A 144,179-nucleotide genomic window follows, 5' to 3' on the forward strand; every position below is an offset into this window, starting at 1 on the left:
ATAGACAGCTACACAACAAGTTTATGGCTTCCATAGAAAGGTTAGGTTGGTGGCCGGCAACGGTAAAGAAAGGGTAGAATATTATTTACGTAGTTACGATATAAATCCTGAAATCCTCATCATTGCATCATATTTGTTACCAGACATGTCAGTGGTTGATGAGCGTCTCGAAACAAGGTGGAGTTTACGAACCAATTGTAAAGTTTCTTAGCACACGTTTTCTAGCCGGCCGAAGTGGCCGTGCGCCTCTAGGCGCTGTAGTCTGGAACCGGACCGCTACGGTCGCAGGTTCGAATCCTGCCTCGGGCATGGATGTGTGTGATGTACTTAGGATAGTTAGGTTTAAGTAGTTCTAAGTTCTAGGGGACTGATGACCTCAGCAGTTGAGTCCCATAGTGCTCAGAGCCATTTGAACCAGGTTTTCTAATATTTTTCGTAGACAGGTTTTTGAGTGAAATCCTAAGTCCAGCTTGGACGGCCGTTCCTCCACAGACACTCAGACTCTCATCGAAAGCAGCATTCAGGCCGTGACGTAGGTGGAGGGTGACTACACCCCAAATTGAATGCATCCTATACCATTTCTCCCACCAAGGAAATATGCTGAACAGTCCCTGGAATCGAACCCGAGTACTTAGCATGGCAGACATCTGTGCTGATCACGCAGCTTCTGAGGCAGACTTAAAAGTCTTGTGCCACTATGAATTTAGATCACCGTTTGTTCAGCCCCGCTAGCCGCTGTGACAGCGCGGTTCTAGGCCCTTCACTCCGGAACCGCGTTTCTGCTACGGTCGCAGGTTCGAATCCTGCCTCGGCCTGACTGTGTGTGATGTCCTTACGTTAGTTATGTTTAAGTAGTTCTAAGTCCATGGGACTGATGACCTCAGATGTTAAGTCCAAGAGTGCTTCTAGCCATTTTTTGTGCAGCCGCGTGCTTTCCGTGCGTTGTTATTCCTGTGCTCACCAAAATATAAGTTATGCATCGTTTTCTAATATCCTCAGTTATGTATCACAAATAAACAGCGCACTATTGTTTCACTCATTCCTTAGTTTCTAAGTTAATTACCGATTATCAACACAGGTGGTGCTATACAAACGTATTTGCAAAAGTGAAAACAATCTCATTTTTTTTTAATGTATACCATGTTTGTGGCTTATTACGTATGTGGCATTTAGTCTGAGACTACAGCAATGGAAGGTACGTTGATTTACTTATAACGCCTATAAAGATGTCGCTGCAATTTAGTACATATCAGATGCATCATCTAATCAAAGCACGATGCACAGTCTAACGTTTCGTAAGAGTGGCAGACCAGGAACTAGATTTATCCGTCTCTCTAAGGAGCGAATCTCCAAATAAATATGATTTTTTCTTCACTCACTATTTCCCTATGAACTTCGTGGTTTACAATCACATATATATTATAAAAGCCACCGTAAGTATCAGGGTGAAGTATATTTCTCACCTTCGCCTTTTGACTTGCGATGCGGGCCGCGGAAAATGTCTCAGCATCCCTCTTCAAATGGTTCAGATGGCTCTGAGAACTATGGGACTTAACATCTGAGGGCATCAGTCCCCTAGACTTAGAACTGCTTAAACCTAATTAACCTAAGGACGTCACACACATCCATGCCCGAGCCACGATTCGAACCTGCGACCTTAGCAGCAGCGCGGTTCCGGGCTGAAGGGCCTACAGCCGCTCGACCACAGCGGCCGGCCTCAACATCCCTCTGTTTTCATCCTAATCTCTCATCTTATGCTTAACACATTTCCGTGAGATTTGCGGTGGAAGTAGTAGACTTGCTTGTCTCAAAGATTCTCATCTTCTTCCTTATAATTTAATTTGTTATAAAATACACTCTGAGGCGAAGGAAACGACGCACCACGAAAGGATTATCCGAACTGGACGGATATCGGTAGACGTGATCTACACGTACAGACAAGCATATGATTACGAATTAAAAAAAAAAATAAAATTGGATGATTTATTCAAGAGAACAAGCTGAAAAAATTGAGCAAGTCAATAACGCGTTGCTCCACCTCTGACCTATATGCAAGTAGTTATTCGGCTTGGCATTGATTGACGTCCTCCTGAAGGACGTCGTGCAAAATTCTGTCCAATTGGCACGTTAAATCGTCAAAATCGCGATATCGTTGAGGGGTCCTACCAATAATGCCTCAAACGTTCTCTGTTGTGGAGGAGTCCGCCTACCTTGCCGGGCAACGTAGGGTTTGGCAAGCAAGAAGACAAGCTGTAGAAACTCTCACCGTGTGCGAGCGGGCTAAAATGTAAGACCAGGATGGGTTGCCATGAAGGCAACAAAGGAATGCCTAGAATATCTTCGACGTACGGCCGTATTGTAGGGGTGCCGCAGATGACAACCGTAGGGGTGCTGCTAGGGAATGAAATACCTTACCAGACCATTTCTCCTGGTTACCAGGCTGCAAGTCGGGCAACAATGAGGCCAGCAACCCAGCAATGTCCGAGGCATCTCCTTTCTCATCTTTGGCTTGGAATCTCTTTGCCTGGAGTATAATTGTGTTCAGTCATGAGTTCCGCTTCCAAATGTACCTCGATGACTAGCGAACACGTGTCTGGAGATGCCCCAGACAGCGGTAACTACCAGTCTGACTGTCGCTTACCGTTACGGCAGCACAATCGGATTTGACGTCTCGGGCGCAAATTATTTTCACAGCAGGAACGATTTGGTTTTTATCCGTGCCACACATACAGCACAGCACTACCTGGACAATGTTCTACGCCCAGTTTTGTTGCCCTTCGTGAGAGGCCATTCTGGGTTTATATTTCAGCAACAGAATGCCCGTCCGCAAACGGTAAAAGTTTCTACCGCTTGTCTTCGTGCCTGCCAAAACCTATCTTGGTCAGCAAGGTGGGCGGACCCCTTCCCAACTCAGAAAGTTTGGAGCATTTTCTCCCGGGCCCTCCAACCATATCGGGGTTATGGCTATCTAACGTGCCAATCGGACATAATTTGGCACGACATCCCTCAGGAGGAGAACTCAATCAGTGCAAGCCGGATAACTGCTTGCATAAGAGCCACAGGTGCATCGACCGTATTACTGACTTTCTCAATTTGCGAATAATTTTCTCCTGAATAAATAATCCAGTGTTTCTGAAATTGTAATCACTAGTTTGTCTCCACATGTACGTCACATCTACCTGTTTCCGTCCTATTTGGAATATTCTTTTGTGGTGCGTCGTTTCTTTTCTTTCTCTGTCTTAGATTGTACGTTGTCTGCTGTCTCTCTGGCCCAAAATAATTCTTTAAGTAAAGAAAACGTGTCCCCTTTCCTTCAAAAACTTTGAATGTAACACTGACGTAGTGCTTTAAGCAACGCTTTCTCAGTATAGAACCATTCTTGTGATATCTTCCTTTAGTGTGGTCTAGTGAGGGTTTCAGATATTTTATAAGGGATAAATAATAGCTTACACATAATTCTCGTACGTGGTCTTCGTTTCGGCAGTTTTACATTACACATCCCAATAAATCTACATTGTGCTTATCCCCTCCCTATACTTTCCCGCGCATCTGACCTCATTTCCATCTGTACTCGTACGGGAACGAACGTAGTTAATATCCTCTCCACACTAACCAAGCGTAATCACTGGACAGAAGTATGTTACGAAATTTCTCAGTTGCTTCAGATTAGTCATTGCAATCGTCTGCCAACGTTCGTTCACTGCTGAAAGGCAATTCAGGTGTCATGTAAATAATGGTTACACAATCGCCCCACGAGACACGTCTTTTAAATCTGATCATTCTCTTAAGACTGAGATTAGATCTTCTCATAAGAAGTTCCACAAAAATGTGTCTACACACGCGAAAGTTCACGTTTTTATCATACGTAGCACTTTGAGAGTGGATGGCAGACCACGTCGAACTATACTTGTCCTGTGAGCGATGGCCTTATTTGTACTCATATTTGCTGCCTGCACGTACGTGTACTCAGTCTTAAGCATGCAAAGCATCACGAACCAACAAACGATCGCCTGAACTGCAGCTGAGAGGCATACCTCACTGTCTGCACAAACACACTGAGAATCTTTGAATCACCTGAATTCCAGACCATGTTTTCAAAGCAGACATATGGACTAAGCTACGGTCCAGGCAATCACTAACTCCTTAGATCGACGTGTAGTGCTGGCATTTGTTCCACCGCAAATGGTAGTTTCCTTAGCGGACCTTTCTGAATGACAGGTAAAAACTTCATTTCATCACGAGAAGTATCGTTCTGTTGAATGATTTTGCTTTATTTACAGCAATAATCATTTTAGAACCGTCTACGTGAAAAAAAGCAGCATGTGAACGAAGCACAGTGAGTGTAAAACTATATAGAAATAACGTGTCTACTTCACCAATCTTGTGTTCTCTTAGAAGAAAGAACAATGTGATATCGAGACAATCATTTAATAATGATATGATACTTTTTGTTCTTATGTTTTCAGTATGTTCAGGAATCTTTACCATAAGTCTATAAAAGCACCCATTATTCATCACATTAAGGCCTTACGTAGACGTCGGCAACAGCTTTAGCACCGATGCTAAGAGTTGTTCCAGATGTGTCTGCTTAAAATATGGAATCGGCTGGAACCGACTGCGGTACTTCGTCCTGCTACTCTCGGGTTTTTCATGGATGCTCCAAACCACTCTGAGTGCTCGATGGAACGGTTCTTTCAGTGGTGCCACAGCCAGGTCCCTCCTCTTCCATGTGCAGTCGGTGTCTCTGATGATATCAATATTGGTGATGGGTATTAACGAGTGGTAACTAAGTATCGGTTTGAAGAGCATGTAATACGGGAAAATAAGTTGGATGAGTTATTAGCAACACGACCGAATCGAAATCCAGATTTGGTTTAGAATTAACACAAATCCGTATTCTTTTGCTTACTAGGTAAGTGAAAGAAAAACAGTGACTGGATATGTGAATGTGTTTGGAAATGGGTTTGGAGTTCTGTCGGCAACTAGATCGTTAGTGACAAACTACAAGGTCGAATTTGGCAAGTGTGGTTCAAAATTGGTCTGAGCACAATGGGGCTTAACATCTGAGGTCATCAATTCCCTAGAGCTTAGAACTACTTAAACCTAACCAACCTAAGGACATCAAACACATCCATGCCCCAGGCAGGATTCGAACCAGCGACCGTAGCGGTCGCGCGGTTCCAGACTGAAGCTCCTACAACCACTCGGCCACAACGGCCGTCCCACAAGGGTGGAACAGGGGGTGTAGCTTAATTGATTAGATAACTCACAGAAAACCTAAATGAGGATGGCCGAAATATGTTTTCGGTACTACTCATTCCCAAAACAAAGCCAGCATCTGACGAAATATGCAGGAGCTTTAGGCTTTTAAGTGACTGAGGAGCCAAAAAAAAAAAAAAAAAAAAAAAAAAAAAAAAAAAAAAAAAAAAAAAAAACACTTATTATTTTTAATTCACAGTGTCAATAATCTTTCAATTTGTGTATGGTCTCTTGTTACCCGTGGTATTTAACAGCAATACCAACGATGTTTCGTTAATCTGTTAAAGCACACGAATGGAAATGAACAACACACCATGAAGTGTAGCAGAAAATTATTTACTGTTAGGAAGTTTCCGTGGCTGCTCAGAAATTTCATGCTCAAGGAGTGGAGACCGTTGGACTGTTTCTTACAGTGGTAAGCGGTAGCTAAAAATGCTTGCACAGGGCAAATTTTTCATCATCAATATTTGACAAGCCTATGCAGTGTGTCATCATCAGCATTTGACAAGCGTACATACTGTGTGATCAGTTGTTGTTTATCAGTGTTCTCGTTTACATACCAATACTCTCCGCAGCGCCTCATCAAGTATGGTGTTCTGTCCGACGAATGTTGATGTGCTTTTTTTGCGGCTGTTTTTTATGGAGATTATTTTATGTTCAGGTAAGTTGTTTCACCCTTTCCTTTGTCTTATTTCCAGAATCTATCAATGTACATAAAATATAATACTCTACAACAGTCACTGGCACTATACCTACAAGCGTCTGACCAGTGGCACGTGACTTTCCCTCCAGTGAATGGAAAAAAAAAGTTAAGTAAGCGAACTAAGGAGTATTCCGAGAAGGTTATGATGTACTTTGTTTCCCGCAAGCTAGTCTTCCACAAAACTTTCTTTGTTTTCCTTTGGCCGTCTGCAACGATTTTCCATGCCCAATGTTTATCGGCAAATCGTGAGTCCATTTAGAGAAACAACGAATGGGAACCTGCAGAATTAAAGGTACCTCGTAGCAAAAGTATTTACTTAGGTGCTGATATCAGGTTTCCAGTCCACACACAAGTATACAAGACGGAAAGTTAACATATCCTTTCAGTTTTAGAGAAGACGACATTTTCCGCCTAGACTGTTATTAAATGTACTTATCCACTATGATCGCGGTTTCTGCCTGTTGTGCCATCCTCAAAAGAAAGCTCACTATTAAGTGTGTCAGTCCACATCGTTCCTTTTAATGTAACACTGTCTTCGTGTTAATCACATATATTTGTAAAGGCTGAACCAGAAATCCACTGACAAACTTTCAGAGGTGACAGTATGGAGCGAAACAAGGAAAATATGTCCAGTGAACACTGGCACTAACGTGCGTACGTTAAGAGCTGTTAACACTTGTTCATCTTCGCTACGGTGAAAAACATCTCCTCTACTGAACAAGAGCTTATAGCTGGTGAGGCATGCATTTTAGAGCCCATGATTACGGAACGTATTTTTTCCTGCTTTGTTCCATGTTACCTCGTCCCAAAATAAGAAAAGCAAAGATCTTACAGTAGAAGAGATGTATTTCACAGTGTCGAAGATGAAAAAGTGCTCATAGCTGGAAACTGGATCCCAAGTTTACTAGAGTTTTTTCCTTACATTTTTCCGTACTACCATCTCTTAATGTTTGTCGGTGGAGTTCTGGTTCACCCTGTACAAAAGAAAGTAGCATTTGATGTTATAAGTATTATCTTTCTTTTACGTCTTGTCTTACATTCTTCACAAAAAATGGCCCGTTACCACTGGTTTTCTGGCTCTCTTCGATCTCTATCCCTTCCTGTTGCTATTTTCTCTATTTCGTCTTTGCTCAATGTCGTAAGCATCAATGTGCTCCTACAACAAAAAGTATATTATATGGAATGTACCGAAATTCTTGATAGCAATATTGCCTGCTGCAAATTCAGCATGATTCTTTAGATTTCAGAATGAGAGCAATTTTATATACTCGTTTTGTTATGGAACATGTGTCACTTTGGTGACACGTTCACATGACTGTCTGGTCCACGGTGATCACTGAAGCGTGCGCAAAATTAGAAAGTTAGGGATGTGTACAAGGGCGTCAGAGTGGTAGCAAGCACACGAATTACTTTCAGTTTTACCTTTATTATAGTCCTGGTGATACTGGGGCTGGTGAGAAAAAGTGAACAAGTTTATGACAGAGGAATGAAGTAGATAACAGCTGTAAGTGATTAGCTCCGATTAGAAAAGTGTCAAAACAAATGTCATTATCTTTTTATTTATTGTACAGATAATTCATACAAGATGTAGCCTCTTTAAGTTATTAAATACCTTTTTAAGAGGTTTTTCCATGCATCTCTGTCCGCTGCTGTCTTCTGCCAGTTGAAGCCCGCAACTTTCCTGAGTCCCTTATCCCAGCGATCAGGTCGTCTCCCTGGTGGTCTTCGTTTTAATCTGGGACTCCACTCTAAAACTGATTTTGTCCTTCTTCCATCCTTCGTTCGTGCAATATGTCCTGCACACTGCCACTGTAGAGTCTTAAACCGTTCTATAATATCTTTTACTCCTGTTATTGCTCGAATGTCTTCACTTTTCTGTCGACCTTTCTTAGTGAGACCTAACATTGACCTTTCCATAGCTCTCTGAGCAGCTATAAGTTTTCTTTTGAAAAATTCATTTTAATTCCGTTTTACACCCCTTTGGCCACAACTCAAGAAGTATTTCTTTCTGAACGTATCTTTATTCGCCTTCTGTGTCAATTAAACGCCCCAGATAAACGTATTCTGTAACAGTATTTATTATCTTATAAATGAATAACTCAAGATGTTCGTTTCTCCAGCTTTATCTTTAGGATTGGCAGAGGGATGGTTAATGAATGATTTTGGTTCCACGTAGCATCGATTTGGAGCCGCTTTAACCACAGTCTCAGAAAAGTGATTTCGCTAAATGGTTGAGGTAGCGCAGTTTTTAGTATAGTGGATTCATACTCGGAGAAACTGAAGCTCAAATCGCTTTTGAACCGTGATTTTTGTTTTAAACATTATACTTAAATGAATCAAGGAAAAACGGGAATGGTTGCTTCAAATTTAGTATCCCATCATTGTCCAGCAGTACAAGCACTTTCATCGTCTAATATCCTCGACGTCGGCGGGGCGTTAACCACATGGATCCTTTGATTTGTTTCCGTTTAAAGCTTTACGTATTTGGCTCTGCGTTACTGAACGAAAGTTTTCATATTATCTGTAGTTGGTGGGTCTCCGCTGTGGTCGAAGGCATAAGCTAATGACACGTAAGATGCTGGAGTGATATTTAAATTGCTGCAAACTCGGTAAGGCGTTTACGCTATCATTCGACAATCCACATTGTTTCTGTCTTATATACGCCCGTCGTATCACGTTATCGCACAGGCGTTGTCTTAGACTTCTTGAATTGGGCAACAGCGATAACTGAGAATACCAGGTAATAAATTCGTAGAGCGGCAATTAATATATCCCGAAACGGCGAGATGCCGCATACCATGAGATATTCTTCTTTTATAGTGTATGATGATTTGGATGTCAGTTTTGATGACCCCAATACACAGGAAACTATTATTTTTGCCAGCAGTAATAATAATTCCAAGAGTCGCCATTGGTGGTCTGTAACGAACAGTTCACTTTGCAGCGACGTGAGCGTCACGCATCATGCTGCCAGTACCTGTCTCCAACAGCCACTAAACTATAGAGGCGGCTGCATACGAGAGCAGCTCGTGGGCTAGCTCTAAGCCATTGTCTGCCGTGTCCTTTGTCCCAGGGGTGCTAGCCAAGCTAGTTCTGCAGGAGACCTTCCGTGTGCCCTGGAAAGTAGCAGAAGACGCCTTGCGTGCTCTCAGGAATGCGTCGCTAACTCGTGAAGCGGCGGGGTCTCTCGTTTGGACACCTGTTCGTGCATGGGAGAATTTCAAAAGCGCCATTACTGTCTGTCCATTCTGACTAGTTACTGAAACAATAATAAATATGATGATATCTATGCGTGTGATAGTATATATATAAATGGTTGAACTGACTGTGAGGCGGCAAAGCATCTTCATCATCATCATCATCATCACCACCATTTAAGACTGATTATGCCTTTCAGCGTTCAGTCTGGAGCATAGTCCCCCTTATAAAATTCCTCCATGATACCCTATTCAGTGCTAACATTGGTGCCTCTTCAGATGTTAAGCCTATTACTTCAAAATCATTGTTAAACGAATCCAGGTACCTTCTCCTTGGTCTACCCCGACTCCTCCTACCCTCTACTGCTGAACCCATGAGTCTCTTGGGTAACCTTGTTTCTCCCATGCGTGTAACATGACTCCACCATCTAAGCCTGTTCGCCCTGACTGCTACATCTATAGAGTTCATTCCCATTTCCTCATTGTGGACACCCTCCTGTCATTGTTCCCATCTACTAGTAACTGCAATCATCCTAGCTGCTTTCATATCCGTAACCTCAACCTTGTTGATAAGGTAACCTGAATCCACCCAGCTTTCGCTCCCATACACAAAGTTGGTCGAAAGATTGAACGGTGCACAGATAACTTAGCCTTGCTACTGACTTCCTTCTTGCAGAAGAGAGTAGATCGTAGCTGAGCGCTCACTGCATTAGCTTTGCTACACCTCGGTTCCAGTTCTTTCACTATGTTGCCATCCTGTGAGAATATGCATCTTAAGTACTTGAAACGTCCACCTGTTCTAATTTTGTTCCTCCTATTCGGCACTCAATCCGTTTATATCTCTTTCCCACTGACATTACTTTCGTTTTGGAGATGCTAATCTTCATACCATAGTCCTTACATTTTTTATCTAGCTCTGAAATATTACTTTGCAAACTTTCAATCGACTCTGCCATCAAAACTAAGTCATCCGCATATGCAAGACTGCTTTTTTGTGTTCACATATCTTAATCTCACCCAGCCAGTCTATTGTTTTCAACAAATGATCCATAAATAATATGAACAACAGTGGAGACAGGTTGCAGCCTTCTCTTACCCCTGAAACTACTCTGTACCATGAACACAATTTACCGTCAACTCTAACTGCTGCCTGACTATCTATGCAAAGACCTTTAATTGCTTGCAAAAGTTTGCCTCCTATTCCATAATCTCGTAGAACAGACAATAACTTCCTCCTAGGAACCCGGTAATATGCCTTTTCTAGATCTATAAAGCACTCGTAACACTTCTCCATTATTTGCCGTAAGCTACAGTTCTGGTCCTGACAACCTCTAAGAGGCCTAAACCCACACTGATTTTCATCCAATTTGTCCTCAACTAATACTCACACTTTCCTTTCAACAATACCTGAGAAGATTTTTTTTTTTTTAAAGGGTAATGTGAGAAAGACACTCTGTAAGGATGTTTAAGCCATCCCACAAGGAACACTTAGATAAGTCACTGGAGTATGGTCACGAAAGATAGGGATCTGCATTCGAGACTCAGTACACCACACTGTTTTAGCCTGGACAAAGTTTCATATTTAGTTCTCACCTGGCAGAAGCACGTGATCTGTTACAACTGATTAATCCATTTTACCTTACCTCACGTATGCAAAGCTCTCTATTTTAATACACCATACACAGACTAGACCACAAAAGTTGAGCATAATCAAGAAATGAGAGCACAATTCTTCAAAAGGGCATCGGAGTGGCTACAGAATAAGGCAAAGCTTAATCACAAGATATTTGGCGTATAACGGCGCATGAAACAGGTAATGAGAAAAGTTCTGTAGCTAAAGATGCCGATCGTAAAAAATAAGAGAAAGTGATCACGGGGTAACACCTTTGTCAGCAGCTAGACTTTAACAAGAATATGGCTACTCCTAGCTGCTACAAATACTTCGCAGTGACAGGTCTCGGCAGATACAAATATTTGATTCAAAGAAAAGACGTCAGGAAGAGTCACCGATGGTGATTAGTCGGCTGCATTTCGTCTCTCCTTAACACTCCGCCGCGCGGGATTAGCCGAGCGGTCAACGGCGCTGCAGACCTGGACTGTGCGGCTGGTCCCGGCGGAGGCTCGAGTCCTCCCTCGGGCATGGGTGTGTGACCTTAGCAGTTAAGTCCCATAAGATTTCACACACATTTGAACATCTTAGCACTCGAAACATATTCTTCACGATTCAGAATCAAAAGCCTTGTCTAGTCCCCGCATTGTTCGGTATTTCTTATTTCCCATTTTCTATTCTTCTGGTTATGCTTAACATTTAGATACTCTTGTGGTAGTTGGACCAATAGTCAAAACAGGTAATGAAATTTTATACAAAATACAGTTCCTTGAATTAACAAATCAGTTGGTATGTTCTTACTAACGATATTCGTCGGGTCACATCTTACCCTATGTGCAGAATGTTTAAATAAAGTGTCCCGTTTTGTTACGGGAGACAGTACTGGTACAAACGAGGAGAAAAGGCGATTAAAGGTACGTTCAGAAATAAATACTTCTTGAGTTGGGGCCTATTTCGTCCTGCGGTATCCATCTATCGACACTATACGAGATGCTCATTGTGGTAGCACTTATTCATAAATATTTCCCTCAAGGAATTTGAACTCATGTGAAAACGAGTGACTGACTGCTGTCAGATTCGTCCATATGCACTGTACACGCACTGGTGCGTGAACGTTGTTGATGAGTGTGGCATAAAACGTTCCCACAGCAAGAAATGTAACGGATTAAAGACAGGTGGCAGGCAATAGGATGCTACTGGATCTCCTCGGCTAATCCGTCGCTCATTAAATGTTTACGTTGGGCAATGTTGTACGAGGCGCGGAAAATAGAGTTGTGTCATGTCTTTCCAGGTTGTGGATAAACCACACTCGTTTCTTCTCTGAAACATACCTGTTAGAGAACTAAGTAAAAACGTTATAACAGCCTATAAAAAACGAACAATGAAAGTCGATCCAACCAAGAACTCACCGTTCTCCACACAACTACGACGACTCACATGTAAACAAAGCCAAATTTAAAAAAACACAAAATCCCCAAGATCGGCAAATTTTACATAAGCTTGAATTTTAGCGAAAACCTCAATGCGAGATGCTTTTAATAGTTTCCACAACGAAATTCTGTCTTGAAATCTGGCAGAAAAACCCAAAGACATTCTGGTCCTCGTACATCAGTGGCAAAACGCCATCGATACCTTCACTCCGTCATAGCAATGGTGAGGTTACTGATGACTGTACCATTAAAGCAGAGTTACTATACACTGTTTTCCGAAACTCTTTCACCGAAGAATATGAAGTAGATATTCCAGAATTAAGTTCAAGATCAATTGCCAGCAAGTAATTTAAAAGTAGATATCCCTAGTGTAGTGAAGCAGCTTGAGACATTTAAGAAAGGTAAGGCCTCCGGCCCAGATTGTATACCAGTCAGGTTCCTTTCAGAATATGCTGATAAAATAGCTGTATACTTGGCAGTCATATACAACCAGTCACTCTCCGAAAGAGCCGTACCTAAAGATTGGATTGTTGCACAAGTCACATCAGTGCACAAGAAACGAAATAGGGGTGATCCGCTGAGTTACAGGCCTATATCACTAACGTCAATTTGCAACATTTCGGAACATATATGTTCGAACATTATTAAGTACCTCGATGTAAACGATTTATTGGCAAATGGCCAACTCATATTCAGAAAATATCATTCTCGTGAAACATAACGGGCTCTTTATTCTCCCGAAGTTATGAGTGTATCGACATGGGATGTCAAACTGATTCCATGATTTTAAATTTCAAGACCTTCGACAACGTTCCTCACAAGCAATTTCTAATCAAATTGTATGCCTATGGAGTAACACTTCAATTGTGCGACTGGATCCGTGACTTCCCGTCAGAAAGGTTACAGTTCGTTGTAACTGACGGAAAGCCATCGATTAAAACGGAAGCAATATCTGACGTTCTTCAAGGAGGTGTTACAGGTCCTCTGCTATTCCTGATCTAAATAAAATGGTTTATTGATAAAACACTTAGAAAATTAAACAGGTCTACTAAACATACTGCTTGCTGAGCCGTGGGGTATCCACATCAGATAGGACTAACGGAGGACAAGTTCTAAGAAGGGTAGTTCGGTTTGTACTATCGAGAAATAGGACAGTGGCACAGATATGACACGCGAATTGGGATGGCTATCATTAAAACAAAAACGTTTTTATCTGCAGCAATTTCTACCCATGAAATTTCAATCGCCTGATTTCTTCTCAGAGTGTGAAAACGTTTTTTGGCGCCCATGTACATAAGGAGAAATGATCATCATACTAAAATGTGAGAAATCAGAGCTCGCCCGGAGAGATGTAAGAAACAGCTTGAAGGTGGTTCGATGAATACTCTGTCGGGCAATTAATTCTGAACTGCAGAGTGATCTTGTATATGTAGACATAGATGTAGATGTAGAAGTATATCTTTTCGAACAAATGTCTGCAGGACGTTTTTTTCTAATCATGACCAGCAATTAACTAAGTTCTGAATCTGCTGACCGACTGTGTGTGTGAAAAAAAATATGCTATATGTATAGCTGTATACCTGACAGTCATACGCAACCGGTCCCCTGCCTATGGGATTGTGAAACTAGTGACGAGAGCATATCTCTTTGCTGCCTGGAGAAATTCAACCATACTTGATGATTATATGACTTATCATCCAGAAAAAAATTCTGTTGAATTAAGGAAAACGCCCCTAGCACACTTAGGGGCGGACTACAGGTGTGAAGAGGATGACGGTTAAAAATAATCAAAAACTAACGACATCTGTGTGGTTATTGACACTCCTGATGTCATTTAACCCCTATGGACGAGTACAGCTTTTGTACGAGTGTGACACTGTACAAGGTGTCCCCGGAGGAATGTGCAGTCTTTAGGGAAATGACAGAGACGATCATTCGAAGGAAAAAAGTCTCATAAATACGGGCTCTAAAATGCCTGCCTTAATAGCTTTGAGAACTACTTCATCTTCGATAATGTGAAACAAATCTCGTCTACTGCAAGCTCATTGCTTCCCGTATTTTGAGAGGCAGTATTATAGACGAAAACAGGGAAAACAGTCTAGTCGACATGGGCTCTACAGTGGACGTCTTGAAGCTATGGGCACTTGTTCACTTTCGCTAATGTGAAACACATCTCTTCCACTGAATAGCTGTAATCTAGTAGTCATGGAGAGGCAGCAAATGGCAGCGAATGTGGATGGAGCTGTAATCAGCTACCGTAGGCTACAGTAAACACATGCACTTTATTTGAAGAAATAACTTTCAACAATCATTTTAAAAGATTTTACAATACTGACGGCTGAAGGCCTTACTATGAAAGAATTCAAAAAAAATTGTTTTGTCGGCTGACAGCCACAAGCAACTTCAGAATACTCAACGGCTGAAGGCCTGAATTACAAGTGAGGAAGGCAATTAGACGTTAAAACATTGGGGTAAATTTTAAACAATTATGACAACCAAGTGTGACGGAGTGATCCATAGACAGTGCTCCCTGGATCGAACTGAGGAAGGTGACTATGGCTGTGTAAGCGGTGAGACAGGCACCCAAGAGTAATGATCACCTAAGGAGCGCAACTCAAACTAGAGACGGTTTAAACGCCGATCAGCCTTCTTAGCAGATTCACCTAACACCAGCTAACCATTACAACGATGGAATCATTCAGACGAGGGCGAAGAGACAGACAACACTGCGTATCCAGAATCCCGTGTTTAAAACACCGAAAGGCAAGAAGAACCACTGTAACCCAGGTAGACAAGGAAAACAGTTATCCATACCTCAATCAAGGAAGCTGTCAAATTACACGCCGTGCCGGACAGCATCGGCAAGACGAGGAAAAGTACACTGCCGCAAATACGCTAACCTCCAGGGCAGGTAACTGGGGCGTTAGCGGCCACTAAGCAGTAAGATACCGCTGATTGCACTTCAGCAATAATAACACTAAATCCAAACTAACACCAAGTGGTAGAAGGGGGCTAACAGCTTCTGCCAACCTGACAGACTCCATTAGTTGCGGTTGGTCTCACCGACCCTGGGAGCAGCAACACGCAAATAACAGTGAAATCTCAAAAAGTGGAGGTTTCACTACTGGACAAGGTTCACTCAACTTGAAACGTCCTGGGTTCGGTCGTCGGCTACAGCCCCTCGATCCGACAGTGCCTGCACGCCGCCAGCATTCCCGGCCTGCCTCCGCCCGGTGGACCTCCTCGCTGCTCCGTCCGAAGCCGAACTGCCTGACACACACGACGACCCGGAAATACTAGCCGTGGCACCAAAGATAGTACCACAGAACTGGGTATCGATAACCGCTGCTGCTGCCACTTGCGGATAATTAATACTAGCAAACTCAGTGGCGCCATTAACACAAGAAGGAAACGAGACGCCACTACCGCTATTACAAGACGCCAAGTTATGAACGGCGAGAACGCGAGCCACACAAGACTCAACAAGTGTTCACAGCTCTTAAGGTATGCAGCTAAAGCACATGTTTATTGGACATTTTTCTCTTGCTATTGTCCGTACCATCAGCTCTCAAAATATGTAAAGCAAACAGCTTTCAAAAGAATAGACTGGTTTCACAATATCAAACATGGAAAATTGCTCATAGCCATTAGATATGCGTTTTGGAGCACATGTTTACTGAACGTTTTTGCTTCGAATGATCTTCCCGTCATGTCTCTGAATATTTCCCGTTCCTCTTGGGGCACCCAGCATACTACGAGGTGGGTTAGTAAGCAATTAATCGCATTTTTTTGGTGTTTTATCCATCCTCAGCAGCTGTAGTTGTATACAACAAAATAATGAGCCACCGGTTGTATAAAACAAATTTGATTTCTGTACCGGTTTCGGGCATTTAATGCCCTTCTTCAGAAGGGCAAATAATGCGATAGGTATAACCTTCTGAAGGAGGTCACAAACTGCCGGAAACCGGTACAGAAACTAAATTTCTTTTATGCAACTGGTTGCTTATTGTTTCGTTACACATTTTCTTCCTCGGCTAATTTCGGCTGAAAATAATGCGGCATTTTTTGTGGGATGTTATGCAACATTCCCGCTTCAGTTCCAATAGTTAGATGAAGTTCCAATAGGTGGCGGCGCTGTACATAGCCTGCGAAATGGTGTCTGTAACTGAGGCATATTCCAAGCAGAGAGCTGCCATTGAGTGTTTTTTGCGAAAAATCAGATATTCATAGTCGCTTGCAGAATATCTACGGAGACCTGACAGTGAACAAAAGCACGGTGAGTCATTCGACGAGGCGTCTTGTCATCATCGCAACCAACTCGCGCAAACCTATGAGATCTCCTGTGTGCCGGTCGGCCGCACACAGCTTTGACTGCTGCAGTCTTGGAACTTGCGGACACTCTTTTGAGGTGATGGACGGATCAGAATCAAACACTTCGCTGCTCAGCTGGACAAAGCAAGCCCACAAACAAATCTGTGCACTCATAAGGAGCCCGCGAAACTTCACTGGAATGACCTTTCACATCCACCCTACAGGCCAGATCTCGCACCTTCCGACTTTCATCTGTTTGGCTAAATGAAGAATGCCCTCCACGGGAAGCAGTACATGGGTGATGGGAAGGTTATTGATGCAGCAAGAGGTTGGCTCCAACGTCGACCGACCCCCAGTAAGGCGCCGAAGGCCGTCGCATTGAAAGGAGATTATGGGTTCTGTAGCCAAAACAGTGAGCAATAATGCGTTGTATTGGAATTCTGAAAAAAACCAACCTGCTTTCACTACTTACTGAACGCCGTTCATATAACGCGGAATGGTTGTTCAAATGGCTCTAAGCACTATGGAACTTAACATCTGAGGTCATCAGTCCCCTAGAACTTAGAACTACTTAAACCTAACTAACCTAAGGACGCCACACACATCCACGCCAGAGGCAGGATTCGAAACTGTGACCGTAGCAGCAGCGTGATTCCGGACTTGGAATGGTAGCAATTTCAACTTAACTTGGTCACAGAGTTAAGTCATACAGATTTAATTATCACCACCAAAAAATCCAACTGTGACAATGAAATTTAGTTATCCTGGGCTAAGAGAAAGAAGTCAGTGGGTGGCACGCCAAGATAATAAGGCGAGGACGTAAATTACACGGACCAAGGCAAAAACGATTTTGGCTCCATTCTGAGCAGAATGATCTGGGGCATTGCCATGGAACAGAAAGACCACGACACTCAATCATTGCGATCAGGCGACTAAAGGAGCCGTTGGAATTGGACTGACATAAGAATGGTTCAAATGGCTCTGAGCACTAAGGGACTTAACATCTGGGGTCATCAGTCCCCTAGAACTTATAACTACTTAAACCTAACCAACCTAAGGACATCACACACATCCATGCCCGAGGCAGGATTCGAACCTGCGGCCGTAGCAGTAGCGCGGTTCCCGACTCAAGCGCCTAGAACCGATCGGCCACAGCGGCCGGCGGCCTGACATAGTTGTCTGTGTTTGCCAGTCTTTTGGAATGACCTGCCACTTCGTTCTTTGTCAGTCGTCTTGCTTGACAATACTAGAAACGTCAAAGGCAGCAACCACTGTGTCCTATGAGGGTGCACTGCTGCTCCACCCCGCCAGTCCAAGTTGTTTCGAGAGTGATTAATAATGAAATAGAGAAAAGTTGAGACAGGTGCTTTAATGCATCAGGTGTTCTACATAGATTAGATTAGATTCAGTTTCCCTTGCATAGATCCAAAAATCAGATGCTTCTCATGGGTGTGGAACACGGGAGAAAGTACAACGTAAAAAACATAGAACATTTGAGTATAATACTCACTTCCCTGATCATTTGTCAGGAGATTGTCAAGACACCCCTCCATTCGAGTACAACGCACATAAAGTTCATATAACTAAGTGAAACTGTCAGAAAAGTTGTTTTTCCGAGATGTTGTTCAACTCGCGCATCACATTGGCTTCAATATCGGGTATGTCCTCCAGCGTTGCACCTTCGCATAAATTTCTGCACTTCGCCGTTTTGAGTTAGTTTCGTTTAGGTAACATCAAATCTCGACTGTTTCCAGAAAAGAACTGTCTGTGTTTTGCGTTTCAGTCACGCCGCGGCAGGCGTCCAAGCGTTATTATTTTCGTTCGGGAGTCAAAGTGCGCGGGACAAACTTTATACATACTTTCGTCTTCTTCACAGCATTCTGGAGAATGTCTTGAACACTCGATTTAGAGAGCCGCCCTATTGCTTTCTGCGGTGCAATAGCGTTGACATGTTAAGGCCACAAGTCCACTACTTCACGTCGCCTGCTCAGAGCTGAGCATCTGTTGCTTAGAGTGGTTAGTTGCAGCTGCCACCGTAGTTAATGCACTGACTTTGCTTGTACGCCAGGAATAAAATCACTCTTGGTGCATTTTGTACGAACGGTGTACTCTTACACTAACTGAACGTGAGTTACGTTGCAGCGTTGTTCCTCTTCACAGGGAAGAAACAAATTACTTCACTGTCTCGATGGACTGTGCATCTTGTTTTGTCGCCTCTAGCGTGGTGCTAACGTAGTCAGGCGCGTGAGTTTCAGTATCTGTCACGACTGCAGACATATACCTCCAGGCAAATACAAATTAATTACGTATCTTTATTTCTTCGAGTGATAATAAAAACGCTGTAGCTACCCCTATATGGGGAGAAGAATACTGTGCGATAGGGCAACCCTAGCGCTACTACAGCTGAGGGTGATGGTAGGCGATAGGAAAGCGTATATACAGGGTGTTTCAAAAATGACCGGTATATTTGAAACGGCAATAAAAACTAAACGAGCAGCGATAGAAATACACCGTTTGTTGCAATATGCTTGGGACAACAGTACATTTTCAGGCGGACAAACTTTCGAAATTACAGTAGTTACAGTTTTCAACAACAGATGGCGCTGCAAGTGATGTGAAAGATATAGAAGACAACGCAGTCTGTGGGTGCGCCATTCTGTACGTCGTCTTTCTGCTGTAAGCGTGTGCTGTTCACAACGTGCAACTGTGCTGTAGACAACATGGTTTATTCCTTAGAACAGAGGATTTTTCTGGTGTTGGAATTCCACCGCCTAGGTCACAGTGTTGTTGCAACAAGACGAAGTTTTCAACGGAGGTTTAATGTAACCAAAGGACCGAAAAGCGATACAATAAAGGATCTGTTTGAAAAATTTCAACGGACTTGGAACGTAACGGATGAACGTGATGGAAAGGTAGGGCGACCGCGCACGGCAACCACAGAGGGCAACGCGCAGCTAGTGCAGCAGGTGATCCAACAGCGGCCTCGGGTTTCCGTTCGCCGTGTTGCAGCTGCGGTCCAAATGACGCCAACGTCCACGTATCGCCTCATGCGCCAGAGTTTACACCTCTATCCATACAAAATTCAAACGTGACAACCCCTCAGCGCCGCTACCATTGCTGCACGAGAGACATTCGCTAACGATATAGTGCACAGGATTGATGACGGCGATATGCACGTGGGCAGCATTTGATTTACTGACGAAGCTTATTTCTACCTGGACAGCTTCGTCAATAAACAGAACTGGCGCATATGGGGAACCGAAAAGCCCCATGTTGCAGTACCATCGTCCCTGCATCCTCAAAAAGTACTGGTCTGGGCCGCCATTTCTTCCAAAGGAATCATTGGCCCATTTTTCAGATCCGAAACGATTTCTGCATCACGCTATCTCGACATTCTTCGTGAATTTGTGGCGGTACAAACTGCCTTAGACGACACTGCGAACACCTCGTGGTTTATGCAAGATGGTGCCCGGCCACATCGCACGGCCGACGTCTTTAATTTCCTGAATGAATATTTCGATGATCGTGTGATTGCTTTGGGCTATCCGAAACATACAGGAGGCGGCGTGGATTGGCCTCCCTATTCGGCAGACATGAACCCCTGTGACTTCTTTCTGTGGGGACACTTGAAAGACCAGGTGTACCGCCAGAATCCAGAAACAATTGAACAGCTGAAGCAGTACATCTCATCTGCATGTGAAGCCATTCCGCCAGACACGTTGTCAAAGGTTTCGGGTAATTTCATTCAGAGACTACGCCATATTATTGCTACGCATGGTGGATATGTGGAAAATATCGTACTATAGAGTTTCCCAAACCGCAGCGCCATCTGTTGTTGAAAATTGTAACTACTGTAATTTTGAAAGTTTGTCTGCCTGAAAATGTACTGTTGTCCCAAGCATAATGCAACAAACGGTGTATTTCTATCACTGCTCGTTTAGTTTTTATTGCCGTTTCAAATATACCGGTCGTTTTTGAAACACCCTGCATATGCCGACGCCCTCATGTGTGTTTGTTACCAACAATATGCTAATTGCTTACGCGCTCATACAGGATTGCTTAGTTATGCCGATCGCACCGAACGCTCTCAGATATCATAAGGGGGACTTATTCTGGCAGCATTTACGCCTAAATAGAAACCAAAATATGTACTAGGTTTGGTGCAAATTTCTCCATATTTTGGCCAGAGACAGCAGTGTCACATCGAAGTCGGCAACGCGAATCTATACCACAGACATTAGCAAAAGCTCGCTGTGATCCGCAGTGACGTATGGGAGGCGCGCTTGGTGACCACACCTCCCTCTCAGGAAGAGCAGTGCCCTCATGCTGATGTCAATATAGTTTTCAGCATAAAAGAGCTCAACAGAGTTCGAGACCTAATCTGCAGCAGTCAACATCATCGAGTAGGACAGATAAAGTTTCTGATGAAATGTACTTCGTAATGTTGAACATCGTACCTCCAGAGAATAGTGAAATTAATTAGTGCATCAAGTAATCATTTGTCATTCAATGATATTTCTAAATTATCAGGTACCCCTGTGGCAACTGAATGCGTCATAGTTAAGTAAATTTTTTAATCATTTATGCACTAATGTGACTTCATATAATGAGCCTTTTTCGAGAGCAATCAAACAACTCACAATTGTGTCCAGACGAAAAAATTTGCGCCAAAATTAGTACGTATGTGGGTTACTATTTAGGCGTAAATGATCTCAGAATATGACTTCCCTGCTCTCTCTGGGAGCGTTCGGTGAGGTCGGCATAACTAAGAAATCCAGTATCAGCAGGTAAGGAGTTACCACATTGTTGGTGACAAACACACGTGAGAGTGTCGGCTTTTGGCAAGTCTGACCGGTAGCATAAACTTATTCCTTACGGTCATTGATGGCCCCTCCAAAACAGCTGAAACAATTTTCAGATTTCAATAAATTAATTTCACTAGTTTTCATCACAAACTTTTTTTCTTCAGTCACTACAGGGCCCAAAACTTACTAGATAACATCTACACTACTGACCACTAAAATCGCTACACCACGAAGATGACGTGCTACAGACGCGAAATTTAACCGACAGGAAGAAGATGCTGTGATATGCAAATGATTAGCTTTTCAGAGCATTCACACAAGATTGGCGCCGTTGGTGACGCCTACAACGTGCTGACATGAGGAAAGTTTCCAACTGATTTCTCATACACAAACAGCAGTGGACCGGCGTTGCCTGGTGAAACGTTGTTGTGATGCCTCGTGTAAGCAGGAGAAATGCGTACCATCACATTTCCGACTTTGATAAAGGACGGACTGTAGCCTATCGCAATTGCGGTTTATCGTATCGCAACATTCCTGCTCGCGTTGGTCGAGATCCAATGACTGTTAGCAGAATATGGAATCGTGGGTTCAGGAGGGTAATACGAAACGCCGTGCTGGATCCCAACGGTCTCGTATCACTAGCAGTAGAGATGACAGGGATCTTATCCGCATGGCTATAACGGATCGTGCAGCCACGTCTCGATCCCTGGGTCAACAGATGGGGACTTTTACAAGACAACAACCATCTGCGCGAACAGTTCGACGACGTTTGCAGCAATATGGACTATCAGCTCGGAGACCATGGCTGCGGTTACTCTTGATGCTGCATCACGGACAGGAGCGCCTGCGATGGTGTACTCAATGACGATCCTCGGTGCACGAATGGCAAAACGTCATTTTTTCGGATGAATCCAGGTTCTTTTTACAGCATCATGATGGTCGCATCGGTATTTGTCGACATCGCGGTGAACGCACATTGGAAGCGCGTATTCGCCATCGCCATGCTGGCGTATCACCCGGTGTGTTGGTATGGGGTGCCATTGGTTACACGTCTCGGTCACCTCTTGTTCACATTGACGGCACTTTGAACAGTGGACGTTACATTTCAGATGTGTTACGACCCATGGCTCTACCCTTCATTCGATCCCTGCGAAACTCTACATTTCAGCAGGATAATGCACGACCGCATGTTGCAGGTCCTGTACGGGCCTTTCTGGTTACATAAAATGTTCTACTGCTGCCCTTGCCAGCACATTCTCCAGCTCTGTCACGAATTGAAGTCGTCTGGTCAATGGTGGCCGAGCAACTGGCTCGTCACAATACGCCAGTCACTACTCTTGATGAACTGTGGTACCGTGTTGAAGCTGCATGCGCAGCTGTACGTGTACACGCCATGCAAGCTCTGTTTGACTCAATGCCCAGGCGTATCAAGGCCGTTATTACGGCCAGAGGTGGTGGTTCTGTGTACTGATTTCTCAGGATCTATGTACCCAAATTGTGTGAAAATGTAATCACATGTCAGTTCTAGTATATTTGTCCAATGAATACCTGTCTATCATCTGCATTTCTTCTTGGCGTAGCAATTTTAATGGCCAGTAGTGTAGTTTTAAGACGTACATTTAAAAAAAAATGTTTACTGTATGAATTGTCAATGAATCATGTGTCAAGTTAAAGGTACTGTTCTTCCATGTTCGAAGATTTTTGCCGGAAGAAAGACACAGCTACGCTTGGCGTAGGTACCAGGATTTCTGTGTCGTGTTTATCGCGGGCGGCCGAAGGCGCGCCCGCGCGCGCGCCGGCCGCTCGCCCGCGACGTGCTGTTGCCGGTGTTTGCCGACCACAGCGGGCTGGGCAGCCCCACGCCACTCGTAATTAAAAACACGCGCCTCAACACACGCGATGCCGCTCCGATACACCGGCAGTTCGACCGAAAAATGCTCGCGGATAACTGGAAGAAACACAAGTAAACGCGCGGGCTTAGCCCCACACCCTCCTCGCCCAAACCCTTTTTCATTTATTTCTTTCCTTTTTCCTGTCGGTATCTGGAAACGCACAGTTGATTAAAACGGAATGCGAACGTCCGTAGGTCTTTTCTTCCGCAATACGGTTCGCCTGGCGGTTGCCGACACACGGTATTTGTGATTACTGCGCTGCGCTCTGTGTTTCGTCGAGTACTGCGGGCCGTTCCGTCGAGATGCGCCACCGACGGCTATGTTTTTGCGTGAATGTACTTGTTTGAAGAGCAGCTGTTGTCCGCAGCAAAGAACCGCCGCTCAGGAACGGTAAGGAAATTCAGACCAGAGCAACAGCCGCGAATGACATCTCGCTATAAACATGGATTAACGTTGAATGTTCGCCGACGCTGGTTCCATAGATGTAGACGCCTTCCATGCACCTGAGGACTATGTACTCAAGTTCCACGATTCATGTGACGTCATAAAGAAGTAACAAAAGCGAAATATTGAGCTTCGAAGTTAAAACACTGGGAATGAACCACTATATGTGACTCAAATTCAACACGTAATTTCAACTATCAAGGTCTCACAGTTACATTTGTCCTTGAAAACAATGGTAAATTATACCAGCATGAGACTTTTTCACATGATCTGCACGTATGAAGTTCTCCTCGGTGCTCCCTAACGTAATATCCGTTTAGATACTTTTTGTCCTACTGGAACTTTATGACACAATTTGGCCACACCCAAGTGATATGACCCGAAAATAATATTTCCTTAGAATAGAGTGTCTGCACGAGGAATTGGGCGGGACTAACGAGGAGTGAAGTATCTAAGAGACTGACGACATACCATCACACATTCAGAAGACAACACGAGAACCGAGCAAGGTGGCACAGTGGCTAGCACACTGGGCTCCCATTCGGGAGGACGACGGTTCAATCCCGTGTCCGGCCATCCTGATTTAGGTTTTCCGTGATTCCCTAAATCGCTCGAGGAAAATGCCGGGATGGTTCCTTCGAAAGGGCACGGCCGACTTCCTTTCCTAATCCGATGAGACCGGTGACGTCGCTAGATGAATGCAAGAAATACAGCTTAACACCCCTTTCATCCAAGCTGCTGACAAGGTAATATGCAGAAGAATGGAAAATCAAACTGAGGATATGTTAGATGTCGATGTTTGACTTTACGAAAGGTAAAGGCACCATAGAGGCAGTCATGACGTTGTGTTTCTTAATGAAAGCAAAGTCGAGAAAAGTCGAGATCGAAGAACCATTGACGGAAATAAACAAAAGGGTCGAGAGCAGGATTAAAATTCAACGTCAAAGATTCGCTGATGACATCCTTGATGATGTTGAAGAAGATTTACAGACTCTGTTGGACGGAATGGTCTAACGAGTACAGAATGTCGATTAAAGGTAAACCGAAGGAAGACGAAAGTACAGCAAATAGCAGAAATGAGAATAGCGAGAAGCTTAACGTCAAAATTAGTCATCATGCAATAGACAAAGTTAATGAATTCTACTACATTGTAAGCCGGATAATCCATGGCGGACGAATCAAGGAGGACGTAAATAACAGGCTGGTACTGACAAAGAGGGCAATCTTGGCCAAAAGAAGTCAGATAGTATCAAACATAGCCCTTACTTTGAAGAAGAAATGTCTAGGTATTTTGAGCAGAGACTTGTACAGTGTGAATCATGGACTGTAGAAACACCGGAACACAACAGTATCGAAGCGTTTGAGATGTGGTGCTACAGAAGAATGTTGAAGGTCGGGTGGACTGACCAGGTGCGGAATGAGGAGGTTCTCCTCAGAATAGGCTAGGAAATGGACATATGGAAAACACTAAGTAGGGACTTAATGCTACGACATGTATTAGTACCCCAGGGAACAAGTACCAAGGAGCTAGAGGAAGCTGTAAAGGATAAAAAGAGGAAGGCAAAGATTTGAAATATCCAACAAATAACTAAGGACTTAGGGTGCAAGTGATACTCCGGAAAAAAAGGATGACAACTCGACTGTTGAGATTCATCCATTCACAGGAGCGATCATAGCTGCCAATTGATGAAATGGTGAAGTTTGTCCTATCTGGTGAGTTTTTTAATGCAACGAGCAAATTTGCGTGTAAAAGAAGATCGCCATATGACTGTAATGTAGTCCCCCCCCCTCCCCGAGTGGCCGTGCGGTTCTAGGCGCTACAGTCTGATACCGCGAGACCGCTGCGATCGCAGGTTCGAATCCTGCCTCGGGCATGGATGTGTGTGGTGTCCTTAGGTTAGTTACGTTTAAGTAGTTCTACGTTCTAGGGGACTGATGACCTCAGAAGTTAAGTCCCATAGCGCTCAGAGCCATTTCTGAAAATTGTCGCTGTTTATTCTGCTGGACCGAGGCTGGAGTCGACGGACGCGGATTCGGCGCCCAGACCGTCTGACTGAGAACTTCGCCAAAATGCGGAATCTAGGGGTTTTAAAGAGTCAGGTGGGGGCACTGTTTTTCCCACTTAAAGCCACCTAGCCAGTCCACCAGGTCTCTTGCAGGCGGTATTTGGTATCAACATTTTTCAGCTGAAAGCTAAATGTAACTGCTCTGCCAAATAAGGCTTGCAACATTATTGTTAAACGTCATTTAGCCCCGCCCCTCGGGCTCCCCGGAGTAGGGACTGCTAGGTCAACAGTTCTTTGGCTTTTTCGCTCTCTTTCTAACCCTTGTGAGCCTACTGACGTTGCTCTTCTCAGGGCTGGTATCAAGCTGGCTTTATACGTTAAAAAGTGAATGTTGGTTACAAAGTTCTTCCGTGGCAACCTACCACAGCGTCTAGACGATATATGAAGTTAGATGTTAATTCCTTGAAGAGTAACTAGCGCCCTGGGACCGCGTCTGAGAGCGTCTGCATTTTCGCAAGGCTCTCTCCTTACGGTTTACTTCATGTAACGATATCTGTCCCAGTTTCGTATCGTCTCTGCTTCTGCGCCTTGGAGCGCCTGTCCTCCTTTCTCACAGCTTCAAGATAACACTACAGTAGCAAGTAATAATCAATACATTACAGAGTTGATAGAAAGTAGAACCTGATCTACATGTATAATGACGCCATCTCTGAGGACGACAGGCACAAAGTGTTGTCTAGATCATCGCCCGCGGATGGAGAGTGGTACTACGAGTACAATGGCTGCCCAGGAGCGAGAAGCTCACTCCCTTTTTAGACAGCATGGATTGGGGCAGCTTATCTAAACTCTTTCCTATTATACTATTTTGCTATCTTCATAACATACAAACTGTTAATTTTAAATATTTCCGTTTTCTAATTAGTACTAAGTTTCCAAGTATATAAAGCTACAATTTCGTTAAAACTCTAAGAAACAACAGAAGTTTTACTTTAAGTCTATGTACAGATTAATATTGTGAAAACACCACCTGTCTTAGTCACTAAGTGGCGGGTTAAATACGACCGGCGGTATATAAAAGAAGCTAATCTTCTTTACCGAACAGACACGCGAAAATTTTTCAATAATATATTCTCTGTTTACAAGCCGCGCCACTTCGAATACAGCCGTACAGTTTTCTATGGCTGTCTGCGCCGTCTCAATCGGGAGTTAAAATCACTGACTGCCGGGACTGACGCAGTGTTCTGCTTACACGGATGTACCAGCGAGCTGGTCAGCTCCTAGCCACTCTGTTGCGCCACGACACCGAGTAACGTCAGAAAGCTTGAGGGCGAGGTCTACGAGAAAGACAGGCGGCGGCGCGTACGTCACGAAGGTAGTCCTGCGCTCGCTAGCTCAGATCAGCAGACAAACTGCGTTTCTACGCCTGTTAACTCGTAACTAGGCGTGTCCGTACAAACGAAAACTGAATCTTCTACTGGAATCCGCTGTTATGGACTCTTACTGTTATTACTCCTATAATGATGGGAAGTCCATGGGCCTACTTATAATTTGTTACGGCTGTACTGGCGTACAATAAAATAAAATCATGCTAAAATGATTATCAGTTGCATAAGACACCACTTCCAGCATCTAATGAGTACTGTTAAGCAGAAGAGACTAAATGCTATAAACAAGCCGTTATACCATTTATGTCGAATACTGATCTTAAATTAAATTTTGCCGTAGTACTGTTAATCAGTAAGACTTCATAATAGCAGATTCCAGTGGAAGATGCAATTCTCGTTAGTACTTACACGCCCAGCTGAGAGCTAACAGGTTTAGAAGCGCATTTTGTCTGCTGAGCTGAGCTGAGCGAGCGAGTTCAGAACTACCTTCGTGACGTACCCGCCACGGCCTGTGTTTCTAGTGGGCCTCGGCTTGAGGGACCGCCATCACGTCTGAAACTGCCGCTCTACCGTCCCTATAAGCGCCAGGTTTTCGCCTTTGCCTTCGCTCAACGTCCAAGGCCCAACCAATGCCCTACTACGTGTGTATCCCTGGTCTCTGTTAAAATTTGCCGCCCGGTATGGCCGACCGGTTCTAGGCGCTGCAGTCTGGAACCGCGCGACCGGTACTATCGCAGGTTCGAATCCTGCCTCGGGCATGGATGTGTGTGATGTCCTTAGGTTAGTTAGGTTTAAGTAGTTCTAAGTTCTAGGGGACTGATGACCTCAGAAGTTAAGTCCCATAGTGCTCAGAGCCATTTGAACTATTTCTGAAAATTGTCGCTGTTTATTCTAATTTCGGTTGCTTCTTTTGTAACTGAATACCATGCTTTTTCAGCCAAACTCTCGTCATTCCGAATGGTATTTTGTGCTCGTTTTCTAGGCACTGTTCAGCCAAGACCGACTTCTCAAGTTACCTTTGTTTAATATGTCGTGAGTGCCCTGCACAAAGCTCATCAACAGTGCGCATAGTTTGACCTACGTAAATGCTACTACTTTCACAGGGGACACCAGAAACGCGAGGAACTCGGCAACCTTGCCTTTAACAGGGCGTAATACATTCCTTTTACTGGAACGGATTACTGTCTTTGTCCATGTCCCCTCAGCGAGCGCTATCTCTCTAGTCTCTTTAGGTCCGTCTTTGTACAAACTGTTCACGCACTTTCGCTGTTCAGAACAAAAAAAAAAAATAAAATTTAAAAAAGCTTTCAGCTCTATATATTTTGAATGTAATTATTTGATGCGACCTGTTTTGGCGGTTCACTACGCGATCTCGCTGACCAACGTGTAGCACTGCACATGAGGCTGGATTCCTCCTACACGTTAATCAGGGGGTTTAAAGATGGCGCAGTGAACTGCCAAAACTGGTCGCATAAATAAATTACATTCAGAATGTACAGGGCTGAAGGTGTTTTTAATTTTCCTTTTCCTTTAACCTTGCTCGTAGTTGCTTCGACATATGAAATGAATGCGCATTGGCCTCTCCGACTGATTCACGAGGCGTCTTTCGTCAGTGGCATTTCGCATCTTCAATGTCTACATTGCCATAACCATTTTCTCTGAACACGCACTTCGAGTGCTGAAATTCGGGTTCTATAAGGTCGTCTACAGAAATAATTTCACAGTGTAATGAACATCCTTAGCTGCTTACAGGCGTTGACATACGTCAACGGGGACATCTTACAAGACATAATTTTTCCCTGCGTACTAAACTGTTCAGGCAGCTTTTTCTGTTTACAGGATGGTGAAAACTATTTGCTCGTATGTTGAAAATACCGCTACAGTTGTAAGGTTCTTTTAACACAAGATCGGTTTCGGGCTCTTATACGCCCATCTTCAGGTGTTATAACTTGGTGCTGTGACCGTGCACAAGACGCGGTGTGCTGCCAAGCGTTCGAGTACCGGTCAGTGTGTGTAAATTTCCTCTGCACTGAATGACCATGCCAGCTTCCTGCCTTCTGTGTAACTAAAGCTTCGAAGAATGGGAGCTTGCCGTCCCTCTCTAACTCGACAGAAAATTTGATGTTGCGATGGACACCATTCATGTGGTCGACAAAATGCTGCAGTAGATTTCCACCATGAGGGCGTATCAAGAAGGTGTCGTCAACATACCACAGGAAGGAAATGGACGCAACCTCGCAGAATTCAGAATTGGAATAAACAGCAATCATTTTAACAGAAACCAAAGGTACACACTCATTGTGGTGCAGGGATGGACTTTGGACGTCGAGTGAAAGCAGAGGAGGAGGCTTGACGCTTATAGGGACGCGGGGGCGGCAGTTTCAAACGTTGGACCGGCCCCTCGCGCCTTCTTACGTCACTTGGTCCCCTGGCAGGAAGGAGCTGCTAGGAGCTGCCCAACTTGCTTTCCGCGCATGCATCACTCCAGCCCTCTCTGGAAGTTACAGACGCTGCCAACGCATCTGTATAAGCAGTACATCGTACCGGTCTCGGCAGTCTGTGATTTTAACTTCTGATGAAGATGGCAGACACGGCTATCGAAATCTTGAGTGTTTTGATTGAAGTGATGCGCCTAATAAAAGGAGAACATTTTATTGAATCATGTTACAGTCAAAGCCTCCGAGGGCACAGGCTACAATTATATCTGTCTTGGAATGTTTTTCGAGTGTATGGGATTGGATGAAGATGGGAATGTGAAACAAGTGCTGGAAAAAGAAGAAATGAGTGATTTAGAGTTTGATCATCACTGCTGACCGTGCTGTTGAATTAACTGACGCTCGAAGAAACACATCAGTTTTCTAGGTACACGTACCAAATTTCCAATTTGAACAAATACTTTGGAAACTGAACCTACCTGTCACTCCTGGCCTTATTTAGAGTCCTCCAGTCGTTTCAGGGTTGCACTATTTAAGAGATTCCATCAAAATTGCCATGACGAGAGAATGCCGATGTCTTTTTTGAGTTTCGTTCTGTATTAATTCGATTCACACCTTGCTAATATGATAAATAAGTAGGTCATATAACATTCAACCGCTCCTTGATCTGAAATGGACTCGCCTAAGGAGGGATCATATTATTCTGGGCAATGGTACAGTTAACTGTCAGGCTGTTACCCTAAATATCCAGCATTCGATCTCTCAGTTATCATAACACTGGCGTGTCTTCACATTTACCAATGACATGTATACGTAAAAGACAATTTGTATCACAGTTCAGACTGCACTTTATTCTATACTGTTACGGGAAAGCTCCTCAAGTCATGGCCAAGGGAATTCCACTAACAATCTAACTCGATGCCACAAGAATTCAGTATTCAAGTGTAGGAAATAACTTCTATTATCCAACTGAGAATACTGCAGTACTTACCTTCCACCCTCCCCGCATATTGCTAGTTTCTTTAAAATCACTGTTACATAACGTGAAACGCCCTGCTTAAGTCCGGAGGACGGGACAGGTGGTTGTAATTGTGGAAAGGGGCCAAAAGGGGGCTGTCAGTAACACTCAAACACATATAACTTTATTTAGTTGTCCCAACAATACAGCAAAAATTCTTGAACTTAGTTATCGGCTGAATAGGCCGCACTATCTTATGCCTTAAGGGCACGACCACTTAAATTTAAAAACGGATGAAAGCCATTAACTTAAAATTCAGATTCAAAACAGAATATTCAGAAAGCAGAAGGCGTCACTTAAGTAAGTTCTATCATTTGGCTGAAGGCCCAACAAATCTCACACTTGGAAGCCAAACAAGTTTAATTTAAAGACGGCTGAAGGCCCATAGCTTAAGACTCCAGGTAAAATTTATTTTAAAAAAATACAAGGCAGAAGGTCTTATCTTCAATTAGGCTGGAGGCCCCACACAGTCTAATACTTGAAAGACAAGAACTTCAATTTAAAAATGGCGGTTTTCCCGAACTCCATGTTTCACTGCCATACAATGCTGTACTCCAAACGAACATCAACACAAATTTCTTCCTCAGATTAAGGCCTATGTTTGATACTAGCAGACTTTTCTTGGCCAGGAATGCCGTTTTAGCCACTGCTAGTGCTTTTGATGTCCTCCTTGCTCTATATGTCATTGACTATTTTGCGGCCTAGGTAGTGGAATTCCCTAACTTACCTACTTCGTGACCATCAACCTTGATGTTAAGTCTTCCGCTGTTCCCATTTCCGTTACTTCTCATTACTTTCGTCTTTCTTCGATTTTCTTTCAATATGCATCCTGTAGTCACAAGACTGTTCATTCTCTTCAGAAGATCCTTTGTCTTCACTTTCACTCAGAATAGCATTGTCATCAGCGAATCGTATCATTGATATTCTTTCATCTTGAATTTTAAATCCCACTCCTGAACGTTTCTTTTATTTCCATCATTGCTTCTTCGATATACAGAATGAACATTAGGGGTGAAAGACTACATCCCTGTCTTATACCTTTTTTAATTCGGGCAGTTCGTTCTTGGTCGTCCACTCTTCTTATTCCCTCTTGGCTCCTTTACATATTGTATATTGTCCATCTCGCCCTACTGCTTTAGCATATTTTTCTCAGAATTTCAAACGTCTTGCACTGTTTGACATGGTCGAACACTTTTTCCAATTCGAAAAATCCTATGAACGTGTCTTGATTCTTCTTTACTCTTGCTTCCATTACCAACCACAACGTCAGAACTGCTTCTAAGGTGCGTTTACCTTTCCTTAAGCCAACTGATCGTCATCTAACACAGCCTCAATGTTTTTTTTTTTTTCATTCTTCTGTATATTATTCTTGTCGTCAATATGGATGCATGAGATTTTAAACTAATTGTGCAGTAATTATCACACTTGTCAGCTCTTGCAGTCTTCGGAATCGAATGGATGATATTTTTCTGAAAGTCAGACAGTATGTCGCTTGTCTCATACATTCTACACACCAACGTGAACTGTCCTTTTGCTGTCACTTCCCCCAATGATTTTAGAAATTCCCTTGGAATGTCATCTATCCCTTCTGCCTTATTTGATCTTAAGTCCTCCAATGCTCTTTTAAATTCTGATTCTAATATTGGAACCCCCCATCTCTTCTAAATCGACTCTTGTTTCTTCTACTATCACATCAGACGCATTCCCCCCTCCCCTCATAGAGGCCCTGATTGTATTCTCTCCACCTGTCCGCTCTCTCCTCTGCATTTAACACTGGAATTTCCATTACACTTTTAACAATACCACCTTTGCTCTTAATTTCACCGAAGGTTGTTTTGACTTTCCTATATACTGAGTCCGTTCTTCCGACTATCATTTCTGTGTCGACTTCTTCACATTTTCCACGCAGCCATTTGCTCTTAGCTTCCCTGCACTTCCAATTTATTTCATTCCTCAGTGACTTGTATTTCTGTATTCCTGAATATCCCTGAACATTCTTGTACTTCCTTCTTTCGTCGATCAACTGAAGTACTTCTTCTGTTACCCATGGTTTGTGCGCAGTTACTCTCATTGTACCAATGTTTTTCTTTCCAACTTCTGTGACTGCCCTTTTTAGAGATGTCCACTCCCCTGCAACTGTGCTGCCTTTTGTATCCCACTTGGATGGCGGCACGTGGGTCTGCTCCTGTAAACGGAAGGATAGACCGAATGTAGGAAGCGAGTAGGAGCAGGAAAAGGTGAAATGCTTCGGTACTGCGTGTGAATTTAAATCACCGTTACTTTAGGAAGAATATGAATACATACCTTTGCACTGAGGAGCACGTAGGTGCGAAGCCGGATATGTCAAAGCTCGCAAAAGTTACACAGTCAAAATCTGTAGTGGCTCCCCCACTATGAAATAGAAACAATGTTGCTTGGTTGTCTACTCGGAATCAAATGGGCAGAATCTGGAGAGGCGCTCGTAGAGCTGCACAGCTCCAGCTAGAGGGCGCTGTCGTCGGTGTCGGTGTCGTAGTGCCAACCTAAGAACTTTTACCTACGCCGTGGCATCGTAGCTATTGATGCCACACCGCCTACTGAGCTATTCCTTATTGATATATCTACAGCCTTCGAGAATGTCAAGCGTATCTCGTCATTCCTTAATGCATCTGTATCCCACTTGTTTGAGTGTGATTCTTCCTGACTAATCTCTTAAACTTCAGCCTACGCTTCATAACTACTACATTGTGATTTGAGTCCATACCCGCTCCTAGGTACGCCTTACAATCCATTATCTGACTTCGGACTCTCTATCTGACCATGATGTAATCTAACTGAAATCTTCCCGTATCACCCAGCCTTTTCCAAGTATACGTCCTCCTCTGGTCGTTCTTGAACAGAGTAATCACTACTACTAGCTGAAATTTATTACAGAACTCAATTAGCCATTCTCCTTTCCCATTCCTTGTCCCAAGTCCATATTCTCCTGCAACCTTTTGTTCCACTCCTTACCTTACAATTGCATTTCAGTTCCCCATGACTATTAGATTTTCATCTCTCTTTCAATATACTCATATACTTTCTCTATATCTTCAGCCTGCGACGTCGATATGTAGACCTGAACCATCGATGTCGGTGTTTGTTTGATGTGGATTCTGATAACAATATTCCTACCACTGAACTGTTCACAGTAACACACTCTCTGCCCTACCTTCCTATTCGTAACGTATCATACTCTAGTTGTACCATTTCCTGCTGCTGTTGACATTACCCTATACTCATCTCACCATAATTCCTTGTCTTCTACACGTTCAAACGTGTGTGAAATCTTACGGGAGTTAACTGCTAAGGTCATCAGTCCCTAAGCTTACACACTATTTAACCTAAATTATCCTAAGGACAAACACACACACCCATGCCCGAGGAAGGACTCGAACCTCCGCCGGGACCAGCCGCACAGTCCATGACTGCAGCGCCTTAGACCGCTCTTCTTCACGTTTCACTTCACTGATCCTTACTATATCTACATTGAGCCTTTGCATTTCCTTTTCCAGTTTTTCTAGTTTCTCTACCACGTTCAAGCGTCTGACATTCCACGCCCCAACTCGTAGAACGTTATCTTTTCGTTGGCTATTCGATATTTTTTTTCATGGCCACCTCCTTCTCGGCAGCGCCTTCTCGGAGATCCGTATGGGGGACTACTCCGGAATCTTTTTCCAATGGAGTGATCATTATGACACCTTTTCCATTACAGGCCACGCGTCCTGTGGATATACGTAATGTGTCTTTAATGGATTGGTTTCCATTTCCTTCTGCATCCTCATGCCGTTGATCTCTGGTAATTCTTCCGCCTCTACGGGCAGTTTCCCACCCCAAGGACAAGTGGGTGCCCTGAAACTCTGTCCGCTCCTCCACCCTCTTTGACAAGGCCATTGGCAGAATGAGGGTGACGTCTTGTGTCGGACGCCATCGGCCGCCAATGATGATTATTTACCAAAATGTAAGCAGTGGTGAGTTTCGAAGATGGGACCGTGGACGTTTTGATTAATGATCAAATACGCTACCCCTTGATCAAGGGAGCACGTGGGCTGAATACATAAATCAAACAAATCATTTACAACGAAGTCAGAAAACATGAAGTAAAGCCTGATGGCCGTACCGTGAAAGGCGCTGATGTAATCGTATATTTATATTTAGTTTGAAAACTGCACATCCCGAGACCAGAGATACATTCACCACTGCAGAAACGATTTCTTCAGCTTGAGGTATCCCAATTGTTCATATGTGTTCTGATTAATTAATATAACTGAAGCACCGGTGTCCAACTGAAAAGGTACATTTTGGCTGCAAATGTGTAAAGATTTTAACAGTTTCCCGTGGATATGATCCTCACTTCTGACTTTCGGGAGTCTGTTTTTTTTCGGATTTCTGAGTGACACAGTGTTTTGCTGTTCGTTTATCTGAGGAGAGCGAATTTAGCTGAACAAAATTTTGCGTTGAGCGTACAGCTCCCCAGTTCTTTTGCTAGAGCTCATGGTTTCTGTGAGCATTACCAAGAGAAGCAGTTGGAGATGCAGAATGCAAGATGCTGTTGACTTCAATTTTCTCAAGTTTACATTTGTGTGGAACAGAGTTTACTCTGCGAATCTTTTTCAGGCACACTTGCTGTGTGTGACCTGACTTGTGACAGTGTCGACATTCCGCTAGGGGGAAGAAGCATTGTTTACGGTCGTGCATTGCACAACACTTGACACAAAATTTCGGAGCTCGTGAATTTGCAGACAAACAGACTAGCCGCGATGTGTCCGCAACTCGCAACGCTGTTTACGGCTGCTGTCGGCATGAGAGACGCGGGACTGCGCCCGCTAAAAATGATCTGAGCTCAGCTCGAAACAACATGCACGTTATAGCCTGCTTCTGCGACGTTTAGCACTTGTTGAGATTCAGTCACTTTAAGTACATCAATGAGAGCAGGACTGCGATGTTTCAAAATCCGAGTCCGTATTCTACTGTCAGTCAGTTTCTGAATGGTTGCATCGCGAAGTACGAGGGCTATCCACAAAGTACATTACGTTTTGGAATTAAAAATAAATAAAGTATTGGAAATTTTTTTTATTATATACAGATGAAAGCCACACTTAAATACTACTTTTCTACGTAGTTGCCATTTAAATTAAGGCACTTATCGTAGCGATGGACGAGCTTGGAAATTCCTTCGTCGTAAAATTCGGCTGCCTGCTCCTTCAACCATGTGGTTACCTCTTCTTTTGGACAGAAAAGGTGTGATTTTTGTGGATTTCCTGGAAAGAGGGACTACAATAAACTCTCAAAGGTATTGCCAAACTCTGCACAACTTCAGAAGAGCAATACAAAACAAGCGCAGGGGAAAGTTGGGCTCAAAGATCTTGCTGATTCACGACAACTCCCGGGTCCACACGGCAAATGCCACTCGTGAAGTTCTCGAATCTTTCAAGTGGGAGTTGTTTCCTCATCCGCCGTGCAGTCCCGACCTGGCACCGAGCGACTTCCACTTATTCCCAGCAATGAAGAAGTGGTTGGCTATGCAGCGTTTTGATGACGACGCACAGCTTCAAGAAGAGGTAACCACGTGGTTGAAGGCGCAGGCGGCCGAATTTTACGACGAAGGAATTTCCAAGCTCGTCCATCGCTACGATAAACGCCTTAATTTAAATAGCAACTATGTAGAAAAGTAGTATTTAAGTGTGGCTTTCATCTACATATAATAAAAAAAATTTCCAATAGTTTATTTGTTTTTAATTCCAAAACGTAATGTACTTTGCGGATAGCCCTCGTATTTCGTCTTGGAATGAAGCTCCACAAAGTGGAGTTAAATTTGCAGTTTCTCGTTGGGCGCTTGAGGTCAACGACTTATACCTTGTAAATTTGATTGCAATGATCACGCCCACGTAACGAACTGAAACCACCAGCAGCTACATGAATTTGGGTGTAAAAAAATTCAACTAATTTCCGAACAAATTCCTCATTGGGTACGGTGTGGTTATTGCTATTAATAATGTCTGAATTTGTTGGCTCTGAAACTTAATGAGAGTTGTGAGAGGTTGTTCACCTGTAGTTGCCATTTCATACACAAATGAAATAGACTTCAATAAGTAACAAAAAGAGAATCATTAAAGTTCAAAATTGTGACACAGCTGAAAAGGTTTTTTTATTAGTTTTATGATGCTCGATCCTTGTCTACCAAATCCTCAGCTGTCCCGATCTCATAGCCAGACCTAATAGTCAACAACAGTAATAACAAAATAATAATTATTTTTATTAACATTTGAAAAACAGTAGATTGTCTGATAAATGACTTATATTGAAATGGGTCAATACAACCTTTAGTGAGTGCCTACATGTTTATAATTAAATTATCCTGCGTATACATGTTCATTCAGAGGCCCAAACCCTTGGGTTTTGTGCACTCCACAACGCTTTCAAATACAACCTGTACGTCTTTCATATTCTCTCATTCGCTACATGTAAACTATTAGTCCTACAGAAAAAAAATGAATTCAACTTTTTTTAGGAAATTTTTTGAATTGGATTTTTTTCTCTGGATGTCGTAATTTTCGAATTATTCAAGAAAAATGTACAAAACTGACTTTCAAATGCATTTTCCTGGAATAACTCGAAAACTGCGACCTCCAGCCGAAACGTAACCCATACAAAATTTAGCAACCTTAAATTTCCCACAAAAAGATCCTTTTTTTTTTTTTTTTTTTTTTTTTTTTTTTTTTTTTTTTTTTTTTTTTTGTAGGTTAGTAGTTTGCTCAAGCGAGAGAATATGAAAATCTCGCGTGTAATTTTTGAAGGCGTTGTGTGAGTTTTGAAGGCGTTGCAGGTTGCATAAAACCTATTTGCTTTGAGCAGCTGAATCACCCTGTATAGTGAGAATTCTACATTCAGTGGGAAATCTTCTGAGGTTGTTGAGGTAAGTTTGCTTAGTGGTTTATTACGAAGAACCATAATCTCTAGTTAACTGTATTTACGAACATAATGGTACTGGTCACGAAAAGGCAGTACGTGCCAATGTGGAACCGACAGATAACGAGATTTAGTGCCCCTGCATCAAACCTGACTTGTTGATATTATCATATTCTTCCGTTCCTCTCTATCAAATTTTTTACTTCCTCTTGTCAGAAGCATGCTAAATATATACTTGATTACATAACAATCATTGTTATATACACTTATATTGCAAAAGATAAATTAACAGGACAAAGGAACTGACCAAATCTGCATTCAGATAACATTTCTCCAAAACTATGCCACACACTGCGCATTATCACTGACAAGCAATGGGCAGACAGGACATTCGCACGTTTGGATGACTGTTCTTGGCCACAGTCGCTCTTCCTGTCCTCTGATGTAAAGCTCCATGGCCTAAACGATGACTTAGCCGTGCCAACACCAGTTATTATTCGGGTAAGTGACATCCATACATCCCAGTCTTCGTTGTAGCCAGCTGGAAGATGTTGTAATGGCTCTTTATTTACGTGACCATTACGGCAGTCTAACCCTAGAGCTCGATACCAGCAATATCGTACTACTTTTCTGCGAGGTAACAGACATATTTTTGTGACAATATTCACATTTGTTTTTATTAATGTATAGGTACTCCAATGTATCGATATATTACAGTGATATGGTTCTTGTGTATATTCATTTCTGTGGGAGTCATAATCTTCGACTTACTTGTAACCGTTTTGGCGCGAATGCGCAAAGAGCAGTCTTTATTTCGCTTTGCAGAAGTTAAGTTGTTATTTCGTTTTGTATAAGAGCAGTCAAGTCTTGTGTTTGGTTAAAGTAGAAATTAAATATATGAAGATTGATACAAAACTTGGAAGGAGAATCAGCATTGGTCGTTTTTTTTTTTTTTGTTTTATTATCCGCAAAATCGATTTTCGGTCATTTAGTGACCATCCTCAGTTCTAGAAGTTAAAAATTTCACATAACGATCAGATAGTATAAAACAGAAAATTACAACTACACCTGCGCATGAACATAACAGTTGGTAGGAACATACCTGTAATATACAATTAAAATTGGTAGGCACTGGTATCAACAAGCTTAGAGCGATCACATAAACTGAGGCCGCTGTTCACATGCACCTGTTCAGCAGACCTCGGTGTGATAGGGCTTGGAACGCCCTCTATGTGACATGTGTCACGTGAAGACTTAATATTACTGGTTTTGCAAGATATTAACACAAAATAACTCTTGTGCATTTGTGAATCATGAAGTAATTCAAATTTAAAATGTACGTAAAAGACGTAGCAGACGAAGGGGGAAGGACATATCTAAAATACATTGGCGTATTGTTTAAAAAAAAAACCTTACAAAACATAAAACAGATCGATAATAAGTTGTCAGAGTGTAGGACAAGTAAAAGAGAAAAAGACAATAAAAAGAATAATATATGAATAACATGAAATGAGGTATAATACAGGTTTCTAAAAAAACATAATACCCACCATCTGGCGTGATTTACGTAAAATGTTACTTTAAGATTAAGGAGTCAAATTATATCCAATTATATCCACTATTTCGTCGTGGTGCACAGAACACTCCATGGAGTCGCCAATCAATGATACGAAACTGTTTTCTTGATGATGTGACAATTCAGAAGAAGTATATGCGAATTTACAAGAAGTCAATAAAAATGTGGATCGTGAACACCAAGTCAAAAATTACTTCTACCATACCATTATTCTGATCTGGGATTGTTTGATCATTACGAATTTCCTGAAAAACGCATTTGTTAGGTCTTCAAATATTGCTAAAATACAAATCTGGACCTTCTAGCAGTCAAAGTGGAATCACCCTAGAATCAACAAGATGAGCCATAACGACTTCGACGAAATCTATGTGGGAATCCATTCAAGATAAGTGCCACATTAATGAGTTTTTTACAGTGACCTCATTATTTCCATTCTGACGATGCCGTCCACAGTCAATAACTTTGTTGTTGCCCGATAAAGCGAACATATGCTGCGTGAGCAACATTATTAAGCTTATTTCTAATCTACTTTGCAAGTGGTGGTATTGTTAGAATGTTCACATGATTCCATGCAGTCCTGGTGTTTAGATGTAAGCCCTGCTTTACCTGAAGCAACTTCCAAAAGCTTTGATGTACATAACAAACTTTTTCTTGATTTCAGCCTAGATTGAGACTGTTGATGGCCAAAGAGTGGGTGACATCAATGTTCTGAGCTTTCAGTCGTTCTTCAGCCTTCTTCAGCGGGTTTGGTTAGCCTCCGAGGTTCGTCTATTGTGAAGGAATACTAATAAAATCTGTCACACTTCTGGATATCTTTGAGACTTCATATTCACGGATAGTGTTATATACTATAACATCGTATTTCATATCACTAGCCTTTATTCACTTACATGCTGGGATTCGTCACCACATTCGTAATCTGATGTTGTGCTACTCCCGCAAGGAAAGTAATTTGCTTGAATGAAGGAAAAAAAGTGATGAGATTACTCATAAGTAAGAATGCTAAAATTAGTTTTGTAAACCATGCTTCCATACAGATTCCTTAATTGTAATTCGGCAAGTTAGTGAGCGTACGTCATTATCGTTCCAGTTATTTCCATGTCTTCCAATTTTCCTGTACTACGACCTCTATTGTAGCATTCTGTACGTCACTTCCTTGTACGTGTTTCAGGTATTTGGACACATGGTGAAAGTTTTGTACTTATTACGACTGAGTAACTGCTTAAGGACGTTGTTCCACCTTTGTAAATGCGGCATGGGTACTAGCGACCGCTCACAGCTCTTACGCCAGAGGTAGGCAGACGGTCAAACTCTTTGACCATAGAAAAAGCACGCGATGCCTTTTGAGAATTTTGTGCGATGACACGATATTCACCGGCCGCAGTCCAGAGACTTTTTGAAGATGTTTGACAAAATTTCGTGACCTATCATACTGCTGTGCCGTAGAATTACGAAGCGCACGCAAACTTTTCAGCGTGTCCTTTGTTATTCGAATCGAAGTCGGCGCATTTGTGAGAATGAGAGATGCGACCAACCAATCAAAGGGATAAAATAAATTTAATGTAGATCTTTTGATATCACAATTTCTCTATGACGTCTCATTATGAATTATAAATGTAATGATGCACAGAAAGAATGGAAAGATTACTATCCTACTTTAAGCCTTTCTTCCTAGGTGTAAACAAAGCAATCATCAATTTAACCTCGCTGTGATCCTATAATTAGTCACAACTTACTGGTCAGAGAGAGACGTGAGAGCAAGTTAATAGAGTGTGAATTTACGTTTTGCTGCCACATACTGTTAATGAAAAGCTCTCACTGACCCGTGAGTTATTTTCAAAGAATACTCTTAAGAATCTATTTTATTTACGAGTGATTCATCAAGAACATTAACACATTTAATCACATTATGTAAGCATGGAAGTAGTTGCCAGGGAGTAACTGATGAAATCATAACCAAATTCCTTTAAACAAAAGGGAATTTTATTCACTCTAATAGTGCCTAAAAGCATATTTTAAAAGAAACAGATTTCAAATTATAATCAGAAAGCGCCCTCTAAATATCAAAGTTACAATTTATTCAGAGGCAGAAAGAAACAAGTTTTGACTGTATGAGCTTTCGGGCACAGAACCTTGCTGCTCCCTTTTGACACGGCCGTAGTTACGACCGCTCACAACAGCATCTGAAAGACTACACTGGTGTAAATCTGAAACACACCAGATAACTTTAAACTAAGGGTTTTAACAATTTACATAAGCACACAAACTATGCACCCCCCGTAGGAGGGATGGAAATGGTACAAAACACTAACAATTAAAATATTAACCTTGCCACCGAAGGTGCAACTTGATTTTAACTTCTAAGAAAAGTCTTACGGTAAAAGGGTGGCAACTTTATATACTAAAATGATGATTTAAATACAAGCCCAAGAAATGCAATCTTATATAAAATTCTACAAAGTTGGCCAAACAATAGTTAAGATGCTCTACAGTACACAGATACCGCCTCTCAAGATCATAGGCAATAATATAAAAGTTTCCAAAGATCAAAACATATTTCAGGTATTAGACCGTTACACTCCAAGCAATAAATTCGTTAACACACCAAATCCGACAAACATGACAGAGGCAGCTACTAACGTACGGTAGATTGATACGGAAATTACCGAAAACCCGAACCGCAGGTTGTTCTAACCCGCCCCTACTCCACAAGGGAAGTACGGACCACCCAATTTATAAACAACCACCATCCCGCGGGTGGGCAAGCGGAGAAGAATGGTGGGACGACCCCAAAGCAAAACGGCTGGTGGCCTCACCAAGAAAACAAGTAGAATGTAACAAGAGTAAATCAGACAACATATCACCAATCACTTAACTTCTAATAAACTGCTATTTCTCGAGAAGACCTGGCGCAGCACCCCCATATCGCTCTCCCGAACTGTCCGCTGCCAGCCGCTTCAACGGACGCAGGAAGGCGCGCCGATCTCCCGTCTCACGGCGTCGCAGCTCGCACCGGCCAGACTGATGTCGTAGGTTGACTCCTGTTGCTCTCGTGTCGACCGCGAAGTCACTACTCCTCGCTATACACCGCGGCCCACTGGACTCACGTGGCGACCATACATGCGCCGACGCTCAAGACGGACAAGTCATGTTGTGTCTCAGTGTGCGACCGACCAACCGATCGATCCAACCGTCAATGACCATTGCCTGAGAAAACTCGAGCAGACTGGCGGTCTAACGCGCAGACTCAGACGCAGGAACTAAGCCCCCACCGGGTGACCACTCGCTGAGTTCTCTTACTGGCGGAGTGGAAAGACTCTCATTTTGCCGACTTTAAAGGTTGATCCGAATGACAGACATACTAGCACTCCGAACGACAGACAGACACCAACTGCCTAACAAATGCGGACGAGAGACAGGCTAGCAAGCTGGGGACGAGAGACTGACCCAGACTGACTCACTGGCGAGCTCATAGCGCCCCCTTAAATGCACGTGAACAGGCAACCTTTCCCCTTTCCCACTAGAGGGAGACACCAAAGCTGCGATTGCCACAGCGGCGTCACCGCCAGAAACGGAGGGCGACTACTTCACAGTACGCGCTGCGGCACGCTCTTCAAAACAGCAATTTTTACCACGGCTCACTCATGTTTCCAGCTGGGTGATAGTGTTAAAATACCGAGACGTTCCGAAGAATGACATAATCATCATGTGACGAGATACTTCGTGTGTGTGTGTGTGTGTGTGTGTGTGTGTGTGTTTGTGCGCCTTTGTTTCAATCTTGATACAGGTATTGTGCTTTGTGTCCTCTCGCCCTTATAGCAAGTAGGTGATTTCGATAACCACCCAAGGCTGCCTCACCCAGCGCCAGCGCTCACGAGTTATTGACTTAGTATATTCTGACTAATGATAGGTGGGTCGCAGAGCTTATACTTTGTCCCTGAGCTTGTGTGTGTATTGGATGATGGTTTCCAAGATTGTTGTTCGGTTAAGTTCTTCATGTAGGCTGCAGATTCTTGCACTTCTGGGTGTTCCCCGAATGAGTAGAAGATACTGATTTCGCAAAGTCAGGATGGATATGAAATGAGAGCAGATGGCAGTCTCCCAAGTGGAATAACAGTATAAAAGAGCTGGGAGCACTGTTCCTCTGTAAAGGTCGAAGTTTCGTATTGACGTACATTTGTGAGCCGCCCAGTAGGTGATATAGTCAGAAGAGGAGTTGTAAAATCTTGATCCCCTGTCCCGTACATGCAGTTTAAAGAGTATCTCACTGTCGAATGTGACCCTCGGTACTTTAAGTGCTTGCACCGTGGAGCTTCCTGATAGTGAAAAATTAGCCTGTCTATCAATTCCGGACGGCGACGAGTAAACATCACTGCTCTCGCCCCGTATGCGTTGATTGTAATTGTATTGTCTTTCGCCCAGTTGTCTACCATCGTGAGGTGGCGCAGGCGAGCGATGGCCACGTTGACCCTCCAGCTACTGAGGTAATAGCGGAATATAACTGACAAAGATGACGAGAGTAACGGAGACAAAATGGAACCTTGAGGGGTGCTGTCTGTGATGAGTTTGAGGCTAGAGCGCTGTGCATTGATCTTCACTAGTATACGCCTATTTTGGAAGAACCGCCGATAAACAAGAGGCTGCAGTACCGGAACTGCTGCAAGTTCACCAGTTTGAGTAGCAATTTGTCTTGCCAGACTCGATCACAAGCCTTATTTGAGGTCCAAAACTCCCTCCACCATATAATTAGACACCTTAAGGTTATATGCAATAAATTCGGTGACCAGAACGAGTTGCAGGTCTGCCGACAACGAAGGTTAAAAGGTAAACGGGTCCAGTTGAGTAATATTGTTGTCGAGGAGGGATTGCTGAATTCTCTTTAATAGTAGCCTTTCGAGGATCTTGGGGAGATTCAATAGTAAACATACTAGACGGTAGTTTTCCGAGCATATTACGTCGTTCCATGACTTTGGTATTGGGACCACCTTGGAAATCTTCCAGGCATTAGGGAAATATCCTTGCAACATATGGTTGTTATAAATGTGTGCTTAGGCCAGAGTTGACTTCATTGGAAGGTGTGTAAGTTATTGATTGGGAATTCTATCCATGCCTTGAGCTGAGTGATTCCCAAGGTGAGAAACACTTTGTCGTACTTCTGCTGGTGTAGCAAGGTCTGGTTCCAGCTGTTGAGCATTCTCAAGGAGCGCATTTGTTTGACGTTTAGTTCCGGCCACAGCGACATCACCATCATCTAAATCTAATGTGCATTGAGCCTATTTTGATTCTGTGAAAGCTTCTGCCCTGCCCAGACGATCGTAGTGGTGGTCATTCAAGACCGAAATGGCTAGTTTCGATGGTCAAGGATGGTGTAACCATTAGAGAAGATGCCATTCGTTGTGAGACTGATATATGGAGGTATCCATCTTGTCTTCCCAAATTTCCTGCCTGCATTCAACAGCTCGAAATTGAAGTTTGAGTATCAATCTTTATTTCTATGTGGTCCTCTGGGTTGCGGAATCTTTGCCACCATTCGCGGGCTCTATGCTTGAGAGATTTGAGTTCATACTACTGTGGGGAAAAGGTTTCATGCTGGTGCACAGTATGTGGCATTCTGATCGACGCCAGCTGGAATGCTCTCTTGATCTTGCTACTCAGGGTTCATATGGGATCACCTATGGATGCTGCGTTGATGCATCGTCTGCTGGACAAATGTTGTTGCCCAGCGAGGAACTAAACTGATCTCAGTTGGTGATGATGATTATTGGGTGGCAGGAGTGGTCTAGTGCCTCGCTAATGCAGCCTACAAAAGGGTTATGACTGGATGATAAGTCCACAATGATTATCAGCTGTAGATCAATATGGACATTCTAGAACATGGCTATGTTGATGACATCAGGGTTGTGCTTGTGGTTTGCCGGAATGTGCATCAGATCTTGAGGTCCCAGATTCCTCTAAGATTTGCAGCCTCTCAACTTGAGGTTTGTTACATCAGGAATTCCTGGCATTTGGCATTAACGTCCCCACACAGCAGACCTTGCCAAAGGTGTCCGACATGGACGTAAAGTCCTGTTCTTTGAACTGTTGGTTCGGACTTAAGTCTTAAATGAGTGTGATGACATTTACCGCCATCGCTTGAAAGCATATATGTGGTAGGAAGGTGATTGGAATGTGTGTTAATTTTTTGCTGATAAAGATGGCCATACCTCACCACCCTATGACCAGTGGGTCAATCTGTCCAATACCCAATCATGTTCTTAAGTTTGTATGACTGGATAGGGCGCAGACAAGCCTCCTTCAGAAACAGGAAGTTCACTAGTTTCTTGTTTCTGACTCCATTGTCATTGTATATATAATGTGAAAAGTTTTTCCTCTGTGTCAGTCTACAGGCCATGCCTATAGGAGAATATTTTCATGACTCCTTCAAACAGTGTGAGAAGTTTGGATATCATGTCTGGCGCCCTTTTCAATTTTCGCAATTTTTCGTTGAGGATAACGAAAATGTTTCTTTGGCAGACAGCAGCGACAAATTTGGAAATGCTGGAAAATATCTGTGATAGTTCTGTGAAGTAGAAAGTCACTTGTCCGTCAGGCGTTGTGGAGTTTGTTGCAGTGAGGCAATCGTAGCATGTTGTGCAGGAGTTGTCCTCTTCTATAGTGTAGAGTAGTCTTCCTGACTTTCAGTTTTGGTGGTGTTTCGTTGGCGACGGATTGTCGCCAGCGACCCAGTGTAGTTTGGCCTTGGGGCATGTACTTTCTCAAGATCTGTTGAAGAACATCCCTTCGAAGCGGCTGGGTGCTCTCCTTCCCAGTCCACACTCTTCGGTTTTTGTGTTCCTTTCTTTATGCAATTCTTTTATGGGGCGGGTGGTTCATTTTACAAGTTTGCAGTGTGGAAAACACTGGCACCTTTTGCAGTTCGGTGGTCCCTCTTTTGGCAAGTAAGTTTCAATGCGCACCCTCTGTCTAACAAGTAACGGACATCATATATTTAGTTTACTGACCGCTCCTGCAGAAGGGTGACACAGTACACTGGTTTGGATGTTAGTTTGTCAGTGGTTTCGTCCCTCGTTTTCACTTGAAGAATGGAAGCTTGATGAAATACTAGTGTGTGTAGTTCCAGCTCTACCTCTTATGCCAATATCTCAGCTGGCATGTATTTGACTGCCTTCAAGATTTTCACTGTAAATGGCTTTGTGTACAAAAAGGGCATTTTCGCCGCCTGTAACTAATGAAGCCACTACACTGGTCAAAAGTGACTCAAAGTGATACTTTTTAAATCGGTTTAATGGATACAGTGACACGCTTCTTGAATTCTGAATTTAGCTTCAGGCAACGTCCGGTGTACTGCATCGCGATAGATGATATTTTCGCATCTGAAGGGTTTAGAGCTTTTGAAGGGCAGAGATCTGAGAGTTCCCATCGGTGTCACGTGAAGCAGTAACTTCCATTGTTCAGCATAACTCTGTAGTTCGATGGGGACAGGCGTCTGTCATTTCTCTAGGTCTTCCGTCAGCTGTGGATTATTACGTTTACAGCGAGCGCGTTTACAGCACACCAATTGAAGTGGTTGTTTATCGTCGCCGTTTCCGTCAGGATAAGTGTCGATTTCGAGGCTGTGGGACGTGACTGTCAGACGCCAAATGCCGCACACCGTCTTCCCCTGAAGAGGTGTCGGTGTTACGATCAGAAGTTAGTTTACCGTGTCTGGTGACTCTGCCCCTAGTGAGTTTGTCTCTTCGGCGTCGGTGTTTATTGGTATCTGCTGATCACTGGTCATATATTGTCAGCGGTTTTCAGCGTCTGGTGTGATGTTAATGGGATGTGGATCGTGTTCCTTCAGGGCTTCTGCCTCAGCCTAGCGTGCACTGCAGACCGCTCTCGTATGCATCGTGCACTCACCTGTCAAGATGCTACGGATGTCATAACGTTTATACCAGCGGTGTGCCGTCAGCCAGCCGGTTGTGGGAAACTGAGTACTGCCTGCTGTCTGGCCGGTGGGCAGGGTGAAGAGTGATGCTGGAGTGGTCGAGGTAGTGAGTGTGCACCCTGGTGTTCTGAAAGTCAAATGTGTGGTATACCTTGATTTTATGCTCTGCTATTACAGATTTCTGAGTGTCCCAGTCATAGCTGCCTGATGTGCTTCTCCCATCTTTCCTTCTTCCCTGTTGTAGTAGACGGGTGGCAAAGAGGTACAAAAGGATGACTAAAACACTAACCAGAAAGAGAGAGGAATGAATGAAAAATGAAAGGCAATACAGTTATACAGGGTGTTTCAAAAATGACCGGTGTATTTGAAACGGCAATAAAAACTAAACGAGCAGCGATAGACATACACCGTTTGTTGCAATATGCTTGGGACAACAGTACATTTTCAGGCGGACAAACTTTCGAAATTACAGTAGTTACAATTTTCAACAACAGATGGCGCTGCAAGTGATGTGAAGGATATAGAAGACAACGCAGTCTGCGGGTGCGCCATTCTGTACGTCGTCTTCTGCTGTAAGCGTGTGCTGTTCACAACGTGCAAGTGTGCTGTAGACAACATGGTTTATTCCTTACAACAGAGGATTTTTCTGGTGTTGGAATTCCACCGCCTAGAACACAGTGTTGTTGCAACAAGACGAAGTTTTCAACGGAGGTTTAATGTAACCATAGGACCGAAAAGCGATACAATAAAGGATCTGTTTGAAAAATTTCAACGGACTGGGAACGTGATGGATGAACGTGCTGGAAAGGTAGGGCGACCGCGTATGGCAACCACAGAGGGCAACGCGCAGCTAGTGCAGCAGGTGATCCGACAGCAGCCTCGGGTTTCCTTTCGCCGTGTTGCAGCTACGGTCCACATGACGCCAACGTCCACATATCGTCTCATGCGCCAGAGTTTACACCTCTATCCATACAAAATTCAAACGGGGCAACCCCTCAGCGCTGCTACCATTGCTGCACGAGAGACATTCGCTAACGATATAGTGCACAGGATTGATGACGGCGATATGCATGTGGGCAGCATTTGGTTTACTGACGAAGCTTATTTTTACCTGGACGGCTTCGTCAATAAACAGAACTGGCGCATATGGGGAACAGAAAAGCCCCATGTTGCAGTCCCATCGTCCCTGCATCCTCAAAAAGTACTGGTCTGGGCCGCCATTTCTTCCAAAGGAATCATTGGCCCATTTTTCAGATCCGAAACGATTACTGCATCACGCTATCTGGACATTCTTCGTGAATTTGTGGCGGTACAAACTGCCTTAGACGACACTGCGAACACCTCGTGGTTTATGCAAGATGGTGCCCGGCCACATCGCACGGCCGACGTCTTTAATTTCCTGAATGAATATTTCGATGATCGTGTGATTGCTTTGGGCTATCCGAAACACACAGGAGGCGGGGTGGATTGGCCTCCCTATTCGCCAGACATGAACCCCTGTGACTTCTTTCTGTGGGGACACTTGAAAGACCAGGTGTACCGCCAGAATCCAGAAACAATTGAACAGCTGAAGCAGTTCATCTCATCTGCATGTGAAGCCATTCCGCCAGACACGTTGTCAAAGGTTTCGGGTAATTTCATTCAGAGACTACGCCATATTATTGCTACGCATGGTGGATATGTGGAAAATATCGTACTATAGAGTTTCCCAGACCGCAGCGCCATCTGTTGTTGAAAATTGTAACTATTGTAATTTCGAAAGTTTGTCTGCCTGAAAATGTACTGTTGTCCCAAGCATATTGCAACAAACGGTGTATTTCTATCGCTGCTCGTTTAGTTTTTATTGCCGTTTCAAATATACCGGTCATTTTTGAAACGCCCTGTATGAAGAGTTTTCAAAAGTTTTTGTAACCGATAAGGATGTTGTTTTAAGAAATATGTTCGAAACACGAAAGAATTCAATGAAAAATGAGTAAAAAGTAGTTTTGTACTTAATGTGTTTTGAAAGCCACAGAGGTGGACTTAAGTGGAATATAGTAATTTCAGTAATGTGTATTTTCTTTGAATATGGTGTACAAGGTGTGTTCGAGAGCCACAGGAGTTGGTATGAGCAATGTTTAAGTATTTTTCTACAACAATTGTTTTCTCTTTATATAAGGTGTATGTGATATGTACTGGAAAGCCACAGAAGCTGGCGTCAGTTATTTTCAACCTGCGTAATAATACGGTAATTTTCGTATACAGGGTGTTACAAAAACGTACGGCCAAACTTTCGGGAAACATTCCTCACACACAAATAAAGAAAAGATGTTATGTGGACATGTTTCCGGAAACGCTTAATTTCCATGTTAGAGCTCATTTTAGTTTCTTCAGTATGTACTCCAACGTGATCAAATTGTAAATTTTCACAATCAACATGTGTGAGCTGACGAGAATCCGCACGCAATTGTGCAATCACGTCATCAACACAGATTTTCTGTGAACGTTTGGGCAGGCATTGTTGGTGATGTCTTGATTGGGCCCCATGTTCTTCCACCTACGCTCAATGGAGCACGTTATCATGATTTCATATGGGATACTCTACCTGTGCTGCTAGAACATGTGCCTTTACAAGTACGACACAACATGTGGTTCACGCACGATGGAGCTCCTGCACATTTCAGTCGAAGTGTTCGTACGCTTCTCAACAACAGATTCGGCGTCCGATGGATTGGTAGAGGCGGACCAATTCCATGGCCTCCACGCTCTCCTGACCTCAACCCTCTTGACTTTCATTTATGGGGGCATTGTCTACGCAACCCCGGTACCAAATGTAGAGACTCTTCGTGCTCGTATTGTGGACGGCTGTGATACAATACGCCATTCTCCAGGGCTGCATCAGCGCATTAGGGATTCCATGCGACTGAGGGTGGATACATGTATCCTCGCTAACAGAGGACATTTTGATCATTTCTTGTAACAAAGTGTTTGAAGTCACGCTTGTACGTTCTGTTGCTGTGTGTTTCCATTCCATGATTAATGTGATTTGAAGAGAAGTAATAAAATGGGTTCTAACATGGAAAATAAGCGTTTCCGGACACATGTCCACATAACATATTTTCTTTCTTTGTGTGTGAGGAATGTTTCCTGAAAGTTTCGCCGTACCTTTTTGTAACATCCTGTATAGTATGTGTGAGAGAATTTTTCAATATAATAATTTTCAGTAATTTTATAAGGACTTTTCATTAGTTTGGTATTCTTGTGTATAATATGTGGGAGAGATGTTCTTTCAGAATTACTGAAACTGGCAAGAGTAATATTTAATATTCTAATAAAATTGTTATTCTTTGTATATGATGTATATAGGAGGAGTTGCAGACCTACAGAAAGTAACCTGAATAATTTTCAGTGTATTTAATGATTCTGTATTTTCATATATGGTGTGTAATGATGTTTTGCAGAGCAGCAGAAGGTGACACAAATAATTTTTCAGTGTATTTAATGATGTTGTATTTTTTCTTGGTGTGTAATAGCTTATTTGCATAACGTTAAGCAGTAAATTTTTCTGAAAGAAAGTTAAGAAATAAATAGTAAAATTTTGAATCAGCAGTATTTGTAACAGTAACTTGTTTAATGATTAAAACAGATTTCGAAAAAAAAAAAAATCCGTAGTAGTACCAGTTTTAGGTATTGTTGATAATTTTTTTAGGGAAACAGTTAATTCATTTTTCAGTGAGTTAATTAATACGAAATGTAAAGAAATGTTACTACAGTAAATTTTGATAAAATTTTGAAAAAAAATGTTCTGAAAAAGTTATTTGAAAAAGTTTTGCTTTTAACTTTTGAATTTGAGAGTCAAGCTTTAAGAAATATTGTCTATTAGGATAAATGCGTGTGTTAGGTTAGGATGTAAATACTAAGGATGGACGCTTGGACGTACTGTATATTGCAGGTACGAAAAAGGTGACAAAACCGAATATGATATTGAGAGAGAACGCAATTTTGAGACAAAGCCGGACGCTGTATCCCAGTGACGAGCTGTCACATGATAAAGGTGTAAGTGTTTGTGATCTGTTCCCATTTGCTTCGTCAGTCAAAGTAGTCGAAACCCCCAATTTGTGGTTAGAACAGTGTTAAAATCAGAGACGACCCCCACATCGCCGTATAAGGTTTAGGAAAGGACACCATTCGTAGTGGCTGATTTATACTTCAGTAAAGGTTTTGGACGCGTCTTAAGCGACGAAATAAAATTATTGTTTTTGGTTCAATATTATGTGGAAAATGTAAAAGTTTGATTAGGAAAGATTTTATTGTTTCAGGAACTTTTGTAAAATTTCCCTCATTAGTTTTTTGTAAATTTAAATTGAGAGAAACTGTTGTAGCATTTGATTTTGGGAGAAAGGAGATGGAAATTTTTTGTAAATTAATTTGGAGTGTACTGCATCCAGCCCTAGCCATTGATTATTGATGTAACTGTATATAATGGTGTAAGGTAACTTTATTTGCTAAAGACTTCCGTTCAAAATAGAGTACAGGAAGAATGACTCACTTGACTGCAAATGACAGCTCCGTCAATGCACTGCCCTTTTATACCTTGAGTACTCGATACTACCGTCACTTGTATATGTCGATATCGCTGTTCCACGACTTTTCTCACCTGAGTTATGTTCAGTGTAAGTGTGTCTTCTGCAAAGCAAAAATACTATTTTGTGTTAGGAAGCGGTCAGAAGTCGGTTTTTGTGTTGGATTTCTCAAGTAGCCTCGTAGTTTTGGCTGAGAGCCGTCCCAAGTACGGAAGGGAAACGAGTCTCTTGTCTTCTTCTTCCTCTTGCATCTTCTCTCTTCTTGAATGCGCTAGTAATCTGTTCTTCACTGTACCTATTTTTACGAAACACTTCCCTCAAGTTTTGTAGCTCGCCTGGGAGTCTTTCTTTATCACAGAGGCCACACGGCCTGTATACCAGCGAGGCAAGCACAGTCTGGCGCTCCGCTAGATGGTGGCAGCTCGTCGCATGCAGGGAAGGGTTTGCGTGGGCCTTCTTCCTGTATACTGCGCGACCCAACCTATCTTCTAGCTTATTGTTTATTAGTATGTCCAAGACAGGGAGGCAGCCATTCTCCTCTACTTCCATGGTGAAAGCAAAGTTTTGATGGAAGCATTTACAGTGTTCCAAAAACTCGTCCAGTCGCTGTCTGCCGCGCTTCCTGACCACAAAAGTATTGTTTAATATACCACGCGAAGTTCTTGGACTTTTAGTGAAGGATTTGAAGGAACACCTCCTCCAAGTGTTTCATTTAGAGATTTTCAGTTTTATTTACAGATGGATGAAGTTGCCATGGATCCTCACTAGCTCCTTACGTCGCAAATCCCTACACGTTACGCTCTTAGAAGTTGGCCCTTCAAAAAGTTCGCTAAAAACCCTAGACCTTCTTCCGGCATGTCGCTAATACTTTTATATTCTGGGAGCGTGGCAGATTACCACTGCATGATTTTCTGCTCCATCTTAACAACATTCATCAAAAACATCGGTTCCACTGTGGGAATAAAGGAGAATGGCTCCCTCTCCCTATTTTGGTCATACTAGTGAAGAAGAAGGGAAAAGGTACACTGGATCATGCAGCGCACAGGGAGAAGATCCACATCCAGCGCAGTCGTTACTGACCATCCTGGTACAAAGGTGATGCGTCATCTGAGGTAAAGAAAGCTCCTCAGCTGAACTGTGACATCTGAAAAAAGTGTACCGCAAAAATGGATACAGTGATACAGTGAAGCACAGATCAGTAGGGTATCAAGAAAAGAAAAGACACAGCAAACGGGAGCGAGGAGGAATAACAAACGCGCTTTCTTTCTCTTCACTTAAAACTTCCGGGCTGACAGGCTCTGGTTGACGTATAAAACTCTACCCTGACATTTCGTCTCCGGCTGCGGGAGACATCCTCCGAGGTTCTATTCTTGGGTTGCCCTCAGCCAAAGGTGCAAGGTTATTTGAAAAATCCAATATAAATCTGTCTTCTGGCCACTTTCTAACACCGCAGAGTATCCTTGCTCTGTAAAAAAACCCACTAAAATTTATTCTGGGATATACAGAACTGTTGTGAATGCAGTCAACAGTAAACTGTGCAAACTCAATGGCGTATTTCGAAACGCTGCGAGGAACACATGAGGTATGTACGACTGGAGCATACAGAGCTATCAGCAATAGCAGGGCGTGGTATCAAGGAGAACGCACCTTTGATTTTCGGGACACCAAAGTGCTATACCTTGCAGCCGGCTATTCGAACAGCATTATAACGGAATCAACAGAAATAAGGACTAACGAGAATTTTGTCAGTAGGGACGAAGGATGCCAACTGAGTGCGGTATGGAATCCCGCGTTAGTGGCAATGCGAGGAAAGCGCGCCCAGCACTGCCCAGCTCACAACGCACGTGTGGAGTATCCAAACAGGAACGGGAGTGCGGCCGCTGGCACGGTCGCTTCCGAACCACTGCAGCGTTAACCCCTCCCCGCCCGCCAACCGGACAGTACCCAGCTTCCGCAGGCAGCTGGCACTGGTATAAATATTATCGCATGAGCCGTATCTCGACACTTCGGGAGAGGGTGGTAACTGTGGCAGTTTTTGAAACGTCCCGATAATTTAACACTGTCGCCCAACTAAAAACCTGAGAATTTTTCAGCAATCACTTTAATACAAATTACGAAAAGAAAAAAAAAAAGAAAATCGTGTTATATGAAATTAATACCTTTTGACCAAGAGCTGTTGCTCTGTAAATGGAAATGCCGTGTGGCTAAGGCTTCCCGTCGGGTTGACCGTTCGCCTGGTGCAAGTCTTTGATGTGTTGGCAAATGTGCCAACACCTTGTAGATAGAGGAGGCCGAAATGCACGCTGTCTAACGCAGACGAGCGTGAATTCTGGAACAGGATACGTAATCAATGGTAGCAAGAAAAATACGTAGCTGCTATTATACTTAACTTTTATATCGTCCTTGTGGTATACAGCGTTCTGGATGAGACATTTCATACGATAACTATCAAACTACACTCCTGGAAATTGAAATAAGAACACCGTGAATTCATTGTCCCAGGAAGGGGAAACTTTATTGACACATTCCTGGGGTCAGATACATCACATGATCACACTGAAAGAACCACAGGCACATAGACACAGGCAACACAGCTTGCACAATGTCGGCACTAGTACAGTGTATATCCACCTTTCGCAGCAATGCAGGCTGCTATTCTCCCATGGAGACGATCGTAGAGATGCTGGATGTAGTCCTGTCGAACGGCTTGCCATGCCATTTCCACCTGGCGCCTCAGTTGGACCAGCGTTCGTGCTGGACGTGCAGACCGCGTCAGACGACGCTTCATCCAGTCCCAAACATGCTCAATGGGGGACAGATCCGGAGATCTTGCTGGCCAGGGTAGTTGACTTACACCTTCTAGAGCACGTTGGGTGGTACGGGATACATGCGGACGTGCATTGTCCTGTTGGAACAGCAAGTTCCCTTGCCGGTCTAGGAATGGTAGAACGATGGGTTCGATGACGGTTTGGATGTACCGTGCACTATTCAGTGTCCCCTCGACGATCACCAGTGGTGTACGGCCAGTGTAGGAGATCGCTCCCCACACCATGATGCCGGGTGTTGGCCCTGTGTGCCTCAGTCGTATGCAGTCCTGATTGTGGCGCTCACCTGCACGGCGCCAAACACGCATACGACCATCATTGGCACCAAGGCAGAAGCGACTCTCATCGCTGAAGACGACACGTCTCCATTCGTCCCTCCATTCACCCCTGTCGCGACACCACTGGAGGCGGGCTGCACGATGTTGGGGCGTGAGCGAAAGACGGCCTAACGGTGTGCGGGACCGTAGCCCAGCTTCATGGAGACGGTTGCGAATGGTCCTCGCCGATACCCCAGGAGCAACAGTGTCCCTAATTTGCTGGGAAGTGGCGGTGCGGTCCCCTACGGCACTGCGTAGGATCCTACGGTCTTGGCGTGCATCCGTGCGTCGCTGCGGTCCGGTCCCAGGTCGACGGGCACGTGCACCTTCCGCCGACCACTGGCGACAACATCGATGTACTGTGGAGACCTCACGCCCCACGTGTTGAGCAATTCGGCGGTACGTCCACCCGGCCTCCCGCATGCCCACTATACACCCTCGCTCAAAGTCCGTCAACTGCACATACGGTTCACGTCCACGCTGTCGCGGCATGCTACCAGTGTTACAAGACTGGGATGGAGCTCCGTATGCCACGGCAAACTGGCTGACACTGACGGCGGCGGTGCACAAATGCTGCGCAGCTAGCGCCATTCGACGGCCAACACCGCGGTTCCTGGTGTGTCCGCTGTGCCGTGCGTGTGATCATTGCTTGTACAGCCCCCTCGCAGTGTCCGGAGCAAGTATGGTGGGTCTGACACACCGGTGTCAATGTGTTCTTTTTTCCATTTCCAGGAGTGTATGTAAGGCTAATGGCGCCTTGCTAGGTCGTAGCCATGGACTTAGCTGAAGGCTATTCTATCTATCTGCTCGGCTAGTGAGCGATGCTTCGTCCGTGTAGCCGCTAGCAAAGTCGTCCGTACAACTGGGGCGAGTGCTAGTCCGTATTTCGAGACCTGCCTTGTGGTGGCGCTCGGTCTTCGATCACACAGTGGCGACACGCGGGTCCGACATGTACTAAATGGACCGCGACCGATTTAAGCTACCACCTAGCAAGTGTGGTGTCTGGCGGTGACACCACAGTCTTCCCAGTTGACGCCACGTCGGCGACTTGCGTGTCGATGGGGATGAAATGATGATGATAAGGACAATACAACACCCAGTCCCTGAGCGGAGAAAATCTCCGACCGAGCCGGGAATCGAACCCGGGCCATTAGGTATGACATTCCGTCGCGCTGACCACTCAGAGAGTTTAGTGCGCTCCTGTTTAACGGTAGCGAATTCAGGGAACAAGTGCCTGAATCTGATATTTCATCTTCCTCGCTGCTGGGTGTATATAACAGGTTAACACTTTTTCCTCTATAGATGTTTCAGTCATCGTGAAAACAGAAACTCTGATGTTTATCTCGAATAACAGCAATCCCTTCTACGCCCCTCTGATTCCGCTGGCCTGCTGAGAGGCGCTAGAGCAGCAGTGTAGCGCCGTTGAGATGAAGCGTGCCAAGGAGCTGCCCGCCTGCAGGCGCCTAGGAATCCGTCACTGGTTTTCTGTGTACAGCTACATTTTTAATGTGCTCAGCAAATATGCTTAAATGGTGTTGCCAAACCGTGGAGAAGGAGGGGAGAGGGGGTTATCTTAAGGGAACTTTTGACGTTTTATTGACACTTGTGTCAATGTCGCACCTACATGTGATCACGCCACAGGAATGCGCGGAACAATAGGGATGAAAGAGCATAAACACCCTTGGCTACACCTGATCACGTGCAAATTCCGTCGAGTGGTTTTTAAGCGCCCTAGTAGTCCGCTCTATTCACCAGAAGACAAAGTGCCGTCGTGTTACACTCCAAAAGAAAATGATGACGTTTGTGGGGCTGCTGACCCTATGGGTCCTTAGAAAAGGGTTGTATCGTCCAGGGGTTGTGAGAAGCATGTAAGGTAATCAAAAATATTGTCTTTTTGCTCGTCGCAGTGCCAAATATCGTTTTGCGAATGGTGTGGGAATCAACGCCCCAAAGAAAGGGCTGGTTTCATTGACGCCCTTCTTTTGGTGTTGTTTCTGAGCGGCGGTGTGTCTTAAATGATTTCTTCAGCCACTCGTCCGAAAATCGCGTGATCTCAATGTTGCAGAACAAAATGTCCCAGTGAGGTAGGTTTTTTTTTGTTATGGTTTTAGGGCGCAAAACTGCTACGGTCATTAGGTGTAAACAGAATACATTTAGCAGCCGGCCGGTGTGGCCATGCGGTTCTATGCGCTTCAGTCTGGAACCGCGTGACCGCTACCGTCGCAGGTTCGAATCCTGCCTCGGGCATGGAAGTGTGTGATATCCTTAGGTTAGTTAGGTTTAACTAGCTCTAAGTTCTAGGGGACTGATGACCACAGATGTCAAGTCCCATAGTGCTCAGAGCCATTTGAACCATTGGAACCAATACATTTACCAAACACACAATAACCAGTTCCCAAAAGTAGGGGGCTATTCAGGATTTCATAGGACCACACATTGCATTGTCCGCAGCCAGACGTATATTTGAGACAACATTTTACAATACCAGCAAATAATTTAAACCCCACAGATAAGAATAACAATAAGTTAAAACGATAGTGTTTGTATCTAATGCCAATAGCTATTAACTCTGAATAACAAACCAATATCAGCAACTTGGAAGACCTGGTACGAGTGTAGAGCAGCTAGGTTGAAACTCGTAAGAAACAATGCTTATGACGGAAGCCTAATCGAAAAGAACTAAGCAAAACGTACTCCATAAACTAGGACAAGCTACAATAAAAACGTCGGACGCATTCATGGAGCAAGTTCAGACCAACTGAACCGCTCAATTCTGTTCTCCCCAAACACTAAAATTGCAAATAACCAATCTAATCTTAGGTCAAAAAAATTTAGTTCCAACCCACAAAAACAGGAACATATTAATTGGTGGAAGAAATTCGAAAAAAAGTACATAATTTACTCTTTTCAAGTCTGTACGTCTGGTCTCTAGGGAGTGACGTTCCGGCAAATAGGACGGAACCAGAGTGGACTGTGTGTTATAATTGGCTCCACAGGGTAAGCGCACAGCAACAAGAAATGTTGTGAAATGTGGTCATCAGGTTCATTTTGCTTTGGTTGAACAGGGTCTGCTCCAGGTGGTAACTGGTACACCAATCTTCCTTTGATCGCACCCCAGTACCCGATGATTCCTTCCTCTAATGTACAGCCACCCACTTCACCTCCTATCTGCGCGAGCGTGTAGGCATCATAGCTGCATTACGCACTTGGCCACGCAGCGGTCTGGAGGTGCTTACCCAGTTTGTCCTCTCGTAATATGTATACTCCGTCCTCCTGTTACCAGCTAGATCCTCCCTTGTTGACCACCAGACAGAGACTCATCCGCGATCCCGGAAGTCGCCGTACACGAAACCGTTGCAACTAATCACGAGCAATATCGATAAGAGCTGGCAGGCCTCAGGTGTCGCAGTTCCGACGTCCATCTCAGACGCTTCAAAAGACATTTGTAATGTCAATAAGACGGGATGTGACGACCTTCCCAGCGTGTGGTACGTCCACGGCCGTGTTGGGCAAAATTATGGTGAAATAGTGGCATGATTAACCCACGGTACACCTCACATGAACTTCTGAGCACCGGCCTTTTTTTCACACGTGTCGACGTCTTCCTGTTAGAAGTGTCTGTGAGCTCGAAGGTAATGTCGCAGGATACCATGCTTTCGCTCCGTTACAGAGAAGACTGTAGGCACCTTTGAGCCAAATTAAAAACTTCTGTGCCACAATGGGAGACAATTACGCGCTTCCGAAAGAGTGACCATTTAATTGTGATGCACAGTGTAATTTGCACCAATAATGGAGCTTTGTTTATCAATTCTGAAGAGAACGAAAGAAGTTCTTGTTGCTGCTCCTATCTGTCCACTCGTTGTATCCAGATTTGTTTGTGTCAGTATCATAAGCTCAATCTAATGCAGATATAACACACAAGGTACATGATAGTATTCTAAAAACGACTTAGAATGCTATCTCTCTCCTTGCGACAAATTGAGTAAGGTTGTTACTCCAAATTGTTTCACTGATATATGAGTAAGTTTTTAACCCCTTAGCACATTGTAAAAGTTTCTACCATTCTGTTACATTCTTCAGTATTTACAGCCCGCTGGAACCATAGGTAGGAAGACTTGTCATGCAATTTCTTCTAATAATATGGTGTAATAGTTTCACTACAGCTAATTCTATCTATCCACTCGTTGTATGCTAATTTGTATGAGTTCGGTATCATCAACTCAACCTACGCTATGCCTTAGTTATCGACTTGTTATTAACAGAGACAATGAACATTCTTGAATCTATTCACATACACAACATTAACTGAACAAGTGCCATCCAAAAATGTGCTATGCTCCTCTTATCAAAAACATACACAGTTTTGTGATAAATTCGAGTTTACCACATAAAATATATTTTGAATGTGTAGTAGGAATCGGTTTATGAACAAAACGAACAAATTTATAAAATAGATCATTTATTCGCCTTTACCATATTGCTGTTATCATCTCATACGTCACTACATCTACTTCTACATCTATACGCTGCATGGCAGAGGGTAGGTCCCGTTGTACACGTTATTGCGGTCTTCTCCCCTTTCCATTACATATGGAGTGCGGAAAGAATGATTGTTTGAATGTATCTGTGTGTGCAGCAATTATTCTAATCTTACCCTCGTGATCCCTATGTAAGCAATACATAGGGGATTATAGAATATTCCTAGGGTCAGCATTTAAATCCGATTCTTGAAATTTTCCTACTAGACTTTCTCGGGATAGTTTATGTCTGTCTTCAAAAGTCTTCCAATTCAGCTCCTTCATTGCCTCTGTGACACTCTTCTAGAGATCAAAGAAATATGGTGACCATTCGTGCTGCTCTTCTCTGTATATGTTCAGTATCCTCTGTACCGGTCCACACACTTGAGCAGTGATCTAGAACCTATCGCTCGAGTGATATGCAAGCAATCTCCTTTGCAGGCAGATTCCACTTCCCCAGTTTTACTGTCAGTATACCGAAGTCTCCGTATACCTTGCCCACGACAGAGCCTATACGATAATTCCATTTCATATTCCTACAAAGTGTTACACCTAGGTATTTGTATGAGTTGGCCAATCCAACAGTGTCTCATTGATATTATATCTTAGGATACTACATTTTTACGGTTTGTGAAGTGCACCGTTTTACACTTCTGAACATTTCTAGCAAGTTGCCAATGTTTGTACTGCTTTGAAATCTTATCAATATCTGACTGAATATTTATGCAGCTTCTTTCATATAGTACTTCATTGTAGATAAGAATATAGAATAAGATAGACCTAGTTTCATACTGCTGGCATTCATGAAATTCGAGTGGTGACGATAAAGAGGACTGTTTTTCTCCAAGAGACTCGTTATAACTTAACTGAGGATGCCCTCCGAAACACATCAATATATAAATATAAATGGCTTAAGAACAATTGTAATGTTCTCGTGGGTAAAGTTTTCCTTCTTTCTGTTATTGTTATTGCTGCATGCAATGTGTACACTTCATTACAAATAACAACAGCATTAATTCAGCAATGAATTCGTTGTAGCAGATATTCATTTGTCTGGAGGTCTTCTTGGCAGATAATAACTATTGATCTGTACACAAGCAGTTTTAGAAAACTGAAGTTCAGTAAAAGACCATGTACATCACGCTCAATCATGCAGTGTTTTTAGAAAACAACGTCAATGACAAAAAGAGCACTTTTCAGTGACAACGATGATATGTTCGCCGATGGCGGTACGAAAAGTACCCAGACAGCAATGACTGAAGAAGTTACTTTATCAAAGATTATTATCGCTTTCACTCCAACGTGGATTGAAGCAAAACATAAAGTAATTAACTTCTTGCATTAGAACAGCCCGCAACGACCGATACAGAGGTAACGCCACAGAGGTCTACCATACTGTGCGACTCGTTCTAGGGCGGGTCCCTCTTTATAGCGTTCCTCAAGTCCCTGGAAGGTTCTCTCTGACGTACATAGTGAGCCTATGTGTGAAAGTTACCATAATTAGGTCAAATCACGTGGTGCTTACACTGCGATCACGTGCTCGGTACAGGACCAAGTCATGTGCACACAGGTAGTGGTCTGCCTCTTGTGTGTACATTGCCTGTGTGCAGTATGGCGCCAAGCTGACGCAGTGTGAGCAAACGATTGCGCCAACACTTCCTTTGCCTCCCCAGGGCCGAACATAGCTAGAAGGTCAATTTAAAACAATCATCCACCTCTGAAATCGGATTACATGACACTCTTGGTGGACGGAGCATGGGTATCTGCCTTCCGAAAATTTTACTCCTGTGTGTTAGACATCTTATAAGCATTGAGGAGAGGTTGGTTGTTTGACACTGCAGGCGTTAAGCTTCTGTACAGTTCCCTCCACTCTTACAGGCGAGGTGGCGAAGCTCATTTATACATCCCTGGATGAGGCAGGTTCCGCACTGGTGGCCAGGCAATTTGGGAGGATGATGTCCACAATCACTGCCATTGGTCCTAACATGCTGCATAGATCTATTGAAGGGTCATCCAAAGAGCTGGCTGCCAGCAGCACTTGAGATGGCCCAGCGGTAGCCTTGGTGAAGACAGCAGGTGGCTCCATTTCCGGGAAGAAAGTAACGTTTGTTGTGTCAGGAGAAGGACCATCCCCAGGTCGTAATTGGTTGATATCTTTTCGGCACAGTATGCCATCCTGGAGTGTCACTTCAGCCATGGTCCAGCATAGTAATTTGGAAATTACTGCTGGAAACCAGTGTTGGCATACCTTGGTAAAAACAAAGACTCACACAGGGTTTTTAAATGGAAAAAAACGGTGGTGGCTAGAGAACCGAGTTGGAAGGCTGGTAACTGTGGGGTGAACAAAAACTGGGTCGTAATGATGAATTGGCAATAAAGATTCTCAGCGGGAGACACATTGTCCTATGGGGTTGCCCCTAGGACGCCAGAAAAAGGGTAAGAGATTTTTCCAGAGGATACTGCTGGTGAAGTTTAGACATTATGGTTTTAAAAGTGTTGATGAAATGCAACACTAGTCCATTAGAGGAAGGTTGCTGTGTGAACTAAGGTGACGCCATTTTTGTCACAGAAGTGGAGCATTTTGCAGATGCAGATTGGGGCCACTGTCTGTGGCAATGGTCTTAGGAAAGTCTTCAACATTGAGAGTTGTTCCGCCAGCGCCAGTAGGCCTGCACTCCCGGCTACCAGATCTGTTTGCAGTCTGGTAGTCAACTGTGGCATACTAGGCGGAGGATCTCGCTGACTGTTGTGTACTCTGTGAGTGATGAGCTTGATGTCCAGTTGGAGGCTGGCCACAGCTTCTTCTGTGGCAATGTCCAGGATGGAAAGACTCTTCGATATCCCTGTTGAACACTGAGTCCTAGGACTAGGGTGGGAACGAGATCAGCATTTGCAAGCAGTGTAGTAGAGCGACTGAATACAATAGGAACTGGGCTCACCATTAATGGAGGCATGCTACCGTAGTGGGAATGGTGGCTCAAGTCTTGGCAAGAGAGTGCAAAAGCTTATGCTTGCCAAATGATGTGAAGTGCCTGCCATACGCATAATAATGGAATTTTTAAAGCCAAAAATTATGGCTAATGCTTCTTTCGCAATCTGACTATAGTTTCACCGAGCAGCAGAACGTGTGTTGGACCCAAAAGTGATTGGGCGTTCCATCTTGTCAATCATGTGGGACTTTACTGCCTCAGCACTGCAGTATGATGCATCTACTGTCAGGATAAGATGTTTGGCAGAGTCATGTGCTGTGTGGTACAAAGGCAGGAAAGGGCCTGTTTTGAGTTTCTGAAAGTTTTGTCCCACGCTGGGGTCCATTGCCAACGGACATTTCTCTGCAGTATATGACGTAGTGGTTCGGTAGTGGCTGCCACAAGGGTAGTAATTCAACTGTTCCAAAAGATTTCAACTAGCTGGTATTGTAGGAGGTGAAAGTTTTGTACTGCCTAGATGTAATCAGGTATTGGACAGATGCTGGAAGCAGTGAATACCTGTTCATGATATTCAAGTTGATGAACAAAGAACAACACTTGCTCTTGTCACATTTCAGATTGGACTGTTAGAGGACCGTGAACAGATCATCCCAGTTGCTGGCTGGGCCCTGGGCATACTTGCCTGTGATGAGATTGTCGTCCAAGTAATTTGCTGTCTCCGATACATTGCGAGTGAGATGCTTCAGTTACCGTTGAAATAGTGCTGGGAACTATTCCAAAGCAAATTCTGTTGTGCTGAATGGAATGTTGATGACTAGAATATGTCAAGACTCTTCATCGAGTGGCAGTAGGAGGTATGACTCAAGTCAATTTTTGCAAACACTGGCCCTTGTTGTCCTTTGACTTGTGTACCGTGTATGCAGCAATGATTGGACGTTGATGATCATCTTTAAATCTCCGCAAATGCATAAGGTACCATTTGTTTTCCCAACAAAGACAACGGGTGTGTCCCATTGGCTGTTAGGGAAAGGCGTGAGAATGCCCTCATCTTGTAGGCACTGTAACACCCCCCCCCCCCCCAAAAAAAAGCCTAACTGTAAGCGCAAAAGGCACATTTTCAGTCTTAAAAATACTTCGGAGCTGATTATGGAAGCAGACCAGGGGGGCTTTAAGGTCTCTAACACCTGAAAAGTGTTGTGAAACTATGGAGCTGAATTTTGAAAAAATAAAAAAAAGAGAATATTTGTCGTTGGTTTGTACCCAGGGAGTTTACTGTGAGGAAAGAATCATGAAATTTTAGCCCAAGTGCATTAAAAGATCCATGCATAAGAGACACACACCACTTGAAGCATGCACGACCCTGGCTCTGATACTGATGATACTGTACTTGGGCCATAAATTATCCATTAATGTTTAAAGGTCATTGCAATGACTTTACATTGGAGGATCAAAGGGCTGGAGGGGAGAGGATCCGACACTATGATATAAATTCCAATCGTTAATGGTCGTGACAGACTCTGTATTCATCTGCAAGGAGAACCGATTGAATGTATACTGCGTCTAGGTACGGTTCATCCATGTCTAAGGGTTTCGTGTGAGCACAGTCCACACACATCTTAAAGACTAATTGACACACTTTGGCCCTAGTTCCAGATTTCCCACAAGAGGTGAACTTTGCTCATCGTTAATGGCATTTACACCAGTGAGCTATGGATAGTGTCTCTTAATACACTCCTGGAAATTGAAATAAGAACAGCGTGAATTCAATGTCCCAGGAAGGGGAAACTTTATTGACACATTCCTGGGGTCAGATACATCACATGATCACACTGACAGAACCACAGGCACATAGACACAGGCAACAGAGCATGCACAATGTCGGTACTAGTACAGTGTATATCCACCTTTCGCAGCAATGCAGGCTGCTAATCTCCCATGGAGACAATCGTAGAGATACTGGATGTAGTCCTGTGGAACGGCTTGCCATGCCATTTCCACCTGGCGCCTCAGTTGGACCAGCGTTCGTGCTGGACGTGCAGACCGCCTGAGACGACGCTTCATCCAGTCCCAAACATGCTCAATAGGGGACAGATCCGGAGATCTTGCTGGCCAGGGTAGTTGACTTACACCTTCTAGAGCACGTTGGGTGGCACGGGATACATGCGGACGTGCATTGTCCTGTTGGAACAGCAAGTTCCCTTGCCGGTCTAGGAATGGTAGAACGATGGGTTCGATGACGGTTTGGATGTACCGTGCACTATTCAGTGTCCCCTCGACGATCACCAGTGGTGTACGGCCAGTGTAGGAGATCGCTCCCCACACCATGATGCCGGGTGTTGGCCCTGTGTGCCTCGGTCGTATGCAGTCCTGATTGTGGCGCTCACCTGCACGGCGCCAAACACGCATACGACCATCATTGGCACCAAGGCAGAAGCGACTCTCATCGCTGAAGACGACACGTCTCCTTTCGTCCCTCCATTCACGCCTGTCGCGACACCACTGGAGGCGGGCTGCACGATGTTGGGGCGTGAGCGGAAGACGGCCTAACGGTGTGCGGGACCGTAGCCCAGCTTCATGGAGACGGTTGCGAATGGTCCTCGCCGATACCCCAGGAGCAACAGTGTCCCTAATTTGCTGGGAAGTGGCGGTGCGGTCCCCTACGGCACTGCGTAGGATCCTACGGTCTTGGCGTGCATCCGTGCGTCGCTGCGGTCCGGTCCCAGGTCGACGAGCACGTGCACCATCCACCGACCACTGGCGACAACATCGATGTACTGTGGAGACCTCACGCCCCACGTGTTGAGCAATTCGGCGGTACGTCCACCCAGCCTCCCGCATGCCCACTATACGCCCTCGCTCAAAGTCCGTCAACTGCACATACGGTTCACGTCCACGCTGTCGCGGCATGCTACCAGTGTTAAAGACTGCGATGGAGCTCCGTATGCCACGGCAAACTGGCTGACACTGACGGCGGCGGTGCACAAATGCTGCGCAGCTAGCGCCATTCGACGGCTAACACCGCGGTTCCTGGTGTGTCCGCTGTGCCGTGCGTGTGATCATTGCTTGTACAGCCCTCTCGCAGTGTCCGGAGCAAGTATGGTGGGTCTGACACACCGGTGTCAATGTGTTCTTTTTTCCATTTCCAGGAGTGTAATAATGAAAACACCCTGAATCCTGGGTTCGAAAGTTGCCACCGCTTAAATTTTGCATAATAATGAGCATTGGCGGCCGAAGACTTCCGGCGTAAGAAGTCACCCACATTTTGCAAACAACGTCGTCAAAAAGGCTGGAGGATCGGACAGAGATTCGGGGAACTCTCTTGCTCTTAGGGTGGAAAACAGCCCACAGAGGCGGAAGACTCAGCAATAATCAACGGCATGAGGATGCAGAAGACATTAAAGACAAATAATGTGTGTCCACAGGACATGTGGCCTGTAATTGGAAGAGTAATGACGATCTCTCCGTTGTCAAAAGATTCCAAAAACAGTCCCCCATTCCGATATCCAGGAAGTGACTGCCCAATGGGAGGTGACCATGATAAAAAGATAGAACAACCAACTAAAGTATAACGTTATACGAGTCGGGACTTGGAATGTCAAAATTCTGAACGTGGTAGGGAAGCTAGAAAATCTGGAATGGGAAATGAAAAGGCTCAACCTGTATGTTGTGGGGCTTAGTGAAGTGAAATGAAAGGATTTATGGTCAAATGAGCATAGGGTAATATAAAAAGCAGAAGGAAATGGTATAACGGGAGCAAGATTCTCTATGAACAGGAAGATAGGTCAGAGAGTGTCTTACTGTGAAGTGTTCAGTGAAAGGACTGTTGTCATCAAAATCGATAGCAAATCAACGTCGACAACGTTAATTCAGGTATACACGTTCACGTCGCAAGATGAAGCTGAAGAGATAAAGTGTATGAGGATACTGAACGAGTAATGCAGTACATAAAAGGGAGATGAAAATCTAATAGTCATGGTAGACTGCAAAGCGGTTGTAGGAGAAGGAGGAGAAGAAAGACTTACGGTAGAATATGGTGGCTTGGTACTAGGTATGAGAAAGAAGAAAGGCTGATATCTGTAGTAAATATCAGCTAGTAACAACGAATACTCTGTTCAAGAATCACAACAGGAGGAGGTATACTCGGAAAAGATTGGGAGGTACGGGGAGATTCCAGTTACATTAGCCGGCTGGAGTGGCCGAGCGGTTCTAGGCGCTACAGTTTGGAACCGCGCGACCGCTACGGTCGCAGGTTTGAATCCTGCTTCGGGCATGGATGTGTGTGATGTCCTTAGGTTAGTTAGGTTTAAGTAGTTCTAAGTTCTAGGGGACTGATGACCTCAGAAGTTAAGTCCCATAGTGCTCAGAATCATTTGAACCATTTTTTTTCCAGTTACATTACATCATGGGAAGGCAGAGATTCCGATATCAGACGGCGGAATGTAATGTGTATCCACGTACAGATGTAGACCCTTACCACAATGTACTAATGATGAAGACTATGCTGAAGATTAAGAGACCAGTCAGGAAGAATCAATAAGCAAAGAAGTGGGATACACAAGTACTAAAGAGCGAAGAGGAACGCTTGATGTTCTCTACAGCTGAAGGTACCACATAAGGAATAGCTCAGTAGGCAGTAACGTTGAAGAGGAATAGACGTCTCTAAAAGGGGCAATCATAGAGGTTTGAAAGAAAACCAGAGGTGCAACAAATGTAACAGCGAAGATACCGTGGGGCACAGAAGGAACACTTCAGTCGATCAACGAAAGAAGGAATTACAAAAATTTCTAAGGAAACTTGGGAGCACAGAAATACAAGTCACATACGATTGAGCGAAATACGAATTTCAGGGTGCTAAGCTTATGGAAAACGTGAAGCAATCGGAAAAGAAGTAACCATCGGAAAGACCGACACAGCATACATAATAGTAAAAACAACCTTTGTTGAAATTAATAGCAAGGACGGTAACACTAAGAGTGCAACGGTAATTCCATTGTTAAAGGCAAAGGAGTGAGCTGATAGGTGTAAAGAGTACATTGAAGGCTGCTATGAATGGGAAGATTTGTCTGGTGCGAATGAAGAAGGAACAAGAGTCGATTTAGAAGATATAAGATATCCAGTATAAGAATCGGAATTTTAAAGAGATTTTCAAGATTAAGGAACAAATAAGGCAGAAGGAATTGATAACATTCTATCAGAATTTCTAAAATCATTGGGGAAGTGGCAACAAAACGACTGTTCACGTTGATGTGTAGAATGTATGAGTCTGGCGATATAACATCTGAGTTTCGGAAAAATGTCATCCAAGCAATTCTGAAGTTTGCAAGAGCTAACAAATGCGAAAATTATAGTACAATCAGCTAAGCAGCTCATGCATCCAAGCTGCTCATAAGAATTACATACAGAAGAAAAGGGAAGAAAACAGAAGAAGTGTTAGATGACACTCAGTTTGCCCTTAGGAAAACTTTAGAAAAGGTAAAGGCACCAGAGAGGCAGTTCTGATGTTACTGTTGATAATGGAAACAGAAAGAAAAATCAGGACACGTTCATTACGATCTGTCGACCCGGAAAAAACATTCGACAGTGTGAAATGGTGCAAGATGTTAGAAATTCTGGGGAAAATAGAGGTAAGCTATATGGAGAAGCGCATACTATGCAACATGCACTGGAGCTAAGAGGAAATAATAGGAATGGAAGACCCAGAATGAATTACTCAGATTAAAAAGGGTGTAAACAGACTTGTAATCTTTCGCCCCTACTGTTCAATCTACACATCGAAGAAACAATAATGGAACTAAAAGAAAGGATCAGGAGTGAAATTAAAATTCGAGGTGAAAGGATTCAGTGAAGCAATTCGCTGATGACATTGCTATCTTCAGAAAAGTGAAGAAGAATTACGTGATCTGCTGAATGGAATGAACAGTCTAATGAGTACAGAATTGGACTGAGAGAAGATCGGAGAATGACGAAAGTAATGAGAAGTAGCAGGAACGAAACAGTATAAGGAATCTGCTACCTAGGCAGCAAAATAACCAATGGTGGATGGCGCAAGGAAGATATCAAAAGCAGACTAGCGCTGGCAAATACGGCCTTACTGGCTAAAATAAGTCTGCTAGTATCAAACATAGGAGTTAATCTGAGGAATGTATTTCTCAGAATATTCTCTTGGAGCACAGCATTTTATGGTAGTGAAACATTACAATGGGAAAGCTAGAACAGAAGAGAATCAAAGCATTTGAGATGTGATACTACAGACGGTTGTTAAAAAGTGGGTGGGACTGATAAGCTAGGGAATAAAGAGGTTCTATTCAGACTTGGAGAGTGAAGGAATATTTGGAAAACACTGACAGGAAGTGACAGCGTCATAGGATCTGTTGAGACATCAGGGGTAATGTCGATGGTACTAGAGGGAGCTGTAGAGGGTAAAAACTCTAGAGAAAGCCAAGATTGGAACAGATCCAGTAAATACCTGAGGAAGTAGTCTGCATATACAACTCTGAGATGAAGAGGTTGGCACAGGAGAGAAATTCGTGACAGGTCGAATCAAACCAGTGAGAAGACTGATGACTCAAAAACATGGCGTTGGTGTCACGCTGACTGATAAAAACTGACTGCAGGGAGGAAGCTTTTAGATGTGGTACACAGGTTTCCATGTCATTTGGCTGAACTTTGTAAGTTGGATAGGGCAGGTGTCCATAATTGCAATTCTGTTTGAGGGCGACATGCTGTCCAAATTCCAAACACATGTGAGGGCTCTTAGGGTAACTGAGGACCTAAGGGATTCTTCGAATTGCCTGATGTTGAGAAGAAACGTTTCTAGAGATGTGTCTTTGAGTTCCAAGAGATCAGTTCTAAGACTATCATCCAGAGCATGCACTAAAATCATACTTCTAACCAAGGAAACAGCGTAGACTGCTTACACTAGAGGTTACTGCACCAAAAGCAGTAGTCGCAGTCCGTCCTCTGTGTGACTGTTCTTGGAACTTCCTTTAGAATGGCTGGAAAGCTGGTTGTTTTGACTGGAAAGATTTGACCATGGAGCCGATCTCAATGAGATGGGAGGAGATTTATAGAGGCAAAGTGGAGGTGGCAGACGGGTGCCAGATCAGGCGTTCTTGGTTGTGCTGCATCTGCTAAAGTAGTATCAACACCTGGGTACAGGGATCCACCTAGTCTGTTATGCTTCTAGCTACGTTGTAGTAGTTGTACTGTCAAGTGGAAAACACACGCTAGCACTGACTACCTCGATCGAAGTACATGAGTGAGCCTAACGGGTACACAGTACATCGTTGCCAACCGATACGCGTGTTGATCGTGCTACAAAAAATAGCAGCAATGATTGAATAAGTTCGTTTATCAAAGATTCATAGATTGAAACAAAATATAAAATAAATCACTTCTTGCAGTGAAACAATAATTCTTCTGGCAGCTAAAGGCTGTTTACGTTGTCAGAGAATCTAAGTTCATGAAACACACACTTCTTAAAAGTCAATGTCCCATAGGACGCTAGGAGTTAAAGTACAAACTGAGTGAACAAAGTGAACAAACTCCTGTAAGGAACAAAACTGCCTGTGTCCGGCGTGTAGCCGTTTGAAAGTTAACAGGAAAAGTCGAACGCTAATGGTTGCAACGTTGTGGAGGCGGCTCCGAGGAGCCCGTGGCCTCTAGCAGTACCTGTATCACCTGCTGGTGGACGGTCAGAGCATGGACGATTGTATTCCAGGAATTTTCCCCTGTGTCGTAGGCATCTTCGAGGCATTGATGTTATATTCGTTGCTGACACTGCAGGGCTCCGTACAGCAGACAATAAATTAGGCTGTCAATGCATAGTTGCAGTAACCGTTCCTTGTGTAAATTTCCATACGAAGATTTTCATATTAACTTTTTGCTGGCTCATTGGCATCTGTAAAAGAATAACTTCCGAATTCAAAACAGAATAACTCGTCAGACCAGGCATTTACTGTAAGCAAAAGAAATGAATGCGGTGCATGGAGTTCAGGGGAAAACGGATGCCTATCAACTGAGACTGCGTACCGTTTTAGACGCTTCACTTGCTATAGGTAGAACCAAGGAAAGGGAATTTAGTGCGTAGTATTTAGGTGATAACAGCAAGTGAGGAGGTGTCGAGTTTTAGACAATACACTTGCTATAGAAAGACGTGGGTTTCAAATCCACACCTGGTACCCTGAATTAGATGTTGAATCTTTTCCCTCCATCGCTTAAGGTGAATGTCTGAATGGTTTCTGTGAAAGCGCATAGTTGACTTCCTTTCCTTCATTCCTTATGTAAGTGGGTTTAACCTCCGATTTTTCTTTGCTTATGGTGACTATATAAATTTCAATACCACACTTCGATTATATTTATGTAACCGAAGAGTTTATACCTTTTTTGCAAAGTTTGTTTTGAAAAGAATGCTACTACTGCAGAAAGAAGGTTTGTGAATATTCGGTTACACAAAATTAACATCAAATTGTATTATGTTTTTGCTACTGGGAGAACACAAGACACTTGATACCTGTGGAACAGACAGCTATCTGTGAACTTTCTTTCCTTAAGAGTGCAACTATTTCGATATTTTGAAAGAAAAAACAGGAAAGTCCGATGAAACTTCCTGGAAGATTGAAACTGTTTGACTCGAACTCGGGACCTGTGCCTTTCGCGGGCAAGTGCTCTATCAACTGAACTACCCAAGCACGAATCCTGCGAACCCTGCAGAACTAGCACTCCTGCAAGAAAGGATATTGCGGAGACATGGCTTAGCCACAGCCTGGGGCATGTTTCCAGAATGAGATTTTAACTCTGCAGCGGAGTGTCTGATTTCTTTTTTTCTTAAACCGTCGGTCTTCTGCCTGATTTGATATGGTTCGCCAGGAATTCGATCTGATCTTTTCATATCGGAGTAGAAGTTGTATCCTACGTCTTCCATTATTTGGTGGATGTACTGGATGCATTCCAGTATAATCTTTCCTCTACAGTTTTTACCTTGTACAGCTCCCTCTAGAACAAAGGAAGCTATTCCATGATATCTTAGCGCATGTCCTACCATCCTGACCCTTCCTCTTCTCAGTGTTTCCCTTATGTTCCTTTCCTCGTCGATTCTGTGGAGAACGTTCTCATCTGCTATCCTATCAGTCCACTTAATTTTCAACATTCATCTGTTGAACCATATCGTACACTTCGAGTTTCTTTCGTTCCGATTATCCTACAGTCCATGTTTCACTACCACACAATGCTGTGCTCCAAATGTACAATGTCAGAAGTTTCTTTCTCAAATTGAGGCCTATATATGATACTAGTAGATTTCTCTTGGACAGGAATGTAATTTTTGCCAGTGCTAGTCTCCTTTCTATATTCTCTTTGCTCCACATTTCATGGGTTCTTTTGCTGCCTAGGTAACAGAGTTCCTTAACTTGATCTACTTTGTAATCAGCAGTTATGTGTTACGTTTCTGACTACTCTCCTTCCTGTTACTTCTCATTACTTTCGTCTTTCTTTGATCACTCTCACTCCATGTTCTGTACTCCTTAGGTTGTTTATTCTGTTCGACAGATCCTGTAATTATTCTTCACTTTCACTGAGGACAGCAATGTTATCAGTGAATCAAATCACTGATACGCTATGATCTCGAATTTTTATACCACTCTTGAACATTTCTTTTATTTCCTTAATTGCATCTTTGATGAATAGGTTGAACAGTAGCAGCGAAAGGCCACATCCCTGTCTTACATCCTTTTCAATCCGAGCTCGTCGTTCTTGGTTTCCCAGTCTTGTTGTCCCCTCCTGGTCCTTATGCATATTGCACATATTACCTGTCTTTTCCTACAGCTTATCCCTATTTTTCTCAGAATTTCGAACATCTTTCACTATTTGGCATTGTCAAACGCTTCTTCCAGGTCGACAAATCCTACGAATGTGTCTTGATGTGCCTTCAGTCTTACTTCCATTATCAAGCGCAACGTAAGCATTGTCTTTCTTTTGCCTTAACCTTCCACAAAGCCAAACTCATCGGCACCTAACACATCAGAAATTTTCTTTTCCATTCTTCTGTATATTCTTCTTCTTAGAAATGGACTGTTAAGCTGACAGTGCGATTATTTTCGCACTTTTCGGCTCTTCCTATCTTCGGAACGGTTTATCGCTAGTGTTTTAGGTTCTACACAAGAGCGTCACTCCTCACAAGGATTTTAGAAATTCAAATATCTACCCCTTCTGCCTTATTAGGCCTTAAGTAGTCCAAAGCTCTCTTAAATTCTGATTCTAATACTGGATCCCCTATCTCCCCTGACGATTCATGTTCCTCCCTCCATAACGTCATCAGACGCCTTCAGTGCACCCTTTCCACCTATGTGCTATCTCCTCTGCATTTAACAGAGAAATTCCCACTGCACTCTTAATGTTATCGTCCTTGATTTTAATTTCACAGAAGGCTGTTTTCTCTGTATGTTGAATCCAGTCCTATGTGACTTCTGTTTCTGTTCTCCCTGATTTCCCTAATGATTTTGTACTTCCTTCTTTCGTCGATAGACAGCAGTCTTCCACGGTTTCTTCGCTGTTACCTTCCTTGTACCTGTGGTTTCCTTTCAGACCTCTGTGATAGCCTATTTTAGAGACGTCCATTCCTCGTTAACTTTACTACCTACTGAGCTATTCCTTATTGCGGACCTTCAACTTTAGAGAACTTCAAGCGTTCCTCTTCACTCCTTAATACTTGTGTATCCCACTTCTTTGCTTACCGATTCTTCCTGACTAGTGCCTTAATCTTTAGCATACTCTTCATCACTACTACATTGTGATTTGAGTGTATATCTCAACCTGGCTACACCTTACATTCCACTGGCTGATTTCGAAATCTCTGCCTGTCCATGATGTAACTGGAATCTTCCCGTATCTCCCAATCTTTTCCGATAATACCTCGCCGGCCGCTGGTGGCCGAGCGGTTCTAGGCGCTTCAATCTGGAACCGCGCAACCGCTACGGTCGCAGGTTCGAATCCTGCCTCGGGCATGGATGTGTGTGGTGTCCTTAGGTTAGTTAGATTTAAGTAGTTCTAAGTTCTAGGGGACTGATGACCTGAGATGTTAAGTCCCATAGTGCTCAGAGCCATTTGAACCATTTATTATACCTCATCCTGTTATGATTCTTGAACAGAGTATTCTTTATTACTAGCTGATATTTATTACAGATTTCAGTCTTTCTTCTTTCTCATTCCCAGTACAAAGCTCATATTCTACCGTAAGTCTTTCTTCTCCTCCTTCCCTTACAACAGCATTCCAGTCCATCATGACTATTAGGTTTTCATCTCCCTTTATGTACTGCATTACTCGTTCAGTATCCTCGTACACCTTATCTTTTCATCTTCAGCTTCCGACGTAGACGTGTAAGTCTGGACTATCGTTGTTGGTGTTGGTTTGTTGTCGATTCTGCTGAGAACGGCAATTACTAGCTGAAATTTATTGCAGTACCCAATCAATGATTCTCTTCTCTCATTCCTTCAACCAACCCATCTTCTCCTGTAATCCTTTCTTGTAATCCTTCCCTTACAACCCCATTCCAGTCTCCCACGACCCTTAGATTTTTATCTCCCTTTACGTACTGAGTTAACCTTTCAGTATCCTCATCTGTTGCTTGCATTGTTGGCGTGTACGCCTGAACTATTGCTGCTGGTGTCGATTCTTATGACAATAACCTTATCATTGAATTCTTCACTGTAATTCACTCTTTGCCCTACGTACCTATTCATAACTAATCCTACTGCCGTTACACCATTTTCTACTTGTGGTCATATTACCCTTCACTCACCTAACCAGAAACCCTTGTCTTCTTTCCATTTCCCTTCACTGATCCCCGCTATATGTAGACAGATCCTTCGCATTTCGCTTTTCACATATTCTAGCTTCATTGCTTGTGACATTTCTCTCGTCGATTCGTGGAACGTTACCCGTTCGTTGGTTATCCAGTCTTTGTCTCATGGTCACCTTCGCGTTAGCAGTCCCGTCTCGAAGATCCGAATTGAGGATTAGTCCTGAATCTTTGACCAATGACACTTTTCCTATAATGGGTAAAATATCCTGTGGATATGCGGGTTTCCATTGTCTTCTGCATCCTCATGCCGTTGGTGATTGCTGATTCCTCCGCCTTGTAGGCGCAGTTCCGCACGCCGAGGTCAAGAGGACCTCTGTCCACTCGGCCGCCCCCTTTGACAGCAATGATGGTGACTTCATACGCCGAAACACTTCTGCCGCCATATGATTTTCATTCCAAATTTAAGCAGTTTCGAAGTTCAACCCGGGGCCAGCACGTTTTCGTTTCTAGCGTCACGAAATTAGCCGTGACAAGTTCACACGCGCTCCTTGCAATCCGCCGGCGCTAAGAGCTGCGATTCGCCCACCTCATAGTTTTGTTGCCGTGTTAACAGTGGCAGCTGAATGTTCAGTGTTCCCGTACGATATCGTGTTTTCGCGTGTGGTTTCAGTCTTTCGTGCACGGTGCATTGACGTGTCTTTGGTAGTCAGCGAAATGTCGTTCGAAAACAATCTAATATTCTGCCATCGAACATACTGAAGCTTTTTACTGATCTGGCTAACGGTGAAGAAGCCAAGAATAATTTCAGTTTTCGCATGTTCATAAAATGACAGCAAAACCTTGTCGTTATTTCCGAATCGACTGCATCCCGCATTAACTGTACAGTAACGTCGACTGAACCTCTAGATATAAACACGTGTTTTAATTCTACAAGAAAGGGATGTAGATGAAAACGGAAATTGCGGCATCTGAGGAAATGTTAGTGTGTAGTAGACTTGGCCACTGTTTCTATGTTTCGATACAGTGTATAGATACGTGGAACTGTTTCAGTGTTTCGGACCGGCTATGGTACACTGTTTCGAAACAGTGGTGTTTCATTCCGCCCCTGTCTCGGAAAACCGGACCAGATTCGATCTCGAGCCAGACACAGAAAGTGCATCGTTGTTTCAAAATAAGGCTGTTTCGGTATACCTATGCTTGAAACGGACTAATTGTGTCGAAGCAGTGACGTTTCATTCCGCTCTGTGTCAGACGAGACTCAGACTCGGCACAGGTACTGAAACACATTTAACATACCACTTCATGAAACACTTTCAAGAGTGTCGAAATCTTTCTGACAAGCAATAGCTGTGGGTACCGGGCGTGAGTCGTGCTTCGGTAGCTCAGATGGCAGTTCGGCGCTAGCGGCCGTGCGAAGCGGAGGTCCGATACTTCCGCCTGTGCGGCGTGTGCGAGTGTTTGTTTACTTGTGGACTTAGTCTGCACGCGGGCTAGTAACACCGATCATGGCGAACAAGTACAGGAAAACTACATTACGATTCAATTTCTGCAAAGACTACGAACGACCAAAGGCTTTAGCAGTGGAACGATTCATTCGAGAGGACGTCAAGATACCGCCAAACGATATTATCGGAATTCACCTATCCATCGTTAGTCCCACGGTGTATGTTAAGATGGTAAATGACGCGGCGTGTGAGAGAATTCTACAGGCGACAAAAGCGGGTCTCCGATTTTGCCATAGTGACGGGAATGTCGGCACGGTAACTGTAGAACATGCTGGTCTGGGTATACGGACAATACGTGTTTTTGAGCTGCCATTTGAGCTCCCGGCTGACGAAGTTATCGAGGCTTTTAAGCCATACGGCACAGTACATGGTCACACAGCAGAACGCTGGACACAATTCGCCACATACCCCGTTCTTAACGGAGTGCGGCAGATCACTATTGATCTTCAGAAGCATGTACCGTCCTATCTGACAATTGGTGGTTGTCGGGCGGTGGTGATTTACGATGGTCAACCACGTACATGTTCTGGATGTGGCCAGGAGGGACACCTCAGGTCGACCTGTATGCAACGGCGGATTACGCAACTGCCTTCAGATGTGCGGGAGCCGTCGCCGGCGTTGACAGTACTACCGATCACCTATGCCAAAGCCCTCACTGCGTCCGCTGATGACCGAAAGGACACAGCCTCGGTGGAAGATCAAGATGGCACTCTCCGAAACCTTGTCGCAGACGTCGGGATGACAGAGCATGCTGCTCCGTCAAGCATACAATCTACGGCGACAACATCAGATGAGACCGAACTCCCACCCAGCACACCGATGGTACAAGAAGCAGTTCCAGCCACTACGGCTGCTGTTCCGTCTGAAACGCACTCTGAGACGACATCATTAGTTTCGACCGAACTCCCGCCAAGTTCAACGATGGGACTCGAAACACTTCCAGTTCCTGCGGATGCTTTTCTGTCGGGCAGCCGTGATTTCCTGCAATCTGAGGACACGGACGGAAGATCGCGCAAACAGCGTTCCCCGAAAAGGAGGAAACGGCGGCGTCGCACGACATCTCCTCCAGATGACTCCCCTTGCCCCGACGACGATGTGCCTGTGGACCAAGACGACACAACAGCCTCTACGAAACAGGATGAGGCACTGGGAACTGTTCGATCCGACCCACAGCGGTCTGTCACATTGACGGTACCGGGACGTGGTGATGCTGAAGAGAAATCACAGCCAGTTGGCTCTCTAGACGCAGACGCTGTGGCTATGGACACGAATATATTACAGCCTGAAAAGATGTGGTATGAGGATATTGAGGAGGCGCCGGACGTCATACAGAGGCAGCCGGCACTCACGAAGACGGACTAATAATTGCTGAAGGTGAAGGGAGAGGGGCGAGAGAACGTCTTCTAACTCAGCCCCCGGCGCCGGTGCAGGGAGATGTTGTTGCGCCTCGACAGAGTGGGATTCAACGCCATGCGAACCGTATTGCGACATTAAATATCAATGACGTGCGTTCACCGGCCAAAATACACCTATTGAAGGAAACGGTTTGGGCATCTGATGTGGATATTGCTTTGCTGCAGGAAGTCCACATAGCTGCACTCCCATACATCGCAGGCTACCAATCCTATTCGTCACATGGAGATCACAATGGGAGTGGGGTGGCAGTTTACGTGCGAGATGGCTTCCCAGTGGAAAACGTGTGTTATCTTCCGTCGGCCAGGGGAATGGCTTTCACGACGTTTGGGACACGCATCATCAATCTTTATGCACCGTCGGGAAACAATCGGCGGCGGGAAAGGGCGCGATTTTATGCAGAAGACATTGCTCCACTATTCCATGGACGTTCTGAATGTGTAATAATTGGTGGAGATTTCAACTGTGTGCTCAGCCAGAAAGACCAATGGCCGCAAGCAAACATCAGCCAGGAGTTGCGAATCGTTGTCAACGACCTTGTACTTAGTGACACGTGGGAATTACGACATGGAGCTGCACCGGGATACACCTATGTGACAAGTCATTCGGCGAGCAGATTAGATCGCATTTATATCTCACGGGCTCATGCAAATGATGTCCAGGACGCGGAACGCTGGCCATTGGCATTTTCCGATCACAGCGCTTACATCTGTACGGTGCTTCTTCCCCGTAGAGAGGTGTGGAACAGTAAGGCCCCGTGGAAACTAAACATTCAACATCTACATGATCCTGAATGCCGTCAACGGATCCTTGAGACATGGACGATGTGCGAGCGAAGGGTTGGAAGGTATGCGACGAAGCTTGATTGGTGGCTGACTTGTGCTAAACCGGCGCTTCGCCGTACGTTCATCTCATATAGCAGGGAAATGGCAGAATGGCGCCGCCGTACCACCGACTTTTATTTTGCAGCACTGCGCGACCTGGATGATGGCCCGCCGGGACAGGACATCTGGATCGAACGCAAAAGGATAAAAGCTAAACTAGTGGCTTTAGCTCGGAACCATCTTCAGGGAGCCATGGTGCGCGCCAGATGTCACGATACGATAAGGCACGAGATTCCTTCCATGCACCACGTCGTGAATGAACGAAAGCACCGACGACGCGTTTTGGTACGGGAGTTAATCACCCGCGAAGACCGAAGAGTGACGCGTCAAGCGGACATTGTCTCTGCATTCGTCGACCATTACCAACACATCTATCGGGAAGAAGCAGCCTCTTTCGATGACCTCGACCGTATAGCCACGTTCGTCTCCCGTACACTGACGGTGGAAGCCGCGGGAACCTTACTGGAAGCCATTAGCTGTGAGGAAGTACATGATGCGATCGCACAAGGTGCGTTGAATCGGTCCCCAGGCATTGATGGGCTTCCTGCTGAATTCTATCGCGAATTTCGCAACGAAATGGCACCGCGATGGACGGAAATGTACAACGAGATGTTAAATTCCGATGCGCCTATTCCACCGGCTTTTATGGAAGGCCTCTTGGTGCCAGTACATAAACCGAAGCCAGGAATTACGGTCACACATTATCGCCCCATCACCCTGCTTAATGCCGACTATAAGATCTTTGCACGGTTGCTAGCGTCCTGATGTCGTATGTTAATTCGTAGCGTTCTCTCCCCGGAACAGACGACACCGGATGGATCGGTGAATGTGCAAACAGCTACTGGCGAATGCCGTGATGTGATAGCGCTGGCGGAGGAGTGCCGGCTTAAAGCGGCGATGGTGGCGGTTGATTTTGACAGTGCTTTTGATAAGGTGCGCCACAACTATCTGTATGCTGTACTGGAACAAATGGGTTTTCCAGACCGTTTTACTGGTCTCATTAGAAGGATTTACGGGGCCGCACAATCCTTGGTACAGGTTAATGGGCGTATAGCAGGGCCCATTCAAATTCGACGATCCATTCGCCAGGGCTGCCCTCTTTCGATGCTGCTGTTCGCGATAGCGTTGGAACCATTAATTGGGAGGCTCACCAATTCTCTTTCTGGGATGGAACTACGGGGCTACACCTTCAAATGTCGTGCCTATGCGGACGACCTCCTGCTGCTCGTTCGTTCTGAGGAAGAGGTGAAGACGGTCCTTGAACTGTTGTTGGACCACAGTGTGATCGCGGGTAGTGCAGTGAACATGAACAAATCGGTGGCAATGCCGGTGGGAAGGGGCCTTACGCCGGAAGAAATCAGTCCGTTTCCTTATGTGCAACGATTCCGCTTTCTCGGCATAGACTTTACCTCATCTGTAAAACACACTGCAGCAGTTAACTACCGACGTATTTTACAGACAACACGTACCATGGTCCGACAACATCTCCTACGGCGCCTTGATCCTTTGCAGCGAGTCGAGTACCTGAACACTTATGTGGTTTCTCGAATGGTGCATATTTCGCAGATCCTGCCCCTACCACTTACGCTTGGACGTCGACTTCAATCAGCACTAGGCTATTTCGTGATGATTGGGTCGCCCCTCAAGGTGCGATACGAAACGCTCACTCTCCCTACGGACAAGGGGGGACTCGGACTTACGAATGTTCACTGCCGTGCGACGGCGCTCCTTCTAGCCACAATGTATAAGCAATGGCGTAGCGGGCGTGATTCCCTTACATCCCGCCTACTGGATCTCCTGGTTCCAGCGTCCCTCACACCTCCGGTGGCGGTGGGCAACATTACGCCACATTTTGCGCATGTCTCAACATTTATCGTGGAACTTAGTTATATCAGAGACGAGCTTCCGCGCACGAGACCGCCATGCGCGAAGGATTTTTATGTTTGGCTGCTACGACGGATAAGTTGTAATGTAATTGAACTGAAACACCCCAGGTTGCATTGGCCGAGGATTTGGAGACATGTGCACCAAAAATGTGCACGAAGGTAGGCTTCGTTCGGGCATTGTGGTTCTCTGTCGCCTGTGGCAAGTTCAACACCCACCAACGGCTCCATGCAATTGGACTAGTGGACACTCCACTATGCCCGAAATGTCACCAAGTGGATGACGACCATCACCGCTTAACTTGTATCGCGGTGGAGGACGTCTGGCTCCTAGGAAGACAGATGGTGGCTTGCTACCTCCGTGTGACCCCGCAACATATTACACCTGCTTCCTTCTTACATCCGGAGAGTGACTACTTTCCGGCGACTAAATCACAGTCGATCATCTGGATCAAAGGTTGGACGATCGCGTACCTCTATGGGGATACTGCCACGTCGCGACTTGACTTTTGGTATTTCTTGCAGCAAGCCCACAGTGAGGTTCATAGGTGGTCACACTATCGGAAAACCTTTGCCAATTATCTTCAGGCAGTCTTCCTTGACCCCCCACGCAGTTGGAATGTGCCGGGTGCAGTCGGTGTGCACATTTGACAGCTGATGATGAACCTCACGCTTTTCTCACCACTCACTATGTAATGCACATACTATACGATGAAATGGTATATATGTTCCTTTTAACAGACTGATCCTTATTGAAAATAAATAAATAACAACAACATCCCTGTTCCTTTCAATTTGTGATTTGTTTTAAAATCTTTTGTTTTCTTCCTTTTTGGCAGAGGATGCATTTCATTTAGTATTTGTAAAAAAAAAAAAAAAAAAAAAAAGATGGTAGGGCACTTGCCCGCGAAAGGCAAAGGTCCCGAGTTCAACTCTCGGTCGGGCACACAGTTTTAATCTGCCAGGAAGTTTCAATAGCATGAAGCTTATGATATCCGAAAATAAAGCTTCGTTTCTAGCTGACTGTCCGGTTCCGAAATGGCGTAACATCTGATTTATAAACACTAACCAAACAATAAAACAACGCATACTATTCACATTCAAAATAATAAATATGTGAAAATCATTCAGTTAAATTACACTTTTTTATAACATACGCTTTTCTGTTCATGTACTGTTATCATATTAAGAAACGCAAGTAAGCCTACAATATTTTAAATAAGAAAAGGCGTAGAGTGACAGTTATTAGACATATACATAAATTTTATGTAGGTATAATTGCAAGCAATCTGTTTTACATATCACTGATAGTGTAATGGTGAACGGGAAGGGCTGGGAAGCATGGTGAATTCATAGTAACGGTTCGAAACACCTTGAAAGACAAAATTTTTTTCTGTTATATTTTGTTATTTATATGAATTATTTGGCGTTATTTGTGAGTCTATAGTCACTGTGCTCATTATTCAGAATGATTCCCTTTGTGTGCATGGAAATTAGCAGGATAAGTATATTACCCATTCTAACAGAATCCCAGTAGCATATCTGTTGTTTCTGCAGTTTGCTCCCACCTCCAGTTCCGTTCGTGGTGGTTCTTCTGTCTTCAGCTATGGTTGTCCTCAGCCAACTGAAAAGTATGAAAGTCACACGACATGAAAGCAGCTCATTTGCTGAAGGAAATACGAAACTGCGAAGACGCCCAAGTGATAGTTTCATACTTTCTGCGTTATAATTAGCGCTCTCGCACCTCATTTGTGTTTATATGGACATACTTCTACAGTAGACATTCAAGATGATCAAATTTGTATCCGGCGGCTAGAAAATTAAAGAATGACCTCCGTGAAAAAAATTAATTATTCTGTCGTAGACATTCAAGATGATCAAATGTGTATCCGGCGGCTAGAAAATTAAAGAATGACGTCCGTGAAAAAAATTAATTATTCTGTCTTGGAGACTCCGTTCATTGTCTTCTCCCCTCACTTCGATGGACAAAAGTTTTTAATGGAATGCAAAGACAATGCAGCAGCGAGAACGAAGTTTTGCTTAAAATGTACATACTGCGTGTTGAGGACAATAGCCATACAGTGTACTTCGAAAACACTTAGATTTCACAAAACCACACGCAGAAATATATTTTGTTCGACTTCAACTGAAATATTGGCCTGAAACTACCTACAGTTACTTTTGTACAGCGTATATCGGCGATTTGGGAGACGGATGCAGAGACAAAGGGTGAGAGCTGCAAATAAATTTTCGGGAGGTAGGAAATGATCTGCGACCTATCAAGGTGACACGTCGAAACTGCAATCCTGGATGCGGGCCACAAGTACTCCCGCTGTTGAAATGCGTTCATATGCGACGCGATACCATAATGAAGTATCAGATGTTACCAGAATTAATTTTTTTAACTACTTTCTCTCTGTTCCAAGAGAACGCAAATTCGTGAGCGACATTTTTCCTTACACAGGCCGAACAGTTTCGCACCTCTTACGGTATTTTATTTTTTATCTCGTATCACTTTTATGATAAAAAATATATATCACATGCATCTATATACTATGTGGATGTTCATGTATTATTCCCAGTCCAAATATGTCAGTGGCTTTTTTTTATTTTTTTACCACATGCTGCAGAAAAATACTTTATTTCAAAATTTCTTGTAATTTTAGTTTTTACTTATTTATTTTCGTAGCAGCTGGCAAAAATTTTCTTTTGGAAAGTACTCCATCATATTCTGGACTAAAAATAGAGATGTGTAATAATTTTTTTCTGAAAGTTTATTGACCTTTGGAATTATCACTAAGTGGCAATGTAGGACAGTGAGATGGTTTTGAGTTGCCTATTCTGGTGACAGCCGTCACAGCTAAATACGTTACCCTTAGTCCTCGGATCACTCTGTTACATGATTATTTATTATGTTTGCGGCGCTCTAAGAACAGAAGAATATTCTCGGTTTCTATTACAGTCACGAATATATTAGAACGTCGGGAGGGCAGGGGGAGAGAGGGATAGGGGTGGAGCAACGAGAACATGGTGACTCGTGAGAACAATATAATACTACGTATTCAAACCGGTTGCGTCCCTGCCGCGTAGCATAGGTCGATGTGTGTTACACGCAGCTAAATGACGGATGGAGCGAGCACACAGTCTATGACTTGGACACACATTTCAGTAACAAAATAAAACTATCGTGATTTAACTTTTGCATGGCTATTAGGCTGGTGACGGCAGAGTCTCGTTCATCCTACTGGATAAAATTGATTTTTGAGAAGTAAGTTTTACAAGTTTGCATTGACGCTCGCCTAATAGAACGAAATTTTGTAGTTTCCAAGAGTGATTGCCTATCGGAATGCGTGGGCCCCTAACTATTCCGTCATAGGTACTTCGAACGTGCAACTCGATGTCAACCACACGACTCTGGTGGAGAGAACTATGATAAATGTTCAGTGAACTGCCAGCGGAACATAGTTTACCGTTTTCGGTTGTGAATGGCAGTGAGTGAAAGCGTTTCAGTTTCGGGTGCCGATAGTCTCACATGGCGAAATCTAATTCCTCGGTTATGTAGTGTGGGAATGTGTATGAAATTTAGTTGGGACTTCGGATTCTTTCCAAATGACGATGGCAGGAATGGCATAGAAAGTCATGGACGCATTGCCATGGAACTTTGCAAGAGAGATGTGGATGCTGATTTTCCTTTGCGACTATACTGCGCCTAGTTGAACATATTTGGGTATATGGTGGCACTGGAAGAGAATCTTGCAGGTGCTTTATAGGTAGAGGTCATTCAAGGGCGGAAGAAGACTTCAGTCTCTCTGATAAAGCACTTTACACTGTCACACGGTTCAAAATCACACAACACCATAAAGGAAGAAGGATATCAACATGAATGTGTGAACCATTCTGTTGAATATGTGTCATCGGACGATCCATCTGTGCACACGCAGAACATCGAACGCTTGTGGAAATCTGTGAAATCGTCGATAAAAGGAAAGGACCGTCCGGGAGATAAGGATGAAGTCTACCTCTTCCAGTACCTCTGTTTCCACAACTTGAGACTGCGTGAAAAAAAAAAAGACACTGCTGATAGTCTGAAGACTGATATGCGAGAGTGTACCCGGGTAATGGGAAGAACGGATTGCTCCCGGCGGCTCATACAAGGAATACTGCATTAACAACACGGCGCTGACGGTTAAAGTAAGTAAAGTCACTATTTTCGTTTATAATTAATTGTAAGCTAGTAAACGTGCGTCTTTTTTTCGTTGCTCTAGTGAATGCTGTAAATAGTATCCATACCTCGCGCCACCAGAGTCATATGGTCGACTTCTATATATATCAATAAAAAAAAGGCCCCTTCGATTGGCAGTCATTCTTGAAAATAACCCTAAATTTTTGTATAAAGGTTGCTAGATACGTTTCGCCTGGCTTGATGCAATTCCCTCTTTATAATGTGTGCGTACAGCCGGCTCCCAGCATTATCATTAACCTGTGTTGGATATTTTAAAGCTCACTTCTCACATAAAGGTTTCGCTTCAATCTCAGCGTAATTGTTACTTAATTCTTAGGTCACTTCTTAAACAGCAGAGGAGCCCCCTTATTTGTCCGACGGTATATTTTTAGATACTGCTTTCTTGCGAACGTTTTTCTGTGAGTCACTGCTCATTCCATTTGTACTGTTTTTGCTTAGTCGTCTGTCAGTTCCTTTTGATAGTTGTTACATCCACCTCCGCCCCCGCCTCCGCCTCCGTGCACAACAAAGCAGTGTCTCTGCGCTTTAGACAGAGAAGGAGTCACCAGTTTTCGATTCCTATAAACAACGAGGAATTTCAGTGAGAGGATTAATAACGGGACTACGACAAACTTTTGCTCTATAGGTATTAGGCCAAGGTTTAACGAACGTTTCTGTACCTGAAGACGTTCCCAGTGGCTGTAAGGACGTATTTAGTTAATTTTTAAACTGAAACAAGCTCAGCAATCCTAAGCTCATTCGCAATCGCGCTATGGTCCCGATTTCGAATTTCGGTCCGGCACACAGTTTTAATCTGCCAGGAAGTTTCACTCGCACTATGGTTCGGTGTTGTCGTCAGGTGACAGCTCCCATGTAAACCGAGCTGCACCGACGTGTGTTCAGGTGGTGTTTGCTTTATTGAGCTCCAGCCCAACTCGTCTGTTTTGAGCTTCTCATCTGTTAAAGTTATTTTGTGTTTTTAAATGTCTACTGTCTTCTCGAATAATAATCACTGGACCTAGGAGAAACGTAGTGTTTCGGTGATCCCGATGCACGATCTGCTACTGCCGTTTTATCCACTTTGCCCAGGCGAAAGTTGTGTTCTTTACGATGAATGGTGATGCTTCTTTTAGCAGTTCCTATTTACATTTGTTCACATGTGTAAAGCGTTCTTTATACTCCCTCAGCAGGCAAGCAGTGAGCATATGCCATTTACGTTTAGACAGTTTGGCTTATTAGGCTTTGATTGCGAAACTAATTGAAGAAAAAGTGTAGGCTCTGGTTTCTAAAGCCTACGTTAACGTCCAGTAGAGATCCATCTACCGTACTGTCAGCGAGACGATTAGTCGTGTCCATCCTTGTACCGTGCTTCCACTAATAAGGGTGTTACCACCATAAACCTTAACACCATCTACTGTGTTGATTGCTTCCTTTTTACTCCATTAAACGTATTATCTGTAGATGAGTTGGATACCCTATTGCACTCTGGCCTCATCTTCTTTTAATTTCCTTGATATCCTCAACAGGCTGTCAGAATGAAGTTACTCAACGGCGTAATGACGTAGGATGGTAAGACTTCTCCGTGCCATACAGAGAAACTTCGAGGTAACTTTCGTGTTGGGTTACCCAGTAAATTTGTTTCATTTTGAAAGGGCAAGTGTTGAATGTGAAAGTGTGTTGCTGTAGAACTGACATTAGAACTTGAGGGCCACAAGTCACTTTTCTTTTCAGATACATCAAATGGATTGACACTGTAACACAGGATATGAAATTAAAAAACTGTTGTCCAAAAGACGCCAACCGTAGAACATAACAGTACGCCGGATCTTCCATTGATATCATCACACCGCGCAGGATTAGCCGAGCGGTCTCAGGCGCTGCAGTCATGGACTGTGCGGCTTATCCCGGCGGAGGTTCGAGTCCTCCCTCGGGCATGAGTGTGTGTGTTTCTCCATATGATAATTTAGGTTAAGTAGTGTGTAAGCTTAGGGACTGATGATCTTAGTAGTTAAGTCCCATAAGATTTCACATACATTTGAACATTTTTTTGATATCATCACGTCGTTTAGACTTTGGAGAAGACTTTGCTTTATGCAGTGACACAATGACAGGGTTGTTTGTATACATTCATCTTGACATTCAAACATTTCACTATGTCACCGTTCTGTCCTCGATGCAACCATTGAAAAAACTTGAAAACGACACGTAACTGAAAAGAAACCGGTTGTGTGGATAAAATTACGACTTAAGTGGTAACAGAAGAGTCCAACTTTAATAAATATGCAGTTATGACAGAGGTCAGGAGGATTCGAGGAGCTCCAAGTCACCCACTTTCCTGTCAACAATACCATAAAACGAACAGTTGGTTCCGGTTGTTGGGCGAAGTGATCTAGTATGTAGTGATTGCCTAGTTCATTCTATACATCTTCGATGGAGTTCAAACAAGGACACTGAGGAAGGCAATTTCTCTTGCCGATCCTGCTTTATTTGCACATCGAAGGGAAAGTCTTGCTTCAAGGACAAATACATTACCTTACCGACAAGGGCCGGATCCAGGTGATTTTCTGAGCATAAGAAATATAATATTATTTGCAAATTTTTTACATAAGCCTACGTCTCATTTCCCATGGGCCGAAATTACTGGTCGAATACAAACGAAGACAAACGGACCCCGGCCATTGTACAGTCTGTACATTTCACTATTGACGTAGCAGCCAAGCGAGGTAGTGGCAGGAAGGTGGCACAGGATATGTAGTCAGGAGGATAGGGATTCAAATTTGTATCCGGCTGTTTAGAATTTCCATGCTTTCTTCAACTGATTAAGGCGAACATCTTGACGGTTTCTTTGATCGCCTTGCCTCTACTTACACTATCCAAGCTTCTGTTCCCTCTGTGATAATCACATCGACGTAAACCTAAATATGTCTTCCAAGGAACACTCTGAGGACTGCCGTTCTCCAAGTATCCACCAGGTCCACACAAAACACCCGCGTTCTTTCACACTTGATAGGAATTACTGCCACGGAACCACAGACTAATGACTGTGAGGTTAGCAACCACGCTATGAGATTTCCCTCATTCGATCTCAACGTCAGTATCGACTGTGAATCTGCACTACTATGAATACGGAATCCACTTGCTTCGCGACGCATCGTTATGTCAATGGCTTCCTCATCAGAACTGCAGCAGATGTCCTCTGCAGTAAACGGCAAGGATGTCTTGCTATTCGTTTGTACGGTACGGTTTATAAAGTTCAGTTACTCTGGTAGCAGAATACTTGTGGAGCGCTCGTGTTTTTTTTTTTTTTTTTTTTTTTGTGGTTTTTAATTGCTAAGTCAATCGAAGGTTTATGTCGAGTCATTCGCTGACCAGTCTGGTGTGGTGGTAAAAGATAACAAAATAAAAGATGAAGTTTTAATTTTCGCGTTTAAGAAATCGTTATCGCAAGAGGATCGTTATCGCAAGAGGATCTTACAAACATATCGTCGTGTGACCATCACACGGACTCCAGTATGGAGGACATAGAAATAGGCATCCCTGGTGCAGAGGATCTACTGAAAGAGTGGAAAATCAATAAGTCGGCAGGTCTACATGGAATCCCAATTCATTTTTACAATGGGTACTCTACTGCACTGGCTCATTCAGCTCGCATTTATCAGAATATCTCGCCAAGCGCAAAGTCCAAAGAGACAGCAGAAGGGTTTGGCTCTTGCGTATAAGGAGGGTAAAAGAATGGACCGGAAAATTACAGTGAAGTATCCTTAACGTCAATAAGCTACAAAATTGTTGAACATTTCGTCAGTTCAAATACAATACACTATCCTCAGACGGAAAAGCTTCTGTCCTAAAACAAGCAATGTTTTAGAAAGCTTTACTCGTGCGAAACTCAATTTGTCCTTTTTCTCATGTGATATCCTGCGAACTATTGATGAAGGGCAACAGGCAGATTTGAAAAGGTGCCCCACTGCGGACTGTTACCAGTGTTCGGAATAGGGTCCCAGATATGTGAATGGCTGGAAGACTACTTAAGTAATATAGCCCGGTATGTTATCCTTGACGGAAAGTGTTCATTAGAGACGAGGTTATCGTCGAGAGAGCCCCAGAGAAGTGTGATGGGAACGCTGTTCTTCTCCGTATACATAAATGACTTGGCGGACACGGTGGACAGCAATTCGCGGATGTATGCTGATAATATTGTGGTGTGCGGGAAGGTGTCGAAGTTGAGTGACTGCAGGAGGATACAAGATGATTAGACGACATTTCTATTTGGTGTGTTGAAGGGCAGCTGCCTTTAGATGTTGAAAAATGTAAGTTAATGCTGATGATTAGACAAAACAGTCCAATAATACTCGAATACAGCATACGTAGTGTGCTTCTTGACACAGTCAAGTCGATTAAATATCTAGGACTAACATTGCAAAGCGACACGAAATGGACCAAGCACGTAAGAGTTGTAGTAAGGAAGGTCAATCGTCGACTTGGGTTAACTGGGAGAAGTTTAGGAAAGCGTGGTTCATCCGTAAAGGAGACTGCACATAGGATGCTGGTGCCACCCATTCTTGAGAAATGCTCGAGTGTTTGGGATCGGGTTAAAGGAAGACAATGAAGCAATTAAGAAGCGGGCTACTAGATTTGTTACCAGTAGGTTCGATCAACACACAAGTATTATGGAAATGCTTAGCGAACTCAAATGGGAGTCTCTGGAGGGAAGATAACTTTCTTTTCGAGGAACATTGTTGAGAGAATTTAGAGTACGCGCGTTTGAAGCTGAATGCAGAACAATACTACTGTCGCCAACGTACATATCGCCTAAGGACCACAAAGGTGAGATAAGAAAAATTAGAGCTCTTACAGAGGCACATAGACAGTCGTTTTTCTCTCGCTCGATTTGCACGTGGATCATTAAAGAAAATGAGTCGTAGTGGTTTGAGGTACCCTCCGCCACGTACCATACCGTGGCTTGCGGAGTATGTGTGTAGATTTACTCTCAACTGAAGTCATAGGGTTTAAACGGGTATCTACAACTTGTACAGAAACCAAATTGCAGTTATGTAAGTCGAAGGATATGACACCTCATCCCCAATATTTTCATGATACACATTGAACATCTAGTAAAGGGAACCAAGGAGACGTTTGGAAAAGAAAGTAAAGAGCACAGAGAAGAAATAAGGGCTTGACGATGACACTGAAGTTCCGTCAGAGACTTCAAAGGACTTGAAAGATCAGTTAAGCAGAATGGACAATGTCTTTGAAGTAGAATATAAAATAACATCAACCAAAGTAAATGAAGAGTAATGGAATATAGTCAGTGTTGCTGATGGAATAAAATTAGGAAATAAGAAGTTAAAACTATTTAATGATTTTTCTGTTTAGGTAGCATAATAACTGACATTTGTCGAAGTAGAGAGGATATAAAATGCAGATCACTACTAGAAAAAAAAAAGAACGCTCCTGAGAAAGGAACAGACAATAAGTTTTTGAAAGGTGGTGTTACGGTAGAGTACTGAAGATTAGATGGGCAGACCTGATATTAATGAAGAAGTATTCAGTCGAATTGGGGGCGGGGGCGGAGGGGGGGGGGGGGGGGGAGGGATATAAATCTATGGCACAACATGTCTAAAAGGAGCAATTGGTTGATAGGACACATTCCAAGGCATCAAACAATCGTCATTCAGGAAATGGGAGGGGGGCAGGGGGAAGAGGAAGGGTGTGGGAGCAGGAACTCTCGCAAGAACTGAAAAATCGTAGAGGGACACTAAAACCTAACTACAGTATGCAGTTTCAAATGGATGTAGTTTGCAATAGGTACGCAAAAGCTGACTGCAGAAAGATTCTACTGCCACCAACTCACAGAAACTATCATTGAGAGCTGCCTACCTTCTGATTGAAGAAAACAACAGCCTATGCGGTAGTTTTTTAGGCTTCCAGAACGATGAATGAGTGTAGTTGTATCTCGAACTTTTCACAGATCTGTCGATAAATAGGGCGCCCTATAAAATGTGTCTGGATATTGTGAGCTGCTGCATTTACGGCCCATTTGAATTGTGTTCTGTATTTCCTTCCATACATTCTTACAGAAAATATTGCTCTTAAGTTGATGCTATATACGTAGTAGCAAAGGGTGTCTTCTCTAATTGTAATGAATTATTTTATTCGCCAACGTGCATTTCGAATGACAGCTTCATGTTCAGGGATTCTGTTACCCCCTCCCGCCGGAGGTTCGAGTCCTGCCTCGGGCATGGGTGTGTGTTGTTCTTAGTGTAAGTTAGTTTAAATAGTGTGTAAGTGTAGGGACCGATGACCTCAGCAGTTCGCTCCCTTAGGAATTCACACATATTTGAACATTTTTTGATTCTGTTGCCAATCGAAGGACTTTCAACGTGATGTCAGCACGGCAGAAATGCACTTCTGTGGATTTCGCTGACTTCTGTGGCCTACGAAATCGTAACAGAAATCAGCAAAATCCACAGGTGCGCGTTTCTAGTGTTTCACATCGCAGTAATGGTTCTACGACAGTCGAAACGTTGACGACGATGCTATGCTTGTAAATAAACATTGATGAATAAAATACGGTACTACAAATACGTAGAACGCACTTAACTATTAAGTTTTCCATTCATGTCACAGTTACGGGTCTACGAACAGGAACCTCTATGGCTACTATGAAAAACTGACGCAATATGCACCTACGTTCGTGTGACTACCGCCGTGACATCACACAGAATGCGAACAGTAGTGTGTCCGGCGACATCCAGTCTACGTCTATATCTTCTACATCTACTTCTACACTCGGCAAGCCACTTTGCAGTGTGTGGCGTTGGATACTTTGAGTACCACTCTTACTTCCTCCCTTTCGTGTTCGTGTTCCAGTGGTTCGTGTGCTGCGTGGTGAGATCGATTTGTGGTAAGCCTCTATGTGAATACTTTGGCTGAAGTTCATAGTGGTAGGCTCTTTATGCTTTTTAACAGCGACCCATATCACGATGCACAAGTCTCTCTTGTAGCGTTTGTTACTAGTGTTGGGTAAGCATCTCCGTTATGCTTGGGCGCTCGCTAAGCGATCCTATCACAAAAAACGCCGTAATCTTATCAGACTGACGACCAACACTCAAATATGGGTCGAACGAGGGTTTTGTAAGTCAATTCTTTCGCGGAAGGCCTGCTCTTCCTGAGGATTATTTGAAGAGAATCTCAATGTAGTATCTGCCCCTCGTACCATTAGCTTTATATCCTAGTTTCACGTAGCATAGGTCCGTACGCATACTCCCAGATATTAGCGGACTTTACTGCTTTCAGCGTTCGGAAATCGTGTAGTCATACATGAAGTGGTCTTTCCGATTACTTGTGAACAATACGTTATATTTTTTTATGGTGAGCGAGGACTGGCCATCCCTCCATGAGGAGTCGATCCTCTGGAGAGCTTCTTACATTTCGCTACAGTTTTCTGGCTACAAGGGGCGACTATTGGGAGGGCAGAGGCAGAGTTGGTTCTACGTTGGGAGGTACTCTTCCAGTTTCCTTCTTCCCAGTTTTCCTCGAAGGATGGTAGAGACCTTTGGTCGCCATTAGGAGCAGTGTAAGAAGATTCAAAATTAGTTTCTTATTTTAGTACTTTCAAAATTGCAGCTCAGTCAGGAATCGTGATAATCTAATATATAAAAAAACTGTCAGCCTCGATTGCGGCAATGAAACCAACCTTAGCGTAGGTTTCAGCCCAAGTAATTCAGCCTTCTTCGGAAGATATACCTGATTCTACAATGTGTCTACGAAATAAAACTAAAACAGTCTGAATAGGCGTAGTCACATTTTAAATATGCGCTACATAGGTACTGAGTCACCACTAACACTTTATATATATAATTTTCCATGGAGCCGAGGCCCTCACCGGAGCTTAAGTCTTGGTGGGGACTTAGTACCTATGTACCGCATTTTTAAAATGTGACTACGCCTATTCAGACTGTTTTAGTTTTATTTTTAGATCATGCCCTCGTAGATATATTATATGATCAGGTATATCTTCTGAAAAAGGCTCAATTACTTGGGCTGAAACCTAGGTAAAGGTTGGTTTCATTACCGCAATCGAGGCTGATAGTTTTTTTTATATATTAGTTTCCTATTTCCATACAAATACAGGTAGCGTCTTGGCTCGCGATTGGCATCGTCTGTCAGTCGCGTCGTAAGCGGCCTTCAGCCCTCTCAAGGCAGCTGACGCCGCACACTCCGTTCCAGTCAGTTGCTGCACTGGCGGTTCGCCACTTTCGGTGGTCCCGACACCGCCTGTACCGCGACGCCGCGGCAGTGGATGACGGTAGCGCGTGTGTTGAACTTACACAGGCCGACTTAGGAGGTGCTCTGTCCCTTCCCGCTCACCACCCTTCTTCGTACCGCGATGACGATTGCCGTGTAGCCCTGGAGTTCGGCTATATAGGCCTGGAGTCCAGGTAGGCCCTTCAGGTCCTCCCCTCTGCGAGGAAGGAAGACTGTACTGTCGAACACTGCGACCGGTGATTATGGCGAGGTAGCCATCTCTCCCAGTAGCGGCTGTTGTTGTCAGTAGCGTGCAGGAAAGCTACAACAGACTTGTGGCATGTCATGTATGCCATCGATCCATCTGACCGACTGCCTTACCAGCCCACCGCTGGGGTCTTTATCGAGCGAAGTAGTGGCTAATGTTTACCCAACGTCATTTGTAGACCGCATAGGTCTTGTAATTATGAAGGTATTAGCGGTTTTTCTTCTGCTTTGCTCGCTTAACGAGTTTGTTATAGTATACAACTGGTTCGTAAAAGCTCTTGGTATTGTTTTTTGCATTTACCTTAGCCTTTCTTCCGTCACATAACGAAGGTGATGTGACCCTTTTAGGCTGCTCTGCTTCACTACTTTCTGCTGATGTTTGCTGCCTGTCTCAACGGAAGCGTCAAAGACGTGTTTTTCCCTGACACAGTCTCGGTGGCGAAATGTTTCCATTGCTGCCGTCTCGTGTCGACATTGCCGTAACGTAAGCTTCTCTCTGGGACTTTGAAAACTATACATGTTTTACTGCCCTACACAAGGTTGGCATGCAACATAACGTTGCGACTTCCCCATATATAGCACTATCGTTGTCGAACGGGCTCCTAGAGCATCTGACGTTATTCACTAGTTTGTTTGTATAAGAGGGCTATTCAGAAAGTAAGGAACGATAGTCGAGAAATGGAATTCGCAGTGAAAATCCGATGAAGTTTTGAAGAGAAGTAATGGGCAGCATCTCTAGTACGCCCGCAGATAGCGTTAAGTCGCTCTTCTCGTTTCTGAGCGCAAAGCGAGCACGTAAAGATGCCTAGAAAAATAGCGTCTCCTGCCAAGAATGGGTGCCTGCCGGGAGATTTCGCCCGATTTCATGCAACCCCACATAACGTAACTGTCATGCATTTCCTTCTTCATGGCAGCTACATTTCCTTCTTAATATCCGTTCTCATGCGCACACTGACTGGGCAATGAGAATGCCCTTGCAGCGTTTTCGATGGGAAGTGTTTGACCACCCATTATACAGCCCAGAATTGGCTCACTCAGATTTTCATATCTGCTCAGATGAATCCCTGGCTGTGAAGACAACATTTCGGCACAGCCAATGAGCTGCAGTCGAGCGTAGAAAATTGTCAGAAAGCACGGGACAATACTGCAAAGTTGGTACAACGCTACGACAGATGTCTATGTTGGAATCAGCGATTATGTAGAGACGTAGCTGGAATATGTAGCTAACTGTTGCAAATAAAACAATTTTGATTTTCATTATGGCTTCCATTTCGCGACCAATCGTTCCTTACTTTCCGAATAGCCCTCGTACTGGGTGATCAAGAAGTCAGTATAAATTTGAAAACTGAATAAATCATGGAATAATGTAGATAGAGAGGTACAAATTGACACACATGCTTGGAATGACATGGGATTTTATTAGAACCAAAAAAATACAAACGTTCAAAAAACGTCCAACAGAATAGCAATAATTAGCATAACACAATAAGACAAAGCAAAGATGATGTTCTTTACAGGAAATGCTCAATATGTCCACCATCATTCCTCAACAATAGCTGCAGTCGAGAAATAATTTTGTGAACAACACTGTATAGCATGTCCGGAATTATGGTGAGGCATTGGGGTCGGATGTTGTCTTTCAGCAGACCTAGAGATGTCGGTCGATCACGATACACTTGCGACTTCAGGTAACCCCAAAGCCAATAATCACACGGACTGAGGTCTGGGGACCTGGGACGCCACGGATGACGAAAGTGGCGGCTGAGCAGACGATAATCACCAAACGACGAGCGCAAGAGGTCTTTCACGCGTCTAGCAATACTTTTTTTTTCTAATAAAACCCCATGTCATTCTAAGCATGTGTGTCAATTTTTACTTCTCTATCTACATTATTCCGTGGTTTATTAAGTCTTCAAATTTATACTGACTTTTTGATCAACCGGTATATTGTAGATATTGTGGACAATTAAAGTCCTTCAATGGAAGATTTCACGGTTGGTTCAAATGGTTCAAGTGGCTCTAAGCACAATGGGACTTAACATCTGAGGTCATCAGTCCCTAAACTTAGAACTACTTAAACCTAACTACCCTAAGGACACCACACACATAAATGCCCGAGGCAGGATTCGAACCTGCGACCGTAGCAGCAGCGCGGTTTCGGACTGAAGCACCTACAACCGCTCGACCACAGCAGTCTGCCTTCACGGTTGGTATTTGCGTATTTACGGAATTTTGTTAATATCGGCATTGGGCGCGAATCTGTGATTTTAGGCACCGGTCTGATGGTGTAACTACCCGATTGTTACGTCCAAACACATAACCACTTCGTCTCGCTGAGCTGGTTTGTGTCTGATATTGCCACTGGTGTCCTTAAAACTGCATGTGACATCTTAAGCACTAGAAGACTCACAAAAATAGTCTAAGAACAGCGCCCTTTGCCCATAAGAGAAATCACCAGCAAATAATGGTAGTACCTTGGGGTAAGCTCAATTTACTTCTACGTCCGAGTATTTGTTCAAATGGTTCAAATGGCTCTGAGCACTATGGGACTTAGCATTTGAGGTCATCAGTCCCCAAGACTTAGAACTACTTAAACCTAACTAATCTAAGGACATTAGGCAGGATTCGAACCTGCGACCGTAGCAGCAGCGCGGTTCCGGACTGAAGCGCCTAGAACCGCTCGGATGAGTATTAGTGCTCTGTTTCCTAGGGTGTCTTTATTCCAATTTCAAAGCTGGTCTGATACTCCGAATTAGCAAACAGTGCAGAATATAGCGTGTGCACGGTTTCTAGAAGGCTCCCTAGCTCCTTGGGAGCTTCGCAGAGTGGGTCTCGAACCTGCAGCCTAGCCGTACCCACAGGGGTCAGACGCCTCTGTCCCCCGTCCCCCTCCACCCCCACCCACAATCTACCACCCCCACCCCCCCACGCTGATGCCACCGCCTGCACTGCCCACTTCCCGGCAAAGGACTTTCACGAGCGCTCTGCTGTGAAAATGGCAAATTTTAACAGCCACAAAGCTAAAAGCCCTCCGCCCCGATGCGATTGGAAACGCGACGCTTTGATCTTCATTTCATCGACAGGTGCTAAGTAAATCTTGCTGCGAAATTTCCGTTTGTGCAGCCGTGGCGCCGACGGGCGGCGCGGGGGTTTTGCGTCGGCCGGCTCGTTTGGCGGTCTGTGAAATAAAGCGTGAGGCCGCGCTCCGCGCTGCGTGCGCTGCGTGAGCCAAGGAGGCAAGCCGGCCGCGCGCGCGCGCGCGTGTTTGCCGCCGCGGCCAAAACTCACGCTCCGCTATGTTTTCCACATGTCAATGCTGCGCTCGAGAAACACGTTTCCAATACAGCAGGTCGCAAGGAACGAAATCAAACGCGAGGCTGCTACGTTTGCCGAATTTTAGACGTGTGTCGGTTCGAATGCTCGTCAATACGAGAAACTTAACTCTTTATTTTTCTTTCCCCGAGACAGCTTCCGAAATGACAAGGAAAAAATGACAGGTTTTGTAAAAGATATGACGAATGTACTGTTCTGCGTACCATCAAACAAAATGTTAGTATTATCGGTTGTTCGCAGTGCGGCATAAAAGTACATTACTGGCCGTTAAAATTACTACACCAAGAAGAAACGCAGATGATTGATGGGTATTCTTTGGACAAATATATTATACTAGAACTGACAAGTGATCACATTTTCACGCAATTTGGGTGCATAGATCCTGAGAAATCTGTACTCAGAAGAACCACCTCTGGCCGTAATAACGGCCTTGATACGCCTGGACATTGAGTCAAACAGAGCTTGCATGGCGTGTACAGGTACAGGTGCCCATGCAGTTTCAACATGATACCACAGTTCATCAAGAGTAGTGACTGGCGTATTGTGACGAGCCAGTTGCTCGCCCACCAATGGCCAGACGTTTTGAGTTGGTGAGAGATCTGGAGAATGTGCTGGCCAGGGCAGCAGTCGAACATTTTCTGTATCCAGAAAGACCCGTACAGGACCTGCAACAAGAGCTCGTGGAATATCCTGCTGAAATGTAGGGTTTCGCAGGGATCGAATGAAGGGTAGAGCCACAGGTCGTAACACATCTGAAATGTAACGTCCACTGTTCAAAGTGCCGTCAATGCGAACAAGAGGTGACCGAGACGTGTAACCAATGGCACCCCATACCGTCACGCCGGTATGGCGATGACGAATACACGCTTCCAATGTGCTTTCACCGCCAAACACGCATGCGACCATCATGATGCTGTAAACAGAACCTGGATTCATCCGAAAACATGACGTTTTGCCATTCATGCACCCAGGCTCGTCGTTGAGTACACCATCGCAGGTGCTCCTGTCTGTGATGCAGCGTCAAGGGTAACCGCAGCCACGGTCTCCGAGCTGATAGTCCATGCTGCTGAAAACGTCGTCGAACTGTTCATCCAGATGGTTGTTGTCCTGCAAACGTCCCCATCTGTTGACTCAGGGACCGAGACGTGACTGCACGATCCGTTACAGCCATGCGGATAAGATGCCTGTCATCTTGACTGCTAGTGATACGAGGCCCTTGGGATCCAGCACGGCGTTCCGTATTACCCTCCTGAACCCACTGATTCCATATTCTGCTAACAGTCATTGGATCTCGACCAAAACGTGCAGCAATGTCGCGATACGATAAACCGCAATCACGACAGGCTACAATCCGACCTTTATCAAAGCCGGAAACGGGATGGTACGCATTTCTCCTCCTTACACGAGGCATCACACCAACGTTTCAACAGGCAGCGCCGGTCAACTGCTGTTTGTGTATGAGAAATCGGTTGGAAACTTTCCTCATGTCAGCACGTTGTAGGTGTCGCCACCGGCGCCAACCTTGTGTGAATGCTCTGAAAAGCTAATCATTTGCATATCACAGCATCTTCTTCCTGTCGGTTAAATGGGCAGTAGTGTACGTGCTTCCACAATGTGCTGTTGTATTCTGTCTACAGTAGGCCTACCCTGCTTAGCGGGATGTACACACTCTGCGTGAGTTTCATTGTCTTCCCGTCCCACCACCCCTCTACCCTCCACCGCCTCCTTTCCTATTCAGTTCCTTCTCTGTGCGATTGATGCTGTGCCTACGTACAAGTTCCAGTGTGTACAGTGTCCCAATACGTGTAGATACCTGTACAGTTCAGTCGTAAGTCGACCATCTGGTAGCGACAGTACAGAAACAGGTTGCGTGGGAATGGGTACAAGAGGAATAGAACCTATCCTTAAACGTGATTAAATATAAGTGACTGTGGTGGTCTGACAGGTGGAGCGCACGGGAAGGTCTCGGGTAAGATCCCGGAACTGGGATGGGATGGGGGATTTACCACGTTCGAGTCCCTCCAGAGCGGCCACAGATCAGCCATGGTTACTATTGTCAGTACCGGTGATCTCTCCCGGCGGTAAAAATGGTGACCCGTGCGATGGAACCGCCACACTGCCCTCCTAGTGCGGGTTGCACTCTACGCACAACTGATCACGGGCTTGCGTCACAAATGTAAGGTAATATCTGTGAGCACGTCACATCGCACGATTACCTAACGGTAATATCACTCGTACGAAAGTAAATTGAAGACTTCTATTTGGTAAGAGATGCAGTGTGTGAATAAAGAAAATCGCATAGAAGACAGGAGTGCGACCAATTATTCAAGGCTAACGATCCATTGCTTCGGATGTTTCTTAAGACGGCATTACAACGCACATCGAACAAATTCAGAAGACAGGGTCATAACAGGTCGGTATATTTATGTAGTTATTCAACCTGATCTGTTTAGGCTCATTAGGTACTCTCTTGTATCAGACCAGCGTATGACACCTACAGTACATTTTAGTTGCGCGAGAAATAAAAATGTTAACAAGGCATAGTACTCAAATGCTTTGAGTGTCCATAGTGACAATTCGAGTAAATAAAAGTGACAAGGAACTAATAAAGTTAACAGTGACAGTACTCCTACAACTGCTGCTGCTGCGGCAACTGCTCCCAGTAATAATTATGATAATAATAATAATAATAATTATTATTATTATTATTATGACAATAATAACAATATTTATAATGGCAAATATATAAATAGCATACAGGCGCACAAAATAGATGTTTTCTGACATAGCTTTTTCTGGGGAAAGGAAATCCAAGGAGACTGCACCAACTAAAACTACTGAGAAATGAGGGAGATCTGGTTGGAAAGAAGGAAGTACAAGAGTAGCGAGTGCGTACAGGGACAATTGTAATCACTATTATTGCTTTAGCAGATACGTCGTTGACTCTCTTCTGAAGCTGGAGATGTTATTCAGTTCCCTAATACAATGAGGAAGGTTACTCCAGAGTCGTGTTCCTCTTGGTTGAATGATGGAGTGGAACAGAAAGGTTTCTGTCCTGATTGGAGCAGGTGCTTCTGATCTGTTGTACAGACAAGAGCGTTAAGGTCGACGGGAGATGTGAGGGATAGCGTACGTTGATAAGACAAACGAGACGACAGAGAGTGGTGAATTTCCTGCGTTTGTATGCACGCAGCTGTGCAGATGATGGTCAAATGTGATCAAAAAGTTGAACATCACAGATGTAACGAACACGGGCATTCATAACCTGTTCCAGCAATCAATAACTGGAAGTGTGTTTGTACAATTTTCTTTTTCAGGTCAAGAGGCAAGAGCGTGGTGGGGCGGTGTTGCCTTCCGCGCTCAGTCCAATTTAGATTTTCGCTTATTATTACTGCTCGACTCTTTGCTACGGGAAGAGCAGTTGATATTTGTCCCATTTAGCCCACGCGAAGGAGTAACATAAATGCCCAGCAACCTTAATGGGTATTCGCGGAAGAAAGGAGGTGTACTTCTCACTAAGCCGTGTTGGGCAAATTTAAAGACCCTGTATTAGAAGAAACTGCCGTCGTTCTATGTTTCTCACTGGAATCATGGCAATGTGATGTGAGAACTTGGGACAAGAAAAGAGAAATGTTGATAGCTCTTCCGCTCAGTAATTGAATGGAACAGTGGAATAGGAAAGAGTGTCGATAATATTTGGTACGTGTACCACGCACTGTACAATGGCTTGTTGAGCACATATGTAGACGCAGAAGGAATTCCACATGAGCTTGGCTTATCAACCATCGCGGCCATAGCGTTAAATGATTTAGGGATCCGACTTAGGATGTGTTCTGCAAAGGAAATAAGAGCCACTGTCAGAAATGCTGTTTATTTATACAAGTACCGTTGCTACCTGTTTTAAACCGACAGGTTCATGTTCAGACGGCTGTTCAGATCTAAATTAAAGCCGTTGGTTACATCAGTTGTCAGTTTTCCCCCTTACGACGACAACTAATGCAAACAACAGGTGCAATCTAAATACGAACAGCTATGAGAACAACCAGTCTGTTCGAAAATTCCATCGGCGCTCTTTTTGTATTAACAGTGCTGGTTGCTGCTTTGTTCTTTGCAAGAATCACCTTGTATTTTGTACACGGTCACTCCACATTTTCGATAAAATAGCATCTACCTAGGATTCTGCTGCGGCGTCAATGTTAGTAGAGATCCTTCTGGGTGTACAGGCGCCTAATCATATGAAATACTTGAAACCTTAAAATACTACAACAACCGACGTTTCGATCATATTGCAATGTTCAAAATGGTTCAAATGGCTCTGAGCACTATGGGACTTAACATCTGAGGTCATCAGTCTCCTAGAACTTAGAACAACTTAAACCTAACTAACCTAAGGACATCACACACATCCATGCCCGAGGCAGGATTCGAACCTGCGACCGTAGCGGTCACGCGGTTCCAGACTAAAGCGCCTAGAACCGCTCGGCCACACCGGCCGGCTATTGCAATGTCTTACTCAAGGTGTACACTCCAAGTGTGCGCTGAAGATGGACGCTAAAACCAGTACGAAACGTCGGTTGTTGTGGCTTTTATCTTTTTATGTACTGTAAAACATGAAGCTTATTCGAATTTTGGTGAGCTAGATATGAACACCTCATTGGGAATTCGAAACACGTTTCCTACGAATTCGCATCCAGTGACTTGTCCATTTCGATACCTACTCAGATCTCGCAATATTCCAGTCATGGTCATTATGCGACGTGACCACCTCGTATAGCCCGACACCCAACGCGTTACGTTTTTCAAGACTGGCACCTCAGCTAGATCCGGACGTGGCAGAGCTGCAGGTCTGGGTGTGGTAATCGAGCCGGTTTTACGTGCTGGCATACCAAAATGCTTGGCTCTGCATCATAAAGTGCGATACACAAACAATCAAAATACGACAATAGGTGTACAGAGCAATGGTTACACGATTTACTCACAGGAGATGCATACGACTTCCTTCCCTTAAATTAACTGACGACTGTGACAGGCTGTAGGAATACGGCCGGACACGAAGTCATAATAAGCAGTTTTACTGGCCGTGCAGCTCTCTGCAAACTGTAAGAGTAAAGCTTAACGTCATTCAAAATGTGTTTTCCGCACCGTCACCGAACGGACACTGTTAAACACTTATCTAACGTGCTTAAACAATTGTGTAACGAATGAGCACTTACAGATATTACACCGTTGTGACTCATTCCACTGATGATCACAGACTCTGCAATCAGATAACGCCTTCACCCCTATTCCTGCACATTGCAGAAACTGGACTATATTGCATGTGCTGTAGCAAGCTTTCCATGGAATACTACCGTTGCTATATGTTACATTTAGATAGTCTTAGAGGTGAATGTGCTACCGCACGAACTGACTCCTCTTATGCAGTGTTGTGTGATGGTGTTTTCATTATTTACTGAGACAAGCACGAAATATCGCAGCCGGCCGCGGTGGTCTAGCGGTTCTAGGCGCTCAGTCCGGAACCGCGCGACTGCTACGGTCACAGGTTCGAATTCTGCCTCGGGCATGGATGTGTGTGATGTCCTTAGGTTAGTTAGGTTTAAGTAGTTCTACGTTCTAGGGGACTGATGACCACAGATGTTAAGTCCCATAGTGCTCAGAGCCATTTGAACCATTTTTTTGAAATATCGCAACTACAGACACCCGACGGAACTTTCAACGTCGCTTGCAGTTTCTGAACGTTAAAAGAACGAACGACCGTGCATTATTCCAAAAAAGTAGTCAGAAACTTAGAAAAGATATTATTAATTACTCCCAAGTTAAGGACAGCCACTATGTTTACATGCGCAGTACCAAAGTTTGAAACTTTGTGAACACTTGTGACCAGTAATGAATGAAGATGAAGATAAATATCTGACACAGCGAGGTGGCGCAGTGGTTAGCATACTGAAAGCGGAAGGACGACATTTCAGATTCCCATACGGCCATACAGATTCAGGTTTTCTGTGCTTTCCCAAAATCACTCCAGGCAAACGCCGGAATGATTCCTTTGAGAAGAGCACGGCGTATTCATCCCCATCCTTTCGTAATCGGAGCTTATTCACCGCCTCTAAAAACCGCACTGTCAGCACGAAATTACACTGCAATCTTTTTTCCTTTCTTTTCAGTACGTATCTAGTAGTGGGTTCAGAGAACCTCAATTCCTGTTCAGCCTATGAAATGACAACGGATCCATGGGGTCGATTTAGCAAGACTCAGTGTATTAACTGACAACAACGTTTCCCGTTTTCACTCTCAAGATGAAGTTAGTGAAGATGAAGAACGATGTAAGCAATCGTAATTAGGTGAAGAATAGGTATACAAACGCAACATACATTGAATACTAATTCATTTTGCGCATGAACACATAGGTTTGGCGACTCTCCTATAAAACAAGCAGAAAGCTCCAAGATTCGAATAAAGTAAAATCGAAAACATATAAAGGTGCAGGGGCAGAATCTGAAATATTTTCTTTGTTATAGCACACTACGATTCAAGGAACCACGAAGAGGTGAATTTTAAATCCTAAGTATAATAGAATATACTTGCGTATATTTCGTACAAATATACAGGGGAAAAAGAAACGCGTTTGAGAGAAACTAGAAATTAAATGGAATGAAGTTATATCACGAACGTTGGAAACACACACACACACACACACACACACACACACACACACACACGCACACACACAGGCGCGCGCGCGCGCGCGTTAAAGATAGAAAAGCTCTATGCCGTAGGTCTAATGCATCCTCTGCTATTGATAAAAGTTTGAAAACTGTACTATGTACTAGTGAACTTGCCTGGCACTGAGATAGCATCGCTGTCTCGTAAAGTGGAAGTCTTGGGTTCGAATCCTGACTACGGCATTTGTGTGTGTGTGTTTTAAATGATACATTACTGTGAATGACCTATCTGTGTGTTACAAAATTCTTACAGAATGTTAGATTCAAACTTGTTGCTTATCTTATAAATCCAAAGTATGTTTAAAATATTATGGCTTACTAATTCAAAAGGATTAATTAGCTAACAGTATGACTAAGTTACCATACGTCGTTAAAAACTGCGGTTGCTTGAATAAATTACATTATGTAGTTGTGTGAGAACTTTTAGTGGCCTTATCTGTATGCGCAATCCTGTCAAAGTCACGTTTAACACAGACATATGGACTACTATAGTAACATTATTCTGAAGCTACGAACTTTCGTCATTTATATGCAAAAGAACACAACGAATAGACAGCTAGATGATTCTGAATATTTACAACGTCGGTACATACTGGGTAGGAAACAGCCATCGGAGAAAACAAAATTACAGCCCTAGCTGAAAGGGAACACTGAGAGTGCACTCTGGCTATTAATGCTGCTAGTTGAACATTGAAGGGGTATAATAGCAGAAAAAACCTACTAAGTTGACCGTGCGTGTGACAAGCAAATGGTGCCTGCTCAGTAAACTGGAAGTAAACACCTAAAGACAACGCTTATCATTTTATGGTGAAAGCTGAATAAACACGGTACTCTTCATAAAGTTTGAATAGAGTTACATACTACAAGTACCAATCAGTGGGGGCATCTGATGAAAAAAAGAACGCAATGCTATCCATTAAGATTCGATGGAGATACAGCTATCGAGAAACAGTGAAGCACATCCATTACTATAGTTGACGTAAATGTAAGTCTTAAACAAAACTCAACAGACGGCACAAAACACTAAGCGAAAAATTCGAATATCAGAAAGCAAATTCGATTATGGTTACGTATGCGGTGACTACCGTATTTTTTGAGGCAATTACAGAAAAAGAAATGAGGAGGAACATGTGAGGGACACAGAACATTGCTGGAAAGCCTCAAAAACCTATTTAGGAGAATATCTACTCGTAAAATGCGGGAACCTTAGTACAATGACTCATGTGAAGAATTTTAAGTTTAACTTTAAAGCAAATAGAAGGAAACAAGCCATTAAATTACCCCACCCCCCTCCTACGAGCTATTATAGAAAAATTCTTAATCGAAGGCTTTAGTGTAATGAATGACAAAATTCACAATTTGTGCGAAACGTAGATGGAGTAATAAACACAGACGAAGTTATTGTAAATAAAATCTTACTACGAAAATTCCTGCAAGATTTTATGAAATTTCATGGAGGCAGCGTATACCTAGTTTAACATAGAGATCTATTCAAAATTGAGAAAGACAGCGGTTTCAGATGAAGGTGATGAGCCGACGTGACAAAGTGACAACACTGCGCGAAAAGTTCTGGAAGAGAGAATGGGTGTTGCTGTCTGTCAAGCGTAGTGTTCAAATCCTCTCAAAGTTTATTCAGAAATTTTGTTTTCATTTCGGCGATCTAACGAATATAGTAAAACCGGGAATACAGCCTTGAGGAACCTTCGACAGCAAAACTTCGTTCAAAAAATTTGTAGTGTAAGAAAAAGTTTAGCAAATTTTAATATCAAATGCAACATGAGCAAGCACTACTGAAAAAAGCATGCATTCTCATACGAAATCCAAATAACCACACACTTTCCACAGTCGTCAGGAAGATGCCATGTTAATTCTTTCCTGGCTTCTTGGTAGAACAGCCTTAGAATTTTAACGAAAAGCACCGAATTGTGGATGTTCTGCAGTATTAATTTATTTCGTTGACCCGGTTTCGTTCTATAAGGCCTGACTTAACTAGCATCATCAAAATGAATACAATATCGATACACAGTATTGTAGAATATGTTACACAGGGAGAGTTAAGTGCAAACACAGAATAAATATCCTGCTTGATATAGCAATGGCAACGTAATTGAAAATGTTAAAATTAAAAAGTCAATAAACGTAAAACGAACTAAACCAGAAAACCATTAGGACTAAGCATCGAAAAAGAATGTGCATGTGAGTCAAAGCCACGAAAATTCAGTTGTTCTACAGGTTTAATTTATCTTGTTAATCGTTTTTTTTTCTTTTTTTCTTTTTTTTACGAGGTCATCGTCAGACTACATCCAAATTTTTCTGTTTTTATATATTTAATTTTTAAGTATTTTTTAACATATTCGTTAGATACGACTCTAAACAACAGCGATGAGTATTAGAGACGAAATGAAGTTATACATCCACTGCTGTATGTGCACTTCAGAGAACACATAATTTATCACTCCGTTTGGATGAATAAGAAAACATAGTTGCAGGGATTAAATGAAAACAGTGCGTCATTAGTGACGGACGAGGGAAGATTACTGGATTGCAGTCTACGTTGTGATAGAAATCTCACTGAAATACCATGACCTGTTAAGTGCATGCCAACACGTTGAGGAAAGAGACCGATCAAGATGCTAGATTTCTTGTTTTTTGTTTTTGTTTGGGAAGACACTGTAATGATTGTAGGAACCTACTTGCACGGAAGACGAACAAATAAGTTAACGTCTAGAAGTTTTGATCTTTCCCAGTAAAGGAGAAACGAAATAATGTTAGGCATCACATGCTGATATTCGAAAAGCCTAGAACTAAAAACGACGGCAATGAAATTCATGTTTCTAGTCTTCACTATGATATTACACAGTAATGTTCTGCAAGTAATTAAATGTAAATACTAATACAACTGATGTTGAGTTCATTCACAGTGACTTCCCTTGTATTGTTTTCCTTCTTTGTATAATTTCCTTGTACCTTGTCTTGAAATTTACATATACTTTATTTTATTTTGCACCCGCAGCAATTGAAACTTTGTTTTGCGACTCCGATATTTTAAAATATCTGTACTTCTTCAACTATTAGCTACTATATATACTACTTCAGTTATAAGATTTTTTAGCAAAGTACCTGTTGTAGGTAAGAACACATTACTATCAGTTTCATTTGAGCTCTTCAAACGGTGATGACAGTAAATAAGAACAAATCTACGAAGCATTAGGTGACATCGCCTTCCAAATCCTCTTTTAATCGACTGAAACTGTTGCACTTGTACTGTAGGAGGCAAGCTCAGATTCCATAGAGAAATCTGGTGCAGTAAATGAAGACTTATAATGACAATTTTTTCACTATCCTCATTTCTGAAACGGAACGCAGTATGAATGTTACGCCAGTAAGTAGCTGTAAGTAGAAGGTCTGGATCTGATGTTCCATCTCTATCCAAGCGAGTTCGCAATCTCCCTTCTAACGTCTGTCCTAAGGAATAACGTGGCTCATACTATATAGAAAAAGGAACCGCCTGCTGTAGTTTACGTCTCACCGTGATTCTTAATGTTTTGTGCAACATTCCAGATGAAAACAATATACAGTAACTGTTATTTGAAATCAAGCCGACCCGTTTTGTTAATTACTCACAAATTAAAGTTTTTTTGCACAGAAAAATGAAGGGTGCACTTTCTTTGTGAACGACTGACATGTACAATAAAAACATGAATATATTTGGAAATTCCTTGTTGGCACTCATAGAAAATCCGAGATAGAGTATTGAGTTAGCCGAAGCCACGCACGTAGTGATCCTACACAAATGTCGTCAATCAGCATCAAACTGTATGAAATTATAGAACTTCTTCTGCTCATCAGTTCCCTCTCTTAACCAACACTCGAAAATTATATTACAGCTTTTTGTGCTACGTTTAGTTGTGAATATGAGAAAATTTTCAGCAAGCAGTACGAACTGTGAGAATTATGTGAAACAACTGAATAATTTATGTAAGAAAATACAGTAAGTATTACCGAGTTAAAACATTAATTTCGGACCATAACTAATCTTTCAGATTGTATCAGAAGATATAAGAAGAAATGTTTACAGTGCGACTGTGCACCCCGGTTACTTTAGGAAAGTGAATGATTCCGTGGCAAAGAGTGAACTAAGGGATTCACTAAAAGGAAAACTTTCGAATGACCGCAACAAAGACACGGTTCTTATTAAAATGTACAGAAAAAGTAGTCTTGCTTGCTTATATGTTGGTTCTTGCCTATGTCTACGTACAAATGCCTGTACTTGTAGACACAAGAATAGCCGCGATGCGCTCATATAAGAATGAGTCCTCCGTGGAGTGATTGAACGTGAATGTGAATTGCATTGTACCTGTACCTGAAATGTGATACAAAATTTACTGCAAAATCATATAAATACATCTGATATAAAATTGCTATAACATATTGCTTGAGACATAGACTCGAAATTACTGAATTCTAGCCAGACGCAGAGAAAACGGCGTTGCGCATGCTTTACCACACTGAAAAAATGGAATGATCATATGGCAATGTTCGCCAGGAGGCCCCAAGCGGGGAAGTTCGGCCGCCGCATTGCAAGTCCTCATTAGTTGACGCCACTTCGGCGACTTGCGAGTCAATGATGATGAAAGACACACAACACCCACTCATCACGAGGCAAAGAATATCCCTGACCCCGCCGCGAATCGAACCCGGGACCCCGTGCACGGGAAGCGAAAACGCTACCACAAGACCACGAGCTGCGGACTGCAGCACTCTAATATGGTAGTAATATAGAGAACATAGTAAAATAGAAAATAATGTGGGGAAGGCAAAGCAAAGGCTGCGTTTTATTGGCAGGACACTTAGATAATGTAACAGACCTACTAAGGAGACTGCCTACACTACGCTTGTCCGTCCTCTTTTAGAACACTGTTGCGCGGTGTGGGATCCTTACCAGATAGGGCTGACGGAGTACATCGAAAAAGTTCAAAGAAAGGCAGCACGTTTTGTATTATCGCGAAATATGGGGGAAAGTGTCACAGAAATGATACAGGATTTGGGCTGGAAATCATTAAAAGAAAGGCATTTTTCGTTGCGACGGAATCTTCTCACGAAATTCCAATCACCAACTTTCTCCTCCGAATGCGAAAATATTTTGTTGACACCGACCTACATAGGGCGGAACGATCACCGCTATAAAATAAGGGAAATCAGATCTCGTACGGAAAAGTATAGGTGTTAATTCTTTCCGTGCGCTATACGAGATTGGAATAATAGAGAATAGTGAAGGTGGTTCGATGAACCCTCTGTCGGGCACTTAAATGTGATTTGCAGAGTATCCATGTAGATGTAGATGTAGATGTAGATGTAGATGGTAGCACAGTTATCTTACACCGTTAATTTCTACTCTAAAAAGGGCTGACAGTCTGTATGTATACACACTGCCAGCGGATGTTGTAGCTAGGTGACTCTAGTAATACATGTACCAAAAAAACTGAATTAATTGGTTATCGGGCAGGGAACCGTGATACGTGTAGCAGGAGGAAGAGTGGCAGAGGGGAAGAGGGAGTGCGTTTTTTAATATTTATCTGTCTCAAGAGAAATCTGTACAGAAAATGATTATCATACCTAAAATATTGACAAACAGAACACATAGCAGGGCATTGCGGAACCTGCTGTGGAAAATACATAAATCACAACCACCTAGAATTTACTCTTGCGTTCCTTTAGAGAATTAGGTCACAAAAGGTTTGCTTCCACACTTTCAAGAGGAATGCTCTGACGCTGTTTAAGTAGTGCCTTGATCCGCGTGCAGATATCTAGCACCTACTCTGCGCACAAAACGGTTCAATATGTGGCGCTTCACAGTTTTCTGTAGCTGTCAACTATCCGTGCGCCTCGCTAGTTCACTTAAAGACTTTTTGAAGAAGGGGAAAGAGTACAGTCTACATGTCGGAAAAAATGACGTCCTTCAGGGCTCGCCTCCAAAGAAACTGCAGCATTTTAAATGCTAACTCTTGCGCGGTAGGAAAAGAAATGATTGCGGTCACACTAGTATAACAAGCCAAGTCTCTTATGAAATATGCATTTGTGTTCCGGTTCTACCATTGACGTTGTGTTTACGCTTTGTTTTACTTCGATACATTACGACGCAAGTTAGGCGCTTTTTGTTCACCTGCAGGTGTGTGCCTGCTTAGGTTATTCAAACTGCCAGTTACTTTAGTAAATTACAGCTAACCGTGCAACGCAAACTGAGTGGAATGTTTTGTTGGTGGGGTTTGTATAGACAGGCGGGCAGTTGTGAGAAATCGACCTCTTGTGGTTGTCAACTTCTTTCTTGATCAGTTCACTGCCATATAAACTATCTGATTTTTTATGATGTGACACATAATGGCTTCCAGGTAAGCAGCATGTAAACGGCTGCCGTAATCAGAATAATATTTAAATGTTGCATAATTTTATTGGCTTGCAGTCCAGCTGAGGCAGCCTTTTCAAACAGTTGCTGTAAAGCTAGCCTGTGTATCTCGCATGTAGTCTGTAAACGAAGGCCTCTGAACCTCTTACTTGTCGTTCACGGGAATCACAAAAAATATTACATCTGTAATAGGAGAACGTTTCACTGACACACACATTCCAGAGATCTCAATGGTAATTGAAGATTTGCTTCTTTATCCACTGTCCCAGACCTACTGTAGCATTGCTCTAAGTGTAAGAAAGAAAAAATTTGGAAATTTGTGGTAAGATCCTGTGGTCTTCGGTCCGTAGGCTTACACACTACGTAATCTAATTTAAACTAACTTACGCTAAGGACAACACACACACCCATGCCCAAGGGGGGACCCGAACCACTGACGGGGGGAGCCGCGCTGTGAGAAAAAAAAATGGTTCAACTGGCTCTAAGCACTATGGGACTTAACATCTGAGATCCTCGCCCCCTAGACTTACAACTACTTAAACCTAACTAACCTAAGAACATCACACACAACCATTCCCGAGGAAGGATTCGAACCTGCGACCGTAGCAGCAGCGCGGTTCCGGATTGAAGCGCCTAGAACCGCTCGGTCAAAGCGGCCGACGCTGTGAGAAAGAAATTACTTCCATATTGCGTTTCTAAATGGCAACCTCCACGTCCTTACCTCCCTCTTAGTTGCTCTCTTATCTTAATAAAGGTGATATATTTTGCACAACCAGTACAAATAGTAGTATATTTTGCACTGGTACAAAGGAAGTAACGGAAGAGGAAGTTCTTATTTATTGTGTCGGGCTGTAAATAAGTTCTTTTTAATTAGACTGCCATGATTTATAAAGGGAAAGAAAACTATGAAGTAAGCAAAGAGTGTGTTTCTGAGGATATTTGCACCATTAACAAGCTGTTATTAAAGTAGACTTCTACATGTGGGAATTTATTTAAATTGCTGTAGTGAATGCTAATACTCAGACGTTGTCGTTATTATGCTGGATTTATTCTCACTAAGTTTGGGCGGTCAACTGTATGTTCTAAGCAGTCATTTCTATCAACAACGCGATGGCAATTTGTATTCCGCGAAATGCCGCTTTTACTGTATGTGCTACTGAAGTTTTGTTAGTATTACGTAACGGCAAATGCTTAACTTCTGAACGATAGACCGGTAGCTCTTGTTCAGTCCTATTTGTCCCTGTAAACAATTTTGCAAATGTCGCATCCCAAGCCACGTTCTTAAACCAGTTTCTGATTTCTGTATTTGTTAATATCAGCAAAACACGTGCTTTCATAATAAACACATGCGTGTGGAAACACCTGTGTTTGTCGCACAGCTGTGAGCAATATTTATTTTCCCGGAGGGTAACTTTGCTTGTTGTTATCGTTGCTGGTGTTGATGTTTACGTATGCGTAGCTACTGTTACGGTCTACATTTTGTCATTTGTACCAGACACACATGCTCTATTACTGGTCAGCAACCAAAGACATACAGCTTTAGCGCTGCACATGCACGAAAAAGCCTAAGTTATTAACGTCATTGTACGTTTGAAAGCTGTATTGTCATCTCGTTATTCTCAATTAATAATCAGTTCTATGTACAATATCGTAACTGTCTGCCTTTACCACATGCCGTGTTCTTGTTTGCTTTTTCCTTACTCCAAAATAACCAGTTTACAAATGTTATGCGATGATTTTTCCTATCATTATTTGCCAAAGTCGAAGTTTTAGGACGTATAGACGACCTTGATTATACTAGTCACCCTCCTAATCGGTTATAAAGGATATTTCAGAATGATACTGAAGACAGTGAGTTATTGCAGAACCTGATTTGAGAAAGAAATTGGGAATACGATGCTTCATTCGAGTCGTTCAGTTATACATGCTAAAGAACATCGGAAATATGAGAAGCAGCAACTCTACGGAGGAAAATTGCGGCTATCGATCGACATTGATGAGAAACAGAACATTTTCTGGATATTAGACAGTTCTAATTAGCACAAAATGATTTAATTATAAATCAAACATTAAATAAATGAAGCGCAAACAGTCTTCTACAGTCATCAAAATAAGTTTGAAGGAGAAGGTACTTGTTAAAGCTAATACTAATATAATAAAAGAAAAAACAAATCGTGTTTAAATGCTGATGCTAGCGTTGAAGCTCTTCTGATACCTACCCATCACTAACTGTCGCAGTCGCTAAACGCGATGCACGTATACTGTGAACCATTTCCTCAGCTTCATACACCAAGGGCCGCCCATACCCGGGGTCATGGGGGAGCTTCCCTTCTCTCCCCCCCCCCCTCCCCAACCCCCGCCCCATTCTCAAGAAAAGTAAAAAAAAAATACAGTGCAGTCAGGTGTTCCCCTTTAAAAAAATGATTTAAAATTGAGTATTTTGGGGGCTTTTAACTAGGTTGAACTGGAACTTTATTACGGCAACTTGCAAGTCGCCTTTCGTGCTCCAAACTATTAAAAATACTTCATTTTCCTCCACCCCCACCACGATAAAATAAGGGAAATCAGAGCTCGTACGGAAAGATATAAGTGTTCGTTCTTTCTGTGCGCTATACGAGAATTGTGAACAGACGCAGCAACAGGGAAGTAACCGCTTTTGTGACATTTACGAGTTCCTAACCAAGAGCGAATTTTATGGTGGTTCGATGACCCCTCTGCCAGGCACTTAAATGTGATTTGCAGAGTATCCATGTAGATGTAGATGTACAAATTATCGTATGAGCCCTCTTGTCATACGCTATATAATTTATACTCTTCAGACGTCCCCAGACAAAGAAATCCAAAGGATATAGCCCAGGAAATATAGACGTTGTAGACATTAGGCGCATGTTATCGGTACTGCTGTACGAGATTTCTGATTTTTATATCCTCAGTTTTTTTTCCCACGGGCGCCAGTAACAATAAATTTCGTGTACAGTTATCATTCTGAAATATTATATTTTGTCAGTACACATAATAACATGTCAAGATTGTAACGGACGAAACACTCACGTCGGCTTGTTGGCAGAATATAGGAATGGGGCTCTGTGCATAGCACTGTGTTAACCGCATCCTCATTGATGTGGGAAAACCCTGTAAGAGTGTAAGTCGTGCTACGAGATATCGTGTATAACCAGAGAGAAGTTTGCTGTTTACGTAAGTAGCATCACGATTCAAATCATTTTCCTTCCTTCCCTATTTAGCATCCCCATGGTTACCAAAAATTTCTTTAGGCAGATACTGGGATAGTTTCTCAGGCAGGCCCTCGCCCTTTTCGAGCTGAGCAAGTGCTTCGTCTCAATGGCCGCGACGAGACATTTAACTTTAGCCTTCCAGTTTTTCTAGTTGCCAGGGGATAAGGAGAAATATCTAATACGTTTCTAATATCCAATAGTAAGTACCGTTACCTGTTTCTTTCCTCGCTTCCTGGTAGAAAAACTACATAATTATAAGTGAAAAGTACAAAGTTGTAGATTTTCTACAGTATTAATTTAGTTCGTTAACAAGTTTTCGGCTTACAAGACCAACATCAGACTTTCACTGACTATCGTCGTGAAAGTAGTTACCAACATTGTATCTTCTCTGACGTCCATGGTCAGTTAGTTTGATAATTGCAATGTATGAAGAAAACTGGTTAACGAAATAAAATTAATTAGAGCATTCATAATTTTGTAATTTTCATTTGTAATTATTCGAGTAATTATTTGACTTCACTTTTGGGGCATCCTCAGAGACATGTCTATATGCATGGTCTATTAGATCATCGAATATTACCAAACATTTCAGAGCTGAACTAGGATAGCTGGTCAGGCATGGAGACGACGCGAAAAACAGTTTTTTATTTACTTTATTTCATTTTATCTTATTTGTAGGTGACATCCGTTTTTCTCCATAGCAACGCTGAACAGCGCATGTGTAAGTACGAATCGAAGTTGCTGCATAAAATCTTTCAGACAAGTAAACAAATAAAATTAAAAAAAAAATCGTTCCTGGTCGCATAGATAGATATCCCAATAACAGTACTCTTTATTGCAGTAAATGAAAATGATGATGTACGAATAGCCACGATCAGGAATTTATATGAACTGAAGTAAATGGTCAAGGTAGATTCCTGTCAGTAATTATACTTTCTGACTCTACATGTAAACGACGAAGTGGTGAGTGCCGATTAGGAATACTGTTCATTTACTTTCGGTGCTAATGATCAAATATTGTGAAATATTGACTTTCCCGTTAATTGACTAGAACAAGTGATTGGAAAGGCAACAAACAAAATAAACGTCTTCGGATCTCTCTTCATATTGGTTAATTTTTAACTAATGACCCTAATACAATTTGTAGAAGGAGGATGTTTGAGAGATAACATCGACAGTGACCTCAATATAGGTGTTAGGATGCTCCTTTGAAAATGTACCCACAGGTCTTGTTAAACAACTCAAGTAGCACACTCAGATTAATTACTGAGGTGAAGTTCTTTAAAGTTGCGTAAATATTCATCGACGAAGAACTGCAGGAAAATATAGAATGAGTTTAAATGTCCATATCAAGTAATGAACGGAAGTTCACCTTCAACAAGCGTAACAAGGAGCAATGTGACGACTTCTGTGCGCAATATTTATTGTAGATCACATAAGCAAAACGTTAGGCAGATACAGGAAACGTGACTAACAAATAAGATTATTTGTAAGGATAGTGACTGGGAAATACTCAGAAAGTATGGAACGTGTGCGAAGTTATCCGATCACAAGGCTTTAGTGCAGTTCCTGTCTGTTTTGACATGGACGTCGACGAGTGTAATCCTCCTTCATTTCTCCTCATGCGAAAATTCGAGAATATTGCTGCAATGATTTCGCTCTTCGTCAGGCCGAATTAGAACAGAGGGAAAACTGTCAGAAGCGTACTACGAGGTATATGACCCGGTGGTGCAGAGTGCTGCAGGGATAAGGCCAGCATAAAGCCAATAATTAATAAAATCCTCCCAAGAAATATGACGTTGTCTGCTGAATATCGTCGTAAAAGACACATAGAAACGCAATTCGAGACAGACTGCATAACAGTCCCAGCGTATCTATCGCAAAGCGCACATGAGGACCTTAAGAAGGAGGAGGGAGATCTTACGAGCACGTACGAAGGCAGACGGGTAGTCGTTCTTCTGGCATGTCAGTGGAGAGGAAAACAGGTAGGAGAGAGACAAATGGCGTTATGAAATATCGCCCACTAAGCATTATAAAGTGTCTCGTAAACATCATTACAGTTGTACATAGCTAAACACTATAGAGGTTGTTGCAGAGGGTGCTTTTTCTGTACCGTACAAGTATTTAGACTTATTCTCCTCTTTCTGTCAGACTGATTATGGGAGCCAGACATTGACTACTTACGTGAACCTCTGCTAGCCGCCAGATTGCGCGATGAAAATCAGTCTGACAAGAGGAGAACAAGTCTAAATATTTGTACGGTACAGAAAAAGCACCCGCTGCAACATATATATGTATAATATAGCAATAAGAATTTTCGTAAATATTGAGCGTTCTCCTATCAGTAAATAAAATATAAATAATTTGTCAAGAATGAGCAGGAGAGTAAGCAGATTTCAATTTTTATTAACCTTCGTAAGTAATGACAAATCTTTATGGTTAAGGAGGCAACTGATGTATCCTTGTTTCATGTAACTGGGTATACTAAATAGTTTGACGCTAAGGTTCCCAGTAGCACCGAATGACGGTCGTTTCACTATGCTGTCACAGGACACTGTATACGGTCCTATGTTCGGGTGGGCGAAGTCGCATAGTAGCAAGTTTTGGTAATACTTACAATGCACTTCGATAATACTTTTATTTTTATTGCAATATGAGTAGTAACGAAGCATGTAATAAATAAGTAAACCTTCTGAGTGACGTAGACAGAATGTATTCATCGATTAAATGGTTCAAATGGCTCTGAGCACTATGGGACTTAACATCTGAGGTCATCAGTCCCCTAGAACTTAGAACTACTTAAACCTAACTAACCTAAGGACATCACACACATCCATGCCCGAGGCAGGATTCGAACCTGCGACCGTAGCGGTCGTCCAGTTTCAGACTGAAGCGCCTAGAACCGCTCGGCCACACCGGCCGGCATTCATCGATTAGGAAGAATAGTTAGATTATGAGTTCACTGAGCCGTCGACAATGCTATCATTAGCGACAGAGCACAAATTGGGCGAGGAGAGAAGAAAGTAATGATCTCGACTTTTCAGGACTTCCGTAACACTCCCCCCCCCCCCCCCACCCCACCCCTACCCGAAAGACAAACCAGTACGTAACTACACTACCACTTTTATACATTTATGTTCATTGATGCATCTAGGAATATTTCTATATCGAGAGTAGAAACGATTTACAGCCAAGCTCCTTCTTAAACAATTATACAACATACCAGCAATGATTTGAAGTTGTCACTGGCTTTACTTCCGACTGTACCGTACCGATAGTTCACCTACTTCAAGATACAGCAATGACCTGATTCTAGTTAAAAGCGTGTGACACGTAAATTTTTTTTGTGTGTGTGTTTTACGAACAGCAGAATTTTATGCTATGGGAACGGCTACAATTATGATTCACAAAACGTGAATAGTTAATGTATAAATCGAGGAATGCAAGTTCGTTGAGAAGTTTGTAAGGTAGGAGGTCAGTTTATCACTAATGTTGTGTAACTTTAATGAAGAAGAAGCATCGAAAAAAGTCAGTGGAAAATACACTATAGGAATGAAAGTGAATGCCTCACACATACTAGTGCTAAGGTACGCAAAGGTCATACCTCATCATAATCAAAGTAAGAGATGCTTATAGTCAACCTGCAAAGTGGAGATGATGGACTTTTAGTCCAGTTATCTTCCAAACAATTGGATGGATGACGAAAGTAAGGGAACACAGTAGAAAGTAATTCAGAAACTTGCCAAAAATGAAAATTTTGGAAGATACGGTAGGTGTGAAAGAACCACAAAAATACAAAATATCCTAAGCTAGCGGTCTTGAGAAGAAATACTGGAGTACACGAAGAAGGAAATTTAAAGAGAAAAAGGACAAACAAAGATACCTCAGCTAGTACGCAATGTCAAAATATAAATGAAGAAGTATTTTCTGAACTGTACCTCCAGGATAGAGCACTGTACGGCAAAACTGTGGACTACGGGAATGCATGAAACGAGTGCTGTTGAAACGTGCTGCTAAAGAAGAACTTTATTTAAAACTAAAATAGACATATAAAGAAAGAAACGAGGACATATTGGTAGGCATAGATATTTGTGAAGATACGTATAGGAAAACACTCACCACAATAAGAAATTAGTCGGACATGTTCCAAAGCGGTGACAAATAGTTGTGTGACAGTGTAAGGAGCGATAAATGGAGAAGAGCAATGACATTAATTAGAAAATATGAAGAAAATTTCCAAGTTGTGATGGTAGAGTAGGGAAACAGTCGAAAAGTGAAGAAGAAAGAACAAGAAAGAAAGGATCGCCTCAAACCAATTAAGAAAAGTAGATTTCTTATGAGTTCCGGACACAAGCTGCTTAAATAGAAAATCAGCGCATTCATTTCATAAACATTTCATTCATTATTTTTTGCTCGGTTGTTCACTTTCACAAAGGATTAAGCACCTCACACTTTACAAATAAAATATACACACTTGCCGTAGCAACTAATGACAATACATTACAGTATATAATCAGCTTACACTATTTTCAATATCTGCAATACAAATTCAAAATTTATGATGAGGACTAAAGAGAAAGCAAAGGCACAAACAATGAGAAACCAGTGATGGAGAAGAAATAAGTCTCTGAATCAGTCTTGAGACTGCAAATCATAATGTACATGGATCCAGTGAGAAGGAAGGAAAAACATAATTTTGAGGGATAAGCCACAACTTTACTTACTACACCAGAGATGCTGGTAGCGAAGTGTGGAAATGAAATAATGCCTAACAATGGTAAAGACTGAAAGAAATGAAGATGATCCAAATTAATATGGCTCACAGACAGCAAAAAGAATAAGAAACTCGTTTGATGACGTAGGTACTTCAGGAGTCGAGTGCCTGGATCACGCAAAGACTTCACATACTTACTTGCATGAATATGGATTGATGACAGTTTAGAGAATAAGGAAGTAGAGATAAACAGATAAACGGAATGTAACAAGTTATTAGGTCGAAACACTGGAGTAATATTCTAGAATTGGTTGCACGAGTATTTCGTAAGCTGTGCACTGGTTTCATCTTCCCAGGTTCCTACCAATTAACAAAAGTACCACCACCTACTTTAGATACAAATGAGCTTATACAATCATTCCACTTAATGTTTTGAACATTTCTGTGCTCAGCAACCGTAATTAATGACAATGTTACAAACTTCCAGCCAACCGGTTGCAAAAAGAATTTAAAATTCATTAACTAGTTTTCAACGCCAACTAGGGACGTCTTCTTCAGAAGAAACTGTTATCTTACATTTGGTTAAAAGGAAAACAGTCTTCTTCAGAAGAAACTGTTATCTTACATTTGGTTAAAAGGAAAACAGTTTCTTCTGAAGAAGACGGCCTAGTTGGCGTTCAAACCTAGTTAAAAATTTTAAATTTTGTTTGCAGCCGGTTGGCTGGAAGCTTGTAACATTATCATTCCATTTCATATCCGCGGAAACTGCTACACCCATGTACACACATTAAAAAAAAAAGTTTTGGATGACCTCGGTTCCGAGATTTCCGCACCTTGTACAGAGAATTGGAATAGAGATTAACATAAACATCCTTTCCGCCCTTTTTATTGCTCATAAAAAACACACATTGCATGTTATACCACCACACAGCGAGACCTTCAGACGTGGTAGTCCAGATTGCTGTATACACCGGCACCTCTAACTCCCAGTAGCACGTCCTTTTGTACTGATCCATGCCTTTATTCGCCATGGCATACTATCCACAAGTTCTTCAAGGCACTGTTGGTCCTGACTGTCCCACTCCTCAACGGCGATTCAGCGTAGATCCCTCATAGTGGTTGGTGGGTCACATCTTCCATAAACAGCCCTTTTCAATCTATCCCAGGCATATTCGATAGGGGTCATGTCTGGAGAACATGCTGGCCACTCTAGTCAAGCGATGTCGTTATCCTGAAGGAGGTCATTTACAAGATGTGCACGATGGGGATGTGAACTGTCGTCCATGAAGACGAATGCCTCTCCAATATGCTGCCGATATGGTTGCACTATCGGTCGGAGGACGGTAATCAGGTATCGTACAGTCGTTACAGCGCCTTCCATGACCACCAACGTCGTACGTCAACCCCGCATAATGCCACCCCAAAATAGCAGGGAACCTCCACCTTGCTGCAGTCGCTGCACAGTGTTGTCTTAGGCGTTCAGCCTGACCGGGTTGTCTGGTTGAAGGCATATGCGACATTTATCGGTGAAGAGAACGTGATGCCAATCCTGAGCGATCCATTCGGCATGTTGTTAGGCCCATCTGTACCACGCTGCATGGTGTTGTGGATGCAAAGATGGACCTCGCCATGGACGTCGGGAGTGAAGTTGCGCATCATGCAGCCTACTGCGCACAGTTTGAGTCGTAACACGACGTCTTCTGGCTGCACGATAAACATTATTCAACATGGTGGTGTTGCTGTCAGTGTTCCTCCGAGCCATAATCCGTAGGTAGCGGTCATCCACTGCAGTAGTAGCCCTTGGGTGTCCTGAACGAGGCATGTCATCGACAATTCCTGTCTCTCTCCGTGTCCGAACTACATCACTTTGGTTCACTCCGAGGAGCCTGCACACTTCCCTTGTTGAGAGCCGTTCCTGGCACAAAGTAACAATGCGGACGCGATCGAACTGCGGTATTGACCTTCAAGGCATGGTTGAGCTATAGACAAAACGAGCCGTCTACCTCCTTCCTGGTGGAATGGCTGGAACTGATCGACTGTCGGACCCCCTCCGTCTAATAGGCGCTGCTCATGCATGGTTGTTTAAATCTTTGGGCGGGTTTATTAACATCTATGAACAGTCAAAGGGATTGTGTCTGTGATACAATATCCACAGTCAATGTCTGTCTTAAAGGGCTCTGGGAACCGGCCCGATGCAAAGCTTTTTTTGATGTGTGTATTTACGTGAGTTCATTAATTCCAACTGTAACTCAGTGACACTGCATTCGTAGGATATTGTTAGCTGTTGTGAAATGAGCAATTTTTCATATTTTATTTAAAACAAATTGCCAAACTTTGCACCACTCTAATATTTCACCAAGATTTAAATTTTTGTAGAGCTTGTTACAGATAGTTTTTCAGATAGCTGCATCAACTGCAAAATATATGTGGTTATTGTTGATATCAGCATTAATATGCACCAACCGGAAGTGGGCCAACATACTTCTGTAGTCACACCTAACGTACTTATACGGCAGTCGATAACTGTCCATCCAAGAAAATATGTCGCCTCCTCGTTAGCTAGAAATCCTCAATCTTGTCACAAAGTTTGTTTGATACACCTTATGATCTCACTTCCGATAGCAGACGTTGGCGTGACATTGACTCAAATGTGTACCGAAAGCCAAAGTATATTGTATCCACTCGATGGCCTTAATCCATGGATTTCAAGATTTCAAGTGGGAAAATAGCGAGTTGGGTTTTTACAATCCTTATGAATGACGTTTTTGGTATCTACGTTGCATCGCAAGGTGGATCCCATTCTGTTGGACGGATAGCTGGGGTTGTCACTGGTCATTTTTCAGTGGAGCAAAAAACAACAATTGTCATTCCGAAGAATTTACTAGTATGTTTCCCAGAAATGTGAAGTCCTTCTTTGAGTATCTGTGGCAATATGCAGAACATCAAAGGAACCTATACCCGTTAGCAACATTCTTCTCTGTATAATCTCATTGTGTCTCGTTTGTTTGCCTGGTATGGTTGCCATGCACTTGAGCAATGTTGAGGTATAGCTGTTTAAAATCAATTTCTTTCATGTACAAGCCAGAGATTCGTTCCTACCAATGTTTTATCCACATCTAAATTATGTGATCTTTTCACTCCATATACCCCGCACTGACATTACTAAGAATACATGATAAACTCTAGTTGTGAGTCGTTAATGATTTAGTCAAATACCGTAAAATTTAGTCTCGTTAACTATAGGTATTGACATTTCTCTACATATAAAGCTACTGCTCAACCTTAGCATTAGATTATTAGTTTCTCGATATCTGATTGGGCATTACTAATAATAACGTCGCGTATTTATTTATCTATTATCTTGTCATCAGTTTGAAACCTGGTTTGATGCGGTTGACATCATCTCGTAAGGCAACTTACGCACAACATCGTTGATTACTTTTTGGATATATTCAAGTCTTTGTGTTCCCCTACAGTATTTGCCCTCTACGTTTCCCTCTAATACTATTGAAATTTTTCCGTGATACACGTCTACCATCGCGTCTCTTCATCTTGTTAGTATATTCCACATACTCCTTTCCTCTACGATTCTGCGGAAGACCTCTTTTCCTATTTTTATTAGTCTGCTTTGAGGATCAACACGTCTCAAACGCGTCGATTCTCTTTTTTCTCTTTTTTTTTACGCAGTGTACGATTCTTGTCCATATGAGCTGTTCTACAGACCTATACTGTAAGAAATTTCTTTCTAAAATTAAGGCCTATGTTTGATACTAGTAGACATCTTTGAGCGAGGAATACCCTTTTTATCTGTGCTAATTTGCTCCACATGCCACCATATGAAAAACATCGACAAGACGAATGGGCAGGATGATAGGAGATGTGTGGAAACATCGAGGTATAAGTTCCATAGCAAGGTATTTGAGGAAGCTGTAAGGGGTAAAAATTGTAGAAGAAGAGAGATATCGAGTAGTAATTGAGGATGTTGGCTGCATTGCGAGGCTAGCGTACGAGAATAGGCATTCGCAGTGGGCTACATCTAATCAGTCAAAAGACTGATGACTCAATCCTCCCCCCCCCCCCCCCCCTCCGCCCTCCTGACGCCAAAAAAACTTCTTGCTTCATCCGTCATGTGTTAGTTTCTATTCAAAGGTAGGAGAACTCCTTAGTTCCGTTGAGTACGCTTCTACATTACACTACAAATGACGTCGAGATTATAAGTAGTCTAAGGGGTCCACTTATTTGTCAACAGCGAAGAAATATAACTGACTTGACGAAGTTTCCTCTTGGTTACTGATTTCATTAATTCAGTTTGCAGCTGTCTCAAAGAATAAGTTCAAAATGGCTCTGAGCACTATGGGACTTAACATCTGCGGTCATCAGTGCTCTAGAACTTAGAACAACTTGAACGTAACTAACTTAAGCAGACCACACACATCCATGCCCGAGGCAGGATTCGAACCTGCGACCGTAGCGCCTAGAACCGCTCGGACACACCGGCCGGAGAAGAATAAGTAACGGACTTGACAGCTTCCTCTGTGTTATACAGAAGAGGATAAAGCACACAGCAAGATTGTAGAGTTAAATTGAAAGCAGTGTTTAAATGCGATGCGAGCTAAGCTATACACCGTAGCATGGAAATAGCATTTTTTCCCCCTTGTGCTATTCTGTAGAAGAACTGTTGGCTCAAACATACTGTTTATACGATCGTGAGAATTCGATCAAAGCCGATTCCGGTTTCCTTTCGATTGAATTGGCCTACAACTTTAATGAAATGGAAACGAAAAAATATAATCAGTGTTGGGCAAAAAGAAGAAAAGAATACCCGATAGCAAACAGGTGTACGGTAACGCTGCTTGTCAGTGCGGTGCGAGGCCGCGGTAATGACTTTCAACCGGCTTAATAGATAGCTCTCGTCGATGGTTCGAAATCTGGACTGGTACTCGATTTCCGCCGCTGTCACGGTTGCGAATGACAAGCTTTTTGCGCCACCATCAGCGTGACTCCCATTGAGTCGGCAGTGACTCGGCTGCCAGTTTTCGATCCGGTGTACCTTGGGCCGGCTTTGACGCGGCCGCGGCAGATATTTCCTGTGATAGCGAGCGCAGGCACCAGGGACAGGTGGGGACCGCGCGCGCCGCCTGCAAGGGAAGGGACCGGTTCCGCTAGGCCAGCTCACGGATCCCGACCTGCGCCAACGATCCTCCAGAGACGTCGGCCGAGAACGCGCTCCGCCCTGCTCTACAATGGTCTCCCAGGGCGGCCTAGGCGCAGCAGCTGCAGTGCGCGCGCAGCTGCCCCACTCTCCGTGCCCGGTAAACACACTACGGAGCTGTAGTGGTTTCTACATCTACATCTGCATCTACATCCATACTCCGCAAGCCACCTGACGGTGTGTGGCGGAGGGTACTTTACCTCTATCGGGTCTCCCTTCTATTCCAGTCTCGTATTGTTCTTGGAAAGAAAGATTGTCGGTACGCATCTGTGTGGGCTCTAATCTCTCTGATTTTATCCTCATAGTCTCTTCGCGAGATATACGTAGGAGGGAGCGATATACTGCTTGACTCCTCGGTGAAGGTATGTTGTCGAAACTTCAACAAAAGCCCGTACCGAGCTACTGAGCGTCTCTCTTGCAGAGTCTTCCACTGGAGTTTATCTGTCATCTCCGTAACGCTTTCGCGATTAGTAAACGATCCTGTAACGAAGCGCGCTGCTCTCCGTTGGATCTTCTGTATCACTTCTATCAACCCAATCTGGCATGGATCCCACACTGCTGAGCAGTATTCAAGCAGTGGGCGAGCAAGCGTACTGTAACCTACTTCCATTGTTTTCCGATTGCATTTCCTTAGGATTCTTCCAATGAATCTCAGTCTGGCATCCGCTTTACCAACGATCAACTTTATATGATCATTCCATTTTAAATCACTCCTAATGTGTACTCCCAGATAATTCACAGAATTAACTGCTTCCAGTTGCTGACCCGCTATATTGTAGCTAAATGATAAAGGATCTTTCTTTCTATGTATTCGCAGCACATTACACTTGTCTACATTGAGATTCAATTGCCATTCCCTGCACCATGGCCGGCCGGTGTGGCCGAGTGGTTCTCGGCGAGTCAGTCTGGAACCGCGTGACCGCTGCGGTCGCAGGTTCGAATCCCATCTCGGGCATGGATGTGTGTGATGTCCTTAGGTTAGTTAGGTTTAAGTAGTTCTAAGTTCTAGGGGACTGATGACCTCAGATATTAAGTCCCATAGTGCTCAGAGCCATTTTTTGAACCTGCACCATGCGTCAATTTGTTGCAGATCCTCCTGCATTTCAGTACAATTTTCCATTGTTACAACCTCTCGATTTACCACAGCACCATCTGCAAAAACCTTAGTGAACTTCCGATGTCATCCACAAGGTCATTTATGTATATTCCGAATAGCAACGGTCCTACGACACTCCCCTGTGGCACACCTGAAATCACACTTACTTCGGAAGACTTCTCTCCATTGAGAATGATATGCTGCGTTCTGTTATCTAAGAACTCTTCAATCCAATCACACTTTGTTCATTAAACGACTGTGGGGAACTGTACCGAACGCCTTGCAGAAGTCCAGAAACTCGGCATCTACCTCGGAACCCGTGTCTATGGCTCGTGGACGAATAGCGTGAGCTGGGTTTCACACGATCGTCTTTTTCGAAACCCATTCTGATTCCTACAGAGTAGATTTCTAGTCTCCAGAAAAGTCATTATACTCGAACATAGTACGTGTTCCAAAATTCTACAACTGATCGACGTTAGAGATATAGGTCTATAGTTCTGCACATCTGTTCGACGTCCATTCTTGAAAACGGGTATGACCTGTGCCCTGTTCCAATTCTTTGGAACGCTACGCTCTTCTAGAGACCTACGGTACACTGCTGCAAGAAGGAGGGCAAGTTCCTTCGCCTACTCTGTGTAACTTCCTTGTTACAGCCGTGATTCACGTGTAAGTATAACGCTTGACGTTAGTGGTGACTTCAATCTCGTCGGTACAGCTGCCAACATGAATAACGTAGAAGTAAATATCCTCGGAGTAGTGAAGCAACTTAAATCACTTAATAGAAGCAAGTCTTCTGGCCCAGACTGTATACCAATTAGGTTCCTTTCAGAATATTCTGATGCATTAGCTCCGTACTTAACAATCATACACAACCGTTCGCTTGACGACAGATCCGTACCCAAAGACTGGAAAGCTACACAGGTCACACCAATATTCAAGATAGGTAGTAGCACTAATCCACTAAATTACAGGCCCATTCGTTAACGTCGATATACAGCAGGATTTTGGAACATATATTGTGTTCAAACATTATGAATTACCTCGAAGGAAACTGTATATTGACACACGGTCAACACGGGTTTAGAAAACATCGTGCCTGTGAAGCACAACTGGCTCTTCATTCACATGAAGTGTTGAGTGCTATTGACAAGGGATTTCAGATCAATTCCGTATTTATGGATTTCCGGAACGCTTTTGACACTGTACCACACAAGCGGCTTGTAGTGAAATTGCGTGCGTATGGAATATCGTCTCAGTTATGTAACTGAATTTGTGATTTCCTATCAGAGAGGTCACAGTTCGTAGTAGTTGACGGAAAGTCATCGAGTAAAACAGAAGTGATTTCTGGCGTTCCCCAAGGTAGTGTTATGGGCCCTTTGCTGTTCCCTGTCTGTGTAAACGATTTGGGAGACAATCTGAGCAGCCTTTCCAGGTTGTTTGGAGATGACGCTGTCGTTTATCGACTAATAACGTCATCAGAAGATCAAAAGAAATTGCAAAACAATAAAAAGAAGTATCGGAATGGTGCGAAAATTGGCAGTTTAAATAACGAAAAGTGTGAGGTCATCCACATGAGTGCTAAAAGGAATTCGTTAAACTTCGGTTACACGATAAATCAGTCTAATCTAAAAGCCGTAAATTCAACTGCATACCTAGGTATTACAATTACGACCAACTTAAATTGGAAGGAACACATAGAAAATGTTCTGTGGGGAAGGCTAACCAAAGACTGCGTTTTATTGACAGGACACTTAGAAAATGTAACAGATTTACTAAGGAGACTGCCTACACTACGCTTGTCCGTCCTCTTTTAGAATACTGCTGCGCGGTGTGGGATCTTTACCAGATAGGGCTGACGGAGTACATCAAAAAAGTTCAAAGAAGGGCAGCACGTTTTGTATTATCGCGATGTATGGGAACGAGTGTCACTGAAGAGATACAGGATTTGGGCTGGACATCGTTAAAAGAGAGGCATTTTTCGTTGCGACTGAATCTTCTCACGAAATTCCAGTCACCAACTTTCACCTCCGAATGCGAAAATATTTTGTTGACACCGACTACATAGGGGGAAACTATCACCACGATAGAATAAGGGAAATCAATGCTCGCACGGAAAGATAGAGATTTGTGAAGATGGTTCGATGAACCCTTTGCCAGGCACTTAAATGTGATTTGATCTCTGTAGCTGGAGCCGGTTTTCGAGGCGGCCGCTGTGGCCGAGCGGTTCTAGGCACTTCAGTCCGGAACCGCGCCACCGCTACCGTCCCTGGTTCGAATCCTGCCTCGGGAATGGATGTGTGTGATGTCCTTAGGTTAGTTAGGTTTAAGTAGTTCTAAGTTCTAGGGGACTGATGACTTCAGATGTTAGGTCCCATAGTGCTCAGAGCCATTTGAACCATTTGAAGCTTTAGTCATCTCGTGTTGCAGCCTTCCTATAAACGACACCGTCTGAGAACACCTTCGTGGGACTATCGAACTTGTCTACTGGATTATTTATGTATTATTTAAACACTAACCGCTCTATAACTGTCACTCCGGGTGCTTACGAAATATCCTCTACATGTGCCTATTACGCCGCGCGAAGAACACCGAGTTGAGCTCTATGAGCTAAAAAATTTAGGCTCCTCTCATAAGTCTTATTCAATACTCGGTAAGCTAGCATATATTTTTTCACTAAACGACAGTGCGGAACTGCCCTCTGAAAGTCAAGTATCTCTTGAGCATCTTGGTTTAAGGAGATCTGGATCTCACTCGTGGGTACACGAGAGTGCTCTGTTGATTTTGTAGGCGGGTAAAGTACCCAGGTCATTTAACACATCTGTTTTGTGTTTTCCATCTCAATAGTCCTGCATTATTGATGCTTAGCCGCCCTATTGTGCTTGTGAGAAAACGTTGAAACTGATAGGTAGGTCTCTGCACATTGTTAGGTATCATATTGGTCTGCGGTCTGTAACGTGTATTCTCGTCAGCGCCTCTACACGTACTGTAAGGGCCCTGATTTTCCAGTTCTGGTGGACAGAGACAATAGGACCCTAACAATAACGTTTTCTTTGGTGAAGATGAAAATAAGAAAATAACCATTTACCTAGTAACAAATGCTGCGTATGATCTCGATGCGCAGTTAGTTAGGATAAATAATATAGCGCCTTACAGTACGGATACTCCTCAGTGGAAATCAGAATAATTAATGACTCTGGGACAAATGTTTTTAAGAATAGTTTTCAGGAGATAACATGGGATGTAATTTATAATTAACCAAATGCTATCACAGAATTTAGTTTGTTCCGCGATCAATCTACATCACTATTTGAAAACAGCTTTCCTGATAAGCTAATCAGAAAGAACACTCAACAGCCACGTAAAAAACAATGGATCACTAGAGGGGTTAAAGTATCGTGTGAAAGGAGAAGGGGAGTGTATCTTCTGGCAAGAACAAGTAGGGATCCTGCAGTAGTTGCACCCTACAAGAACTACTCTACATTACTGAGAAAGGTTATTCAAAAATCAAAGAACATGCACACAATGTCAGAAATCAGTACTTTCGACAACATACTGAAAGATGTGTGGATTTTAGTGAAACGAGAGACAGGACAAGCAGCCACAGAACAAGACAACATCACTACTGAACTGAAAGAAAGGGGTATAAATGACGAATCACAGGTCGCAAATGCTTTAATAATCATTTATTATATATATTAGAAAGCATAGGGACAAGCAATTCAAGATCAAAATCACAGCAGTATGTTGAAAACGTAATTTTCATAAAATTCAGTCACGTGAGTGTATCACCAACTTTTCCATCTGAAATTAAAAAGATTACACATTCTCTCAAAAAAATAGCGCATCTGGTTTTGATCGTGTTTCCAACAGAGTGTTAGCAATTTATTCCCATATAATATGCCCAGTCATATTTCAAATATGTAATGCATCACTAACTCAAGGAATTTTTGGAGAAAGACTGAAGAATGCCGTTGTTGAACCTCTGTTTAAGAAAGGTCATAAGAGATATGTCAGTAAGTACCGACCTGTTGCACCGCTGACATCGTTCTCCAAAACTTACGAGAAGATGACGTATTCTAGAATAGAAACTCAGTAACAGAGAATCACAGTAAGGGTTTCGGAAGGGATAATCGACTGAGAATGTCATTTCCGCGTCCACTCACCAGATTTTACAAGCATTATATCATAAAATAGCGACGGTCGGCATTTTCTGACAACTCTCTAAAGCATTTGACTATGTGAATCATAGTAATCTCTTAGTTAAATTGATGTTTTATGGGACTGATGGTATAGCCAAACAATGGATAATATCATATGCAACAAAAAAAATGCAGTAAGTTGCACTTAGTAATTCAAGCTATATAGTCCAGAGACATAATTCTGACTGAGGAGAAACCACGTATGGGGTCCTCCAAGGTTCTATCTTTGGTCCACTACTGTTCCTAATAAACGTATAAAAAAGTTTTGCATCACCTTGGTTCCTAGAGTTCCGGAGCCTGTACAGAAAATTAGAATAGAGATCAACATAATCATCCTTTCCGGCCTTTTTATTGCTCATGAAAAACACACACTGCATGTTGTACCACCATACAGCGAGACATTCAGAGATGGTGGTCCAGACTGCTGTAAACACCAGTACCTCTAATACCCAGTAGCACGTCCTCTTGTATTGATGCATGCCTGTATTCGTCGTGGCATGCTATCCACAAGTTCATCAAGGCACTGTTGGTCCAGATTGTATCACTCCTCAACAGAAATTCGGCGTAGATCCCTCAGAGTGATTGGTGGGTCATGTCGTCCCAGGAATGTTCGATAGGGTTCATGTCTGGAAAACATGCTAGCCACTCTAGTTGAACGATGTTATCCTGAAGGAAGTCATTCACAAAATGTGCACGATGGGGGCGCGAATTGTCGTCCATGAAGACGAATGTCTCGCCAATATGCAGCCGATATGTTTGCACTATCGGTCGGAGATTGGCATTCACGTATCGTACAGCCATGACTACCAGCGGAGTACGTTGCCCCCACATAATGCCACTCCAAACCGTCAGATAACCTCCACCTTGCTGTTCTCGCTGGACAGTGTGCCTTAGGCATTCAGCCTGACCGGGTTGCCTCCAAACATATCTCCGACGATTGTCTGGTTGAAGGCGTATGCGACATTCATCGGTGAAGAGAACGTGATGCCAATCCTGAGAGGTCCATTTGGCACGTTGTTGGGCCCATCTGTACCACGCTGCATGGTGTTGTGGTTGCAAAGATGGACCTCGCCACGGACGTCGGGAGTGAAGTTGCGCATCATGCAACCTATTGCGCACAGTTTCACTTCTAACACGACGTCTTCTGGCTGCACGAAAAGCAATATTCAATATGGTGGCGTTGCTGTCAGGGTTTCTCCGAGCCATAATCCGTAGGTAGCGGTCATCCATTGCAGTAGTAGCCCTTAGGAGGTGAGCGAGGTATGCTATTGACAGTTCCTGTCTCTCTGTATGTTCTCCACGTCCGAACAACATCGCTTTGGTTCACTCAGAGACGCCTGGACACTTCCCCTGTTGAGAGCCCTCCCTGGCACAAAGTAACAATGCGGGTGCGATCGAACCGCGGTATTGACCGTCAAGGCATGGTTGAACTACAGACAACATGTGTCGTGTACCTCCTTCCTGGTGGAATGACTGGAACTGATCGACTGTCGGACCCGCTTCCGTCTAACAGGCGCTGGTCATGCATAGTTGTTTGCATCTTTGGGCAGGTTTAGTGTCATCTCTGAACAGTCAAAGAGGCTGTATCTGTGATACAATATCCACAGTCAACGTTTATCTTCAGGAGTTCTGGGGACTGGGGTGATGCAAAACGTTCTTTGATGTATGTATTTATATGAATTCATTAATTCCATATGTAACTCATTGATACTGCAGTCGTAGGATATTGTTGCCTGTTGTGAAAAACTTTTTTTGAAGTGTGTATATGTAAATGACCTTCTGTCTAGTATATGACAGGCATTATTAGTTCTTTTTGAGGTTTACAGTAGCACTGCAATAAGTCCAAGCAAACATACAGAAACAGAAGAAATGTTGAACAAAGTTTTTTAAAGTAGCGTTGACTCTTTCTCTGCTGACGATCCCATCCTCAATTTTGCAAAGACACAACACATTCAGTGCTGCACATCTAGAGGTACTTCACAACTGATAAGTTTAACACATGGTGAGCAAATAGTAAAGAGGGTGGAAACTTAAAAATTCTTCGGGGTCCATGTTGATGATAATTTCAATTGGAAGAAACACATTTTGGAACTCTTAAAACAACTTAGTTCAGTCACATTTGCGCATAGAATCGCTGCTGATTTTGAGAGAGACAAATCGGTAAGTTGACATATTATGCACATTTTCATTTAATAATGTCATATGCAATAATATTCTGGGGTAACTCATGTTTAAGAAAGTCTTCGTTGCACAAAATCGTGCTGTAAGAATAATATTTCGTGTTCACCCACGACCATCCTGTAGACACTTGTTTAAGAAGTTGGGCATTCTGATTACTGGTTCACAGTATGTCTATTCCATAACAAAGTTTGTTGTAAATAATCCACTACAGTACAAAAAGAGCAATGAGGTACGTAATTACAATAACAGAAGTGAAAACTACATTCACATTCATTACTCCACATTACGATTGTCTTTAGCACATAAAGAGGTGCACAGTGCTGCAACAAAAAATTTTATCACTTACCCAGTGACAAGAAATGTCTGACAGACAGCAAAGTAAAATTTGATATGAAATGAAAAACTTTGACAACAAATTCCATGTTGTAGAAGAATTTCTATTACTGTAACACGTAAAAGGTGCTGGTTATGAATTACTAACTCATATTCTTATATCTTTTTTCTTTTTGGGAAAAAAATCTTTGTAATGTTCCGAATGTTATCGTATGTACAAATTAATTTGCGATGTGCGTGTAACATGACGCGTTCCACATCATTACAATCTATCGTGCAAAATGATCCATGGAACGTGTAACTAACTAAATATTGACGATTTTGTGGTTTATTAAGTATTTCACAATATGATATTGTCGTCAAGACCAAAAATATATTTCTTAAGCCTACACATAAGTAAGCCAGTAAATCGTGCCATATGGATCCACGTAATAAATTTCCTTAATCTCTACAGAGCGCGTGTTTTCAGTTTTAACTTGTCACAATCGTGACTCATGAATACTGTTTGCGTTGTCAGCACGGGTATGTACGATTACCTAAGAAATGTGACGAAGCTAATCTTCGTGCAGTTTTTTTAAATGGCATAAATATAGAAGCACTTTACTCTCAGGAAATAAAATTTGAGAAAAAATTGGCATGTTCTCGAGCATTTTTTAACTGTATTCGTCGAATCATTTTCCGTACTAAGTTATATGTATGATCGTAACAGATCTATGATCCAGTTTCGTTTCACAACTAAACTGGAACTGTGCTTCATTTTTCCGCTCACTCCTCCCCATACTATTGTAGTTCTTGTGGTGTTGGCCTTCATTCCTAAAACTGGTTTAATGCACCTGTGCACGCTCGTCTATCCAGTGCGAGTTTCTTGGTCTATACGTAACTGCTGCAACTTAAATTCATTTGACCTTTTATACCATACTCAAACCTTGGTTTCTCTCTGCAGTGTTTTACCTTCGATCTTCCCTCAATTACCAATTCTTCGATTGTCCGACGCCGCAGGTCCTGTCCTGTAAACCGATCCCTTGTTGTAGTCAAGTTGAACCGTAAATTTCTTATCCCCCTAATCCGATTCAGTACCTCTTCAGTATTTACCTGAGATATCCATCTAATATTCGGCATTCTTCTGTAGCATTACATTCGAAAGATTATATTATCCTGTGATTACGTAGGCTTTCCCGGCGTAATAAGTCATTAAAGTCTCCTCGGGTTTGCTGCCGGATCCTAAAATCAACTTGACTCGATATTTCGGCGATCCAACTGGTCGCCATCTTCAGGAAAATGCTGCTTCTGCTGATGAGTCCTGCTGAGAACTGACGCCAGATTGCAAATCGACGTCCTATATAGGCCACTCCATCTGGCCGCATGGACGTGATGCTCTTAACAGATTTTTGGACCACTTCAACTGTCTTCATCCCAGTATCAAATTTACTATCGAGGTTGAAAATGATGGGATGCTTCCATTTTTAGACGTAATGGTTTATAAAAAACCAGATGGAACTTTGGGACACAGTGTTCACCGAAAGCCGACTCACACAGATTGGTATCTGCATCCTAAGAGTTGTCATCCACCACACCAACGTAGTGGCGTCCTTAGGACTTTGCTACGGAGAGTATATGCCATTTCCGACGCAGAACTTGAGCATTTGATGACGGTTTTTAAGGAAAATTGATACACCGAGAAGCAGATTCGTCGGGCTATGGAGTTTGGACCATCTCCGGAGGTGTACGAAGAGGAACATAGATCTGTGGCCTTTCTTCCTTATGCTGGAGGCTTATCGTTTAAGATTGGACGAATTTTAAGGAATTTTAACATTAAGAGTGTGTTCCGTCCACCTTCTAAGATTAGGGCTCTGCTCGGCCCTGTGAAGGATGATTTGGGGCTTAGGAAACCCGGGGTGTACAAAATTCCGTGTCAATGTGGGAAAGCTTACGTTGGCCGTTCTATTCGCACAGTGCATGACAGGTGTGTGGAACATCGCCGTCATACGTGGCTACAACAGCCGGAAAAATCGGCGGTAGCAGAACACTGCCTAAATGAGGGACACAAAATGAAATTTGAGGAAACTGCTGTGGTTGCCAACATTTCCGGTTTTCGGGACAGTGTCTATAAAGAGGCGATTGAAATCAGGTTGGCTGATAATTTAATCAACAGAGACAATGGGTTTCCTCTTACCAAAATGTGGAATCCTGTATTATCTCGCATCGAAACTGAACGTTCTTCGGTACGGTCTTGATTGCGATATATCGTTGCCAGCAGTGTTTCTCCAAGGGCGGCGCCAGCTCCATGTTTTGGAAGGCAGAAACCGTGATGGGCGGCGCATGCGCCGTGTACTGAAATGTGGCCTATATAGGACGTCGATTTGCAGCCTGGCGTCAGTTCTCAGCGGGACTCATCAGCAGCAGCAGCACTTTCCTGAATATGGCGACCAGTTGGATCGCCGAAATATCGAGTGAAGTTGATTTTAGGATCCGGCAGCAAACCCGACGATACTTTCATTATATTATCCTCTTTGAAGTGTTTATCGTCGACAGTTCCATTCTGTACAAAGCTATGCTTACAACACATTCAGGAACGATGTCCTAATAATTAAATTTGCAATGATATGCAAAAACATTATTGGAAATTTGTGGTAAGTTCTTATGGGACCAACTGCTCAGGTCATCGGTCCCCAAGCCTACACACTACTTAATCTAACTTAAACTAACTTACGCTAGGGACAACACACACCCCCATCCCCGAGGGAGGACTCGAACCTCCGACGGGGCCAGCCGCGCAGACCTTGACAAGGCGCCCTAGACCGGGCGGCTACCCCGCGCGCCAAAACATTATTATCGCCGTCTTGGTAGACTCCTGGTCAACGTTTGGAGAGATATTCAGAAGAGATTCTATGTCGGACATGGATACGACAAGTCCTTGGTACGTTTTGGGAGTTATGTGGCACTAGAGGGCTACGCACATATCACAAAACCCCCACCAATTGAATACTGCTAGTTTGTGGGCGTGGAGCTGGCACCCTATAGCGTCCCAGATGTGATCCACCTGGTTCAGATCACGTGAGTAAGGTGGCCCAGGTGTCAACCTGATCACACTCAGATCAGTATCAGACTTTTCTAGCCACTTTTGCATTACTCTACCTTTGTGATATGAACAGTTATCCCTCTTCCTGATGCAAGGTGCCACGCCGTTGCTGAAGACATCAAACGTGAAGGTCTGAAGGTGGCGCGCCACTATGTTCAAATGGTCTCCAGCTGTCACAATGTCTGCGATTACTATCAAAGGTCCCATGGAAGACCAGGTGAATGTCTCCCGTAGTGCAAAGGTGACAAAAGTCATGGGAAAGCGATTTGCACATCTGCAGATGGCGGTAGCGTCCCTTACACAAGGTATAAAAGAGCAATGCATTAGCGGAGCTGTCATTTGTGCTCCGTTTAATCCTGTGGAACGGTGCCCGACGTGATTGTGGCTGCACAATGAGAATTAACAACTCTTAATGGGGAACTCTTATTGAAGCTAGACACATGGGACATTCCATTTCGGAAATCGTTAGGAAATTCAATTTTTCGAGATCTGCAGTGTCAAGGCTGTGCCGAGAATACCAAATTTCAGGCGTTACCTCTCACCACAGACAATGCTGTGGCCGAAGGCCTTCATCTAACGACCGAGAGCAAGGCTGTTGGTGTAGAGTTTTCTGCGCCAACAAACAAGCAACACTGCGTGAAATAACTGCACAGATCAACGTATCTGTTAGGACACAGCGAAGAAATGTACTACGGCGGTGGATGACCGAAGCGAATGCCTCTGCTAACAGCACGAGATCACCTGCAGCGCCAGTCATGGGCTGGTGACCATATCAGTCGGACCCTGCACGACCGGTAAACTACGGCGTGGGCAGGTGAGTCCCGATTTGAATCGGTAAGACCTGATGGTAAGGTTCGAGTGTGTCACAGACGCCAAGAAGACGTAGATCCAAGCTGTCGACAAGGTAGTGTGCAAGCTAGTGGTGGCTCCACAATAGTGTGGCCTGTGTTTACATGCAATGGCCTGTGTCCTCTGGTCAGACTGAAACGATAACTGACTGGAAAGGATTACCAGCTATTCTGAGACTTCTGGTAAACCTTCCGGGATGTAAGGTCGTGGTCCATGAAACTCTTCAGCTCCTAACGTTTCGTCCAGAGCTGCGCTGGACATCTTCAGAGGGATGTTTCTCCTCCGGTGAGTCTTGCCGACTCACGGGTCGGACGTCTGAGAGCGACTTATGTATCGTAGAATGTGGGCGTGACCAGAGTTACACGTGATATGCAGAGATAACCTTTGTCAGAGATAAAACTTAACTATCGATCGTAATCTCGTCACGGATAGAACTGTCTAGCAATGCTGTAGTGCTACTGTCCAAATATCACTAAGTTTCATGGTCTCTTCTTTCCGATTAAAATTATCCCTATGTTTATAGATTTCAATTGCTTCTCTACAAAGCCGTGGGTAATAGTTCGTCGTCGTAGATAAAATTTTTGTTTCGGAAAACTTCACTTGATGATTTCCTGGCTGAAAAGCGTGTTCTGCTACAGCCGATTTATCTGTTTTTCCTAATCGGCAAAGAGTTCTGTGTTCTTTTAACCGTGTATTTACGCTTCTTTTTGTTGTTCCAACATAAACTTTACCACATGTACACGGAATTTTATATACGCCACTGGCTGATAGAGGAGCGCGTTTATCTTTTACAGACCGAAGAACGTGACAAATTTTCTTCGTTGGTCTAAAAACAGGTCTAATATCATGTTTACTTAAAATATTTCCAATCTGATCCGTTATTTTCTTTATAAAAGGGAGGGAGACTGTATTCTTCCATCGTTTTCCGGACTTGTTCTTAAGCTTCTTGTTGTTTGGGTGCAGAATTCTACTTACTTCTTTCTTTGAGTAGCCATTTTTCTCAAAAGCGTGCTTCAGATGTTTTAATTCGTCGTCTAGATACTCCGGCGTGCAAATCCGTCTGGCTCTGTCAACGAGACTTGTAATCACACCTCTTTTTTGTTTTGGATGGTGGTTAGAGTTTTTATGTAAGTATCTGTCTGTGTGCGTTATTTTTCTAAAAATCTGTTGTTTCAAGCTTCCATCCGTCTGTCTCATAACTAAAACATCCAAAAACGGTATTTTGTTATCATTTTCTCTCTCCATGGTAAACTGGATTCTTGGATTTACATTATTAAGGAAATCAAAAAATTCGCCTAAGGCTTCTCTACCATGTGGCCAGACCACAAATGTATCGTCTACATACCGATACCAGCCACATGGTAGAGAAGCCTTAGGCGAATTTTTTGATTTCCTTAATAATGTAAATCCAAGAATCCAGTTTACCATGGAGAGAGAAAATGATAACAAAATACCGTTTTTGGATGTTTTAGTTATGAGACAGACGGATGGAAGCTTGAAACAACAGATTTTTAGAAAAATAACGCACACAGACAGATACTTACATAAAAACTCTAACCACCATCCAAAACAAAAAAGAGGTGTGATTACAAGTCTCGTTGACAGAGCCAGACGGATTTGCACGCCGGAGTATCTAGACGACGAATTAAAACATCTGAAGGACGCTTTTGAGAAAAATGGCTACTCAAAGAAAGAAGTAAGTAGAATTCTGCACCCAAACAACAAGAAGCTTAAGAACAAGTCCGGAAAACGATGGAAGAATAAAGTCTCTCTCCCTTTTATAAAGAAAGTAACGGATCAGATTGGAAAGATTTTAAGTAAACATGATATTAGACCTGTTTTTAGACCAACGAAGAAAATTTGTCATGTTCTTCGGTCTGTAAAAGATAAACGCGCTCCTCTATCAGCCAGTGGCGTATATAAAATTCCGTGTACATGTGGTAAAGTTTATGTTGGAACAACAAAAAGAAGCGTAAATACACGGTTAAAAGAACACAGAACTCTTTGCCGATTAGGAAAAACAGATAAATCTGCTGTAGCAGAACACGCTTTTCAGCCAGGAAATCATCAAGTGAAGTTTTCCGAAACAAAAATTTTATCTACGAATACGAACTATTATCCATGGCTTTGTAGAGAAGCAATTGAAATATATAAACATAGGGATAATTTTAATCGGAAAGAAGAGACCATGAAACTTAGTGATATTTGGACAGTAGCACTACAGCATTGCTAGACAGTTCTATCCGTGACGAGATTACGATCGATAGTTAAGTTTTATCTCTGACAAAGGTTATCTCTGCATATCACGTGTAACTCTGGTCACGCCCACTTTCTACGATACATAAGTCGCTCTCAGACGTCCGACCCGTCAGTCGGCAAGACTCACCGGAGGAGAAACACCCCTCTGAAGATGTCCAGCGCAGCTCTGGACGAAACGTTAGGAGCTGAAGAGTTTCATGGACCACGACCTTACATCCCGGAAGGTTTACCAGAAGACATGTCATCCGGTCGTGAAAGCCTTCATACTATGATATTCTGAGACTGTTTGCAGCCATACATGGACTTCATGTTCCCAAACAACGAAGGAATTCTTATGGGTGAGTATGCGCCATGTCACAGGCTTACATCGCCATATGTCTTTCTGAACTAATTTCCAGAGTATCTACTGTGTCCTTTAAGTTTTCCTGAGTTTTTGCAAGTTGCGTAACCGAATCGGTAGATGCAACTGAGTCAATTTTAGCTTGCAAGGTCTCATGATTTTCATGAACAATAGTTTGCAGTTCTTTTATGGCTGCTTCGTGATTCTGTAATGCATTTTCATGCCGTGAAAAAATAGGTTGAAAATGCTCACAAATTTGTGTTTTTACGTCATTACAGACTTTTTGACATTTCGATTCAATGTTATGTAACTCAGTAGTTAAATCTTCACGTGTTTGTCCAAGCATGGTGTCTAACTTTTAAAGCTTTTGCTGTGTTTGTCTCTGATTTTGTTCCATTGTGTCTAACTTTTCAAGCTTTTGTTGTGTTTGTCTCTGATTTTGTTCCATTTGTTGCATTAATTGCAATAATAATGTATTAGTGTCTGGAATCTGTTTCTCTATGCTTTTTGGCAGTGGCTTTTCACCGGCAACATTCACATTTTGACAAGCAGAAAATGTGTCTTGACTCATTTGAGAAAACGGTGAGGACCCAAAACCTAAGTCTACAGTATTTGCAATATTGTGTTCTGTCATTTCGGATTCCTGAGGCGAGCTGTTGCCGACCGATCGATCGATAATGCTTCCCTGTTCACTACTTGTTTCATTGTCTACACCATTATTTGCCGCCCGCTCCATTTCCCTATGCACAGTTACCAAATTACTACTTTGAATGTCTGTTAATTCATTACACAGTGGTGCTGATAAGCTACGCTCGTCGTCACTATTATTTCTCAGTTTACTTTGGAGCCTAGTGTTATGTTTTTCACACGCCATTATTGTCACAATATTTCACACGACAGCACAGAAAAGCACAATTTGAAGAGCAAAAATAAGAGAACACATTAACATAGCACTGAAAATAATATCTAGTTAATTGCAAGCGCAGCTGCGAAATACTTGGTGCATATCTACATGCATGCCACAACTGTTTTACTGTACATCAATGAAAGAATGCAACTACAAAGGAGATTCTCTCTACAATTGCGCGCTAGCAATAAACAAAAGCTACACTAATTACACAAACTACAAGTAAAAATCAGAAGATTCCAGTGAGGTATCCTCGGCTAAGGGTCGACGTATGAAACGTGCCCCTAGAAAAATTATACAAGACTGTGCTTACACTGACACACAATATTTTTTTTAGCGCAACGCATTCTGACTTTCAATAATCCCTACAAAAGAATGGGCCTGACTAACATTAACCTATACCTTTCACAAATCACTTACCTCACAAAAATCTTCGCTACTCGAACTACTGCAATACAGCGAGCTCCACTACTGCCAGCTAAATAAAAGATTCTAACTACTGAAGGCACTAACTACTGATAGGCATTGTTAGCAAATGAAAGATTTTGATAGAGAACAAATAATGTACACTCCTGGAAATTGAAATAAGAACACCGTGAATTCATTGTCCCAGGAAGGGGAAACTTTATTGACACATTCCTGGGGTCAGATACATCACATGATCACACTGACAGAACCACACGCACATAGACACAGGCAGCAGAGCATGCACAATGTCGGCACTAGTACAGTGTATATCCACCTTTCGCAGCAATGCAGGCTGCTATTCTCCCATGGAGACGATCGTAGAGATGCTGGATGTAGTCCTGTGGAACGGCTTGCCATGCCATTTCCACCTGGCGCCTCAGTTGGACCAGCGTTCGTGCTGGACGTGCAGACCGCGTGAGACGACGCTTCATCCAGTCCCAAACATGCTCAATGGGGGACAGATCCGGAGATCTTGCTGGCCAGGGTAGTTGACTTACACCTTCTAGAGCACGTTGGGTGGCACGGGATACATGCGGACGTGCATTGTCCTGTTGGAACAGGAAGTTCCCTTGCCGGTCTAGGAATGGTAGAGCGATGGGTTCGATGAAGGTTTGGATGTACCGTGCACTATTCAGTGTCCACTCGACGATCACCAGTGGTGTACGGCCAGTGTAGGAGATCGCTCCCCACACCATGATGCCGGGTGTTGGCCCTGTGTGCCTCGGTCGTATGCAGTCATGATTGTGGCGCTCACCTGCACGGCGCCAAACACGCATACGACCATCATTGGCACCAAGGCAGAAGCGACTCTCATCGCTGAAGACGACACGTCTCCATTCGTCCCTCCATTCACGCCTGTCGCGACATCACTGGAGGCGGGCTGCACGATGTTGGGGCGTGAGCGGAAGACGGCCTAACGGTGTGCGGGACCGTAGCCCAGCTTCATGGAGACGGTTGCGAATGGTCCTCGCCGATACCCCAGGAGCAACAGTGTCCCTAATTTGCTGGGAAGTGGCGGTGCGGTCCCCTACGGCACTGCGTAGGATCCTACGGTCTTGGCGTGCATCCGTGCGTCGCTGCGGTCCGGTCCCAGGTCGACGGGCACGTGCACCTTCCGCCGACCACTGGCGACAACATCGATGTACTGTGGAGACCTCACGCCCCACGTGTTGAGCAATTCGGCGGTACGTCCACCCGGCCTCCCGCATGCCCACTATACGCCCTCGCTCAAAGTCCGTCAACTGCACATACGGTTCACGTCCACGCTGTCGCGGCATGCTACCAGTGTTAAAGACTGCGATGGAGCTCCGTATGCCACGGCAAACTGGCTGACACTGACGGCGGCGGTGCACAAATGCTGCGCAGCTAGCGCCATTCGACGGCCAACACCGCGGTTCCTGGTGTGTCCGCTGTGCCGTGCGTGTGATCATTGCTTGTACAGCCCTCTCGCAGTGTCCGGAGCAAGTATGGTGGGTCTGACACACCGGTGTCAATGTGTTCTTTTTTCCATTTCCAGGAGTGTATTTACCTTAATAGTGTTCAAAAGTCATAATATATATAGCAGTTCATGACATCCATTCTCACAAATGTACTGTTTCTGATGGACACACCTCCAGATTATCCATTCTCAAAAATCCGCCATCTCACTTCCCCACATCCACCACTGCTGGCGGCTCACCTCCAACTGCGCAACGCTACGCGCTGTTAACAGCCAACTGCCCAACACTACAATGGCGAATATTACAACAATGCTAACCAGACAGACAGACTGCACACAGTGATTTTCATACAGAGCGCTACGTGGCGTTACCAATAAGAAAACCTAAAGAGCCAACTTACAATGGACTTCATGTTCCCAAACAACGTAGGAATTCTTATGGGTGAGTATGCGCCATGTCACAGGCTTACAGTCGTTCACAATTGGTTAGGAGAACATTCTAGACAGTTGGAACGGATGATTTTGCCCACCTAGATCGCTCAACATGAATCCTATCGAAACCATATGGGACGTAATAGAGAAGTCGGACCGTGCACAAAATCTTGCACCTGCAGCTCTTTCACAGTTATGGACTGCCGTAGGGACAGCATGGCTCGATATTTATGCAGGGGACCTCTAACGACTTGTTGAGTCTATGGCACGTCGGGTTGCTGCATAAGCCGGGCAAAAGAAAGTCCGACGCGACATTAGAAGCTATCGCAAGAGTTTTGTTCACCTCAGTTTGCTGTGCAATCTGCGTCCACGGTGCGGCGCACTTTACTAAAAGTCGTTAGCCTACATGAGAGACCGTCGAACTGGTGTAACGTGAAGCGTGATTCTTACAAAGAGGTGACACGTTTCCACTGATTCACCGTCCTGTCAAGATGATCCCGTGCGCACAGCGTTCGTAGCTGACGATGTCGCTGTGTCAGTATACGGCAACCCGTTGGAACCGCCTGTTGCAGAGCCCCATGTTCAACGATTTGCGATGAACAGTGTTCTCCAAAACATTTGTGTCTTTACAAGAATTGCACTCTGCCGTTATATCTGCCACAGAAAGCTGCCTACCCTGATTTACACAGTGGGGAAGCTTACGAGCCGGCCGGGGTGGCCGAGCAGTTCTAGGCGCTTCAGTCTGGAACCGCGCGACCGCTACGGATGTGTGTGATGTCCTTAGGTTAGTTAGGTTTAAGTAGTTCTACGTTCTAGGGGACTGATGACCTCAGGTGTTAAGACCCATAGTGCTCAGAGCCATTTGAGCCATTTGAAGCTTACGATCTGCACTTTCTACCTGAGACAGCTGGTCGTCTAATCGTGTTCCACCGGCCTTCAAACACTTCCCATAGCTGCTCTCGACAGCAGCACCCGAACAGGCGACCAGCTCGTTCACAGGCACCAGGGCAGTGATCATAATGTTCTGACTCATTAGTAAATACCCACAGTAAACAAATTTCTCTTTTTCACAAGTGCTTTTCCTGGTTTGTCTGTCCGCATTTAATGTCCACTCTACTTCGGGGATCTTCATTTACGTTGCTGTCCAAACAGCAAAATTTATCTACTGCCTTTCCATTGCCTTTAGTGTGTCATTTCCTAACCTAATTTCCTCAACATCGCTTGAATTCCATCTACTGTATTCGATTACCGTGATCTTATTCTTGTTGATATTCAACTTATAGCCTATTTTCAGGGTATTATTCATTCCTTTCAACTAATCTTACAAGCACTTTTCCGTTCCAGGGAGAACTGCAGTGTTATCGGAAAATTTCAAACGTTTTATTTCTTCTTCTTGAACTTCTGTTGCAGGGTCCCATTTTCAACGATTTGCGCCGAACAATGTTCTTCGAAACATTTGGACCTTTACAAGAACTGTACTCTGTCGTTACATCTGCCACAGAACGCTGCCTATCCCTTTCTTAATTTCTTGGGAGTTGCTTTACTGCTTGCTCAGCCAATACAATGAACAATATTTAAGCATCCGGGATTAACTACAACTCTGTCTCTCTCCCTTTAGTGTGCAGAATGAATAATATCAGAACATCCGGGGTACACTACAACGCTGTCTCACTCCCTTCTCTTTAATTTTCTTCGAATCACTGTCGTCTAACTTTGGCACAAGCTGTAGTCCAGAGTCAGAATTGTCCAGCGTATTCTTAACAATCTGCCCACGGACCGGCTTCTATCACTCTTTTCTCTCTCCCGTAAATAACTTCCATCAGTACTTTGCAACAATTACAGCAATGGCTCTATAATATTCACGTCTCTCAACATCCGCCTCCTTTGGAACTGAAATTGTTACTCTGGTCTTGAAGTCGCCTCTCTCATATTCTCACACTTTCTCATACTAAGTGGAATGGTTTTGTGATAGCTTTATTTTCCTCAGAGATAGTAGTAATTCTGAGGGGACATCGTCGACTGCAAAATTTTCCTTTCGGCTTAGGTTTTTCAGTGCTCTGTCTTCTCCTACCACTTCTTCATCTACTTCGTCAACCATTTTGATAATTCGTGGAGGTATGTTCCATTTACGTAAATGATTGAAGGCGGTCTGTTTATTGCCATACGCGTTTCGCGTATTTCAGTTGTGAAGCATCTTCAGTGGCGAAGACGGAACATACCTCCACGAACTTTAAAGCTACTAAGGAAAGAAGGAAAATAGCTACTGAACAAAGAAGGAAAATAGAAACAAATTTAGTAACATTGTCTTTAAGTTCTTTTACTTTGTGCAGCTCATCTATAAATTCCTCCCACCTTCCAGCCTTCCCTTCTTTGTTTACTACTTTCTTGCAACTGAGCCGCTGTTCATACAGTTGCTTCCCTTTCCTCCAAGTGTGCCTATAATTTTTCTTTATCTTTTCCCTTTTCCTTGTATGTATTTCTCCTCAAGGTAGTCCTACTTTTCTATTTTGCACGTTCTGACAATAGTCGTCTGCTCAAGCTGAGGCGGCCTTTCAGACTTACGAAATTGAAGTTTTTTTCTGAGATTTTCCGTGCTTTAACTCTTGCGAGTTATTCCAGATTTTCTTTTAACAAACCCATCCATCCAGTAATGACTTAGAGATCTCCACTGCTCGCCTATGAACCGTACCCGGTTTTGGTGGGAATGTGCTTTGCATTCGTGCGACCGTATGTGCTATGTATTCTTGCGACAGTACTAGGGACCTGGTGCTCGGTTTGAGCAGACTGCTCCCAGTATCCGTGTCGTGTGTACGCATTGAGAGCTATATGGAGAAACCTTGAATACTGTGTACCATTGTCTGCCAGTTCATATCCTTAAGCAATCCGACCTTGTGATATGTAGGGCTGGAGGACAACATCGGGCTGGGGAAGAATGGGGGTGAAGATGTTCATACCCTTTAAAAGAAGCCGCTCTGGCATTCACCTTAAGCTTTTTAGCTAAATCTTTGGAAACCTAAATCTACACATGACCGAAACGGTGATTTGAACCACCATTCTCCCAAATACATGCCTAGTCTCGTACCACTGCGCCATCTCACTCGATTATTACAGCTGGTGCATTACCTAAGTCTTACAAGTTCTACGAGGGAAACACGACTTGGTGTTGTAGAAGGAGTTATCTTGGAATTTACCTAGTGATTTAGGATAATCCTGGAAGGAATTATGAAAATACCTGATTGGGGGCTTGACATCCACTCCTACCATCTAACTCTGTGGTTGTTCGAAACACTACTGTTGTGCGTAGTTACTCCAACAGCGCATAATGTGACCGAAGAGTGGAGTTTGACCGTGGGGAGAAGATTAGTTTCAGTGATTATCAGATTTCGTGTTGTAATCCTACAGCTTTTACATGGTATATTTCTGCAGAAGCGGCGGGTATGTACGTAGTGTGGACCAAACAGAAATGGAGAAATCATAAACGCTACAGGGGACGACGCACTGTGACGTCATCATGGGACGACAGATACCTCATGTCAGTGAGAACGAAGGAATGTAAAACTACGTCTTGAATGTTGTCACAAAACACACTGCGGACTAAGTTAGTCATTTCCGTGACGTACAGTGTTCATAACACAAAGCCAGAGACGTCTCCCATTACAACTGGTTGGCCGATAGGTTTGTGAATAGTGGGTTACGGTGTGGGATTTGTTCAAAGTGATTTCATTGAGCGGGAATGCAGTGGGGAAGCCAGTGGGCATTCCCTCCTGGGAATGCAGAATCTGTAGTAGAAATAAGTTGATAGAGGAGCAGGAGCGTAAGATCTGTGCCCTTCAGGTGCAGATACAGCGCACAGAGGAGGGACTAGATAGGTTGAGGAGGGTGAATAGTGGTGGGGGGTTGCGAACTGGCAGTTGGCAAGAAGGCAGCGAGGAGGAGGAGGTATTCGGACTGTTATACAGGGTGATTCAAAAAGAATACCACAACTTTAAAAATGTGTATTTAATGAAAGAAATATTATGTAACCTTCTGTTATACATCATTACAAAGAGTATTTAAAAAGGTTTTTTTCACTCAAAAACAAGTTCAGAGATGTTCAATATGGCCCCCTCCAGACACTCGAGCAATATCAACCCGATACTCCAACTCGTTCCACACTCTCTGTAGCATATCAGGCGTAACAGTTTGGATAGCTGCTGTTATTTCTCGTTTCAAATCATCAATGGTGGCTGGGAGAGGTGGCCGAAACACCATATCCTTAACATACCCCCATAAGAAAAAATCGTAGTGGGTAAGATCAGGGCTTCTTGAAGGCCAGTGATCAAGTGCTCTGTCACGGGCTGCCTGGCGGCCGATCCATCGCCTCGGGTAGTTGACGTTCAGGTAGTTACGGACAGATAAGTGCCAATGTGGTGGCGCTCCATCCTGCTGAAATATGAATTGTTGTGCTTCTTGTTCGAGCTGAGGAAACAGCCAATTCTCTAACATCTCCAGATACTGTAGTCCAGTTACAGTAGCACCTTCGAAGAAAAAGGGACCAAAAACTTTATTGGCTGAAATGGCACAGAAAACGTTCACCTTAGGCGAGTCACGTTCATACTGAGTTGTTTCCCGCGGATTCTCAGTGCCCCATATACAGACATTGTGACGGTTGACTTTCCCGTTAGTGTGGAAAGTTGCTTCATCACTA

Source organism: Schistocerca serialis, chromosome 2, assembly GCF_023864345.2.
Source record: "Schistocerca serialis cubense isolate TAMUIC-IGC-003099 chromosome 2, iqSchSeri2.2, whole genome shotgun sequence".
Lineage (NCBI taxonomy): Eukaryota > Metazoa > Arthropoda > Insecta > Orthoptera > Acrididae > Schistocerca > Schistocerca serialis.